Below are 144,179 nucleotides of genomic sequence, written 5' to 3' on the forward strand. Positions count from 1 at the left end.
AAATCTCGAGTCCATCGAGTAGACTCGATAAAATCGACATCAGGTCTGTTGTGTCCAAAGTTCTGTTAAGGCAAATCATGTAATCTTTGATATATCGAAGTGTAACACCCTAAAAATTGGGGGTCGTGCATATGCTCGACTCCCGAGTTCCCGGCGTTACTTATAATCGATTTTCATTAATATGCGATTAATCAAGGTTTAAAGGCGCAGCATAGAATTACTTGAAACATGAAGCACGATCACAACTAGTATGCTGAAATGAAAATAGATCATTATATATAAGTCCAAAAGGATATAAAAAGGGTCGCACCAGGCGTTGCTCAACAAAATCACAAAAGGAATATCATGTCCAAAAGAATAGGGTTGAGCCCTCTGCACAACGATCCAGCGTGCCATGTACAGGTCCGATGAGGGCCCATACATCTGCTGAAAGTAAGAGAACTCGTTCTCCTCCTCAAGGCTCGCGTCGCCAGGCTCTACAAAATCTATATCATCTGCATCTATGAACGGGTCTGGTTGGTGTTTTAAAACACCGTCCTAGAGTGGGAGTGAGTGATCAACTCAGTGGGTGTTATTAGTCATAAGTTGTAACAAGCATCAATTATAATAAGAATTTAATGAAAAACAATCAATCATAAATATCTATTTAGTCTTGTTAATGCGCATGCATGCAGGATGATATGATGTATGCCCTCGCCACAACGCTCCCTCGAGCGACTCCATCTAACGATCGCGTATAACAACACTCCCTCAGTGCGACCTCGACTGCCGAGTCGCCAACCTAGCTAATGCCATACAATGATGATGTTAACCGGGTTCTTAGTTAAGTCCATTCATCGAGCAGATTTGGGAATCTGATACACCCCACATATCAAATGCCCTGAACTAGTTGCGAGGCCAAGGCCCCCCAATGTGTGAGGCCAAGACCCCGCGATCCTTGACCCGTCGGGTTTCCCCCATCCCCGACTTCAAGCACATGGGGGTGCTGAATGTGGGGTCGCTCGCGATCACTACGGGGAGGTGCGTCACCCCAGCGTAGGCCGACAGCTTGGACACAGTGTCTCATTCCACCATGGCCGGCTCACGAGACAGTGGATCAATATTCAATTCGTTATTAATGGGCTACAACGATGGTAGGGTATTTTAGTTTTCATACATATGTGAGCAAACAAGGTTAACAAACCAGGTGGGTCAGCCAATGGACTAAACCGCATGAGCCCATGCAAGTACGTGGCGGAACAGCATCGGGTACAAGCGACCCATGTAGTCTAACTACCGCTACACATACGCACTCGCCCAAACCCATGGGTTTAACCTCAAGATGTTCCTACCAAAGGAACCACCTTCGCTCTCCTCATGTTCCTGACCAACCCAAGGGTAGGAATAGTGATTCATAGCATGTCAACTACCAATGTAACATCAAGCATATTCAACACTATGTTCTCATGTTGCTTAATATACAGTTCAAATTTCTCTAGCAAGCAAACTATTAATATCATGAATAAGGTGTATGTGTGTGGTGTGGGTTGGTGAGGAAGTTAAGCAGTTCCTACACCTCAAGGGACCAAATACATAAGAGCAAATGAATCATACACAATATAAAGCAACACATGAGAAAAAGAAATCAACCAAACATGAGCATGTAATCATCCATACACTAAATCATGAGAGAGGCAAGATTAACATTTAAGAGAAATAAACATGCAATTCATACAATTTCAACAACGTGTCATCCCTAGGTTCCTTTAGATTCTTCCATACAACATACCAAGCAAACAAAATCATTAAACTCCAACTATAGTTGGTGCTAGGCCACCTAAGGATAATAGTCCGCACCTTAAGAGGAGATTTCCATTCTTTGAGATCTTAGGGTTTGGGGATTTGGGTAAAACAACCTTTCTTAAATCAAAATCAAGAAAGACAATATTAATGCCTAGAAATCTATACTAAGTTACTCTATTGAAGGGAAATATACCATTCTTACCTCCGCTTCTTGGCATGGGTGGGTTTGGTGGAAGTTTCCTTGGAGAATGGGTAGAGAGTTGCAAGGTTGAGCTTCCTTGGGCCCCACCGCCTACCACATACTCCTTTCCTTTCTTCTTCCTCTCTCTTTCTCCTCCTTTCTCCTCTTTCTCTTCTCCCTTTTCTCTCTTCTCTCCTTCCTTCTCTAGGGCAAATTCGTATGAGGAGAGGGGTGCCCCAAATGAGGCCCTTTTATAATTTCAGATTTGGTGCAAATGGCCCCAAGTGCTAGGTTTTTACTATAATAAACCTATGAGAGGGTCTTTCTAAGCTCTAGGGCCCACTATGGGGTGTATGAATTGATATACACTGCAAAATAGTTAGCCTTAATGATGATCTACGTATGGATATGATCGGCTCACCATTTGGATGCGCCGATCGACAGATATGATTAGAAATATGTTCAACGGTCACCGATGGTCGATCGAGGCCGCGGCTATACGAATATGAGTAGGAAAATATCCATACTCTACGGGTAAAGTTTGGTCACAAACCGACGGTCCGAAATCCTTAACTTTGCATAAAAGTGGACGACTCAATTCACTTAAGTTCCAACTCCTTCCTTTAGGGTATTTGCACTTCTCATGCACTCATCCTTTGACTCAAGTTGACCGGTTCTGGGCAGTACCCAGGTCCAACTCTCGCGATGGACGTCAAGCCCAGTGAGACGGACATTATTCTATAGTTTTGGAACTAGTGGCCCACCAACGAGCGGTGTAGAGCTTATTTGGAGAATCAGGACAGTTCTGGTGGCCCTCTGGCCATGAAACTAATAGGATAGGTGCTTCATGGCCCGATGAAGGGCCATGCAAAATTTTGGGGCAAACGGATGCGGAATTTTACCGCAACGGTCCGATTTGCGATCAACGGTCACCGTTTCACAATCGGGTCCCAGATTTTTGTGGGCGGGTGTAGAAAAATACATTAGACCCTCATCGTAAATTATGAAGAAATTTGATGGCTGAAATGTCTTACATTTCAGTTTTATTTACACGTGCCAGATTCTAATTTTGGCATTGGTGGGGCGCATCTGGCAAGTGCCAGATTTTACTTCTGGGTGCCCAATGGGTTCGTGGTCCGTGATGGTCCTCAAGCCCAGTGAGATCTATGCTCTCCTAAATTTTTATAATTTTTTGACCTTCCCGTGTCACGGTATAGCCCGCACGGGCTGTTGCTAGGTGTTAACGGCCATCTGGCTTGAAGGCCCGCACCAGGATCTATCAGGACCCGTCTGACCTATTCAATTGGGCTAATTTTGGTCTAATTTATTTGTGATACCTCACTATAAGTGGCTTAAATGAATGGTCCTGTGGCAAATCCTACGTGGACGCCCTAGGACACTATTCTGGTTAGGTGGGACGTTACACTACACTTGATGTTCAAGTGATCAGGCGGATTCATTGGCTTCTTATGGCTGATTAATCAGACTGGTGTGGATCTTTACTGGTACCACCCCTGTATACACTAATATTGAGTGCTAATGGTTATTAAGTAATATTTAGGTTAATTAAATAAAAAAATTTTAAAAATAAAAATTAATGGATTTTTGGAAATCCAAAATAGTGAAAATCCAGGATGTTACACGAAGAGCTTTTCAATATCCTCGAAATTCATATCTCGATGATATCAGAAGCCCTTCAATGATATCGGATTTGGACTCATTTACATCCAGTAAGTTTTTCAGGAAATTTTTTCTCGGATCGAGGGTTACTCGATAAAATCGATATTCAAATATCGATCATATTGAGGCATGGTCGATGTCATCGAAGGTGGACAAAAACTGTCTAGCAAACTTATAGAAAAATTCCTTGGAATTATCAATAAATCGACACTGCCCTCGATATCATCGATATTCAAATTTCGATGATATCGAGTGAAGCTCAATCATATTTGTTTTCTGAAATACCTTTAAAGAAAAGTCTCTCACATTTTCAAATGTCGAGGAATCGAATCTTGTGTCAATGAAATTGGAGTTCGAAATCCAATGACATTTATGCATGTTCAATTTCCTCGATTAGCTGGCAAAATGTTTCAAAAGCGTTTGACATTTGAGTTCGTGTCATCGAGCAGCCAGTCGATGCTATCGAGAGTATACGCTCGATGATATCGACCCTGCTTGATGATATCAAACTCTGTAAAAAATGTGACCGTTTTATATTCGTTGGAACTTTTTGTCTATTTAATGAGATCTTGCCTTGGTTGTTTGATAGAAAAAAAGAGAGAGTGCTTTTGTGTATTTAACCCTAAATCATATACCCTAAGCCTTTTTCTCTCACTGGAGTTCATCCTTCAATCTACCCTCATCATTGACATTTAATAGAGTGGATTGGGGAATGAACTTTCGCGTTCAAGGATCCTTCAGCTACCACCTTAATGGCAAATCATTAAGCTGGGATGCCTTGAATGCATAGATGATTCGAATCTCTCCATCTCCCTTATAGTAAAACATTTAATAGAGTAGGATTTCATTATAACCTTGACCCAACACATCGCCATGTATTGGTACATCTTCTGAGTTGCGGATCAAAGAAGCTAAAGATTCTTCATCATCAAAGGAGGAGATCTTCAACAATGCGATGAAAGGGATTCATCTGCTTATTTGTAAGTCATTAGAGTCCAAAGGACCCTTGTGATCATTCCTATCTAGGATTGGGTCAAAGGTGTTTCTCACCCCTTGCGAGTCCTCGTAGGAGGCCTCTAGTGGGAGTGTACATGGGGATGCTTTGAGAGGACCCTTACTCTATGGAGAGCATAAACTGGTTAGAGGTGAACCGGTTTAAAACCTCCGGTTAGAGGTGAACCTATTGTGAAACCTCCGTTAGGTTCCTTATGTGGATCCTTGGCTAGTGAGGGCCTAAATGTCGGGTGTTATGTGTTGACCCTTGCTTATGAGAGCATAAACAGTGTCGTGTAGACAAATTGTGTCAGCTTAAGTGTAAGTTGTACTGGTTAGAGGTGAACTTGATTTAAAACCTCCGGTTTGAGGTGAACCTGTTGTGAAACCTCCTTAATGAGATCTGGTACACTCAAGGGTTGAGTGCGTTTGCCGGAAGTGGAGTAGACAAGTAGTCGAACCACTATAAAAATGACTGTGTTTGAGATTGCTATTGTCTTCCATAACTTATGTGATTTCCTTAAATACTTTCATACTTGACTATCTTAGATCATGCCTCACACACACAGTCATATCCATCATAAACTGATTTGCATATTGTTTATCTCTCAAATAGTTTTATGATTGGATCCTCTACAGGGCTTGGAAGCCAGTAGAGTTACTCTTCAGTAATCCTAATGTATACTTGCTTTTAAGATTAGAGTGATAGGATTTTAAATTATCATAAAATATTAAAAAGTCCTATTCACCCCCCCCCCCCCCCCCCTCTAGGACATATAGGCATATTCCTACTTCAACTAAAACGGTCATTACTGCAATTTTAATTGGTATCAGAGTGGGTCTCTCTTAAGGGCTTCACCGCCTAGAGAGTGATCTTGACTGAATTTAGAATCATGTCCAAAAATGTCTTAGAGGGTGTGACAGATCAGAACAATTGCCTAGTAATCTATACTACTCTTAAAGTTGGCAATAGTTCGAAATGGTACCTTGACAATAGATGCTCCAGACACATAACTGGTGATCAAACTCATTTCTATGAGCATTCAGACTTTGATGGAGGATCAGTCACATTTGGAGACGGTAGCTCCACCAGAATTATTGGATAAGGAATGATAAATGTACCAGGCCTTCCAAAACTCAAACATCTTCTTTGTGTAGGAGGGCTGAAACATAATCTCCTCAGTATCTCCCAAATCTGTGATAAGGAACACTTGGTCACCTTCTCAAAGGATTTGTGTAGATTCTTAGATCATACAGGGAAGTCTCTCATAAAAGGTTTATGCACTAGTGATAACTGTTATGTTATTGAAAGTACGAGTGAGAGTGTGTTGTCCACAAAGTGTAATATGGCTGTAAAGAGTGAATCCAAATTATGGCACCAAAGGTTGGGACATGTTCACTACCGAAATTTGGCTAAATTTAGTTCAAAACATTTAGTTAGAGGTCTTCCCAAGATTAGAAAAGAAGAAAAAGTTGTCTGTGGGAAATGTCTGAAAGGGAAATAGATAAAAGTTGATCACAAAAAGACAACCACCATAGCAACAACAAAACCTTTGGATTTACTGCATACGGACCTGGTTGGCCTAACCAAAGTAGAAAGTCATGGCAAGAAAAGATACTTCTTGGTGGTAGTAGATGACTACACCAGATTTACCTGGGTCGCATTTCTTCGAGAAAAATCAAATGCCTTTGAAGAGTTTGTAATTTTGGCAAAGCGACTTCAGAATGAAAAAGGATATTGCATAAATCATATCAGAAGTGATCATGGTGGAGAATTTGAAAATGAGTGATTTGAAAAATACTGTGATGAGAAACGTATTTGTCATGAATTCTCCCCCCCAAAAACCCCACAGCAAAATGGAGTTGTTGAAAGGAAAAATCGGGTTTTGCAGGAGATGGGGTCAGTTATGTTAAATGGAAAAGATATGGCAAAGAGTTTCTAGATAGAAGATGTCAACGCTGCCTGCTACATCATAAATAGAGTATATGTTAGAGCAGGTCTGAACAAAACTCCATACAAACTATGGTATGGAAAACAACCTAGTATAAAGTACTTTCGTGTCTTTGGCAGTAAATGTTATATCTTGAGAGACAGAGATCACCTAGGAAAGTTTGAGTCCAAAAGTGATGAGGGTATCTTTCTGAGGTATGCCTTGAATAGTCGTGCTTATAGAGTGTACAATTTAAGGACTCTCACTATTCAAGAATCAGTCAATGTTGTAATCGATGACCAACCTCACGAAGAAGATAGCCCTGTGAATGAATTAGAAGATGATGTAGATTCATGCATTCTAGATAAATCAGATAACAAATTTTCATCATCAAATGAACCATAACCATCATCTAACATACCCATCATTAAGGAACACCCTCGAGAGAAAATTATTGGAGATCCAAATGATAGTTTAAGAACTTGACGGTAGATAGAAAACATCTATAGTCATTTCTGCTTTACCTCAAAGATTGAACCTAAGAATATTATGGAAGCTCTCTTAGATGAACATTGGATAAATGCTATGCAAGAATAACTTCAACAATTTTAAAGAAATGAGGTATAGGAATTGGTTTCCAGACCACTCAATACAAATGTCATTGGAACCAAGTAGGTCTTCAAAAATAAATCTGATGAATCTGGGAATGTGATTAGGAACAAAGCAAGACTTGTGGCTCAAGGGTATTCACAAATAAAAGGCATTGATTTTGATGAAACATTTGCTCCTGTAGCTCGTCTTGAGTCTATTAGAATACTTATGTCTGTTGCATGTGCGTTGAAATTTAAACTATTCCAAATGGACGTAAAAAGTACATTCCTCAATGAGGATCTTGCAGAAGAAGTCTATGTAGAACAACCCAAGGGATTCTCAAATCCTAAATATCCTCATCATGTTTATCGTCTGAACAAAGCTCTCTATGGTCTCAAACAAGCATCACGTGCTTGGTATGAATGATTGACGAATTTTCTTTTGGATCATAAATTTTGCAGAGGAAGTGTAGATAAAACACTATTCACTAAAACGACAAAGGAGTCATTGCTCATTGCACAGATTTATGTGGATGATATAGTCTTTGGTTCGACATGTGAAGATACTGCATACAAATTTTCCGACCTCATGAAATCAGAATTTGAAATGAGTATGGTTGGTGAATTAAACTTCTTCTTAGGATTGCAAGTCAAACAGCTAAATGATGAAATCTTCATTTGTCAAACCAAGTATACAAACGACTTGGTGAAAAGATTTGGGCTTGATTCTGGTCGTACTTATCATACCCCTATGAGCACCACACTCAAACTCTCTAAAGATGTTAATGGCAAAAGAGTGGACCAACATCTCTATCGAAGTATGATAGGAAGCCTACTATATCTCACAGCCAGTCATCCAGATATATAGTTTAGTGCGGGAGTATGTGCTCGGTATCAGGCAGAACCTAAGGAATCCCACCTAACGGCCATTAAGAGAATCATCAAATACATCGCAAGTACTACCTCTTTCAGGCTATGGTACCCATTTGAAACATCCACCATCATTGCAGGATACTCTGATGCTGATTGGGCTGGAAATTTGGATGATAGGAAATCGACAAGCGGAGGATGTTTTTACATTGGCAATTATCTGATCTCTTGGCAGAGTAAGAAACAAAACTCAATATCATTATCCACTATCGAAGCTGAATATATTGCTGCAGGTAGTTACTGTGCACAACTCCTTTAGATGAAACAGATGTTGTTGGACTACGGGATTGAGGCCCCGTTTGTTAAATCTGAAGTCTAAAGCTTGAATCTGAAGTCTAAATCCTGAACCTGAAATCTGAAGCCTGAATCTGAAATCTGAAGTCAAAAAACTTGTTTGGTAACTATGACTAAAGTCTAAAAATTTAGTACTGAATTTGAAATAATTTGTTTGTTAACAAACATCTGAAATGTTTGAAATATGTTATTTTGACACATTTGCCCCTATCTCTTGTTTGGAAATATTTTACATTATAAAGAAATTATTTTTTATTAAATAAAAATAAAATTATTCTTTTTAATTTAAATAAAATATGAAATACTTAATAAAAAATTAAAATGTCATTATTCACAAAAGTCAAGGTGTGCCTATATAGGTTTCCCGCGCAGGAACAGTGGAGAGAGTATGCCCACCATTAAAAAATTCCTACTAGATTGAACTGAAAACACAAATATTAGCATGATTCAAATCTCCAGTGGCCCCATGAATATTTCAACCGTGGACATTTAGTTATCATGTTTTCAGCCCACTTGAGCATTGGATATGGTTCATCTTTGGCCTCATGTCATAAAATGAACTCACAAAACAGATGGACGGTAAGAATTTCTCACAAGCATTAGATACGGTTCATCTTTGGCCCCACCTGCGTTCCTAGCGCAGGAACTTCCCGCGAAAGGCTTTCGCAGGAGGACGTGGATTAGATACTCACAGGTTGAGTAGCTAGACTCGTTACTGAAGTGACGTCACCAAGTTATGTGGGCCCACCATGATGTATATTTTGGATCCACACCGTCCATCCATTTGGACAGATCATATTAGGGCATAATCCAAACAATGTGTCAGATCCAAAGCTCGAGCGGACCCCACCACAGAAAACAGTGGAGAGAGTACGCCCACCATTAAAAAATTCTAAGGGCCACAAAGTTTTTGATCGACCTAATATTTGTGTTTTCCCTTCTTTCATATCTGCTTTAACACATGAATAGGTTGGATCTAAAAAAACATCATGGTAGACATTTGGAAGGTTTCAACGGTGGGCACACGCTCAGCACTCTTTTATGTGGTGGGGTCCACTCCAGCCTTGGATCTGCCTCATTCTTTGGATCACGTCCTAAAGTGATCTCTCAAAATGTATGGACGGTTTGGATACAACATACACATCATGGTGGGGCCCACAGAACTTGGTGACATCACTTGCCACTCAACCCGTCCGCATCCAATCCCCGTCCAGTCCAAGACGGAGATGGATTGGCTACTCCACCAGCCACCGTGGTCGGTGCTCTGTTAGCCCCTCCATGATGTATGTGTTTCATCCGCTTCCTTCATCCATTTTTACAGATTATTCTAGTGCTTCAAACCAAAAATTAGAAGGATATAAATCTCAGGTGGACCACACCATAGGAAAACAATAATAATTGGATATGCATCATTAAAATCCTCCTAAGGCCTACTGTACTGTTTATTTGACATCCCATATTTTTATTAGGTCATACAGGCCCAGATGAAGGGAAAAAACAAAGATCAGCTTGATCCAAAACTTTTATGGTCCCCAAAAGGTTTACAATGGTCAACGCTATTCAACATTGCTTCCTATAATGTGGCCCACTTGAGATTTTGATATAACTAATCTTTTGTCCCATACCATGAAATGATCTGAAAAAATATATGGATGGCATGGATGAAACATATACATCATGGTAGGGCCCACAGAGCACCGACCATCAGCCACTGGCAGGGGGCAGTGGGAGTAGCCAGTCTGTTCCCACCATGTTTAACGAGGACGCGAATTGCGTACTACCCCCGCCCGTCCCTGGCTCCGAACTGGAAGTTCTGTGGGTGGGTCCACTGTGATGTATATGTACATCCAAACCGTCAATCCCTTTTCTCAGATTATTTTAAGTAATCAAAATAAAAATGAGGCAGATCCAGTGCTCAAGGGGACCACACCAAATAATAATCTTGGTTGCATTAAAATGCACCAGTTGCATTAAATGCAAGAGTCGTCTGTGATGTGGTCCATTTGATTGTTGGATTTGACTCATTTTTGTTTTGATGCCTTAAAATAATATGAGAAAAGGAATAGAGGGTTTGGATGTACAGGTACATCATGGTGGGCCCACCCACAGAACTGCCTGTTTGGAGCCAGGGATAGTACACAATCCGCGACCATTGTACGAACTGTTCAAAGAGATCAAAGTTACATGGGCCACTGTGATGTTTTTTTTACCATCCAACCTATTCATTAGGTCATGTAGACGTGGATGAAGTGAAAACACAAATATCAACTTGATCTGAAACTTCTTCAACTCTCAGGAAGTTTTTAATGGTGGAAGTTCAATCCCCACCTTATGGTCCAATTAATTATTGGACCTGCTTCTTTTATTGGATCACACCTTAAATTATCTGAAAAAGTTGATAGATGGTGTAGATCAAACACATAAATCACGGTGGGGCATAAAGAAGTTTCACAGGTTAAAAGTTGATTTTGTACTGTGCAAACAATTGAAAATAAAAAATTTCCATAGTAACTTGAAAAGGGGTATTTTTGGAAGCAAAAAATTATTGCTTAATGAAAAATCACGGAGCGCATTCCGCGTTCACCATTAAGCCAGACTCCTATCACGGAAAGAATTCAATGAAAAACCACTTAGCGCTTTCCGTCTTCCGCGTTAACAACGCATTGACAAACACCACTAAACACGAAAAAATTTTCCCATTCCGCGTTAAGTGCAAAAATTCAGTGTTAACAAACACGGCCTGAGTAACCTACAATGAGTCTATTGGGTGATAACACAAATGCTATCAACATTTCTAAAAATCCTATTCAACATTCCCGGACCAGGCATATTGACATCCGTCATCATTTTATCCGAGAACTTGTTGAAGACAAGATTATTGTGTTGGATTATGTATCTACAGAAAATAAACTCGTAGATATCCTAACTAGACCTCTTGATACAAATAGGTTTAGTGATCTTCAAAAATCAATTGGAGTATGCACTCATTGATGATATCCCAGTAACCACGATCCTCATAGGAAAATCTTCATGCTGGGATATTCATAGCTAAGTATCCGCCACAAATCTAAACCTCTTGAATTAGCCATGTTAGGTTAGGAATGAAAATGTCTATCGATATTTAAATTTTGATGATATCGATAGTCACCATCGATGCAATCGAAGGATCTCAGGAATGCAGGGTCATAACCAGTGGTCCTTCCCAATGGTTGGGCTGCCTCAGTTTCCACTAGATATTTGCCTCTTCCCAACGGTCATCGGCACAGTCGTTGATGTTACTATGAGCATAATGTTGATGCCAACGATGAGGACTCGATTTCATCGACAACTCTGGTATAATAGAGAAGCGAGCATTCGATTTCAATCCACCTAACTCTTCTCTTCTCTGGTTGTCTCCTCTCTCCTTTACATTTTTTTACCCACAAATCATGGTCAGAGGTAAAGGAAAGTCCCTTCCTCAATCTTCAAAATCTAAGAACAAGCAACCTGAATCTAGCCAGTATCATCTCGTTCTGGTGGTAAGAAACCCAATCCCTATAGTTGAACGTCTTGTTTTGAACAGCGTCATTGAGCCCTTTGGTGTAGATCTTCTCCTAAAAGTGATCGGATGGCAGAATATCTTGAATCTTAGAGGATCCAATCAATTAGGTTTGATCCATGCATTCTTCAATGGCTGTAATATCATTCGTGATGATCCTCTCTGTATCCAAATCGAACATGTGTATCACTCCAAACTCATCACTCTCATCACTCTTGCACGGCTTCTAAATCTTGAAGTCACTCGGATCCCAGTGACAAATCGAAATCTCAATGGTCTGGGTGTCTGGGGAGAAATAACCCGTGCATTATGTCATGGCACCACTATCCCCCGGAGTGATGACAATTCACTTCACATCAATCATCTTGCACCCACTTTTAAAATTCTCCATAACATTCTCAAGTCCAATGTATATCCCTGTGATGTCAAGGGTAATCATCTTTCTTCCTTTGTGCTAAACGTTCTTTATGATGTGTATCAAGAAATTCAAGTATGCCTTCCAATGTTGCTCCTCAAGCAGCTAATTCGTGTAATCCAAGGCGATCATTGAGATAAACTACCCTTTCCTGCACTTATATGTAAACTCGCTTATTATGTGGGCCTCCCTGCTTCATCTAACGTCATTCATCCAGAAGCATGGTTTGATAGTGACGTAGCCCAAGAGACTTAACAGTTGTGTCTCTCTTCATCTCTTCCCGAGATGAGTGCTCCCATGCAGTCGGCTACCCTATATGCTCAACCTTCATATCCTCCTACTCCTTGGGGATCCAATCGAATGCCACTGCTCGGTTCGGAATCTATCACAAATCGCCAAGCTCATCACCTAGAACATCACCTACTTAACGGGATGGCTGGTATGGAGGAACGTCTATATAACTGTGAAAGGCATCTCACCGCGATTAAAGAAAAATTCAATGTCCTCTAGCAAACAAGCCAGTAAGTAATGGACTTGCTCACGCATGGCGAGCCTCGTGGACGTTAAGTGTCAACTGCGAAGTCAAATGTTGTTGTGGTCTACATTATATATATTTTTTGTGTGCTCATCTTTGGGCCAAATTGGATGGTTTTTATTGTTTTAAACAAGAATGATACACTGCTGTCAATCCTGGGCCGTATATACACTTTGAATATTTTGGGATATGGCTGGTTATAATTCACACATAATTACTGCCATGTTTTATTTTGCGATCCCCTGTTTTATCTGGTTTCTATCTACTGTGATGCATGTGATGTTTCACCAATATATATTATCTGCTTATCTCACTGCTCTACTTGATCTGCTATGCATCCATGAGTTACACCTATCTATTATGTGTGTATGCTCCCTGAATTTTGGTTCTCCCATATTAACTGTTACGCTATCCTTTGCCAATGACTGACAAAAAGGGAGAGAATAAATCCAAACCCCGAAGGAAAATTGTGTGTATCTGTTTGTTAATGGTGGTGCAGGTGTTAGGGGGAGCAGCTGTAAGAAGACAGGGGGAGTTTATTGTTAGAGAGAGTAGCAACTGATGTGTGTCTGTACATAAATGTGTATCTATGTAAACTAGAGAATCTTATATAATTGTGTAGAAAGTATGCACACACAATTTAGGGAGTCTGTTTAGAAGTTGTTCTAGGGTGTTTTGGTATTTTATCACGTAATTGACAAAGGGGGAGATTGAAAGTGCCTTGGTTTGTCAATTAGCGTGTGCGTTAAGAGCCCCACAAGAAAATTGATCAAGCGTCTGCTTCAACTGGTTGTGTGCCCGAACTCGTCATAGGTAAATCTTGAGCCTCACATCCCATGTCCTAAAATACCAGGTAATTAAAACCCTTAAAATTGGTTAGAACACCCTAAGTGATTATGGTTAGAAAACTTTGTTCAAACTCAGAAAAATCTATAAGTTTTCTACCTCTGTCGATTTATCGACAAGTGGTTCGATGAAATCAAACATCGTTGTCGATGTCCTTGAAGCTCACTCAATATTATCGAAATGAGGACATAAGATGTCCAGCAACCACAAATATATTTGGACGGAATTATCGATGTATCGATAAAGGGTTCGATATCATCGAAATTTGAATCTCGAGTCCATCGAGTAGACTCGATAAAATCGACATCAGGTCTGTTGTGTCCAAAGTTCTACTAAGGCAAATCATGTAATCTTCGATATATCGAAGAGCTTCTCGATATCCTCGAAATTTAAATCTCGATGATATCGGAAGCCCTTCGGTGATATCGGATTTGGACACATTTACATCCAGCAAGTTTTTCAGGATATTTTTTCTCGGATCGAGGGTCACTCTATAAAATTGATATTCAAATATTGATCATATCGAGGCATGGTTAATGTCATCGAAAGTGGACAGAAACTGTCTAACAAGCTTATAGGAAAATTCCTTGGAATTATCGATGAATCGACACTGCCCTTGATATCATCGATATTCAAATTCCGATGATATCGAGTGAAGCTCGATCATATATGTTTCGTGAAAAACCTTTAAAGACAAGTCTCTCACATTTTCAAATGTCGAGGAATCGAACCTCGTGTCAATGAAATTGGAGTTCGAAATTCGATGACATCGACACATGTTTGATTTTCTCGACCAACTGGCAAAAGGTTTCAAAAGTGTTTGACATTTGAGTTCGTATCATCGAGCGGCTAGTCGATGCTATCGAGAATATACGCTCGATGATATTGACCCTGCTCGATGATATCGAACTTTGTAAAAAATGTGACCATTTGATATCCATTAGAACTTTCTGCCTATTTAATGAGAGCTTGCCCTTGGTTGTTGGATAGAGAAAAAGAGAGTGTTTTTGTGTGTTTAACCCTAGATCATATACCCTAAGCCTTTTTCTCTCATGCGAGTTCATCCTCCAATCCACCCTCATCATTAACATTCAATAGAGTGGATTGGGGAATGAACTTCCACATTCAAGGATCCTGCAACTACCGCCTTAATGGCAAATCATTAAGCTGGGATGCCTTGAATGCATAGATGATTGGAATTGCTTTATCTCCCTTATAAGAAAACATTTAATAAAGTAGGATTCCATTATACCTTGATGCAACCCGTCGCCATGTATTGGTACATCTTCTCAGTTGCGGGTCAAGAAAGCTAAAGATTCTTCATCATCAAAGGAGGAGATCTTCAACAACGCGCTGAAAGGAACTTATCTTCTTATCTGTAAGTCATTAGAGTCCAGAGGACCCTTATGATCATTCCTGTCCAGGATTGGGTTAAAGGTGTTTCTCACCCCTTGCAAGTCCTCGTAGGAGGCCTCCAGCAGGAGTGTACGTGGAGGTGCTTTGAGAGGACCCTTACTCCGTGGAGAGTATAAACTGGTTAGAGGTGAACCGGTTTAAAACCTCTGGTTAGAGGTGAACCTATTGTGAAACCTCTGTTAGGTTCCTTGTGTGGATCCTTGGCCAGTGAGGGCCTAAATATCGGGTGCTATGTGTTGACCCTTGCTCATGAGAGCATAAACAGTGTCGTGTAGACACATTATGTCAGCTTAAGTGTAGGTTGTACTGGTTAGAGGTGAACCTAATTTAAAACCTTCAGTTTGAGGTGAACCTGTTGTACCGGTCCATTGCCCAATCCATGTTTACATGTATTAGTGCATTTTCACAAGATAATTTAACATTCCAAATTTCTACTAGAGAAGGGCCATTTGACGTTGATCGTCATTTAATTTCAGCCCTTATGGAAATTCCTGTGAATGATGAGGGTATTCCAATTCATAACTTGACTGATAAACCCTCAATGGCTGAAAAACGTATGCTAACTAAAGACTTGTGCAATATGGATGTTCAATGGACTCAAAAAGGGAATGAGCTCCCCGCAAGGTATTTGTTACCCAAATACAGAATTCTCCACAGAATCTTTATGTCTAATCTGTATCCTCGTTCAGGTAATAAATCTGACCTGACTTCATTTATGGTTCGTGTTATCCATGCTATCTCAAATGGTACTCAGATTTGTTTGCCATCCTTAATCTGTCATTTCATTCTTCAGTTTCGACTCCATCCTGGTCATAGTGACATTCCATTTGCATACTTTATGACTGTATTGGCTACTCATATGTTAGTCGATATGCCTGTTGATGAAGCACCAATCCATCATCTGATCTTCAATAATACAAATATTAATAAGATGAAGTTGGATCTGCTTCCTGAACAAGGTGGTGGTGGTGGTGGTGGTCCTGAAGAAGCTGGTGTTGATATTAATATGGATGATATTTTTGAGGAACTGGATTCTGACTCAGCTAATGATCCAGATTTTGTACCATCTGATGTTGATGCACGTCTGAGTGCATTAGAGGGTAAAGTTGAGAATATTAATGTTAAGTTGGAAAACATGTCTGTTGCTCATGATTTACAATTCATGTACATGCGCAAATATCTTAGGCGCTTGAATAAAGGCATGCACCAACTTGATCCTTCTATTCCTACTCCATCTTCAAGTTCTAGTTCTGACTAGTTTCTATGAGACTTTTTGTATGTAATAACTTTCTTACTTAGCACTTGACTGATTTTGATTTGGATTCTATTTATGTTTTATGCTGAATATTTGTTCTTGATGTAATGCTGGATATATGTGATGCTATCTTGAGCTCCTCTTATTCTCTTACTTCCTCATGTTTCCTCTCATGACTTCCTTTCTTTAGTTCTCCTTTGTCATATTGTGACAAAAAGGGGGAGAATGGTTTGTTCTCACTGTGATTGTGAGGGGAGTAGGTAGCAGTGGTTATGTTACCCAGGGGGAGTTAGGGGGAATATATGTTTGATCTTGAATATATGTTTGATCTTGTTGAATGATAATGGTTGAATGTTGAAACTGGTTGAATGTTGAATATTGAATATTGATTTGCAGGTGTTAACCAGTTGTTTTACTTTTGTTTATTATGGTTATGTGTTTTGTCACTAATTTGACAAAGGGGGAGATTGTAAGTGCTATAGTTTCTATCCCTCTTTGTTGTCAAATTTGTAGTGCCAAAATCACTATTATACTCTGTTATATATAACTTGCATAAGTGAAGCTCTCTCAAGGATCAACATTCATTAACAAGCTAAGCTCACAACAAGCAAAGCTCTCAAGTACAAGACTCAAGATCTTGAATGAAAGAACTGCTCACAAGACAAGACTCTTGAATGCAAGAACTGCTCACAAAACAAGACTCAAGTTGATCTCAAGACTCAAGCTGAAACTCAAGCTGATCTCAAGACTCAAGTTGAAAGTCAAGCTGAACTCAAGACTCAAGCTGAAACTCAAGCCACTTTCAAGATTGAGCTACTTCAAGGTTTAATCTACATCAAGACTTCAAGGCTCATTCTTCATGGTCTCTTGTTTCAATGTCCATACTTCATGATTGAGGTTTGATTGACCATAGGTTGACCTTAGAAGTAAGTCATTTCGGATACATAAGCCGAATGTTATTTTACATGTGATTGGTCTATTCTTCGACTAGTCCTAGGCCTTCTTCGACTAGTCCTAGACTTGCTTCGACCAGTCTAAGATATTCCTCGACCAGTCGTAAGTTTGTTACAAATTTCGGATAAAATCTGTTAGCCTTCGACTAGTCACGGAATGCATTCGACCGATCGTTCGAATAGTGTCGGCCGATCTTCGACCAGTCATACAATCTACGACTCGAAGTCCAGAGGGTCTTTGCAGTTCTTCGACCGATCGAAGGAAACCTACGACCGGTCGTAGGAGGGCTACGACGAGTCGTAACGGTCCGAGCATATCCCGCCGAATTTTTCAAATATCATTAGAGCTTCGACTAGTCGAAGAGCACTCTGGACAATCGAAGACCCGATCTTCTCACCTATAAATAGTGCACGAATCTCAGAAGAAATTATCGATTTAATTAAAGTATTCAAGCCAATCTTCGTCGAACTTCTGAGAGATAATTCTGTGCTCCATCTAAGCTAAGTGTGCTTATTTAATATTCTCTTTCCTTAGCTTTATTTTAATTGATTTTGTTTCTTATATTCTAATCTGATTTGATAAAGAGGAATTATTATTCTATTTCTTTGGAATCAAAATCAATTAAGGCAAGCCCTATTTGGTTTAATTTAAAATCTATTACAACTAGAACCATTGTAATCGAGTACTGGACATTGAACTTGGACATTCAATCATCTACTTTGATTTGGTTCTACCGGGCTGCTACAACGAAGGAGATTTTTTAGGTATTTTACATATTGTAAATTTCTTTCTATTATTTTGGTTTCTTTTAAGATTTGCCAGAAAAATCTTGTTATTTTGGTTATCTGAGGAAAGCCAGGAAAACTCAGAAGTGGGGTTTTTTTAATTGTGTAAGCCCACAGACAAAGACACAATTGTAAGGGTTTTGGGTGAACCTAGGAAAACCTATTTTTAGTGAACGCTAACATCCCCTGTGTGAGGATATTAGGAGTGGAGTAGCTTTTTGTGTGGCTGTTGTATAACAGTTGGTGAACACACAGGCGAACCACTATAATCCCTTGAGTTGTGGTTGATTGATTTATTCTTTTAATCTTTTAATTAATTTTTATGGGATGTATGTATGGTGGTGAATGTTGTAATTATTTCAAGCTTTGTGAGAATGTTGTAATAGCTTAGAATTTACTTTCTGCTATTCCTTTATAAGCTTGATTTTCAATTTCATTTGAAAGTTGTTCCAGCAAGGTTGCCCTGCCATTTTTATGGTGTATGGCTGTCCCTAGAACAATACATTTTTAATTACAAGTTATTTCATTTCAGTTTATATTTAATTCTATATTCCTCTTCGATTTGAGACTTGATACAAAGAATTTTCTAGAAATAAGGTTGTCCTACCATAAACTCTGTTTTTGGTGTAAGGTTGTCCTTAGAATAACGTTTGTATCAACCTCTTAAGATCTGAATTTTGAGGTTGTTTTACTTTCCTGCATTGTTATTTAATTTGGCTATCATTGTCTTTATTATTCCGCTGTTATAAGTTTTTATTTGGCATTGTCCTATTCACCCCCCCTCTAGGACATATAGCTTGGCCTTTTCATTACCTTGCCCTGATTCGTCAAGCTTCTTGCTCCTATACATCTGATTCAGCAAATGCATGATTAGGGGAGTAAAACGAAAAGGAAATGAAATTAGCCCATTAATCAAAAGAAACCTTTTTCACCACAAAGAGAAGAGCCTCTTTTTCTTGTCTTTCATCCTCTTACCTGCAAATGGCTTTTCACATGCGCAATACTAAGGCCTCTGACATTCATCATCTGAAGTACTAACTTTGGAGTTGCTCCTACACCACTCATAAAACACAAAATCAAAAAAATTCAAAAAAAAAAAATCTCATCTTCTCCACTCAAGACTGAAAATCTTTCTATCTGCAAAAAGATTACTAGAAAAATACAAAAAACTGTGAAAGGAAAAAAAAAAAAAAAAAAAAACAAATTTAGCCATTGATGATGCCAAGGACTACTCACGATCTTGACTGCGGAGCTTCTCAACAGCATTCACAAATGAATGGTGGAGATCAAGGGAGAGGGTTTGGTGGGGTTAGGTTTGCTGGGGGTTGGGCGACTTCTCAAAAGGGGAAAGGGATTGGGGATTTAGGGTTTTTTTTAAAGATTATACACACACACACACACCCACACACCCACACACCATAAAGTCCGAGTCGGGTTTCGGACAGAGTTGGGCCGAACTGGGATCTGTTCGAACTCGGCCCGAACTCAGTTTCAAGCTGAAGAAAATGGCTCGTCCTGGACCGAACTCAGTTCCGGGTCGGGCCGAGTCGAGCTTTTTCGGGCCGAGTGGAGCAAGTTAACTGTGCTAGCCTGGTTCGTGTACAACCCTACCTGCGATCCTATAGCGGGTTCCTTCTAACAGGTGGCCACTCCACCTGCTCATGTACTCCGATCTATGTCTCTGCAACAGCCTGTGTCTCATTTTTGTATAACTAAACGTTCACAACCAACTTTTCGTCTTCCTTATACTCATCTTTATGGAACAAGAATTCTTCATCGAATTTGACGTTACGACTAAAGATAATTTTTCATATAGCCCAATCATACAACTTGTACCCCTTTACACCATTAACATAGCTGATAAAAATGTACTTTTTAGCCCTTTGGTCCAGTTTATATCTATCAACTAATGGTATGTGAGAGTAAGCGTCGCAACCAAATACACGCAGTCACGAGTAGTCTACCTGCTGACCACTTCACACTTCCTCTGAAATTTTACATTCAATAGCTATGGAAGCGGATCAATTTACCAAGTAACAAGTCGTGTTAATGGTCTCAGTCCATAATTTATTGCCCAACCCAGCATTATTGATCATGCATTGGGTTCTCTGCAAGTGAGTTTGATTCATCCACTCAATCACACCTGAGTTGAGTCGGGTTTCGAATCGATTTGAGTCTAAATGAGTTGGACAAGTCGAGTCAACCGAGTTGAGTCATCCTGGGCCCAACTCTACTTTGCATGGTGTGGTATACTTGAAATTCCAATTTACTTTCTTTTTTAGCTCAGCCCTTAAATGATATATCAAAATCAATGGACGGCGTGGATAAAACATATACATCATGGTGGGCCCCACGGAGCCCTTGATAGGATCCTCTACCCAATCTGTGCCCTTACATTTGGGGGTAAAGTGATATTAACCTATAATATTTCTCTTTTTTCAACGCACGCAAGCTCTCACCCACACACACCACAATGCGTGCTCAACCATGAGAGCTGTGTTGAATCTCTTGTGAGTCTGCCACTAGCCATGAGTGGGGACCATATTCACCTATAATATCATTTGGTTGAATTTTCACGACATTTCATGTGGATGATATTTATTTTAATTAACGTTATCTGTTGAAATTATCATGTTTTAATGTGGAAATTAGATGAGCATGTTGCACTTGCATCCGTTGCATCAATTAATGGGTCTACCAAGCCTGCAATGTTGTATGTTTATTTAACATCTCAGTTTAACACTTCTGTGGAACATCCGAACCGTGAAAATGGTGGACCCACCATGAAGATCACCTGGAGTGTAAATTCGAATGATCCACTGGAAGGTGGACCACGCATACATTGAGCCAAACCAGCTGTACATTGATTTCAATATTGTAGCCCGCCTGATGAATGGACCATTCTGGTTTTCACCCCAAGTCATCTTTATGATGCAACTCAACTCTTGCATGGCTTGGATGTTGTACAGAAGCGACATATCAACTTAAAACAAATATATCATTGTACACTATGTTAATTTCTCATTGTATCTCATCATTTTTCTTTTGAATATGGCCAACCCTAGCAGTTGGGATCTGTCCTAAATCATGCACCTTCTTGCCCTTTATTTGATAACCATGTTGAGGCAGTTCATCTACAATGTTTGTAGATTGAGTTTTTCTAGAACTATATGTGTGGGTTCCACATTCACTCCATCTATCATATACGCCCTCTAGTATTCTCCTTGGAGGTAAAAAATTGGCCATTGCAAAAGTCAGATAAAATCATGCCTGAAACTGTTAAAATCGCGGGGTGTGGCTAACCTGAGTCTTTGGATGGCCTTTTTTAAGGTGTCTATTGATCCTGGAGGGAAGAATCATATGAATGAAGTGGATGCCATATACAAAATGTAAGTCTTATGAATGAATTGGATGTCATATACAAAATGTATATAGGCATCCTCATCACAACTATTGTTCCTTACAGTGCAACCCACCTCAGTGATCATTTTTATTTTGTATTTTTTATTCTTTTCTTTTTTCTTTTTTCTTTTTTCATTTTCATTTTATTTTTTCTCCTCATGGCAAAGTAGATGTGCATCCTTAATTATATTAGGGTTCACACACTTGGGCCTATTTAGATTGAAGGTAAATATGAGGAATGCGAAGCAAAACTAAAGCATGAGGTAATTAAACATACACTAGTACTAATGGAATTAAACCCTTTGCACCTCCTTCCGTCTTTTTTTTTAAAAGAAAGAAAAAATAAAGTCATGGTAAATACTATTACTATACATTTGTGACCATTTTAATTGCAATTCCAAAATGGGAGCCCTATAATCTCAATCACATTGTCATTTAAACATCACATCAAAGGTAAACAGTTTTTTCCAATGACATTGTTGTTTAAACGTCACATCAAGGGTAAATATATCTTTTCAATAACATTGACATTAAATATCACATCAAAGGAAAACATATTTTTCAGAGTCACATTGTTATTAAAACATTACATTAGAGGAAAATACTTTTCTCTCATGATATAGTCATTTAAACATCATATATATTACAGTTAAATACCTTTTCTCAATGACATTATCATTTAAACATGACATCATGTGTAAACACCCACCCCCCCCCCCCCCCCCCCTCTCTCTCTCTCTCTCTCTCTATATATATATATATATATATATTCTTGACTATGAGAGAAAGTATATGCGAACACTTTATCACAACATCTGTTACATTTCCTATAGGAATGTGAATATCTTGTTGATATGGGCTAATTGCATTCTCTAATTTAAATTCTATCAAGGAGGCAACTTACTTGTAGAATAAGTGTATCTTTTACAATAGTTGTAAAGAAAGTGGCCTGATCAACTATATTCACAATCTTATCTGTATACTGTTTGGTCACTATCGTAGGGTCAGAAAATTTTCTATTTTTCAGAGTCTCAGCTAATGGACAGATGGGCATTATAGTGTGAGGATTTTTATAGATTAATGCAGGCCCCACATCACAGCTACCATGCACGCCGCCTCGTTCCCACCGATGGATCACATGCTCAACAGAGATCTAGACCATTCGTCCTATCGTAGAGACCATTGCGCCGTTGACGGGCAGATGACATGTGAAAACTGGTGGTTACAAATAAAAATCCAACGGTCCAAATTCAATGTGCTGGCATTGCTCACAGCTAGTTTCACGATTTTATCATACACAGCCAGTTGTGAGTGAGAGGCTATTATAAGATGCCATGATTGGATTACATACAATATGATATTGACATCCACCTATCATAGGTGTTAAGTGGCCATATTTTCAAAGGCGGGGAAGATTTTTTGTTGGTTTTTGGGACCACACATTTTGGGAGCTTCCCCCAACAAAATCAAATCAAAACTAAGCATATTCTACTCGTGAGCCTATATGCCAGATGTGTTTATATGATCCTTGATGGGAGGACATTCATCATGTCATTAGGCTCTTAACCCGTACAAATAGGGTTCATGGATAGATGATCTAGACCATTGATCTTTCAGGACCTCCTATAGCTGTTCCATCTTCAAAAGATCTCCCCGTTGCCATTCCATTGATGACTAATGGTTCATCTTCAATGGAGAAAGGTCATCTATCGTATTTTTTGGAACTTTAATTTCTGCAAGATTATACTGGCAGCCATCAAGTTAACGGTATAGATCGTCTAAAAATGGACACAATGGTCTCTTTCAATGGTTGGATGGTTAGGATCTTCTAAGTGGGACACATTAGGTCGACGGTCTAGATCACTAACAAATGGCCCATGTTCAAGCGAAAGCCTTTTAGTGATTGGATGATTAAAATATTCCAGTCTAGGAGATATATGCCTACGTGATCAACGAGCTAGATTACCAAATCGTGGGCCCCACTTATGCAGAATAGATGACTAAGAAGCTAAGGACCATTCAATTATCCTATTTGCCAACCCCCATGATCTATATAAGGAGTAGAAGTAAAGAGAAAGAATAAGAAGCTTGCATTTGTTCTAGGCGTAAGAGAAAGATGTCCACTCCTCTCTTAGTAGCTATGGCCCAGAGAAAGATGTCCACTTCTCTCATAGTATCTATGGCCTTGATCTGGGCCATGTTGTTTTGGGGATCCAATGGTCAGCTAACTGCCACGTTTTACGCTACCACGTGCCCGAATGTGTCCGCCATTGTACGTGGGGTCATCTCTAACGAACTACAATCAGATGCTCGGATCACAGCCAGCCTCCTTCGACTCCATTTCCATGATTGCTTCGTTGATGTAAAAATCCAAGCCCTTAATTCTCTCTTTTAATGATCATTTTCTCCCCCATAAAGTTCATCTGGCCGATGTGCGCATCGAGGTGGGCCACACCATATGACAACAATTTATGGACTGTGATCTGAATCTCGTAAATGTGTGGCCCACCCATTTGGTGGATCGGCTTGATTTTCACATCACTTGATCTTCACGTACGTAGGGACCCTTGTTTTGGATGCCCAGATTTTGCAACAGTTGATCATCCTTTCGACCATCCATTGATGGCTGGAGATCAGTGCCATTAATGGTCAATACTCCATCCTAAGTGAGGCCCGTGATTTCGACGGTTTGAATTTGAGAAAGATTATCTTATTTAGTAATTACATGTTTATCATATATATGTGTATTCTACGTGCATGTACCTTGTATATATTAAATTCTTTTTGAGTAATCCCTGTACAAATTAATCAGTACCGTCCATCTTGTGGGTCCTGCCCTACTCAAAAAAGGGCTGAAACTCCAAAATCAAACCGATGAGACTATATCATGTTTTCATTCTTGACATGGATTGTAAGCTTATCTCCTTTTTTTTAAAAAAAATTTAAATAACAGAATTCAATATTTCATTGCTCATCTGAAAGACTTTACATGAGGGAAGGAAATACGGGTGGGCCCCATGACAAAAAGGGGAAAGGACCACCTATCGTGAGACATTCACGAACAAGATTCGAAAAAACTAAACAGTCAAACAGCCCTTATGTTCCCCTTTGATAGGCTTATCTGATTTTGCGTCATTAGCCTACTTGTAACAATCCATCTGATAATCATCAATTGAATGGTTAGGATTGATTTATCCATGTTATTTTTGAGATATTCTCTATCCACAATCTTGCCCACAATTAGAATTTTGATTATCTTAACCTCAAAACCACGCTCTAGATGGCTTGGACATCGATCGCAAGGGGTTCACTAGCTTGTATCCAATAACGATACATCAGGGTTCACAGTAACTCTGCAAGGCCTACTGTGATGTTTTTTTTTTTTTTTTTCACGCCATCAATCTATTTTTCTAGCTCATTTTAAGGTATGTGTTCAAAATTGAAATATATCCAAAACTCAAGTGGACAAGATCCATGGAAATAGTGGGAATTGAACACTAATCATTGAAAACTTCTAAAGGGCTAGAGAAGCTTTGGATCAAGATAATATTTATGTTTTTCTTATTATTTATATTTGTGTGAGCTTTGGAATGAACTAATGTATATGTTTTTCTTATCATTCATATCTCCGCGGCTTTATAAATAGGTTAGATGAGAAATAAACATCACTATCAGATGTAAAAATGTTTCAATGTTCGAAGTCATTATTCTCATTGTCTCTGGTTGCAGGGTCCACTTGAGCTTTGAAAATGTTTCAATTTTAACCTCATGTACTAAAATGAGCTGAAAAAATGGATGGATAGTGTATATAAGACACATATATGAAGGTAGGGCTCACAGACTTTGCGTACACAATCCATGTTCATCCAGATGTGTTATGGTTAAATGACTCGGGAGACTTGGATCGATTTGTTAGGTCTGAAATCGAGTCATGACTCGCCTGAGTTGGAGTGACACGGGCGAGTCCGAGTTGACTCGGATGAGCCGCTACGAGTCTTAAAACCATGCTTGATATGATTTCTTGAATGACAGGAACTACAAAATGCTGTACTACTTACTAGATCTTCACTCCTAAGGAATGCCATTTGCACGTGCCCTACAGAACCGCACCACACGTGCAGATGTAGTACTTGTGTAAAGAATCTGAACGTTCGTGAGACGGGCCCCTCAATGGATATCCTAGACTACTTACCAGTGGGCCAGACATAGTCATTGTGCATCAATCGTTGGTCATTCTTTTCCTAACCGTCCATTTTCAGCACAGACCATCACGGTATCACAGCCGTTGAAAATGGACGGCTGTCTATCCTTTTGGGTTAGGAAAGATCCATTGTGAGCCTTCCTGATGAACATCTCAGATCTCACACACGTCAGTTGTGTCCATGTGGAATAGGGTTGCACAATGCACACATTAATTAATGACTGGGAATTTCTTTCATTTTTAAGGGCTGCGATGCATCGGTTCTGTTGGACAACAGCACTACAATAGTGAGCGAGAAGGGTGCCATCCCCAATGCAGGGTCGCTTAGGAGATTTGATGCGGTGGACAGTATCAAGACGGCTGTGGAGAGCGCTTGCCCTGGTGTGGTCTCATGCGCGGATATACTCGCCATTGCAGCTGAAGCATCTGTTAATCTTGTATGATTTTCTCCTCTGTATATACCTTGAATCCGAACCGATCAATTAGTGGGACCCACTACAGACATATTATAAGCCGAAAATTAAACTAAATGCAGGATCCTAACTGGATGATTGGTGGAAATCCAATGAACGGTGGAAATGATACTTAGTAAATGGTCCATGTTCAACAAACCACTGTCCATTAATCAGAGGTCAGGATAGTCTATCCAATCTGATTTTGGGATATGATGGATCGACGTCGTACGTGTTCCACTACTTGTGGGGTTCGGATTGTGGGCCATGCCACGTGTACGGTAGGGAGGCCCCTGGCCCCTCGGACACTCCTCCACTGTGGTTAACGTGCATAACCCAGCTCCCTGGCAAACCCATTCGATTAGACTGTATGAGAAGTGGGGCCCAGCACTTGCCTATACAAATCAAGCTAGGCTGCACCGTTCAGATGGACCCAACATCTTACTATTGGGGGAAGGTCTCGCATGCAACTAGATGTACTGTGGGTCCCACCATAGTGTATGTATTGCATCCAATCAGTCTAACATAGTTGGCCAATGATGAAAATGGGATATCTCAAAAATCTCGCCGATCCAACGATTCAGTGAGCCACCACGTGAATATATTGGCTTTCTATCATTTGCCCCCACATGATTAGTGGATCACCTTGATTTTCGGGCCATCATATTTTGATGATGAGGCAACCGTGTTGGATGGATTGGATGACATACCTACACCATAGTGAGCTCCACAAGCAGTTAGTTGCACGTTTTTTCATCTACAACCAGTTGCATGTGAGAAGCTCCCATGGCATGTTGATGTACACCTGATCAGTGGAGCAACCTGATTTTGTGATAGGGCATGCTGATTGTGGGCCAGCTTGATGGATAACATAGATACCTCACGCATGTGGTACATTGACACGTGTGATGCCATGATAATCTTTGCAATGTCTCATTAATCAAATGGCTCTTGATTGATAATCATGTTCCATCTGCAGTCAGGAGGTCCCTCATGGAACGTTCTATTAGGAAGAAGAGATAGTACGACGGCGAACTTCAACTTAGCAAACACCGCCCTTCCGGCACCCTTCGAAAACCTGACCATCCTCATAGCTAAGTTCGCTGCACAAGGACTTGACACCACAGATCTAGTGGCCCTATCAGGTAAGGTTATCAAGAAATTATGCCGCGTTTGGATGGCCCTATTGAATTGAATTGTGATTTAGGCCTCGTTTGGATAGTCTATTGAATTGGAATGTACCATGTTTGGATGGTCTATTGATTCAAATTGTGATAATAGTCCAATGAAGTGGGAAAAAAATAAAATAAAATATATATATATATATATATATATATATATATATATATATATATATATATATATATATATATACACACACACACACACGAAAACGCTCACCTGCGAACTAGTTCGTACGAACTACGTACGAACTTTTTTGAGAACCCATCATACATGATGTGGATCCAAAATCTGAACCGTTTATGTGAAGCAGCACCTCCTGAAGGCCCCCGGACCCAAGTTTAACTTTGATCTAAAACTTTGATGGGCCATGAAAAATGAAAACAGTTTCCTCCCTTGATTTGTATTTATCTTTGCTATGGCCCACCAGAATATTAGATCAGGGTGACAATTTATCACGTAAGGTTTTATGGGATTCCGCATCACATGGACCATTCAGATTAGACACCTATGGTACGTGTGCAAAGGTGCGCACGTGCATAGGTGCACAGGGGAGCATGACTCTATATATATATAACGTATAATGTCTGGATTGCAATTGTGTTACTTTTAAGTTGGAAATGAAGGGAATGGAGTTGCAATCTAACATAGACCAAAGACAGATGGTAAACAGTAGAGCTGGCATCAACTCGAGTTGGACCAAGCTAGGGCTAACCGGACTTGACCTGGTTTTGAAATAGACCTTACCAGAACTCTACCTGATTCGGTATGGAGTCTAGAATGCTAACCCGATCCAAGTCCAGGTTTAGCTTGGACTAACTTAGACCGATTTCGAGCCGGTCACAAATATCAAGTTGGGTCGAGTCTGCACCAAGTCGGGTCGAGTGCGGCAGGTATCCGCAGGCTGAAATCACAACTCAAAACTTAAGTGCACCTGTCAGAATTGCAACATCTCCATCAACTACATGGCATATCAGATCTAAAATGTCAAATCTGGAGTTTCTTTACATGTACGAGTCAAGTTTCGGATCGAGCCAAGCTAGTAGCAAGTTGGATGAGTTTTTTAATATGTATAAGTCAGGTTTTAGATTGAATCGAGTCAGTACCTAGTCAGATTTCGGGTTGAGTCGAGTTGAGTTATCGGGCAATTTGAATTCAACTCGGTTTGAGTTCAGATTGGATGAAGTCTACTAGGTTTAGATCGATTCACTCACTCGGTTCAGGTCGAGTCTGCCAAGTCGAGTCATCCCATGACCAGCTCTAGTAAGACGGTTAATGAAAGTTGAGATTAAACACATGTGAGCAGCATCTTAGCCGTCCATCGGGTGGACCCAACTGCTCATAAATGAAATGGACCAAAAAAATCATGTTGGTCCACCCATATGATCAACATGTCACCTATTTCTTTCCAATTGAACTAATTATCGAATTTTAACTCGATGGTGCATCCAAACGCGCTGCTAACAAAACTATTAGTCGATTGAAGAACTTGGGTGTGTGCCATTTTCAGGTGGCCACACCTTCGGCCGCGCTCAATGCTCATCGTTCATCGGTCGCCTCTACAATTTCAACAACAGTGGTAGCCCAGATCCCACCTTAAACACCACTTACTTGGCTACTCTCCGGCAAAGATGTCCACAGAACGGTGACCAGACTGTATTGGCCAATTTCGATCCAAGGACGCCGGACGGCTTCGACAATGCCTACTTCTCTAACCTTCAGACCCTCGAAGGGCTTCTCCAATCAGATCAAGAGCTGTTTTCGACGAGCGGCGCCGCCACTGTCGCCATTGTCAACAGCTTCAGCAGCAATCAGAACACTTTCTTTCAGAATTTTGCTACATCCATGATTAAGATGGGGAACATAAGCCCTTTAACAGGAACCAATGGTCAGATCAGGACAGATTGTAAGAGGGTTAATGGACGTTAGGACTATACGCATGTGTGGAGAATCTGAGCCCTCCATCTTGAAGCCAGCATGACATTTAGGCCAAGGCATCAAAGTGGGACCTATCTTATGTACGTCTTGGATATGCCGTACATCTGCAGAGTTGGCGTGTGGAATGCGTGAGGAGAGATTATCAATGAACGGTTAGATTTCGATGTTGGATGTCTAGTAGGATGGACATGAATTAAGTGTGGTAGCAGTGTATTGGATGGTAAGAATAAATGAAGAATAAAAGTGTTATGTCGGCAAGGGCAATTGAGTAAAATTGAGTCTTTTTATTGTCCATGTGTATACTAAATTCACTTCAACCATTGCATGACCTGCTAAAACTTAGGCCTGGGACCCAAAGGTTAGACCCATCCGTGAATCAAGTGGGCCATGATAATGGAAACAGTTTAGAGGGTAAGCTTTTTCCTATAGAGTGTTTCCAATGCATGGTTCACAGATGTAGTTGAGTTTTGGGCCCTGCATTGGGTCTAACATGGAGTGATGCACTTGATTGTCATGGTGGATTTAAGATTAATACCATGGTGGGGCCCACACAAGCCACCAACCCCTTTTTCTAAATTAACATTAAATAACTCTCTGTTCGGAACATTTATTAACATTCTTCATTAATCCCCAAATGAGGCAAATTAGTAGGATGTGCGCACGCCTTCCCATAGGTCCAAATCCACAAGTGATGCAAGGAGGGATGTGATGAGACCAATCACCATCTTCGTCAGGGATATCTACTCCAAATTCATAAAGCTCTCTAGACTCCTCATAGAGGTTCCTCAAATCGAGGGATAAAAGTAGAAATAATTTATAATAATTATATTTGAAATAAATTGTTTTATGATTAAGAAAAAAATTAAGATCATTTAAGTAATGAGCTCTAACTAGGACGGAGTTTTAGACTAAAACTCAACTCAAACATCCTAAAAATGTGACTTACTATAAACATTAAACTTACTATTTATAGACAGCCTCCATTCCTATTAAACTTCATGGTTTTCAGCCAAAAGTAGTAAGTGTCCAATTTAGCCCAACCACGTTATTCTCTTAATTTTCTAATCCCTTTTCATGTTGGGCACTACAACTCTAAGGATAAGAAGTTATACTCGAAGTTAAACTTATTATTTATAGTAAAAACAAAAATAAAAGACTTTTGATCCTTTTTTTTTTTTGATCTAGTGGAATCTTGCAAATCTAGTGTAGGCAACCCAACGGAGTAGGGTTAGTTGGCTAAAGTATTTTTTCCTACCTCAAAATCATATATAATATGTCGAAAAACTTATCCCAATTCGATGACCCACATCAAAGGGAACCGATTGTTAACCCACATCAAAAGTGGTGCCCGCATGATGGACGGTTCAAATCAAAGTTGGGCTCTACATGAGGGGTGATGGATATTGAATGTAGCCTTATATGATGGACAATAACATTGAAGGTGGACCCGTATACTGGATGACCCACATAAAGGTGGGGCCCACATAATGGACAGTCCACATTAGAGGTCAGCCCCTAATGATGAATGGCCCACATCCAAAGAGGGCTCCGCATGATGGACGACACACATCAAAGATGGGGCCCACACGATGGATGGTCCACATCAAAGGCGGGTTACACATGATGTGCAATGGACGTTGAAGGTGGGCCCCACATGATGGACAATTTATTTTGATGGTAAGCCCCACATAATGGATGGTACACAACAAAGGTGCCGATGATAAATGACCCACATCCAAGGGGCCCTACATGACGGATGGCCCACATTGACAATGGGGCCCACATGATGGATGGTCCATATTAAAGTTGGGCTCCACATGATGAGCAGTGGATATTAAAATTGGGCCCTAATGTGATGGACAATAACATTAATGGTGGGCTCGGCATGATAGATGACCCATATCAAAGTGGGCCCCACATGAGGGCAGTTCATAGTTAAGGTTGGCCCCTAATAATGAATGACCCACATTTAAGGGGGCCGCTTGATGGGAGGTCCACTTCAAAGTTGGGTCCTGCACGATAAACTGCCCACATCTAAGGTCAGCCCACATGACGGATAACATACATTGAAGGTAGGCCTCATAAGGTAGATGGTCCAAAAAAAGATAGGCCCCACACGTTGGACAGTTCACGTCGAAGACAAGGCCAAGGTAGGCCATGTTGGAATATTTAGTTGAATTAAATAGACTATTAAAAATCGAGAACCAAAAAAGGAAAATAAATTTTGAGAAAGAAGAACTTATTGAATTGAGTCGAGGCGTGACTGAGTCACTCGGCTTGAAATCGAATTTGCTCCCCTTGGACAGTGTCCCAAGTGCAACAGGTTTCTAGAGCAATCGACCTCCAGGATACAACGACTATGACCCGGTCCCAACGGTGCACTCACTGTACACGGGCTCGAACCACTTGCAGTTTAATCCGAAAGTTGTGAGTTGACTCAGCGATGAACTTAGTAAAATTCTTAAAATTATATCAGAGAGAGTTTTATAAGAGAGATAATAATTTCGTATATATAAAGCTGGAATTGGTAGTCTTTATATAGACTCTGAAGTGGTGCATAAGCACCCTTTACAAAAGGTTAGGTCCGTTGGGTTTAAACCCAACAAGGGCGACCAACTGGAAGGGATGCATCTCTCTGATTTAAAACGAAAAAGCGCAAGTGCGAGTACACTCTCGCACATACAGTCCTACGAGTACCCATACACACACCCACGCGAGTACACACACATCGCACCCGCACCCGCACCCGCGCCCAGCCCGTCACGTTGCGTCGCGTCGCTCACGCGCATGCGCACGCGCACACGCACCCAGACACGGACTCTGACTCGGCTCGACTTGGCACGGCACGGCTCGACTCGGCGGCGCGCGCATGTGTGATCAATGGCATAGATTAGAGCTATTGGCATAGCCCCCCCACAGGACCAAAATCACATGCACCCTGAAAGGGGCTCAAGCCATAGGCAAAAAGACTATCTTATATACAAGATAGTTTACCTTTTCAAATCCGATGTAGGATAAAACTCACAACACAAAAGTACCAAAGCTTTTCAAATGTGGAGGAAAATCACCGAAAATTTGAAAATTCAAATTTTTAATATTATTTTTTAAAACAAAATATAACAATCCCCCATATGTTTTAAAATAAAACCCTTTCGGATTAAAGCGTAATAGTTGTGCAATGGTGCCGGTGTCACCATAGACTTGAATCGACATTAGATTAAGCAAGACAGGTCTACAGGAATCAGGTGACACCATAGTCTTGAACCTGAATCCTTTTAATGTATATCGCAAGTACATGCCACTCACACAACTCTTCCTCTGCAAGTGATTCTGCGGTTCGGTGCATTTCGGCCATACACCATTACCTAGATTTCATGAGTGCTCTAGAGAATTCGCCTAGATTCTCATAGGAAGCGGCCTCCACCTCCATACCCATATAGGTGAATTTCATCAAGTGTATGCAGCAACTGTATACACCATCAAATATATGGCTATGGATTCATTAAGAGTTCTAAAAACTCATCCTTCTGCGTTGCTGCTCGCACTGTACACCATAGAAGCGGCTCATACAACTCAATGCAATCGTCTACCTCGTGTCTTGTTGTTTACCCATTGAACCTATCTCATTGGATCTTCACTTGTATAGGTTGGGTTGCTGACACTGGCAGCTCATATATTAGACTCAGCCCCATTCCCTTCGATGTATCATTGACTAATCTTTTAGATGGTCTTTTGGTCAGAGGATCTACTAGATTCTTTTCTGACCTCACAAAGTCAATGGATATGACTCCATCACGCAACATGTGTTTCAATATGTTGTGTCTGAGTTTAATATGCCTGCTTTTTTATTATATATTTTACTTTTTGCTTTTGCTATAGCTGTTTGACAGTCACAATAAATAGACACGGTCGATACAGGCTTTGGCCACAATGGTATATCAGCTAAGAGATTTCTAAGCCACTCGGCTTCTGTTCCAGCCTTTTCTAAGGCAATAAACTCGGATTCCATAATAGACTGAGCGATACATGTCTGCTTGGTAGGCTTCCAAGAGACTGCTCCTTCACCTAAAGTGAAGACATATCCACTCGTGGATTTTGTCTCATCTGAATTACTAATCCAGTTAGCATCACTATATCCTTCTAATATAGCAGGAAAACCACTATAATGTAAACCATAGGCCATACTGCCTTTTAGGTATCTCAAAATCCTAGACAAAGCATTCCAATGCTCTTTTCCAGGGTTATGTGTATATCTACTTAGCCTTCCTACTGTAAAAGCTATGTCTAGTCTAGTGCAGTTTGTTAGATACATAAGACTACTAATTATTCTGAAATACTCCAATTGAGACACATTATTTTTTGTATTCTTCATGAGAGTCACACTATAATCATAAGAAGTACTAACTGGTAAATAGTCAAAATGGTTAAACTTTCTCAATATCTTCTCAATATAATGAGATTAAGATAATATAATAACATCATTTTTCCTGGTTACTTCAATACCCAAAATTACACTAGCCTCTCCTACGTCTTTCATGTCAAACTTAGATGACAAGAATTTCTTAGTTGTATTAACTAATTTAATATTAGTTCCAAAAATAAGCATGTCATCAACATAAAGACATATAATGACATATTCATTTTCAGAAATTTTACTATATACACATTTATCTGCATCATTTATATGATAACCATTTGATTTTAAAACACCATCAAATTTTTCATGCCATTGTTTAGGAGCTTGTTTTAAACTATGTAATGATTTAATTAGTTTACATACTTTATTTTCTTTTCCTGATATCTTATAACCCTCTTTTTGTTTAAAGCCTTTCACTACCAACTAGCCTTAAACTTATCAATAGTCCCATCCGGTTTTAGTTTCTTTCTAAACACCCATTTACAACCTATTAGTTTATTTCCAGGTGGTAGGTCTACAATTTTTCAAGTGTTATTGGATATAATAGATTCTAACTCATCATTTATTGCTTCCTTCCAAAAGGTTGCATCTGGAGAGTTAATTGCTTCTATATAGGTTGTAGGATCATCTTCTACTAAGAAAGTAAAAAAATCATCTCCTAGATTAGTTTCTCTTCTAACCCTAGTACTTTTTCTTGGTTGTATCTCTTCTACTACTTTCTCGTATGCATTTTTACTAGTAGATGGAATATCTGATTCATTAACTTCCTCTATTCCTATAGATTTAGATTTCATAGGGAATACATTCTCAAAGAACTCTGCATCCCTAGCTTCTATAATTGTATTAGGATCTAAAATATTATCTTTAGTTTTTAAAACTAGAAACCTATATGCCACACTGTTTTGTGCATAACTTATAAATACACAGTCGATCGTTTTAGGACCTAACTTTCTTTTCTTAGTTTCAGGTAATCCTACTTTAGCAAGACACCCCCACACTTTAATATATTTGTAACTAGGAACATGATTCTTCCAAAGTTCATATGACGTTTGTTCAAAAGATTTAGAAGGAATCCTATTTAGAATATAACAAGCAGATAGAATTGCTTCTCCCCACATATTTGAGGGTAAGCCTGAACTATTTAACATAGCATTCATCATCTCTTTTAGAGTTCTATTCTTATGTTCTGCTATTCCATTCTGTTCTGGTATATAAGGAGCTGTAGTTTCGTGAACTATTCCATTTTTTCACATAATTCTCTAAATTGAGAAGATTCATATTCACCTCTTCTATCTATTCTAAGTCTTTTAATTTTTATATTTAACTGATTTTCAACTTCAATTTTGTATTTAGAAAAAGCATCTAAAGCTTCATCTTTGTTCCTTAACAAATAGACTCTAGTGAACCTAGAGTAATCATCTACAAAAGTTATGTAATATCTTTTTCCACCTCTAGACATGTGATTTCTAAAATCACCTAAGTCACTATGTATTAACTCTAATAGAACAGATGATCTTTCTAGTTGTTTAAAGGGTTTTTCAATGAATTTTGATTCGACACATGTTTCACATTTGTCAAATTCTTCATTAGATATATTAGGTAATAAACCTAATCTTTTCATTTTCTTCAAAGATGCTATATTCACATGACATAATCTACTATGCCATAGATAAAAAGGTTCAACGATATAAACAGAACTGAATGTCTTCTTATTATTATCATTGGATACATTTATAATAAATAAATCATCGCTACAGTACCCCTTATCAACAAAAGTTTCATTCTTAGTCATTACAAACTTATCTGAATCAAATACTAACTTAACACCAGCCTTATTCAGGAGTGAACCAGAGACTAAGTTTCTTCTAATGTCGGGCACATGTAGGACATCATTCAACATTAGAGTCTTTCCAGAAGTGAGTTTCAGAAGTACTTTCCCTTTCCCTACAACTGGAGACGTTCTAGCATTACCCATGAACACCTGTTCATCATCTCCTGATACTTGATAGGAGGTAAACATGTTACGATCCTTGCACACGTGCCTAGTTACACCAGTGTCTAGTACCCACTCCAAGTTGTTTACAAGGAAGACTTCTGACACCACAGCTACTATCATGTCAGACTCATTGCCTGTTTCTGTAAGATTAGCCTGCGGCTTATCTTTGTTTTTCTTAAGCCTGCAGGTTTTGACATGATGCCCAGGCTTTTCACAGTTGTAGCAGTTTCCCTTTTTCTTGAATTGATTGTTTGCATTCTTCTTTTTGAGCCTGCATTCATTTGCATAATGTCCAGGTTTGCCACAGTTATGACAGTTGCCTTTTTTCTTATTAGTTGCCCGACTTGGTTCCACAAGATTCGCCTTTGAATCTATCTCATTTTTATTTTCTTTTTGGTCCCTGATTCTATTGGCCTCCTCTATTCGTATGTGTACGATAGTGGTTTCCAAAGAAACACCGTTCTTTTTATGTTTCATTCTATTCTTATATTCTTTCCAGGAGGGCGGTAACTTTTCTATTAGTACTCCTGACAGAACACTTCATCCAACTTAATTCCTTCTGTCGATAGTTCGTGAACTAGACTTTGAAAATTATGAATCTGATTTGTAACAGGTATATCGTCTGTCATTTCATAATGAAGGAAATTAGCAATTACATGTTTCTTAGCGCCTGCATCTTCTAATATGTATTTCTTTTCCAAAGCAGTTTATATGTCTTTAGCAAACACGTAAGAAGCATACACGTCATATAGTTCGTTGGATAAAGAGTTTAAAATATAATTTTTACAATTATTTTCATCTGTTACTTCAGTTTGATTTGCTGGATCTATAGTAAATGATTCAGATAAAATGTATGAAACTTTCAGGGTAGTCAGAGCAAACATCAGTTTCTGTTTCCACCGTTTAAATGATTGTCCAGCGAACGGTTCGATTTTGGCTAACTCAGTAGAAGCATTTACTATTACTGTAGCCATAGTCTATGTAATTCAACAATTTCGATTTCAAGATTGTTGGAATATTTGGTTGAATTAAATAAACTATTAAAAATCGAGAACCAAAAAAGGAAAATAAATTTTGAGAAAGAAGAACTTATTGAATTGAGTCGAGGTGTGACTGAGTCACTCGGCTTGAAATCGAATTTGCTCCCCTTAGATAGCGTCCCAAGTGCAACAAATTTCCAGAGCAATCGACCTCCAGGATACAACGACTATGACCCGGTCCCAGCGGTGCACTCACTATACACGGGCTCGAACCACTTGCAGTTTAATCCGAAAGTGCTGAGTTAACTCAGCGATGAACTCAGTAAATTTCTTAAAATTGTATCAGAGAGTTTTATAAGAGAGATAATAATTTCATATATATATAACTGGAATCGGTAGTCTTTATATAGACTCTGAAGTGGTGCATAAGCACCCTTTACAAAAGGTTAGGTCCGTTGGGTTTAAACTCAACAAGGGCGACCAACCGGAAGGGATGCATCTCTCTGATTTAAAACGAAAAAGCGTAAGTGCGAGTACACTCTCGCACATACAGTCCTGCGAGTACCCATACACACACCCACGCAAGTACACACACACCGCACCCGCACCCGCGCCCGCGCCCGCGCCCAGCCCAGCCAGTCCCGTCACGTTGCGTTGCGTCGCGCACGTGCATGCACACGCGCACACGCACACGGCCTCGGACTCGGCTCGGCTCGGCTCGGCTCGGCACGGCACGGCTCGGCTCGGCACGCGCGCGCACATATGTGGTCAATGGCATATATTAGAACTATTGGCATACCCCCCCCCCCCAAAGGACCAAATTCACATGCCCCTTGAAAGGGGCTTAAGCCCTAGGCAAAAAGACTATCTTATATACAAGATAGTTTACCTTTTCAAATTCGATGTGGGACAAAACTCACAACACAAAAGTACCAAAGTTTTTCAAATGTGGAGGGAAATCACCGAAAATTTGAAAATTCAAATTTTTAATATTATTTTTTAAAACAAAATATAACAGGCCAAACATATAAATAGCCCACATCAAAGGTTGGGCCCACATGATGGACAGTGGATATAAAAGGTAGGCCAAACAAACTCAAGGGGTAAGTACTTATATCATGGGGATCCTTACTCTTACCCCAGTGGTAGACTCTCAGGAGTTTCAACGCCTGGTTGAGGGTTCGAGTGCCCATAGGTAGTGAAATCCCACCATGGTGGCGTGAGTGTACGGTGGTGTGTGTGCCTGTGTAAAACAATTTATTTATTTATTTATTTAAAGTACTTATATCATGTTCAAAACCAAACATACTTTTATATCTTTTGGCTGATAAGTGTGTTGTTCACCAACCGTATTTATCTATTAAATAAGTAGAAACCAAGATAAGCTATTAGAGGCATTAGTAGCTTATGTTAAGTAACTTACTATCCAACTCTAGGTAAAAACTCAGTTCATTTGAGTCAACTCAAATTGACTAGAATTTTCTAAGACTCAAAAAAGGCTCCATTTGATCTTGACATGGCCGATGCTTGGGAAAAACACGACCCGACTAGGAAAGATCTCAGGAGAACTCGATATACACTAAAAAAGCTGGACAAACTCAACATTGTTTATACACTATTTAATTTACTCAGGCATAGATTTTCCAAAAACTCTCTAAGTTTTTAATCAATTTGCATCACTTGACACAACTGATTTCCAAGTCAATTTTTTAAATTATCTGTTTTTAAGCAATGTTGTTTTCAATTTAATGTAAGAAAGGAACTGATCTGGCCCACCCTACTTGTCCGAATAAAATTTTTGTTGCATTTTATGGATCTTGAAATCAAAATTCTTTTCATGATGTGGATTTCAATGGAAACTGAAAATGACGGCCTTGATGAAATCAAGTAAGCGATGTGGATGTGATTGAGATATTAATTCAACCAACATTAATTAAATTTCAAGTCCCTTAAAATGAGCCATACCACCAATTAGGGCTAGCTATCAATGGACTGAGCTGGTCCATCGGGCATTTGGGCCGGGTTTAGACCATGTACACAGCCTGTCAAACCAGCTGAATCCAGCCCTGGCTGGGCAATCTTATAATATACCTAATGCACGGAAATTCTCATCACTCCGCATGCTACTGATACTGCCCATGCCTCTCATCTCTATAGTTCTACTACACCAACCCTCTTGAGTTGGAATATTTTAGCTTGTCATGTGTTAGGCCATACGACATACACGTGTACCATTATGGAACGCGTGTAAGATCACAGCCTTCCATTTGGTGTGGCAAATGATGTTCAGATAATCTGCCTCAAAAGTCGTACTGTTTCACTTTGGTGGCCCACCTGATTTCAGACAAGAATAATTAAGCATTATTTCCAATCACATGCAAAACTATTTTCTAAACACGTGTTCTATATTGGCACACGTGGACTGAAATCTATTTTCAGTCCATTTCACACCTCAGGTGGGCCACATCATATCAAAACAAATGAATGGTTAACAAACTTTAACCATCAATTTACTTTTTAGTTGTGAAAAGCTCAGATGTCACACACGTTTCACATTGGCACTTGTGGCAACATGTGTGGGTGTACGGGCCCCACACGCGCTTGTCCAATTAGCAAGCCTAGAACTAGAAATGTCAAACCTTTTGAATTTCAATGAATGTGGGCTTTATGTCTATTTCTGAAAATTTGGAAACAGTAAGTCATTGTCAACCCTTGAAAGGTCTTCCAGCTGGACCATGGTATGTGTTTTTGTGCTACATACATGTACGGTAACCCAGACTGTCCAAAATGTGGGTCCCATTGTCAATTAAGAATCACACAGAATATTGGATAACTTGACTAATGTTGCCTGATGAATTGGAACATAGGCTATTTAATTTTAACCATCAGTTTCATTGACCACCAATCGAGCGACTTGGATCCTTCGATAAGGGTAATTTGAGGACATGCTCAAACAGCAATGCCAATGACTTGGACGGTCTGAATTGCGATCGCAGGGATGAACATGATGAGGTCAATCATTGTCTTCCTCAAGGATAACTACTCGGAATCCACGTAGCTTGTCTGAAATCTTGAATCCAGGAGTAAATATAGAAAAAAAAATATAAATAAATTCTAATGAATTCGAAAATAGATTGGTTGATGATAAAAATGAATTTACAATCTTTTAAATGGTGATACCAAACTTAGGAAGAATTTTTATAACCAAGCTCAACTCAAACTTCCTAAACAACGTGACTGACTATAAATAGTAAACTCATTATTTAGAAATGATTATGATTCCTACTAGACTTCATGGTTTTCTGCCAAAAATAGTAAGTGTCCAATTTCGCCTTATCACATTATTCTCCTAATTTTTCTAAGCCTTTTTCATGTTGGGCGCAACTAATACAACTTAAAAGAAAAAAAATTATACTTTGAACTGAAACTTACTATTTATAGTAAAAATGAAAATAAAAAAAACTTTTAACTATTGATTTTATGGAATCTCACAAATCCGGTGTGGCCAACCTAACATAGCAGGGTTGGTCGGCTAAACTAGCTTCACTTACCCCAAAATCATATATGATATGTCGAACAACTCGTCCCGATTGAATGAAACACATCAAAGGGAATCCATATTTAACAATAATCTAAAGTAGGCTTCGTAGATGAATGACCCACATCAAAGGTAGGGCCCAGATGATGGACGGTCCAAATTAAAGTTGTGTTCCACATGAGGGCGGTAGATATTGAAGGTAGCCTTACATGATGGACAAAAACATTGAAGGTGGGCCTTGCATAATGGATGACACACATCAAGGTGGGCCCCACAAAATGGATGGTCGGCCCCTAATGATGAATGGCCCACATCCAAAGAGGGCTCCACATGATGGACATCATACATAAAAGATGGGGCCCACATGATGGATATTCCACATCAAAGGTGGGCTTCACATGATGGCCAATGGACATTGAAGGTGGGCCCCACATGATGGACAATTTATTTTGATGGTAACCCCCAAATAATGGATGGTACACATCAAAGGTGTTGATGATGAATGACCCACATTCAAGGTGGGGCCCACATGATGAGTGGTCTATATTAAAGTTGGGCTCCACATGATGGGTGGTGGATATTAAAACTAGGCCCTCGTGATGGATAATACCATTAATGGTGGGCCCCACATGATAGATGACCCATATCAAGGTGGGCTCCACATGAGTACAGTTCACATTGAAGGTTGGCCCCTAGTGATGAATGACCTACATTTAAGGGGGGCTGCTTGATAGATGGACCACTTCTAAGTTAGGCCGTGCATGATAGACTGCCCACATCCAAGGTCAGCCTGCATGACGGATAGCCTACATTGAAAGTGGGCCTCACAAGGTCGATAGTCCACATTAAAGGTAGGCCCCACATGTTGGACGGTTCACATTGAAGACAAGGCCAAGGCGGGCCCAACATAATGAATAGTCCACATGAAAACGTTGGGGCCACAAGATGGATGGTGGATATAAAAGGTGGTCCGAACTATTTATGTCATGTTGGAAACCACACATACTTTTCTACCTTTGGCTGATATGTGTGTTGTTCACCAAGCATACTCATCTATTAAATAAATTTAAGTAGAAACCATGATGAGCTACTTGAGGCATTAGTAGCTTATGTAAAATAATTTATTATCTAATGCGACGTACAAACTCAGCTCATCTGAGTCAAATCAAATTAACTAGATTCTTCTAAGACTCAGAAAAGGCTCCATTTGATCTACACATGGCCGATACTTGGGAAAAACTCGACTTAAACTTGAAAAGAACTCAGAAGAACTCGACAAAGACTAAAAAATCTGGATAAATCTGGATAAACTCAACATTGTTTATACACTATTTAATTTACTCATGCACAGATTTCCCAAAAACTTGTCTTAGTTTTTTAATCAACTCACATCACTTGACGCAACTGATTTATGAGTCAATTTTTTAAGTTGTCTGATTTTAAGCTATGTTCTTTTCAATTTAATGCAAGAAAGGAACTGATCTGGCCCACCCTAGCTACTTGCCTGAATCAATTTTTGGTTGCATCTTATGGGTCTTGAAATCAAATTTCTTTTCATGATGTGGATTTTAATGGAAACTGAAAATGACGGCCTTAATGAAATCAAGTAAGCGATGTGGAAGCGAATGTGAATGTGATTGAGATATTAAGTCAATCAACATTAATTAAATTTCAAGTCCCTTAAAATGAACTCATACCACTAATTAGGGCTGTCAATGGACTGAGCTGGCCCATCGGGCATTTGGGCCAGGTTTAGACCATGTACATAGCCTGTCGAACCGCTGAATCCAGCCCTGGCTGGGCAATTTTATAATATATATACTTATATACATAATACGTATAAATTCTCATTCAGTGAGTTATGTTACTGTTACAGCGCATGCCTCTCATCTCTCTATAGTTCTACCATACCAGCCCTCCCGAGCTGAAATATATTGTATTTTGTTGCCTTCCTCAGGTATGAAATGGCCTGATTTCAGATAAGAATAATTAAGCATTATTTCCAATCACATGGAAAACTATTTTCAGTCCATTTTTCACACCTCAGGTGGGCCACATCATATCAAAACAAATGAATGGTTAACAAACTTTAACATCAATTTACTATGTAAGTTGTGAAAAGCTCAGATGTCACACATGTTTCATATTGGCACTTGTGGCAACATGTGGGGGTGTACGGGCTCACACGTGTTGAATTAGCAAGCCTAGAACTAGAAATGTCAAAACTTTTGAATTTCAATGAATGTCGGCTTTGTGTCTACTTCTGAAAATTTCGAAACAGTAAGTCATTGTCAACCCAAGAAAGGTCTACGCTTCCAGCTGGACGATGGTATGTGTTTTTGTGTTACATACATGTACGGTAATCCGGACTGTCCAAAAATGTGGATCCCATTGTCAATTAAGAATCACATAGATTGGATAACTTGACTACTTGATATTACCTGATGAATTGGAACATGGGCTATTTAATTTTAACCATCAGTTTCATTGGCCACCAATCGAGCGACTTGGATCCTTAGATGAGGGTAATTTGAGGACATGCTCAGTCAGCAACGCCAATGACTTGGATGGTCTGAATTGTGAAGTAGGGACGAACGTGATGAGTTCGATCACCATCTTCTTAAAGGATAACTACTCCGAATCCATGTGGCTTCTCTAGAATCCATTAGTAAAAATAGAAAAAGAATATAAAAAAATTCTAATGAATTTGAAAATAGCTTGGTTGATGATAAAAATGTATTTACAATCCGTAATACCAAAATAAGGAAGAATTTTCATAATCAAACTCCCTAAACAACGTGACCTACAATTTACTATTTATAAACGGTCATGATATCTGCTAGACTTCATGGTTTTTGGCCAAAAATGATAAGTGTCCAATTTGGCATAACCATGATATTCTCTTAGTTTTTCTAAGCCCTTTTCATATTGAGCACTACTCCTAAAGTTTAAAAGGAATAAGAGTTTTGATGGAACTAAAACTTACTATAAATAGTAAAAATGAAATTAAGGACTTTCGACTGCCGATATGATGGAATCTCACAAATTCGACGTGGACAACCTAGCATAACGGGATTGGGTGGCTAAAGTAGCTGCTTCTACCCACAAAATCATATATGGTACATGAATAACTAATTCCAGCTTACGGGATATGCCTGTTTTAGGGTTCTGACGGTCCTAATCACTTCCGCCTCGGTTCGGGCCTTCTCTGGTCATCTTGGACATGAAAGTGTACGCGACCCACTCTACATCAGCATGTCTGCCACGTAAAAAGGATTTCTCCAAGGGTAGATATGCACAATATATTAGGTATTTCCAACTAGGCCAATGGAAGAGTGATCTAGACCGTTGGTATTACCCAACCAACTGTGGATAGGACCATTCATCTAAAAGTTTTCCAATTTAGAAGTTCTTGTCCACCAATCTCTGGCCATTTTCAGCAGAATGTTGAACTTTGCTGCACCTCTCTTCCTGTGGGTGACCACAAAATAGGATTATTCTAGGAAGAAGATTTTTGGGTTTTATCGCGTGGCCCAATAGACTAATGGCTTGGATGACCGAACCATTCAGTGTATTTTGTTGACTTCCTTGGGGTTTTGATCATGATTATGGACTGGACCCACGTCCTCCTTTCTTGAAGACTAACTTAGCCGTTCTCAATGTGGGCTCCACTCTTCCTTGATCACCAAGTTTGGAGTTGAAAGGTTGGGTTACGTGATGCAGGACTGTTTTGACTCCGTGGTGAATCAGGAGCGAGTGTTTGTGGCCGCCCACTGGAACTCACATGCTGAGTGGTCCGTTGATTTTAACTGTCCATCACAAGAAAACTATGCTGAATAGGTGTGCTTACATCAAGTGAGGCATGATCTAATCAATGAACAAAATGCCACCATGTGTCAGCATACTCGTACGGAAATTAAGCAAGAAAGCTAAAACGGCTAGAGAAAGGATAGAAAGAGATAGTAGATTTCCATCTACGGGGGACATGTATCTTGTCATGGAGACTCGTCGCTCAGAAATGTGTGCACGATTAAAACTTTGAATGTAGTCGTCTCATTACGACACGTGACCAGCGGATAAATGTTGTTAGAGAATTGTCGATGTTGAACTTTTGCTTCGAGAGAGTTGTGCCTGTAAAGCATATGTAACATCCCCAATGACTACGAAATTAGACTTTGTGAGTAGGATGGCATCTAAAGACAAAGACATCATCATTTATTGTAGCATGGAGCCTAAGTGATTCTAAATCCTAATAAAACACATTTAGGGCCTGCTTGGCCGGACAGATCCCATGGATTAGGAGGGATGGGGTGGATTTTAAGGTAATGATGGTGGTGTCAGTGGATTGGTTTAAGATCCATGGGATTGCTATATCTCGGGACATGTTCACCAAGTCTGTTTGGCACGCCCAGCATATCCTGGGATTTCACCTTCCAATCCGTCCAACCAAACACGCCCCAAGCACGATTGAACGGGATTAGGAGGGATGGGATCAATTTTATGATAATGATGGTGATGTTAGTGGATTGGTTTAAAATCCATGGGTTTGCTATATCCCAGGACAAGTTCATCAGGTCTGTTTAGCACATTTGGCATATCCCGGGATTTTACCATCCCATCCCTCCTAATCCCTCTTAATCCTCCTAGCCAAACAGGCCCTTAAGGTTGTTGTCTAATAAGAAGGTCACCGGAGGACACCTTGAAGTCCTATGCATAGCCACCAACTCATCTAAACCTATCAAAGCAGCACAAAAAAGAAGAGTTCCAAGGCTCACTTCAATACGATCAACATAACTCATTTTCAAATCAACGCTACCTATCTTTCATCTCTCATATAAATTTATCTCAATTAATTTAGTATCAAATCCCTCCACTTCTGTTCAACACCATGTTATAGTAGTCTAAAGCTTTTTAACTTAAGTTTAGTTCCGTTTCCAATTCTGTCTAGTACGTCGTTACAACAAGCTAGTTTAGTTTGGTAAAATACGGACGATCTCGTCATCGAATCCTCCAAATTATTGAGTTTTTACTTAGCGATTCTTTGATTACAACCTGTTAGTCAAATTCCACGGTTGTCTCACGACTATCCACGTTTGGAAGACTATCAAAATCACGGCCGTTTTGCCAGCTTAAACTATAGTTGGTAATTTATTTTATTTTATTTACTTTATTTAATTATCAATTATACTTCATGTCAATCTAGATTAATAAAATCAGTATGTATCTTTCTTTTATAGTTTTTTTTAATCTTTATATTACTTTTGTTGTGGAGCGTGACTAAGCCATCACTATTCTAAGGAAATTTCTTATTTTCTAAGTAAAAAATAAACAAATAAATAAATAATAAGTTGAATGACTTAGCCTTCCCCTTCACAAATCATCTCATCTCTGTTGTTAATTGAGGGTTAAATTGACAATTAAAATTTAAAAATCCAATCTCAATGGACGCATGAATCACAAGGTGTTTGATACGGTTCAAATCAAATACATCTCTAGCACACCGGCGCTTATATACTAGTACATGCACAACCAAAATTCAACATTTATTACATATGTTACCTTGTTCAATATATATATATATATATATATATATATATAGAAATGGTTCTACGCGGTTGAGCTCATGGGAACTTCCCATGAGGTCGAGCTGTGTGGGCCCCATTGTGATATCAACACCGTGAATTTGATGGGTCCCCTTTAAATTATGTGATATCCAAAAAATCACATGTATACAAAACTCGGGTGGGTCATACCATCTAAAATTATGTGAAGACATTCATAAAACATATAAAAGCACATGGTGGGGCCCACCTGAAATTTGGATGCATTTGAAACTTGGTCTGACCCCTCATCCAAGTGGGACACGCATAATGGATGGTCTGGATTTATGAACCACATCTCAGTGGGCCCAAAAAATGATTATGAATATTTTAATGGAGGTAACCCCTCTCAACTTTTGTATGTGGTGTGGCCCACGCAAGTCACAGATTGACTTGATTTTTAATCCCTAAGCCCACCATGGAATGATGCATCTGACTGATGGGGTAGATGTTCAACATACATCATGGTGGGGCCCACACAGCTCAACCTCATGGGAAGTTCCCATGAGCTCGACCGCATAGAACCTTTTCCTATATATATATATATATATATATATATATATATATATATATATATATATATATATATATATATATATATAGGTGTGTGTGTGTGTTTTTGAATTATATATCACACTGATTTTAGCCATCACCATTGTAGATGGAATTATAACATTGAGAATAGGGTTTTTTAAATGGTTTGCATTCAATTTGAGGAGGCAGATTGCGTCGTCTTATCTATGCCATCCATCTCTTTTTTTTAAAAGAGATTTGAGGGCTTTATAGCATGATCCAAAAATTAAAGCATATCTAAAGCTTAAGTGGACCACACCAAAGGAAATAATGGGAATTGAATGGCTACCATTGAAAACTTCCTGGGGCTACAAGTATTGGAGCAAGATGATATTCGTGTTTTCCCTTCGTCTATGTCTCCGTGACCTTGTTAACAGGTCTGATGACAAATAAATATCCTGTGGGCCTTAGGAAGGTTTCAGCGGTGGACTTCATTATCCCCACTGTTTCGTGTGGTGTGGTTCACTTGAGATTTGGATACGCTTCAATTTTCGGCTCATGTCCTAAAATGAGCTGATAAGATGGATGGACGGCGTGGATAAGAGACATAAATCACGGTGGTTCCCACAGAGTTTACTCGGTACGCTGCAGTGTATTGAGTTACTCAGTACGCAATCCGCGTCCTCAACTTGAAATATCAAAGGTTATGATCACCACGAATACTAAGTCAGAGTAGTATCGGGAATATGGACGGTTCAAATCACTGACCATCGCAGCATGTGGGCCCAGTGAATGGCGACATACGCTGCATCTCGATTCGCGACGGAAGCAAGCTAGCTCTCCATATGCATGCGATTCGGAAGTTCGCCTTAACTGAAGTGATGGTTTTAACTGCCAGACTACCCGTTCACAGGTACACATACACTGTACTAACTGCACATAGCCATATAGGTACCTCAATCTAAATCGTTGAAATGGTAGGAAATGTTAATCTAACCGTTGGTGGAAATCAAGCGGACGTTTAAAATGCAAAAATAGGTGGACGTTAATCGCACCTATGCACGTGCACACCTTTACCCACGTGTCATGGGCATCCAATCCATACTGTCCATGTGATGTGGAATCCCATAAAACCCTAAGGGACAAATTTTCACCATGATCTAAAATTCAAATGGGCTATACTAGAGAGAAATGCAAATCAAGGGAGAAAACTGTATTCATATTTCATGACCCACCAAAGTTTTGGATCAAAGTAAAAATTGGGACCAGGGGTTTCATGACCTGTTGCTTCACATGGACCATTCAGATTTTAGAATCACATCACGTATAATGAGTTCTCAAAAAAGTTCGCACGAGTTCCACGCAAACTGGCACGCGGCTGAGCATTCGGCTATATATGTATTTCCTATGAGGTGGAGACAATGGGTTGGTACATCGATCTTCCTTTCTTTGCTACTGTAACATCCTAAATTTTGGGGGTCCAATAGTACCCAACTCCGGAATTTCCAAGTGTCACTTATGCCTCACAAAAGCAAATGATTTGGGTTTTATTTTCTTGGTGTATAAGCATTCGAGAAATTAAATGAATCATGTGACATACACTAAAATAAATATAACTTAATATGCAACTAGCAAAATGATGCGTATAGGTTCAATGTAGGGACCACGTCCTAGCAAAATACATACAATCCAAAAATACAAAATGTCTTTACCCTGGGATCTCGTTGCTAGCCTTAGGACGGCCTATAACAACCCACCCAGCAGTTGGAAGTATGAGAGCTCCTCCTTTGAGTCTACAGATGCCTCGTCTATTGTGTCGGACTCTGTGATACCTGCATCTAAGATAGTGTCTGGTTTGTGTTTTAAAACACTGTCCCAGAGTGTGTGTGAGTGATCAACTCAGTGGTTCCATTAACATTAAGTTACATAAGTTATCAAATCCACTTGCATAATTAATGAAAAGTAACTTAAACATACAATCCCTATATACTTTTGTTAATGAACGTGCATGCTATTATGGTATGATGCATGCCCTCACAATCCAACACTCCCTCATAGCGACTCCAACTTCATATTCAAAAATGATCAGCACTCCCTCATCATGCAACCTCAACACCTGAGTCGTCACACCTAACTAATGTAATGCGACAAATGGTCATGTTAGCCATGTGTTTAGTTAAGTCCATTCGTCTAGTAAGATTGGGGAAACTAAGACACTCCAATGAAATTAAAGGCCCTAACCCGATCACGAGGGCGGCCGTGGCGGCCCCACACCTGTGACCGTTGAACTGTCTAGGTTCGTCAATCCTAACTGATCTCATACGAAAGGCGAGATTTTAAACTAAATTACTCGCGGCCACTACGGGGAGGCTCGTTACCCCAACGTAAGCCGATAGCTCGAACACAGTATCTCATACAACCATGCCCGGCCTCAAGACTTGTGGATCATATCACTAACGGTTGTAAGTGGGCGTTCTAAGGACGTGGGGTGTCCCAAGTTCAGACAGGTGTGATTGTACATGGTGAACACATATGGTTGGTTGACTAGTGGACTAATTTGGCTTACTCAAGCGAATTATGGCGCAACCGGCACTAGGTGTAAGCATTCCGTGTAGTCTGACTACTGTCACTTTTCTGTATTCAGCCTGGATCGGTCAGATTGGCCCGAGGCAGCCGATCCATTATAACTGCCCTTGCAAGTTTTTCCGATTTGTTGGCCAACCCAATTAACCAACAAGCTAAAGTTGAATAGCATGCCACAAATATTTCTATTTCAGGAACAGGCAAACATGCTTATCATAAATTCAAGATATTCCATTCAATATAGGAAATCAAGAGGACATGCAGGTGCATTACTCAATCATTGTAGAATTTATAACATTAAGATAAAAATGCATATGTCAGGGGATAATGTAGAATAAATGGGCAGGCATTTCAATAAGTCTAGTCTATTCAAGCATTGGTTCAAATGTTCGGCTACACTAGGCATGATTTAAATTTATGGAGGACAATCAATCAAAGGAGTGTTCATTGATTTCCATGCAATCACAAATTCACTACACAATCATTATTTGTGACATAGGTTCAATAATTGGCAACCTAAAGGTAATAGTCCACACCTAGGAGTAGTCCATCGATTTTCTAGTGCTGCTCCTAGGATTTCGGTCCGTGTATTGACATATTGATGCCCTTCATCGACTAGGTTAGCTTGCAAAGCCGCATGCAACAGCCCACAAGGCTCAAACTATGAAGAGGGCTAGATGATTACCTTACTCTTACCGCCAGGCTCTTCCCTATGGCAAGGCGTGGTTGTGGGCTCCGACATAGACAGTAGAAACCAGGAAAATTCTCCAAACCAACTCCCTAAAGAGCTCATTCTCTCACTTTTCCTCACTCCCTCTCTCCCTTGCAATTGGAATTTTGTATGGGAGTGAGGAGTGAGGGAGTGAATTTTTGGGCTTTATAGAGTCTAGATTGTATGCCCAAATGGTCCTGGGGGCTTCTTTCCTATCATACATGCCTCTGGTGGGATGGATTTTACCCCACGGGGCCCCTTCAGAGGCCCGTTGGCTCATCTGTGTCATGGGACAAGTGCCCCATCATAGGATCCACAATTGGTCAAAATCGGGTGGAGATTGGATGCTTTGATCAACCGCAGGGACCTCACTTGCGATTTATGGCCAACGATGCTCGATCGGTGCTGCAGCTATACGGATATGAGTAGGAAAATATCATTATCCTGTGGCTCGAATTTAGTCGCAATCTGACGGTCGGAAGGTCACAATTTCGCAAAGGAGCGGAGGCTACTTCACTTAAGTTTCAAACTCATGCTTAGAAGAATCGCATGTTTCAAGCACTTAACTCCCTGCCTAAGTTATGTAGTTCCAGGCACCATCTTGGTTTGCTATCTGCGGTGGGCCTTAAGCCCAGTGAGGCCAACAATTTTCTATAGTTTCAGACTTAGCGGAATTCTGACAAGTAGCCCATGCTCATTTTAGTTTGTCGGAGCGGATCCTAGGAGGGATAGCCCTCGCGGTCCACTCTGGGTCCCAATCGTACCTAAGACTAGTTGTGACTATGACATTACCTTGTTATAAAATTTTGAAAGTGGCTATTCAATCTTATTCACTCCCACTTCCTGGTGCTACGCATGTGTGCCCCATAAAGGGTGCTTGATATGATCCTGAGGCTGTTTGCTGGTAAATACTCTAGGGTCCAGTGTCATTTTGGCTCAAATGTTACAGCCACATTTTGCTCAAATGATTAAAGGGGATAGTGCATCAAGTTGTTCGCAAGGGCCAACTTGATCCTCTTCCCCAAGAATTCTAGACGAGGGAACCCAACGCCTATCTTTGTCTCACTAGAATCTCTCAGTGGCATGTTTTAATATATATATATATATATATATATTCCTTTATACAAGCTTATGTGACCTTACCAAAAGATTGGATGGCAAATAAACTGTGAAAAATAAAGATTAATTTGCCCTAAGAAGTTTTCAATGGTGGGGCGTTCAATCCCCCTATATATATATATATATATATATATATATATATATATATATATATATATATTCTTTATAAAAGCTTATGCATGTGACCTTACCAAAAGATTGGATGGCAAATAAACTGTGAAAAATAAAGATTTGCCCTAAGAAGTTTTTATTGGTGGGGCGTTCAATCCCCCTAGTTTCCAATGGTATGGTTCACCTAATAATTGGGATCTACTTCATTTTTTTGATAATGCTCTAAAATGAACTTAGAAAATGGATGGATGGCATGGATATAGAATACATTTATCAAGTTGGGCCCCATAGGGCCACATGGAGTGGGGCTAGTCAGGCTAATTGAACCCTAACTCAGGCAAGTCCGTACTCGGCTCAGGACCAAACGAGTTGAGTCATCCAATCTCTTTATCCATAATTATCTAGGTTAGGATGAAAAACTCGTAGGCTTGATTTAGTATGCACAATCAGGTGGGTTCCACTTGTATTCAATCTAAATTTACTAATCTTAACTTCCTTTTTTATGATAATCAATGAATTTCATTGGTTAGATTATTCGGCGAATGCAGGAGTTGTCACAAAGTCTTCAGCAATTTGATTGTGACAATTTGATAAAGGAAGACAGCAAGGAAGATGCAGACTAGAGATATTAAGATGCTGATTTGAAGTCAAAATCTCAATTTGATGACCATTTACAGCTACATTACTTGGTCTTTCCTTCTCTTCAAATTAAGTATGTTGCAATTAGCTTTGAGAAATTTATGGCCATCCACCACTTTACACGTGGCTATTAATGAATTTGAATTGTCCATCCAGTGGGCTCCACTCTTGATGAACCAGAGTGTAAGAACCATAGTGATTCGATTAGCAATTTAAAATGTTAATTGGTGCACATGGACTTGTTTACACTTGACCTGTCACACTTAGCTTTAATGAATGGGACATCGAGATCTCCACCTTTGCATAATGTCAGAAAAGGTATTTATGGGGCATAGAGAGAGATAGTGAGAATTTAAAGGACACTTTTATTAAATATGTGTTACATTAGGAATCTTATGTCACATAATATTGACATATGCATGACCAAAATCCTCAAGACAATCATTCTTCTCATGACGCATGGCTAAAGGATATGGACTATGTATGTACATGCGAAGCATCTAAAATGGATGTGTAATCCAACATAATGCTAAGGTGGTTATGTACAACAACACATGGTTAAGTATGATCGGACACATGCATCTGAAAACTTGTAAGTGGTGTGGTAAGAACAAAGTCGTCAAGACATAGAAATACAAACAGATAGGGCAACACACGCTTGCCTTAAATTAATTAGAATCATAATAGGCGGAGATTATTGATTAATCTGCCAATTAATCCCAAAAGCCAAGGGGGACTATATGCATGCTCGTCACCTGTCCTACTTTACAAAAGCAATAGAGAATAAAGAGCTTCGAGCATTCATTAATCCCAACACACAAATTTCTTATTCAATGTAACACTACTTATCTTGACTTTTTGTCATACATAGATGCTTATTTTAGTTTAGCTTAGTTTAATCTCTCAACTTCTGTCCTACATAATGTTACAGCAAGTTTGGATCGATTAATGTAACTATAGTTTAATCTCTCCACTTTGTCCAATGCATATCTCAGCTTTTCATCCATGGCTGCGTTACTGCATCTCAAATCTATTAATATTCTTACTCGCAGTTTCTTCAAGCCACGACTAATTAACTAACCTCGAATGTCTCTCGATTATCTAAGTTCAGACGACCATCAGCCGTGCATGGCTAATTCGCCTGCTCGAATTAACTACTATAGATAATTTCTTCTGCTTTATTTATTTATTTACAGATTGTATTATACTCATATTTAGTTTGATAAAATCAACCACTCTATGTGTGGCCATGTATCCAAATTGAAGCAAAGAAAGTCCATCGAATTTAGATACAACAATATCTACAATTTTGATCGAAATTGAAAATCCGACCACAGTTAAAACTCTCAAATCAGCATTGTATGATACATCTTTTATCCCCATCAACAAAATTATCTAGGTTGGAAAAAAATCTTTGTTTTTTTTTTTTTAATCCTTGTTGATCAGGTGGGGCCCAGTAAAAGAATTTATTCTTAGCAACCAATCAGTAGCTCGATTTGCTCCTATCTATGACTGAATTATTCAATGAGACTTTTGCTATCACAATCACTACATGGAAATTATCACTATATATGCTAAGTTTCTCTCTAAATTTACAACTACTTAAGCAACCTTTTGCTTGTTCAGGTTGATCAATTCGGTCCATTAGATTAGTGCCGCGAATGTTGGAATTTCCACTAATTTTCAGCAATTTGGTTGTGAAAGTCCATGCATGGTTATTGAGAATTTCATAGAGGAAGATAAGATCCTGATTTGAAGGCGATGTTGGCTTGTCTTGTCCTATCTTCTATTTCTTTAGACGAAATTTCCACATTGGAAGATAGGGTTTTGATGAAATTTTTATCACCTATCCACCACTGTATGATTAATGAATTGGATTATCAATCATGTGGGCCCCACTTTGGATGGTCCATGTGCAAAGAACCATAAAGATTAATGCAAAAAATGCACTTTGAATGTGGGCCATGAATTGGATTGTCGATCATGTGGGCCCCACTTTGGATGGTCCATGTGCAAGAACCATAAAGATTGCACAAATACACTTTGAATGTGAGCCAGTGGCTGTTCTCCGTTTTCGGCCATGAATGAAAGGCTTCAGATGAGAGAGAACTTCATAATCAGTGGGGGTTTCCACGGGGGAGTATCTATGTTGGGGCCCACCATATGGGCTATCTAGATTCAGCAATGTAGCCATCAATGGAACATAGAAGACAAAAGAGTAGTCTTAAGTATCTAACAATCTAACATCCTTTGAAAGGTAGGTGAAGCGAAAATCTTGACGCACGTGAGTTGAACAAGTGACTGGGACCAGTTGCGTAGTGTTGTAGGTGGTCAGTTCGCATATAGATGGTCCTGATCAATGAACCATGGGCCCCACAAACTATAATCAGACCACACAGTTAAAACTCTGTGCACAGCATCGGACAATACTTCTTTTACAAGATGGACAAAAATATAAGGTTAGGTAGGATGAAAAGAATATGACGCTGGAATGGACGTGATGATGTTGATCACCCTCTTCCTTGAGGGATAATCCGAATCCACGGAGCTTTTTGTGCTCCTCGTTTAAATTTCTTGAATTCACCAGGTAAAATAAGAAAATAAAAATAAATTTTAATAAATTTGAAAATAAATTGATTAACGATAAAAATGAATTTACAATCATTTAAATAGTGATATCAAACTTCAACTCAAACTCTCTAAAAACATGACTTACTATAAAGAGTAAACTTAATATTTATATACTGTCCTAATGTTGGGCTATACTCCTAAAGCTCAAAGTATCAAGAGTTATGACCGAACTAAAACTTACAAAAAACAAAATTAAAATGAACTTTCGATCATCGTTCTAATGGAATCTCGGAAATCCGGCGTGGGCAACCTAGCATAGGGGTTAGTTGGCTAAAGTAGTTTTTCCTGTCCCAAAATTATATATTGCACGTAGAATGTATGTCCAACAACTCATTTAAATTTGTAAGATACACCTACTTTAGGGTTCTGACGATTCTGATTAATTCTGCCGCTGGTCGGGCCTTTTCTGGTCCATCTTGGTCCATCTTGGCCATGAAAGTGTCCGCAACCCGTTCTACATCAGAATCGAACCAAAAAGATTAGGTGGGCCCAGTCAAACAATGTGCTCTCGGCGATCCAATCAGTGGCTCGATTTGCTTCTCTCCTTGGAGATAGTTATCAAGGTGATGTATGGATGGGTCCATCTACCCATGTAAAACCTATAAAAAGAAATCCCATCCGTTCCTTTTTCTACGGTTTATCCCACTGCATATTTGACCCATTAAATTTTTTCCGTTTTCCACCATTGCTTCAGTGACCACAGATCATATGGATAGGAATTTTCTAATAGGAGTGAGTTTTAAGATGGAGACCATCCATGCTAGGGCCCTCCACATGGTCGGACCCGATTTACACATTACACTGCCATGTGTCCTGTGAGAGATAGCTCTACCACATTACCGTTCTACTCTGCATGAGTTACTCAATGAGACTTCTACTATCATAATCACTGCATGGCCACCATCTCTAAGCTAATTTTTCCCACTAAATTTACTTAATTCGGAAATGCAATCTTTTCTTTTTTTTTTCTTTTTTTGTCTTTTTTTGGTTGCTTTTACATTCATCTGATCAATGAATTTTGGACGGTTGGATTATCGCCCGTGAATGTAGGAATTTCAACACATCTTCAGCAATTTGATCATTGTGAAAGTCCAGATATGGCTACTGAGACTTTTCAATAAGGCAGACAGAGCTTGGAAAGATGCAGCCCAAGAGATGATAATATCCTGATTTGAGTTCAATAATTTCAGACTGGTGGGCCATCTACAGTGACGTTCGTTTGTCCTGCTCCTGCATGCCTTTGAACGAAATTTCCCCATCTTAGGAAGATTGATTTTGATGAATTTTTATCGCCATGCGTGTAGCTGCCTGATTAATGAATCAGGATCAGTGATCGTGTGGGACCCACTATAGATATCCCATGTGCAAGGGACTCATATCCCCTCCACTTCTCGGAGCTCTGTGGACCCCACCATAATGCATGTGTTTTATCCATGTCGTCCATCCATTTTTCCAGCTCATTTTAACGCATGAGTCCAAAAATGAGGCAGATCCAAATCTCAGGTGGGCCACACCACAATAAATAGTTGTGATTGAACAACCACCATTGAAAAATTCACAGTGCACACTGTAATGTTTATTTGCCATCCAACCCGTTGATTAGGTCACACAGATCTGGATAAATGGAAAACACAAATATCAGCTTACCCAAAACTTTTGTGGACTCCGAGAAGTTTTTAATGGTGGGCATTCAATCACCACTATTTCCTGTGGTGTGACCCACCTGTGAATTGGATCTGCCTAATTTTTGTCCCCTGCCCTACAATTAGCCGGAAAATGGATGGATGACGTGGACAAAACACATGCATCATGGTGGGGCCCACAGAGCACAGACCAGTACCGACCTCGGTGCTGGAGGGATCACAACCGCATACGAGTTCATGTGCGAGAGCCATGAGATTGGACTAATGAACTTTGAATGAGTAGCTATAGATGAAAGAGAGCATAATTGGTGTGGGTTTTCTATGCCGGGCCGTCCGGCCTGGGTCCACCACATGGCCGATCTAGATTCAACGATGGAGCCATCAATGCACCATGACTAATTCACCTCGTGATGAACGAGAGGCGGCTCTGATTTTGACCCGCGATTGAGAGAGTAGAGAAATATATATGGTAAACGCACTTTGTAAGTGAGCAACTCACACGTGGGAAGAATGTACACGTTTGAGATGCTGTAGCGGCCCATCTGACGATCCCTACTGTAAAAGGGACAGTCTACATTGAATCATGAAAACTAGCAGCATCTAGATAGTCAAAGTTAAACAGTCACCCCCCATTTTTGGCTTCTAGCCCATCCAAGAGGTGGACCACCAGATGAACGGTTCTGATCAGTACATGTTCGCCACTCGCCTTCAGGAAGGAACTGCAATGAACTTCTACCGTTCAATGCAGTTGCATGTTAGGCTTTTAGCGCATGTTTGATTTTCTCATGCAAATGTAAATGCAGTGAAAATGTGCAATGGTTATCTCTCCGTGGGTAAATACCGTCGTCGTTATCCATCATGTTGATTTGACTCGTTTTTTTCAACGCCAAAGTCAAGGAGGCTGCCAAATATATGGGGCCCTTCATGATGTTTGTGGATTATCCACACCGTCCATCCATCATGCCAACTGAATTTAAGGCACAAACCAAAAAATGAGGCAGATTCAAGGTTCAAGTGGACCACAACATAGTAAAAATGTAATGGAACACTTACTGTTAAAAACTTCTTGGGGCCACTGTTTACTTTGGTGTGGGCCACTTGAATGTTGGAGTTTTATCATATTTCGGCTCATGCCTCAAAATGTTACGGTGAAATGGATGGACGATACGGATATGTCATATACATGACGTGGGGCTCACAAATTTATGCCAATCATTTTGGACCATTTTTAGAGAAGTAATACCCTTGTATTTTCAAACAGGTGAAATGGTAATAATCGGCTATTTATAGGATATTTACCCTGAATGAAAATCAAATAGGCGCTTAGGACGCGGATTTCTTGCGAAAGGGAAAGTTCTGCGCTGGAAACTTAAATGGGGCCCACCGTGATGTTTGTGAGAAATCCACACCGTCCATCCGTTTTGTGAACCGAGAACGTGAGGATTGAACGGTGTGGATTTCGTACAAACATCACGATGGACCCACTTAGGTTTCCAGCGCAGGAACTTCGAAATCGGCATCTAGCTTTCAGCATTTCTCTCTGTTAGCGTGTGCGTTTGCATCCATGCATGCGGTGCATCTAGTACGGTGAGAATGAGGAATTATAGGAATTCTCGTCTGCGGTCTTTCCACTCTCTAACAAATGGGCCCAAGTACAGAAATCTAGAGTCCCACACAATTAGCCTGTTGAATATGGACCGTTGCTGTACTTTTCTTCCAAACCGTACTTTCGTAGGCAGTAATTTCAAAGTGTTATGATTGTGCAGCCGTGGAGATTTTCAGATTATAGTCATTCCATGGCTGTACACAGCAAACCAATGGCCTTGATTACTAAACCACCGGCCTCACATGTCAGAATTGAAATTCGTGTACACTGCTCGTAATCACCCGTTGAAGATCCTGTAATTCCTAGGGTAAAACTGCGACATCACTATTCACTACCAGTCATAGTTTTAAGCTCTTCTCCGTAAGGAAGAATCCTAAACCATCAATATAATCTATCACCGTTAAGATGGCCATGTATGCATTGATCCAGACCGTCGATCTTGTTGGACCCACCAAAGATGGACCAAGATACGATCATTTGCGAGTAAAGGTGAGCCGTAATAGATACACAACAAGCAAAAGTATTACAAGGTAGGATTGTTACATTGGTGTGATTTTTGGGTTATTATCCATCCACAGCAAGTATCATAGTATAAACAGTACTTCTGTTTTCGATGAGTGTTTTTAAACCGTTCATTCTTCTAGTACAAGGGTGGGCCATTTGATGATTGAAGCGCACCGTGTCCTCCCTTACCGTGTACATGCATGTCATCCAATGGGGCCCACCACAACGTGAAAATACACATGTTTACTGTGTTTGCTGCCATAAGAGGGAGGGAGGAAGATGGAGATGTTATACTTAAGTATTGCAGAATAACGGATCGATCTTTCAGTAATCATAGAGATCCAATATTCATGTGGGGCTCACGTAATAGAGCTCTTATAAGAGGGGGAAGAGAAAGATGTTAAGCTTAATAATAGAATAACAAACCTATATATGCATCAATTATAGAAATCAAATCATGTGGGGCCATTTAATAAATGTATTGTAAGAGATAGAGAGGGAGTCCAAACAAAAATATTAGATCATGTGTTGCTCACATAATAAAAACCTTATAAGAGAGAGGAGAGTAGAGATGTACACGAGTTGAACCGAGTCAAGCTTGGCACAACTCAACCCAGCTCTGCCACTAGCTGACCCTAGCTCAAATTCAGCTCTACTCAGCTCGGTTTGGTCAGCAGCTTGGGACAGTGTGAGTCGAGTTCGCCTGTGCAGCATTTTCACAAACACATAGAGTGCACCTTCAATTTTTCACTGTATGTAAAATAGCAGCAATGATTTTACAAGTATTTCATCAAACACTCATAGGCAACATCAAAATCAAGACACAATAATATTTGTTTCATATTCATATCTTCCTTGACACCAGTTGGCACTTCGTTGAGTTATTTCATCAAACACTTGGTGAGCAACATCAATATCAAAATAACCAAGTTACCGAACTACTTTGATCCGAGTTCAATTCGAATTGGGGTTCGATCGGGCAAGCTTGAACTCGTTTTGAAATTTTTTCGAACTCAAAAAATCAGCTTGACTCAGCTCGAACTCTGCTTCGAATGAGTCGAATTGAGCTTTTTCGAGTTGAGTCAAGCAAGCTAACCGAGCTAAGTGTACAGCCCTAGAGGAGAGAGTTGTTATGCTCAATCGCATAATAAAAAAACGATCTATACATTAATTATAGAGATCAAATTACGTGAGGCCGTTTAATAGACGTCTTATAAGAGACTGGGAGAGAGAATCCAAACAAAAATATTTTGGACTTTATTAAGGTAAATAGCAATATTTTCAAGAGCATGTATGTTTATTCTTTTAGATGCAATGACCCACGCCACGTTTCGAAGACCGAACGAAAAGTAAAACTAGGAACGTCGGCCGAGTAGAAAATCCTCATACTCAAGTCTCACCTCCCTCTCTATATAAAGGGTCAAAGGTTGATGCATTTCAAGCACCCAACAAGCATTCTCTTGCAAGACATAGGAGAAAAATGTCTTCCCCTCTCTTAGTAGCTACAACCCTGCTCTTGGCCCTCCTGTCCGTTGGATCCAACGGCCAGCTGAGTGCCACGTTTTACTCTACTACATGCCCAAACGTGTCCACCATTGTTCGTGGTGTCATCACAAATGCGCTGCAGTCCGATCCCCGGATCGCCGCCAGCCTCGTTAGGCTTCATTTCCATGATTGTTTCGTGAATGTAAACCCAACGGCTTCTTGGTTTCTTAATCTTTCTTTTCTTTATATATATATATATATATATATATATATATATATATATATATATATACACACACACACGCACTGGGTTACACGTCATTATGTATATATATTACGCATCGGTTCGCACATCATTTTAGTGCAGATAATGTATGAGTTTTGCGCACCTCATGGATAGAGAATCTCCCACTATCACGGGTTTCCTACATATGTCTTTCGGAAAGATTTACTACACTAGGATGCTAGGTAGGGCTCACCATGATGTTTATGAGAAATCCATCCTATCTATCTATTTTGTAAGATCATTTTAGTACATTAGTCCACAAATAAAGTGGATCCAAAACTCTAGTACATTGCATGAGAGGAAACAATGGGGATTCATTTTGCATGGGTTGCAGTTCATACACATGGCCCACCAACATGGGCAGTTGGATGTTGCACACATGCAGTCATTCATGACCATCAGAACCGTATGACTTCCGGGCACCAACGGTGATGGCTGGTAGTCCAAAATATACACTGCGTGGGTGATTTTATCTGTTGGCATTTGGAAGATGATGTTTACGGTCCAAAATCACTTTTAAAAAAAAAAAAAAAAAAAAACAATGGTAAAGATCATCCATTCAGGGTGACTTTTGGACTGTAACCATCCATTGTCGTGTTTGTCAGATGGAAAATAACAATCATCCAACCGCGAACTCATGCGGGTCCCATAAACAAACTCAGATTATTAATCATACTGTCTTGCATGCAAGAACATGTGACAATGGGCCACACCTAGGTGAGATCTGATCTTTCCATCAGGTGGGCCACACTCTGTGGATCTTCTCATCTTACACTCAGATTGTTGCACCCCTCTGGTGGGCCACAGTACACATGAAATAAATAGATGGTGAGACAAGCTTAGTTCAGCCTATCGTTTGTTTTGTACATTTGGCCCACCCGAAGAATGAAATCTTGAGATTTTTTATCCAACTGAATTAGTCAATCCAGCATCTCACAAGTGTGCCATATTGACACGTGTGTTTTCACGTAGATGGGTCCCACCATGAGGTATGTGTTATATTCAAACCGTCTGTCCATTTGGCGAGCAAGTTGTAAGGCTTGAGCCAAAAAATAAGACAGATCAAAAGATCAAGTGGACCACACTGCACAAAGCAGTGGGAGATTGAATTTCTACCATTGAAAGCCTTTTGGGGACGATAGAAGTTTTGGATTTTGTTTTTCCACTTCATCCAGATCTTTGTGACCTTATGAACGGATTGGATGGAAAATAAACCTTATGGTAGGCCCTACAATGTTTTAACGGTGAATCATTCTCCCCACTTCCGTTTGTTGTGTGGTCTATTTGAGCTCTGGCTACAACTCATTTTTTGGATTATGGTCTAAAATGATCTCGCCAAATGGATGAACGGTGTGGATATAACAAATACATCCTAGTCTGGCCTATATAGCTTTGATCTCCTTTGAACCGTTGTACAGGTAAGCGCACGTCTTCGCACGCTTTCCAGGCCGTCATGTCTCAACTGGACCTGAGCTTCCATTTATAAGTGATAGCTTGTACTGAATAAGTGAAAATTCATATGTTTGGTAGGGGTGTGATGCATCGATTTTGCTAGACAACAGCGATACGATACAGAGCGAGAAGGATGCCTTTCCAAATAGGAACTCGGCCCGAGGATATGACGTTGTAGATAACATCAAAACGGCTGTGGAGAACGTCTGCCCTGGCACGGTTTCATGCGCTGACATTCTTACAATTGCGGCTACTCAATCCGTCAATCTGGTACGTATGTGGATTGATACATTTTCCTACTTTGACACACACCACTAACTTTTCATTTTAGGAATTGAAATTGTATTATTTCAACACCCAACACCCTCAATCAGGAAAATTGTTCATCATTGATAATGTTTGAGTCAAAGAATCGGCCATTGATTGTGAGCAGCCACATGCTTCTAAATTCCGTAAATACTCTTAGTTTAAATTATATATAAACTTCAATACTCATAATCATTATTTATGATTTGATAATCCCTACTAGAAGGGTATACGAACCTACTTAGCTACTCGACTCGAAAAAACTTGACTCAACTCGGCTCGGAACTTGACTCAAACTTGACTCAGTTCAAATCTATTCAACTCAGATCGAGTTCACTATATATATATATATATATATATATATATTAAAAATTATAAAACTTAAATTCGAACTCCGCTTATATGCTTGGACTCGAACTCGGCTCGAAAGATGGAGCTCAAACTGAGCTCGATCTGGCCTGAGCTGCTGATGAAGCCAAAGGGAGCTGGCCAATTAAGATCGAGGACCAAGCTGAGCTGAGTTCAAGCTAGGGTATCCTGCTGGCCGAGTCGAGCCGAGCTAGCCAAGTATAGCTCTAACCCGGACCATCGGCCATGATCATATGATCATATAATCATGTAGCATGTCTTTCGTTGTGTGGGTCGTCAACCAATGTACGTACAATGATCAAATGAACCTTTCTAACAGGCAGGAGGGCCCTCATGGAATGTACTGTTAGGAAGGAGGGATGGCACCACAGCTAACCAAGCAGGGGCCAACAACAACCTTCCAGCACCGTCCGAAGGCCGAACCAGCATTACAAGAAAGTTCTCCAACCTGGGCCTCGACACCACCGATCTCGTCGCATTATCTGGTAAGATTTCAATTTCCAATTATGTGTTTGGATATACCATTAAATTCAATCAAAATAGAGAGGGAAAAAAAAAAAGATTATGCATGTGATCACAGTGGAAACAGAAATTGAAAACGACGGCATGGATCGACGATTTCGTGCGAATGAGATCCGCCCTGTCCATCAGATGATCCACCCATGTTAGGGCCTTGATGTCGAGCATCACACTAATACAAAACTCAGGTGGGCCACACTGTAAGAAAGAGTGTTAAAAAATTGCCTAAAACATCCAAATTCAGATGGTGTGGTCCTAGAATAGGATGAATTTTTTAGAGTACTTTCGTGAATGGAACGGATGGCATATGGAAATTAACTGCAATGGGCCCATATACAATTAACGGTGTGCGTCCTATCCAAACTCTTCCTTATGGCAGCCTGCATGAGTTTTGAACGGACCCAATTTTTTGTTTTCAAAATGAACAGGAGACAGCACATCTGATGGACGGCCTGGATCTCATTCACGTTTTCCCCCATATGACTATGCACATATCTCTTGCAATCCAATAATGGTGGGAAGGGATCTTAAAATGCATTGTGGAATGCAAGTTTGAAAATTCGCATTTTGAATTAGCAACTCGACCCGACTCTTTCAGTCCTGAGCTGAGTCATGACTCAGGCTGTCAAACCATATCAGGTTTTGATGAGTCGAGTCAACTCAGATGAGGCGAATCAAACTCGTCTTGAGTCTTAAAACCACACTTATATTACAATTGGGTCATTCGATCTCTATGGTTCCTCTGATCAAATGGCCCCACCATGGATGGGCTATTCATGATGTATAGCGGGTTGCTGACGCTTTCATGGCAAAGATGGACCAAAGAAGGCCCACTCAGAGGCGGAAGTGATCAGGACCGTCAGAACCCTGAAACAGGCTTATCTGGCAAACCAGAATGGGTTATTCAACATATAATATATGATTTTGGAGCAGGAGAAGCTAATTTAGCCAACCAAACCTATTATGCCGGGTTGCCATGTAGGATTTGTGAGATTCCATCGGATCGACGGTCGAAAATTCATTTAAATTTCATTTTTACTATTCATTATAAGTTTTAATTTGGTCATAACTTTCCATCCTTTGAGTTTTAGGAGTCTTGCTTAACATGAAAATGGCTTTGAAAAATTAGATGAATAGCATGGTTAGGCTAAATTAGCCCTAACTATTTTTGGCTGAAAACCATAAAGTCTAGTAAAAATCATGACTTTCTATAAATAGTAAGTTTAATATCTATAGTAAGTCACATTTTTAGGGCGTGTGAGTTGGAGTTTGTTTCTGAAACTTCTTTCTAAGTTAGATATCATTATTCGGAGGATTGTAAATTCATTTTTATCATCAATTAATTTATTTTTGATTTTATTCGATTTTTTTTTTTCCCTCATGGATTAAAGGAATCTTCGTGAGGAATCTACGGAACTCCGTCGATTCAAAGTAATTATTCCCTGAGAAAGACGGTGATCGACCTCATCACGTCCTTCCCTGCATCAATGCACTAAAGATCTAACCAAGAAAGTGGTTTATTTGTGTAGGTGCCCACACTTTCGGACTAGCACGGTGCATCACTTACAAGGATCGTTTGCATGGATTCAATGGCACAACGAACCCAGACCCCACACTAGACTCTGCTTACTTGGCCACTCTTCGACGATCATGCCAACCAACTGGGACCGACAACGCCTTGACTGATCTCGACCCCACATCACCAACCAACGGCTTCGATAATGGCTACTTCGTCAACCTTCGAAACGGACGTGGCCTTCTACAATCTGATCAAGAGCTGTTTTCAGATGGGAACCCCACACTCGCGATCGTCAACCGTTTCATCAACAACCAAAATGATTTCTTCAATAGCTTCGCTGCATCGATGATAAAAATGGGGAATATCAGCCCATTAACGGGGACCAATGGACAGATCAGAACAGATTGTAAGAGGGTTAATGGGAATTAAAGAATAATTAAGATGGATGGATGATGTTTAGGGTGGCCCTCTTAAGAGTGTGTTTAAGAGTGCGATTGAAGGTGTTATTAGAAGTGTATTTTCGTCAAAAGAGACGAGTAAGTGCTTAGGTTATAAAACTAAGTGATAGTAAACAGTGGAATAAGAGTGTTTTCATAATATGTATTTGTAGCACTTCAAACTCATGAATGAAAAATAAATGCAAGGGCTATTCGATTGTAATGTCATGGTATATTTATCTTTGCGTTTTTTTACTAGCGGTGGGCCCCACTTGATGAACGGCTTGGATCTTTCTTCCGTGATGTGATTTTCCTCCAATGGGTTGTTGGAGCCGTGCAAACAAAATCTCTGAGAGGCCCACTGCAATGTTTTTGTGACGGAAGCTGGCAAAGGGCTTGTCCTGACCATTCAAAATCAATACTTAGAATAGGCCCAGCTATAGGCCAGGCCCAACCAAGTCAAAATCCAGGCCCATGACCCACTCATTGCCAGGCCTACTTGTGACATCCAGTCCATCCAACAGTTGGACCAGCTCATGTTAGGACATGATTTTAAAAAATTACGAAAATACAAAATTCAATTGGGCCATGTGATCTATGAAAACCCAAACTCCATCTTCACCGTTAAAGTAGACTCATACTTGGAAATATACACTCAATGGCCACCGTGTTTGGTAGAGAATCTCAATGAAATATTTAGTCACTGCTTCAGCAAACTCGCAATAAAATGCCTCTCTCTCTCTATGTATATGGGAAATGGTGCTATGAGGTTGACCTCATGGGAACTTCCCATGAGGTCGAGCTGCGTGGGCCCACCGTGATGTGTGTCGAAAATCTACCTCAACAGTTAGATGCATCATTCCATGGTGGGACACAAGATTAAAAATCAAGTAAATCTTTGACTCAGGTGGGCCACACATCATACAACAGTTGAGAGGGATTACTCTCCTATTAAAACCATCATAATCAATTAGTGGCCCACGGAGATGTTTTTCACAAATCCCTCCCATCCATTGTGTGTCCTACTTGGATGAGGTGTTAGACCAAGTTTAATCCGCATCCAAAACTCAAGTGGGACCCACCAAGTGATTTTACATGTATTAGGCATGTCTTCACATGTTTTTAAATTATATGGGCTACCTGAGTTGCTTACACGGCTGATTTTTGAAATATCCCATAACCTAAAGGGGGACCCATCAAATGCACGGTGTTGATATTAGACCTAAATCACGGGACCCATCAAATGCACGGTGTTGATATTAGACCTAAATCACGGTGGGCCCATGCGGCTCGAGCTCATGGGAAGTTCTGTGAGGTCGACCTCATAATAAATTTCCCATATATATATATGGAAAAGTTTTATACGGTTGACTCATGGGAGATCCCATGAGGTCGAGCTGTGTGGGCCCCACCATGATGTATGTCGAACATCAACACCGTGTATTTGATGGGTCCCCTTTAAATTAGGGGATATCCCAAAAATCAACCATATATGGAACTCCGGTGGGCCATACCATCTAAAATCATGTGAAGACATGCCTAAAACACATAAAAAACACTTGGTGGGGCCCACATGAAATTTTTATGAATCTGAAACTTGGTCTGATCCCTCATCCAAGTAGGACACACATAATGGATGGGCTGGATTTGTGAACCATATCTCAGTGGGCCCAAAAAATGATTATGAATGTTTTAATGGAGTATAACCTCTCTCAACTTTTGTACATGGTGTGGCCCAAAAAGTCACGGATTGACTTGATTTTTTAGCCCAGTCCCACTGTGGAATGGTGCATCTGACTGATGAGGTAGATGTTTAACATACATCATGGTGGAGCCCACACAGCTCAACCTCACAGGGAGTTCCCATGAGCTCGACCGAATAGAACCTTTTCCCACACACACACACACACACACACACACACACACACACATATATATATATATATATATATATATATATATATATATATATATACACGGAAATGGTCCAAACTGTGCATTCGATGATTTGGAGTCGTGTGGCCCCACTGTGATCTTTATCGGACATCCAAACTGTGCATTTGGAGGTCCCCTCTAATTTACGGGATATTCTAAAAGTCAGCCGCATGTGGAACTCAAGTGGGCCACACTATCTGACGTAGTGTGAAATCATGACTAAAACATATAAAAGTACTTGTAGGGGTTTACCTGAGTTTTGGATATGGCTGAAACTTAGTGTGACCCCTCATCCAAGTAGAACACACACAATGAATGAATGGGCTGGATTTCTAAAACATGTCTCAGTGGGCCCTATAAACAACTATGAAGATTATAATGGGTAAATATCTACTTTCAACTGATGTCTATGGTGTGACCCACCTAAGTCATGGATTGTCCTAAATAGACGCTGGTAGCCCACTATAGAAGGGCGCATTTGATTAATGTGGCTGATGTTCGTCGCACATCCCAAGGGCCCACAAAACACAAGCCTTGGTTATTCAAGGCATAATACTAATATAACATTCTCTGTATAGTATGGTCTATGACCCAAAAGTGTTGATGCTGAGATCCAGACATCCTCCTTAATTAGATCGCTGATAGACCTTGCAAAATAGAAGAACCACGAAGACCTTGGCTAATGCAAGGGACCCTCTGATGCGAAAGTCAGTGCAAGCAGACTGGGTCAAGTAGAATGTAGGGTTTCTAATGTTTATTTGTACATACCTTTCATCGTAAACTAGGTTCTTATTTATAGTGGCTGGGCAACAGTGACGTATATGGTTATCTTCCTATTTGATAGGTGCGTGTTATAGGGGGAATCTCCCTTCGAGTGTATTGCAATTATCTTTCAAGATCCTTGGCAGAGATATCGAAGGGATCTCAAATCTCTTTGATAAGATCTTTGAGTGATTAGGATTCAAAAAGATCGGGGTAGATGGCGGAGGCCAATCTCCGGGTTAGGGGACCGAGGCCGTCCTGTAGATCAGAGGGTCGAGGCTGATCTTCCAGAGTCGAACTGTCGATCGTGGTAGGTTGGGTCAATTATCACAGTAGTTCGTCGATTAGGATAGGCAAGGGACCGACCAGAGTCGAGCCCTTTGTCATGTGGTCGATTCCTTGAGCCGTTCGGAGAGGTCGTACATGGACATTGAAACTGAACTGTTCTCCTTAGAAATGCTTTTATGTTATTCATCATACTGGTCGCTCCTGGTCAGTTCATTTTAACCCATAACAGTATCCCCCCTTCTTCCTAACGCCCTTTGTTAGCTCGAGAAGCAAGTAGCTGTGAGCTAATTGACATGATGCCTTGGGATCGAGAGGTCAGTTGGTTGATTAGATTTATCATCATTGCAGGAGAGAGAAATGCGACTGGTGCAGGATACAGGGGGATTCGTAATGATCGTGGGGGGAGCTCAAGGAGGCGTGTGCTAAAACGGTGCCTTATCAACTCTCTGTCGATCTCATGCGGACGCGTGTCTTTGCCTTAGAGGTCGAGATTTTTTAGTAGCCGCGGCTACTTCCACACCACGGTCAAGTGAAGGGTTCTGTCTCTCCAGCATGTGCATAATGCGGTCGATATTGCTAGTCAGAATTCCGACCTGGTTTTCCATTGAGACAAGTCGTACCCCCAGTTGCGAGACCTATTTGCAGGTGTTGCGGGGCAAAATCGGCATGTTGCTAAGAGGGTGGACCACCTTGATTTGTAGACTATTCCGCCAATGCGAAGAGATTCGTGGCTAAAGTAGCCAAAGCCTTCTTCCTGCCCTTAGTCATCATAGAGCCTTGATGAGATGGAAACGGCTTTGATGGCGCTCCCACATACGGCGCCAATTGTTGATGCTGAAATCTGGACATCCCCTTAGACCGTTGATAGACCTGCAAAACAGAACAACCAAGGAGACCCTAGCTAATGCAGGGAACCCTCCGATGCCAAAGTCAGTGCAAGCAGACTGGGTCAAGTAGAATATAGAGTTTCTGATGTGTATTTGTGCATACCTTTCACCGTAGGCTAGGTTCTTATTTATAGTGGCTGGGTGACAGTGACGTAGAAGGTTATCTCCCTATTTAGTAGGTATATATTGTAGGGAAAATCTCTTATCGTCTGAGATCCTCAGCAGAGATCTTGGAGGGATCTCAAATCTCTTTGATAATATCTACAAGTGATCGAGATCTAAAAAGATCAGGGTACATGGCCGAGGCCAATCTCTGGATCAAGGGACCGAGGTCGTCCTGTAGATCGAATGGTTGAGACCGATCTTCCAGAGTCGAACTGTCAATCGTGGTCAAACCTTCCTTCGAGGTAGGTCGGGTCAATCCTCACGGTAGTTCGTCGGTTAGGATAGGCAAGGGACCAACCAGAGTTGAGCTAACACAGGGATGAACGTGATGAGGTCAATCACTGTCTTCCCTAAGGATAACTACTCCGAATCCACAGAGCTTCTCTAGACTCCTCACAGAGACTTCTCAAATCCACGAGGAAAAAATAAACAAGGAAAATAGAAAAAAATTCTACAAAATTTGTAATTTGATTGATGATTGAATAGATGAGTTTACACTCCTTTAAATAGGGATACTAAGCCATGAAAGAAGTTTCGAAATTAAACTACAACTAAAACTCTTAGGATTCACAACTTACTATTTATAGTCGGTCATGATTCCTACTAGTGCGCATGGTTTTCAGCCAATAATAATAAGTGTCCTATTTATTCAAACAATGATGTTCTCCTAATTATTCTAAGCACTTTTCATGTTAGGCGTAACTCCTAAAGCCCAACGGATGAAGAGTTATATACTCAAACTAAAACTTACTATAAATAGTAAAAATGAAATTAAAATAGGATTTCGACTGTCGATCTGATCGTATTTCGCAAATTCGATGTGGGCATGGTTTTTAGCCAAAAATAGTGTCCTATTTGGTTGAAAAAAATTATGTTCTCCTAATCATTCTAAGTACTTTTCATGTTGGGCACAACTCCTAAAGTAGCTCGTCCTACCCCAAAATCATTTATGATACGTCTAATAGCTCATTTTGCTTTTCAACCCACTGAAAGCTCCACCAACTCTAATGTGTTGTTTTGTACAATGAGTTCATCTCATCGTCCATGGCCGCCTTCCACTTTTCTACATCAGACTCATCAAGAGCCTCCTAAATAGTAGACAAGTCCCCCTTATCTATAACAAGGGCATATGTGATATTAGAGACGTCTCTGTATCTTGCCGGTGACCTGCAATCTCATGGTGGGTTTCTTTTCAAAGGTGACTGCTTCACTTACTCCTGTACCTCTATCTGCATATTGTCTATGCCTGAGTATTATCTATGTCAATCTGAATGTCTACGATCAACCTTTCTGATTACTCTTGCTCATCTTGATCATTCTTGCGGAATAGGGAGTTTTCATTGAATCTGACGTCACGGCTAGTAATGACCTTGCGTATGACCTTGTCGTATAACCTATAGTCTTTCACACTAATGCCATATCCAACAAAGATGTACTTTTTTACTATGATCTAGCTTATCTCTTTCAACTGATGGTACATGAGAGTAAGCCTTACAACCAAATATGTACAAATCTGATTAGTCCATCTTATGACCGCTCCATACTTCCTCTCGGATCTTACAATCAATTGTTGTAAAAGGGGACCGATTCATCAAATAGCATGTCGTGTTAACGGCCTCAGTCCATAGATTCTTATCCAACGCATCATTATTTAACATAAATTGGGCCCTCTCCAAGAGTGTCTAGTTCATCCGTTCAACCACACCATTTTGTTCGAGCGTGTGGCACACTGTGTTGTGCTAATGATCCCTTCATCTTTACAATATTCATTAAATTCAGTGGAAGTAAACTCACCACCATTGTCAGTCCTTAAAACTTTTATTTTCGCCCTTACTGTTTTTCCACAATTGCCTTCCATTATTTTAATATGGTGAAAACTTTGGATTTACGTTTCATGAAGTTAACCCGAACTTTTCAGGAGTAGTCGTCAATAAATGAGACAAACCATGACAATCCTCTAATAGAAACCTCTATTGATGGCCCCCATACGTCAGAGTGCACATAATCAAACACTTCCTTACATATATGTTTTCCATATTTAAAAGATAATCTAGATGGTTTATGTAACATCCTGAATTTTCACTATTTTGGATTTCCAAAATTCCTTTAATTTTTTTTAAATTTAATTAACTTATAATATTACTTATTAACCATTAGCACTCAATGTTAGTGTATACAGGGGTGGTACCAGTAAAAAATCGCACCAGTACGATTAATCAGCCGTAGGAAGCCAATGAATCCGTGTTCACACCCCAAGTGCAGGGTTGTGATGTAGTAATAAACTCGGTAAGACCGAGGTCGAATCCACAGGGACTGAAACCTGTACGTTATCTGAAAATAACCAGATCTAGAACTAGACTAAGATGAAATCTAAACCAATTGTGATTTGAGGAATAATGGTGAAATATTAATCTAAACTTAAAGCATTCAGAGAAAGGGAACTAGGGATTCAAAGGATCCACTTGTAGAGATCAGGGAGATCTTATGCCTGCTTCATGGATATTATACTGAACTTACTTGATATAGTTTTCAAGAGATGAAAGGTATAAGAATTAGGTATGATTCCATCACAAATCCATGCCTAAGAGACAAGGTAAACAACAGAACTTAGACCAATCCATACCCAACTAAAAGATGTATGAGTGTTAGGAAGGATTCCATCATCCAACAATGTCTATGAGACGATGGCGAACAACAGGGTTTCCGAACATCAAAATAAAAGGAAAGGAATTATTCAAGCCATCACAGATCTACTGTAATTTAAATCACAACAAACCATTAATGACTAAAAGAATTTCTTAAATCAAAACAGAGTCCATCAGTTCAGTTCAAATCAAACCTGTAGAAGCTCCCATCACGCCACAAGCTTCACCTCTTAGCCCTAGCTAAGAGATTTAGCCTAACATAATCATAGGAAAAAGAAGAAAAATAAAGAAAAAATAGATAAAAATTTCAAACACTTCTCTCTCCGCCTCTCTTTCTCTATCTGACGTCCCCTATTCAAGCATAGCTTCTTCTCCACTTTTGGAACTCTTTTTATAGCTTTTGGAGTGGTGGAAATCGGATTTGGGAAGCTATCGCACGCGGCGAAAGCCTTTTCGCAGCCAAGTTTGGGGCTTCATAACTCTCGCGTTCCTTGCATTATTTTTGTAAAATCAACGTCTCTTGGAAGTATTTTGGCTGGTCTACATGATGAACGGTTCAGATCTGCCATATGATCAAAGATGGTGGGCCACAACTGCCTGGAAAATCAGATTTCGCGGACGTGCGTAGCCTTTCGCACGTCCGGCGCTGACGTGATCGGTGGGCCCCACAGAGGTATTTTCGGGGAAATCCACCCCGTCCATTAGATTCAGGACGAAATTTCAGTCAAGAATGGGTGGTTTTGAACGTCCATTGACGCGGTCCAAAGAAGAAATCACCCCAAAAATCATTTTGAACATCTCAGGACTGCCTGTTTGTGGCCTCTGTATCGCGCACGTGTGCTTGCATGGGTCCAAAAGTTCAGCAAGATTTTGTAGTAGTCGAGGCCCTCTACACGATGGACGGTTTGGATTGTCCACTGGGACAATGTGTGGGGCCCATTAGCGTCCGTAAAAACAGACAGCGTCCGTCCGTTTCAACGCAAAAACGGAAGTTGCCATTTTTGGGAAGAAGATGCGGGTCAGCGCTGCTGACCCGCTTTAGCTGGTTTGGTGCGGCTCGGGTACGTGTGTACCTCATGTACACACGCTGTATATACGGGGCCCATTGTAATGTTCTATCAAAATCCAAACCATCCATTTGTTTCGTCATCTTATTTAAACCGCCGAGACCAAAGTTGAGACAGTTCCAGATATCAGGTAGGCCCAGAATCAATGGTTTATGAGCTGATCTTTCAGTTGGGGCACTTCCATAATGATCCGAGGGTTGAAATTTGATATGTACGGTTAATTTATGGCCCTCAGGCCATGTATAAAGTTTTGAGCCAATCAGATGACGGGAACTATGTGATCTTGCATTCTTCACCAATTTCAGGCCTCTTTAACATGAATGGCTTGATTTCCTTGGATCCCTGGTATGTAATTCCATCGATCTTGGTCCCCTGGAGTCCGTCCCTTGCCTTGGGTGTCATCAGAGCGTCAAATCCATGGTTCAAGCACCCTTTTTCAGTTCATGCTTGTAAATACACTCTGCATCATAAACACGATTAAATCAGGCTATTAAACGGCATCAATGATTGTAAATCCATGCAATAACTGGGTCTGATATGCAATATTTGACCCTCAACAATCCGTCCGATCACTTGAACATCAGGTGTAGTGTAACGTCCCACCCAACCAGAACGTATCTTGGGGCGTCCACGTAGGATTTGCCACAAGACCGTTCGTTTAAGCTACTCGTAGCGAGGTATCACAAATAAATTAGACCAAGATTTACCCAATTGATTAGGCCAGACGGGTCCTGATAGAACCTGGTACGGGCCTCCAAGCCAGATGGCCGTTTGCACCTAGCGACAGCCCGTGCGGGCTGTACCGCGACGTGGGAAGGTCAGAAAAATCTAAAAATTTAGGGAACCATAGAGCTCACTAGGCTTGTGGACCATCATGGACCACGGACCCAGTGGACACCCAGAAGTGGGATCTTGCACTGACTAAATGTACCCCACTTATGCTAGGACCAGAATCTGGCGCTCGCAAATGAAGCTGAGATACAAGACTATCCAGCCGTTAGATCTCTTCTACATTTTCAGGGGAGGTCTAATAAATTTTCCTACACCCGTCCACAAACTCTGGGACCCGATCGTGGAACGGTGATCGTTGATCACAAATCAGGGCCATGCGACCAAACTCCAAATCCGATCGTCCCCAAATTTTCTGTGGCCCTTCATCGGGCCATGAAGCAACTATCCTATGAATTTCATAACCATAAGGCCGCCAAAACCACTCCAATCACCAAAATGGACCCCATAGGGCCATTTGAAGATCAGAACCGTTTACTCAAACCCCATAACCGTTCATCTGTTTGTTTTCGAATTTTATATGGCCCCTCATTGGGCCATAAGGCATCTACACACCAAATTTGGTAGCCAATGGGGTGTTGGGTCCGCCCCAAAGCCAATGAGGAATCCTAAGGGGCCATTGTGGGAATTCATTGAAACTTAAGGCTAGAGGACCCGAATCTAACCAACCCTTCTCTAATTAATCAAGGCAAGCATGACTAAATTAAAGATCTAACCGGGGCAAAGTTAGATAAGGCCCGAATCTTGAATAATAGACCAAATCAACCCCATTACTCTTTTAGCCAAAAACCGACGGCTTAGAGTAATCATGACTAAATCTCCACTTTCACTAGTTATGAATAGGCCACACTATGAACATAGTTAATCCAAACCCTAATCATCGCCCACGAGAAATCTCAATACCTAATTCATTCTAAAAATGCCCCGATTTTCTGAACAAACTCTAAACTGTTCGTTGGTGGGCCACTAGTTACAAAATTATAGAGTAATGTCCGTCTTGCTGGGCTTGACGTCCATCACAAGAGTCGGACCTGGGTACTGCCCAAAACCGCTCAACTTGAGCTAAAGGACGAGTGCATGAGAAGTGCAAATACCTTAAAGAAATGAGCTGAAACTTAAGTGAATTGGGTCGTCCCCTCTTATGCAAAGTTGAGGATTTCGGACCGTTGGTTTGCGACCAAATTTTACATGTGGAATAAGAATATTTTCCTGCTCATATCTGTATAGCTGCGGCCCCGATCGATCATTGGTGACCATTGAACAGACTTCTAATCATATCTATTGATCGGCGCATCCAAATGGCGGACCGATCATGTCCATACGTCGATCATCATTAAGGCTAACTATCCTACGGTGTAAATCAATGTGTACACCTCATAGTGGGCCCTAGAGCTTAGAAAGACCCTCCTATAGGTCTAGTATAATGAAACCCTAGCCTTTAGGGCCATTTATGCCAAATCTGGTATTATAAAAGTGCCTCATTTGGGCACCCCCTCTCCCCATACGATTTTGCCCTAGAGGAAAGGGAGAGAGAAGAGAGAAAAGGGAGAAAGAGAGAGGAAGAAGAGAGTGAAGGAGGGTGTTGTTGATGGTGGGGCCCAAGGAAGCTCAACCTTGCAACTCTCTACCCCTTCTCCAAGGAAATCCCTACACCACAACCACAAGAATCGTCCATTGGTCGTCTAGGTAAAACCCCTCACCCATTTTTCTTGAAATCCATGTATTAAGAAGAGATTGTCATGGATTCTAACATACAAATGCTTGCTTTAGGGATTTCGGCCGTTCAACCCCAAAAATCCATCTTCCTAGGTCGTCTTCCAAGCCTTCAACAATCCGGAGGTGCAGACTATTGCTCTTAGGTGGCCTAGCACCAATTTTAATATGAGATTAATGATTTTGGTTGCTTGGATTTTATATTTGGAGAATCTAGAGAAAGCCTAGGAATTTTAGGTTTGTTGAAATAATATGGAATTGTTGGATTGACTCTTGTGATGATTGTTCTTGCCTCTCACATGATTTGGTGTATGGATGATTACATGTTCATGCCATGTTTAATTTTCTCATGTGATGTTGCTTCATTGGATGCATGATTTATCACTCTTGTACATATGATTTCTCAAGATGGAGGAAGTGCTTAGCTTCCTTACAAACCCACACTATCACATGCACTTTGTTCTTGATAATGTTTGCTTGCTTGTAGGAATATTCATTCTTGTATGGTTGAGATGTCTGTGAATATGATATTATTATGCTTGTTGATAAGTTGGTTAGTTGACATGTTATGGGTCCCCTCACCCTCCTTGGGTTGGTCAGGAATTTGAGAAATGACGGTAGTCCCATCAGTTGGACTATGTTATGGATAGACCCATGCGTTTGGGCGGGTGTGTGCGGGTGGCTGTAGTTCGACTACATGAGTCCTTTGTGCCCGATGTCACTCGCCACATGCTCGCCCGACTCGGGTGGTCTAGCCTACTGTCTGACCAACCTTGATTGTTAACCCTGCTTGTTCACACTTGTATGGAACCTGGAACACCCTACAACCGTTGTAGCTCATCAATAACCCACTTAAAATCTGGTCCATAGCCTCGTGAGTCGGGCATTGTGGAATGGGACACTGTGTCCGAGCTGTCGGCCTATGCTGGGGTACCGCGCCTCCCCGTAGTGACCACGAGCGATCCCTTTCTCATGGAACTCATGTGCTTGAAGTCGGGGATGAGGAACCCGACGGGATCATGGACCGCGGGGTCTCGGTCTCACGCATTAGGGGGTCTTAGCCTCGCAACCCGTTTAGGGTATTGATACGTGGGGTGTACCAAATTCTCAAATCTGCTGGATGAATGGACCTAACTAATCACACGGCTAACACGATCATTGCATTGCACTAGTTAGGCTGGCGACTCGGTAGTCGAGGTCGCATTGAGGGAGTGTTGGCATTGGCGATCGTTAGATGGTGTCGCACAAGGGAGTGTTGTGGTGAGGGCATGCATCATGTCATGCTGCATACATGCGCATTAATAAGATTAATTAGACGTGTGTGATTGTCTGCTTTTCATTAAGATCATATTATAATTGATGCCTGTGATAACTTGAGGTTAATAGCACCCACTGAGTTGATCACTCACTCCCACTCTGGGACGGTGTTTTAAAACACCAACCAGACCCGTTCATAGATGCAGGTGACTCAAGGCTTGAGGAGCCTGATGAGGTGAGCTTCGAGGAGGAGGACGAGCTGTCCTACTTCCAGTTGATGGACGGTTCTCCGCCAGCTTGAGAGGCGGGATTGGATCACTGAGTAGGAGCTCAGTTTTATTCCTTTTTGGAGTTACTATTCTTTTGCAATTTTTTTGAGTAGCATCTTATACGACCCATGTATTCTTTTGGACATGTATATATATATATATATATAAATTTTTGTATTCAGTCTCTTTCATTTCAGTGGACTTGTGTGGATGTACTTCATGTTCTAGGAGATTCCAGGCTGCGCATTTAGATTGGATCGCATATTAATGAAAATTGGCTATAAGTGACCTCGGGAACTCGGGAGTCGAGTATATGCACGACCCCCGATTTCTAGGGCGTTACAGTTTATCATATATACAATGTTCACATACATCTAAATCAAAATTCTTAAAAGTTGGAATCAAATAATGATCAGAAAGTACATTCGTGCTCACTTGCTCATATGGCCCAGACGAGTGTGCTACATACGTGGAATCCACAATAGCCACTGTCTCTCCAACTACTAAAGTGCTTCCAATTAACCTGTAAAGGTTTCCATGCCTCTACGCTCTCATAACCACGAGTGCCCATTTTGAAACCTTAAGGACACCATTAAGACCGGTGAACTTACACCTCATTGCCTCGAGTGCACCGAGAGAAACCAAAAACCAAGTTCTTATTCATGTCAGGAACGTGTCTGACCTCAGTCAAGGTACAGTCCATCCTATCAAATATCTTGATGTGCACCGTACCAACAACCACAATGTTACAAACATTATCACTACCCATAAATACATATCCACCATCGCACTCTTTGTAACTAGCGAACCAACTTCGATGAGGAGTCATGTGATATGATGTAACTCCTCGAATTTTCGCGGCACGAGTACATACTCATGCCCAAGAATTCTGAGTGTGAATAATGTAAAACTTGGATGCTTCAAAATTGCACCTTATTTTTCTTCTTTCTTTTTTCATTTTGATCACATCCGATTACATTCGCGAAGGTAACCATTCACGAGAATAAAATCAATTGTATGTATTATTTCATTAGAGTAAAAAGCGTACAAATAATTCTTAAATGCCCTCTTAATGGGAGCTTATTACATTATCAAAGTTGGCAGTGGAAAATAAATAAAACTAATAGTGCACTATTCATCTTCTCTATTTGAACTCATCTTCTACAGAATGATCGCCATCCTTTACATCAACAAGTGATTCACCTGCACATTTGTGCAGTTGGAGAGGTTCAACGCCCTACTCATAGTAGTGGTTGTCCTTTAAAGTTTTTAATAATTTAAATAATTCATAAGAATAATAGAAGGGTTCTGATACATCTCGTTCTCCACAAATACAAGTGGTATCGGAATGCGCAAACATTTTATATGATATGCATGCCTAGCAAAGTATATTCGGTCCATCACACTCAGCGATCTTGATACAATGTGAAAAGCAATTTAAAGATAAACGGCTCACCCCGCATCCCATACTACAGAGATTCGTCAGTGGTCCAACGTTAATGTTGATTTATGCGAACATCTCAAGGCAACACAACAACACGATTAAGAGATTTACGTGACACGATGTGTTCATGGAGTGATTATTTTTGACATCTAATCCTGAAAAAGTGATGTAACATGCTTTACGATTTACTTACATCGATTGTGCACCACTCACCAACCCACGGGATTATGTGCTGACCAAGAGGGCTGCTACCTGAAACACATTACGTCCACAATAATATATATAATTACTAAAAGTGCGATGTCTAGCGTAATACTTGCGTGCAAAGTAGCAATAAAGTGAGGGAAAGTATATAATATGAGTCCAACATAAATAACAATATCATGAAGCAGGTAATACAAGACAAACTTATCTCATCACAAAATTTAAAGGAAAACCCTCACCTTAAAGTCGGGTCACGCCCTCGTACCGTTAGATTTTCACGTACGTACTTTAAGGTTGAATTCTAAACATTATTACCTGGATTTTATAGTTAGATTACAATACTAAATATATTATATGATTAGGATAAAATTTTGGTTAGAGCTAGTTTAAGATTTACTATTACATCTATATAGGAAGATGTAAATTTAGATGGAATCTGGGTAGTAGCTTACCTTGTTTAGCATATGGTATTAGCCTAATCCAGACTCAAAATCCAGTGAAAACGCTTACTAACTCGACTCCGTTCTGCTGGATTTCTATGCAACCTCAGTTTAACCACGGACTTGGTCATGACATGTCTTGCTAGCCTCGATGCTGGGTTATGGCGATCCGACATGCTTCCCCCCCCCACCGTCTCTCTCTCTCTCTCTCTCTCTCTCTCTCTCTCTCTCTTTCCCATAATCTGGCTAAAATATCTCCATGATGGAGAATATATAGGTAAGTTTGGACATCTGTTGTGCAAGAGGGAGCTCCTAACATGTTACACAGCATGTGGGAGTTTGCGCATGACTCAGATGTGAGTTGTTCAATCCGATACGATGCACCAGATTGCTGGTTCATTTCTTATACTATATTAGGAGATTCCACATGTTTAGGTGGGCCACTCATTGAATGGATTTGATCATGAGATAGTGCAGCCTCAACAATCGACGGACATCACTCTAATGAAGAAGATGACTGCCATTTTAATGGTAGATTTTGTTCCAGCCCATCTTTCTTCGAGGTGATCATTGTGGATGGTCCAAATGGAAGCACGGAAGCTTATAGACTTTGAAAATTGAAGGTTACGATGTGTTTGCTTGGTGGGTTCCGCGATAGACATGGCTTTTATACCGCATGTGACGCAAACTATGGGGTTTCCGTTTTTAATTCCGATTATGCTTGAATAGTCGGATTGGAATTTGGGTTTGAAGACTTTCAGAGTCTTGGTTAGATGATCTAGATTTGTTTCTAAATTCGACTGCTAGTTTTAATTTATAATTATGTTTTGGGAAAAAGAAAAGAAAAGAAAAGAAAAGGATCTGTAGAAGAGATTGTTGCCATGTGTATTCTCAAGCTTGGATGGCCTATGAACGGTTGAGATCTAATGAGAGTGGCCCTCCTCGGGTCATGCTGCTTTGGGAGAAAGAGTAGGAGTTGGTTCCATCTTGAACGCAAATCGGACATCGAAGGAGTTCCATTTTTTTTTCCATCGTTGTTTGCACGGAATTGATGGAATGTGACTAATTCCTACTGCCAAGTGGGGTCCACTACGAGGTTTTCATGAGAATCCACTCCATTCATGAGTTTATTCAGGTCTTGTTAACCCATGAGCCCAAATATGAAGCAGATTCGAGCCTTATATTGTTTTATCTTCAAATCTCTCCTAGCGGGTGCCAAAATGGAGTTGATTTAAATTAATGGTCCACTCTTAATGATCAAGGCCCAAATTTGAAGAAAATATGTAATTAGGATAGGCAAATGGTTAGACAAAAGTTGATGGTTGATCAATGGTCGAAGAGGCCTAAATATGAAATTTCACCTGTTGTGTCAAAAGAAAGGAATTGGCTTCCGCATTCAATGGTGTAAGATAATAGATTGGGGTCTAAATTTTTTATAATATCGTAGTCATATGAGGCCAAAGTGTGGTTCAAGTTTGAATTGTGATGGACGACAGGAAGTGGTTAGATCTAAAGATCTAGATTTATACCGAGTTAGTAAGCCTCAAAAGGATAACTTTGCGCCTAAGTAAAAGCCTACCAAAGTAGGGTCTTCATATTTCAAACTTGGTCCATATGATGGGCAATCCAAATTGTTCATTTGAATGGAAATATCCTAATACGAATACCTACAAGCTTTCCTCAGTCAAAGGGCACCAAAATTAATGATTAATGGGTTGATTTGTCAATTGGGCCACTTTTACAATGATCTAATAACTGAAATTTGACATATGTGATTAATTTATAATACATAGTCATGGTATAAAATTTCATATTAAACGTATTATGAGAACTATGTGATTTGGAATTAAGGGTCTAGGTTAATGGCATTTTTGTAATTATTGTTGATATAAGAGTTTTGAAAAATCTAATGGTTCTACATGGTTATAGACACGTTTCTAAGCAATTCTTACCAAATAACTTATATCTAAATCATTATAAATAAATAGTTATTCACCAAATTGATTAAGGGAAGGTACATATATCAGACCACATAATGGATGGTCAGATGACCTATTAAAAATAGTAAAACCTGATAATTAGTACTCTGACCATATATGTAGGTGAATGTACGGTCAGTTTCATAAACGGATGAACATAATTGGTTTTTGGAGTAATAAAGAGGCGGAACATGTATACCATTAGATTCAAGTGACCTGTTCACATTGTAGTTCCTCAAATTGTAGTTGTAATGGTGGGTTAAGCATATTCATAAGTGGTGAATAAGATGAACGGATTAACATCTCGATTCGATACGTGTATGAGCAGATATAGAGATCGGGTAGTTGATCGGGTGGTCCAAATTTAAAGTGGACGTCAGATATCTTTACCTATCGATGAATAGTTGATTGAACGGTTAGTTATGCACTTGGGTATATGATGATCCTATCTTAAAATCAACGGTCGAATGGCTTAATCTATGAATGAAGATTATTTCAAACGGTTAAATTCATGTTGGAGAATAGATGGAAGGTTAAGATAGCTAGATTGGTATCATACACATATACATAATAAGTTAAATTTCATGGTAACGCTCGATAACTTTCAATACTTGGGTATTGAAAACTTCGGGGCGTTACATATAACGCCCCTATGTCAAGGATCCACTCATCTCTACGATTATCATACAAGTGTCCGATCATTGACACTGACAACACATCAAATGTGTTTGTCTCTTCATCAGACGTGGCAATGTTGGCCTCCCTAGAGGAGTTTTATTTCTGTGATTTAAGATTTGTGTAATACTTCTTCATGTGTCAAGTCATCCCATAGTTCCAGCACTTTAACTTGCCTTTGCCTTGCCCTTGGATTTAGATTTAGGCCTTGAAAACCATGTATATTTCTCAGTTTTTCTGCCTCTCATAAGCAGTGCATCAGAAGAGGTCTATTCACCACCCCAAGTATAGGGTCGCGATGTAGTAATAATCTCGGTAAGACCTAGGTTGAATCCATAGGGACTGAACCTTGTAAGTATTTTGAAAGTAACTAGAACTAGAAGAAGATAAAATCTAAACCAGGAAAATTAAAGGAATTATTGTGAATAACTTTAACTAAAACTTGTAAAATTCAAAGGTGGAAAACTATGGTACCAAGGATCCACTTGTAGAGATCAGGGTGATCTATGCTTGATTCATAAACACAACTAGATTTAGAGTCTCATCTTTGTCCAGTTGGAAGATATATCATTAAAAACCAATTCCGAACTTCCTTTGATCTAGTTTTCAAGAGATGAAAAGGATGTGAATTAGACTTGATTCCATCACAAAACCATGCCCATGAAACAAAGCAAACAATAGAATTTAACCAATTCACAACCAATCTGAGAGATGTATGAATGTTAAGAAGGATTTCATCATCCAACCATGTCCAAGGGGCGATAGTGAACAACAGATCTTTGTAACTACATAATCATAATAATGAAAAGAACATGCTCAAAGCTATCGCAGATTCATTGTAATTTAAGTCACAACAGACCATTAAAAATTGAAAGCATTCCTTATAATCAAACTAGAGTTAAAGATAGTTCAACTAACATGAATCAAAGCATAAAAATCAACCTATCACACTACAAGCTTCACCTCTTAGCCCTAGCTAAGAGGTTTAGCTTATCACAGACATGATTAAGCTAAAAATATAAAGGAAAGAAGAAACTAAAGAAGAGAAGGAAAGAACTCTTTGGCCAACCCACGCTCCACGTCCAAGCCTCCTCTTTGCTCCCACGTTTCCAACTCCTTGGATGCCTCTATGGCTACTTGATGGCCTGATGCTCTCTCTCCTCTCCTTTTATAGGCAGCAAGGAGTTGGTCGAGAGCCAGAGGCAGTGGCTGGAGTTTACACAACAACCGTGCGTGCGCAGTGAAAGCTCGGAAGCCACTTGCATGGGACTAAGTTTTTGGCAAAGCAAAGCTCTGTTGCGGGATCTGATCCGGTCAGGCTTATTGGTGATGGTCGGCTACTGTTAAGAATCAAATATCACATAATTTTGCCCATTTACATCTTGGTTTTATGAACGTGAATCAGCTTAATGTTCTAATTTACTCATGTATGTGTTGCAAGGTGAATTTAAAAGCTTGGATTGAAAAAGGGTGCTAAAAAGCATGGATTTGATGCTAAAAAATCACCAAGGTAAGGGATTCACATGTTAAAGATCCAAGAAAACCAAGTAAGAAATGAAGAGAATTGAAGATTTGAAGTGAAGAATCCTGAAATCGTCCTGAAAAAGTGTATTCTGAAGCTGTGAAGTTTATTTTGGGAAACTATGCAGCAGGAAGTCTGTTTTAAACAAACTATGCAGCGAGAAGTCTATTTTAAAAAAATACATATATTTTAGACAGTTTTTAGGGTTTTTCAACTTTATATGAAAATTGGAGTTCCCTACTTATAAATAGGGCTTCCTAGGGCATTCTTAAGCATTATTCAAGGCATCCCAAAGCAAAATTTAGGGTTTTTAAAGAGTTTTTATTTTTACTAAAGTTTTAAAAGTTGTTTTTTTAGATCTTTTCTATTTGCAATTTTTTCTTTATTTCTTGTTGCTTTTTATTTCTGAAATTTAATTATATTTTTCTAAGTTCCCTGTAACCCAAGCTAGAAGGGAAGCACATGGGTTTAATAGTTCTTTAAGATTATGATGATTGATTGTTTTTAGTGATGAGAAGAATGGTATATGCATATTATCTATTATTTAGGTTTTGTTTTTTTATCCTCTTGTGAGATCCATATGATGGAAACAATTGGATCGGCTACCCCATAAGGAAGTTTTTGGCAAAGCAAAGTGCTGTTGCGGGATCTGATCCGGTTAGGCTTATTGGTGATGATCGGCTACCCCATGAGGAAGTTTTGAACGGCCAAGATCGTTGGTCCAATCCAGGCCATGGATATAGAACAGCCCGGATCATCCGGGTTTCTCCTTATGCACGTCTGCATAATACACGAGAAAGCTCTGTTTTGCATTAATTGTGGGGCCCAGATTTGACATCATTAGTGAAATCCAACCTGTCCATTGAATTTCTCTCGAAATTTCAGTAGGGGAGGGACATTTTTGCTCGGGTTTGGTGCGGCCCAAAGGATCGAATCCTTTCGCCGTTCAACTTACGTTTAACGGTGGAAATCGTGTGATCGCGTGCATGGGTGCAGATGATGACCATGATTCTTGTAATACCCCAGGTTTTTAGGGGCCATGTAAGAACTCGACCTCCAAATTTTCAGGTATTGCTTATATCCTAATTATGGTGATTTGTACATAAATCAGTTTAAATGAGCAATAAAGGAATCGGGTGGAACATAAACCACAACCACAACTAATCTATTGAAATAAATGCGACTAAGAAATACAAGTCTATAGGAATATCAAACGGATCGCACAAGACATCGCCTAAAAAATTTATATAAGAAATGCCCAAAAGAAATGGTGCGCTAGATCCACAGCTCAACAACCCATAATCAACCCGCACAGTCTACGGTGATCCACCCATAAGCTGGAAGTAGGGAAGCTCCTCTTCCTCATCCATGCTCACCCCGCTCAGCTTATCGACCTTCGCCTCACCTGCATCTAATAAAGGGTCTGGTTGGTGTTTTAATACACCATCCCAGAGTGGGAGTGAATAGCTAACTCAGTGGGTGCCATCAGCCATAAGTTACATCAAATAACAATTCTATGATGAATTTAATGAAAATCACACATTCATAAATCACTAACTAGTCTTTGTTAATTCGTATGCGTGAGTTGTGTATGATACATGACCTCACCCACAATACTCCCTCGAGCGACTTTGTCTCAGGTCGTGCATGACCAACACTCCCTCATTGCGACCTCAACATCCTAGCTAATGCGATGCATGAATAATATTAGCTGAATATTTAGTTAATTTCGTTCATCCAATAGGTTGGGAAAACTGATACACCCCAACGATATCAATTCCCTTATCCATTTGTGAGGCCCAAACCCCCCAACACGCGAGGCCATGACCCCGCTATCCTTGATCCCATCGGGGTCCCCACCCCCAATTGTAAGCACGTGAGGAGCATTGGAAAGTGGGATCACTCTCGATCACTACGGGGAGGCTCGTCACCCCAGCGTAGGCCGACAGCTCGGACATAGTGTCTCATTCCACCATGCCCGGCTCACGAGACTGTGGATCAGTTTTCAGCTATTATCAGCGGGCGTCAGTGCGCGAGGGGTGTTCCAGGTTCCAAACAGGCGTGAGCAAACATAGTTAACAAACATAGTTGGTCAGTTGGTGGACTAGACTACCCAAGTTCAGGCGAGTACGTAACGCACGACATCGGGTGCAAGCAACCCATGTAATCCCATTACTATCACCAATTCGTGTCCAACCAAATCAGTCAATCTGGTCACAGGGCGGTCCAACCAACGGGTCCACCCTCACAATTCTCAGTTCCTGACCAACCTCGAGAATAGGTTGTGTTCAATAACACTTCAATAATTAAGAGTTCATCTTCTAGCACAATTGAAATCATGCACACAATACGTCGAGCATGAAGTTTCAGGTTGTTAATATAAATGTAACTACTCTTAATAGCATGAGTTAGACGTGTGTGCGTGTGATGCTGGATTATCAAAGAGACCAAGGACAACACACCACTCATAGTATAAGAATACAACAAGAAATAAAATAATCATACATGTTATAGGGAAAATTATGTAAGAATCAAATATGAGATGACCATGCAACACCAATTTCATGCTGAAACATGTTGAAAACTAAACAAATAGCAAATTATCATTGTATGGATGTTGGTGGACCTAATATGTAGGTTTCTAGCTAGGTTTTTTCCCAAATCACTCATGCACATCACTCTAGCATTCAAAATTATTAAATTTATCCTGAAATTGGTACTTGGCCACCTAGGGATAATGGTCCACACCTATAGGTCACCGAAGGCTTGCGGAATCGTCCTAGGGGTGTTGGACTCGCGGGAGGGTTTGCCAAGGTCCTGATTCAAATGCACCCGCATGTTAGGATACATGCAAGGGCCTAGCTTACAAAATGCATATATGGAAAAGAATGGTGATTACCTAGGAATCTTGCTCTTGTGGTGATGGATGCAACGTTCCTATGGTTAGGGATTTTGGAGAAAATTACAAATTCCTATACAAACACCAAGAACTATATGAGATTCATGTAATCCATTTTAGAAAGAACCTAGGTTAGGAAGTAGGTTTGTTTCTTACCTCCAAATCGCAAACAGGGTGAATTCGACGGAGGAAAGTGATTGATGCTAAGGCTTTGATTAAAGAAAATCGATAAAGGGAAACACTAAAGCTTCCCCACCCAACTCTCACTCTTCTTCTCTTCTTCTTTCTCCCTCTCTTTCTCTCCTTCTCTCCCTTAAAGGATGTAAATTCGTATGGAGAGATGAGGTTCCCAAATGAGGCCCTTATATAGTGTCAGATTTTGTGTAAATGACCCCAAGGGTTAGGTTAGTACTATACTAGCCCTATGGAAGGATTTTTCTAACCTCCAGGGCCCATTATGAGGTGTATATGCTGATATACACCGTAAGATATTTTAACCCTGATGATGATCTATGTATGGATATGATTGGCCCGCCATTTTGATGCGCCGATCGACAGATATGATTTGAAGTCTGTTCAACGATCATCGATGGTCGATCGGGGCCGCGGCTATACAGATATGAGTAGAAAAATATCCTTACTCTACCTATGAAGTTTGGTTATAAACCGACGGTCCAAAATTCTTAACTTTGCATAAGAGTGGACGACCCAATTCACTTAGGTTTTAGCTTCTTCCTTTAGGATATTTGAACTTCTCATGCACTTGTCCTTCGGTTCAAGTTGAGCGGTTCTGGATACTGCCCAGGTTTGACCCCCGCGATGGACATCGAGCCTAGTAAGATGAACATTATTCTATAGTTTTGGAACTAGTGGCCCACTAACGAGCGGTCTAGAGCTTGTTCAGAAAATCGGGACATTTTTGGAATAAATTAGGTATTGAGATTTCTCATGGATAATGATTAGGGTTTGGATTAACTATGTTCATAGTGTGGCCTATTTATAACTAGTGAAAGTGGAGATTTAGTAACGAATACTCTAAACCGTTGGTTTTAGGCTAAAAGAGTAACGATGTTGATTTGGTCTATTAGTGAAGATCCGGGCCCTATCTAACTCAGCTTCGAGTAAATCTTTTAATTTAGTTACGATTGTCTTGATTAATCAATGGTAGGTTGGTTAGATTTAGGCTCTGTGTGAGCAAATCATGTGGTTAAATTCGGTGTTTAAGTAATCGGGCGAATTCGTTGGCTTCCTACGGTTGATTAATCGGACTTGTGCGGTTCTTTACTGGTACCACCCATGTATAAACTAACATTGAGTGCTAATGGTTAGTAAGTGATAATATAAGTTAATTACATTTTAAAAAAATTCAATGATTTTTTTTTTAAAATCCAAAACAGTGAAAATCCAAGACGTTATAATTGTGGTTGTGGCCACCCCTTGGATTGAATGGACAGTCCCGGTCGTCCATCAAGACGATGGGAGTGGCCCACTACTTGACGAACGTTCGCTACTGTACGAAACCAAGAGATGGGTCGGGTCAACCGACCCTTGACCAAGAGTCCTGGTCCAGTGTGGCTCGGGAGTGCACCGCCTATGCACTCCCACATGTACATATGGGGTCCACTGTGATGTATATAAAAAATCTGCTCCGTCCATCTGACTTCCTATCTAATTTTATGGGTTAAGACCAAACTTGAAGCATATCCAAAGATCAGGTGGGCCTCAGATTGATGATTTATGGGCTGATCTATCCACTGATCCATTTTACAAGGATCCAAGAGCTGAAATTCGACGTTTATGGTTAATTTAGGGTCCTCAAGCTAAATACAAAGTTTCGAGCCAAACGGATGATGCGAACCCTGTGATCTTGCATTCAGAACGATTTTTAGACCCCTTTAACTTCAATCACGTGATTTTCTCGGATCTTTGGCATGTAAATTCTTCGATCTCGGTCCTCTAAGCTTCAACCCTTACCTTAGTGATTTTAGAGCGTTAAATCCATGCTTATATTACCATTTTCAGTCCAAGCACTTAAATTCACCTTGCAACACAAACATAATTAAAATAGGCCGTTTAAGCATTATCATGTACATAAAACCAAGTAAAAATTGGGGTCTAATATGCAATATTTGACCCTCAACAAGGTCCCTATGATAGCTACCTTTTATCTTTGTCATAGCCATCCCTTGAAAGAATGAGATAACAGTGTCCACAGGGATTATTTTTCGGAACATAATGAGTCCTTGAATGAGTCATACGATGCTGGAAGTGAATTTAACAAAATACATGCCTAATCTTCATCTTTAACGATCCATGTCTAGTGACTTGCAAATCAACTTATTAAAATTACTGATGCGGGCTTCCATATCTCCACCCTCTTTCATCGTGAAGTTGAACAACTGCAGCTTCAAGTGTAGGCAATTCTCGAAGGACTTTTTCGCATAAACATTGTCTAACTTTGCCCATAAACTCATTGCGGTTTTCTCCCTTAAAACCTTGTATATAACCTTATCCCTGATACACAATCGGATAAAGGATTTAGCCTTCTTATCAAGAGTATTCTAATCATCGTTACTCATAAACAGTCGATGCTCCTCAAGAGCCCCATCTTTGCCTTGCTTAGTTAATAGGCTAATCATCTTAATATTCCATAACTCAAAATTATTTTTGCCTGAGTACTTTTTAATATCATACTTCGTGTTTTCCATTGATATTAATCCTTCATATTTAAGCATACGCCCCAACGTTAGCTCTAATACCACTTGTTGGGGATACTACGGAAGCACACAGAGATGACTCTAGGATAACAATCCAATAACACCAAGCAAATACAAAGAGAACACATCAATTTAACATGAAAAAATCCTTTCGGGAAAAAAAACCACGGCACAAAGCGACAGATGATCATTATGAAAGTAGAAATTACAAAGAGAAAGAGCTTACCCGATTCGAACAAGCTCGAATCTCACCCTTGCTACACCCCTTTGAAACGCTAGGACAATTTAGAAACCCTTAAAATAGATCTCAATCCCGTTTACACCCATATATAGGAAGAATGCCAAACAAAATAGGAAACAAATTTCGCATATCCGGTGGATCTGTAAAATTTTGCACAAAACTGTTCGATGTCATCGAATACCCTTCAATGACATTGAACAACTGCCAAAACTGTCCAGATACAAAACATTGATTTTCTAAAAATCTACGATTGCTCAACCTAGCTTCGATGACATCGAACACATCTTCAATGTCATCGAACAGTCCTCGATGTCATTGAAAAATGGCACCAATATGTCCAGTAACCAACATAGGAAATTCAGAAAATACTTAATGGCATCGAGCTGACTTCGATGGCATCAAAGCCTGCTCAATGGCATTAAACCTGTCATCAACAGACTGTTGATTTTACAGATTTAAGACATCTATCAACAACAAAAAGTACTCTTGTATAGGGTATTCGTTATACAGGTTATCCTCTTGTGTTAGAAGAATATAGTAATGATAATTGAATAACTGATTCAGATGAAACAAAATCTACAAGTGGATATGTTTTCACCTTTAGAAGAGGTACAGTATCTTGGAAGTCTACTAAACAAACTTGTATTGCTCGGTCGACTATGGAATCTGAGTTTGTCGCCTTAGAAAATGCATTGTTAAAAGTTGAATGGCTTAGAAATTTGTTAACAGATATATTTCAATATCCAAAACATGTATCTACTATATCTATTCACTATGATTATCAAGCAGTTATTGTAATGTCTAAGAGTTAAATATATAATGGTAAAACTAGACACATTAGACTTCGACCCAATATTGTCAGATAGTTGTTATATAGGATAAAAAAATCGGTCAGATGCTCCAACCAAAAGACTACCTAAAAATTAATAATGGAAACATCGAAGAGAATGGGGTTGAGCCTTATCCAAATGAGATATCAGTATCGGCAACCCAACCTTTACAAGTGGGAGATCTGCGATAGGTTTGATAAGTAAAAAATAATACATCAGGAGACTAGAAAGCACTACAGAAAACTTACCCCTTCATATGGTATAAGTAATGCAAGCAACAACTTATGAGAGGATGAGTTTTTGAACTCTTAATGAATCCGTAACCAAATGTGGTGTTGTATCCAATTGTTATGTACATTTGATGGAATTTATTTATATGAGTGTGAAAGTGAAGCTACTTTATATGAGAATATATAGGCCATTTCTCCAAAGCACTCATGAAAATTCAGGTAAAGGTGCATAGCCAAAAGGTAACAAACCACAGAATCAGCTGTAGTGGAAAAGTTATATGAGTGACATACATAGCCATTTATGCTTAAAGGGTCAAGTTAAAAACTAATAATCATTTGATTTCGGTAAACCTGTCTTGCTTACTCTAAATATCGATTAAAGTTCGATAGGCATCGATACTATTACATAATTGTTTCCTCCATGTTTCTTTTTTGAAAGTGTTTTTGCTTTTAATATAGCTCTCTTATACCATATCAAAAAGAACTAAAGAAATCTCATGCATATAAGAGATGCGGTTTATATAAGGCTTAAGCCGCCAAGGAGGAATAGTCATTTAGGTAGGACTATCCCTTTACAACATGCACACGCTAAGTCGAGCCATGGCTATGTGATGTGTCATGTGTGCGTGCATACCCGCGTGCCACGCTGAGTCGAGTTTGGGTCTAGGTCTGGGTCTGGGTCTATGTGTGAACGAAGAGTACACTCATGCTAACGATTTTTGTTATGCACTCCATGAGTATACTCACACTTGTCAAGGTCACGCGAATTTTAAACCAGGGACACCTCTGTTTGGGTGGTCGCACCAGTTGGGTTCAAACCCAATAGACCTGACCCATTTGAAACGGTGTTTTAAGCACCTAATCGTGGTCTATATATATATAGACCTACTTAAAAATTAAAAATTAAAATAAAAATCATTAAAAAAACCAACAATTTCTCTCTTTTTCTTTAAAATAAGTCTATATTAATATTTTACGAACTGAGTTTGTCGTCGTGTCAACTCACTTCGAGTTTAAGCTCTACATGCTAATTCGAGCCCGTGAACAATGAGTACACCATTGGGACCGGGTTATAATTGTTATATCCTGAAGGCTAACTGTCCAAGATTACTATTGCAGTTAGGACGAGGTCTAAGAAGGGCGGATTTGATTTCAAGCTAAGTGATCGATTTACATTTCGACTCAAACAAAGAAATAATCTTTTTTACTTTATTTTTTATTTTTTTTCCAAATATTATCTATTATTTTCAACACATTATTTCTAACCATTAAATTATACGAGAGCAATTTAATGTCTTACCAGCGAGAGATAAGGAGAGAGAGTCTAACCAGAAATAGTCCAAACAAAAATATTAGATCATGTGTTGCTCGCTTAATAAGGACCTCTTAAAAAGGACGGAAAGAGATGTTAGGGTTAAATCTCGTGATAATGAATCTACCCATGCATCAATCATAGATATCAGATCACGTGTGGCCATTTAACAGACGTCTTACAGGAGACTGGGAGAGGGAGATAGAGAGTCCAAACACAAATATTTTGGACTTTATTAAGCTAAATAGCAATATTTTCAAAAGCATGTATGGTTCTTCTTTAAAAAGTAAAACTACGAGCGTTCAAATCGTCGGCCGAGTAGAAAATCCTCATACTCAAGTCTCTCCTCCGTCTCTATATAAAGGCCCAAAGGCTTGATGCTTTTCAACCACCCAACAAGCATTTTCTTGGGGACGTAGGAGAAAAATGTCTTCCTCTCTCTTAGTAGCTACAACCCTGCTCTTGACCCTCCTCTTCGTTAGATCCAACGGCCAGCTGAGTGCCACGTTTCACTCTACCACATGCCCAGACGTCTCCACCATTGTTCGTGGTGTCATCGAAAATGCGTTAGAGTCCGATCCCCGTATCGGCGCCAGTCTCGTTAGGCTTCATTTCCATGATTGTTTCGTTGATGTAAACTCAACTTCTTTTCAATTTCTTAATCTTTCTTTTCTTTGTTCATACACATGGCCCACCAACATGTACGGTTGGATGTTGCACACATGCAGTCATTCCTGACCATTAAAACCATATAACTTCCGGGAACCAACGGTGATGGCTGGTGGTCCAAAATATACACTGCGTGGTGATCTTATTTGTTGGTATTTGGAAGCTGATGTTTACGGTCCAAAATCACTGAAAAATAAAATAAAAAAATAAATCAATGGTATAGATCATCTATTGAGTGTGACTTTTGGACTGTAACCATCCATTGTAGTGTTTGTCAGATGGAAAATAACAATCTTCAACCGCGGACTCATGTGGGTCCCACCGCTTGAGATATGTTGACGCGGAGACGGATTGGCTACTCCCCCTCCACCAGCCAATGGCTGGTGATCGGTGGGACCCACCACGATGTATGTGTTTCATCCATACCGTCCATATATTTTTTCAGATCATTTTATGGTATGAGACCAAAAATGAGGTATATCCCAATCTCAAGTGAACCACATTACAGGAAACAGTGTTGAATGAACGTCCACCATCAAAAACATTTTGGACGCCATAAAAGTTTGGATAAAGATGATCTTTGTTTTTTCCCTTAATCTAGGTCTATATGACCTCATCAACATATTGGATGTGAAATAAACATTGCAGTGGACCTTAGGAGTATTTTAACGGTGGATATCTAGTCACTAATGTTTTCCTGTGGTGTGGTCCACCTGAAATTTATATACTTCTTATTTCTGGGACCAAGCCTAAAATGATCTTTCAAAATGGATAAACGGAACATATAGAGGAAACATATACATCATTTTGGGGCCACAAAGCACCGACCACCAGCCAACCCGGACGATGGCAGGGGGTGGCCAATCCGTTTCCTGTTGACTCAGCCCGGCAACGGACTGGAAATGACCCTGCCACTAGGCAATGGCTACTAAGTCGGTGCCCTGTGGGCCCCACCATGATGTATGTATTTCGTCCATGCCGTCCACCCATTCTGGCCAAAAAAAAAAAAGAGTTGACACGTGTGCCATATTTACACGTGTGTGCTGTACATGCAAGTTAGTCTTAGCAACCATCCCCAATCCGGAAGCCGATTGGCTGGTGTACCACACACCACCGATCTGGCTGGTGTGGGTACGTGTCGTGCCAAGACCCGTTCAAAGGAGATCAAAGTTAATTACATGCCCCAAAATGATGTATTTACTATATCCACACGGTTCATCCATTTGATGAAATAATTTTCAAGCATGATCCAAAAAATAAGTGATATCCAAAGCTTAAGTAGACCACGCTATAAATAACAGTGGGACGGTGGCTCTCACCATTAAAATATTCGTAGGCCCCGACATTTATTTTCCATCCAATGTGTTCACAAGGTCACAAAGACCTGAATGAAGGTGAAAAACAAATATCATATTGATCCAAAACTGCTGTGACCCCAAAAGGATTTCAATGGTAGATGTTCAATCTCACACTGCTTTTTTGCAGTGTGGTCCACTTGAGCTTTGGATCTGTCTTATTTTTCTTTCAAGCCTTATGACAGGCTCACCAAATGGATGGACGGTTTGGATATAACACATACCTCATGATGGGACCCACAGAACTTGGTGATGTCAACACACTAGCCATGTCAGTGGTGTGTGGTACACCAGCCAAGTAGCTTCCTCCCTACTCCATGCTATCTTGTAGTTGTACGGACATGTTGGTATGTGTGGGCCATAAATGGTTCGATTGGGCCCGCCATAATCAAAATTTACCGGTTGAGCGGGCTTGGGCTGACTGATAGGCCCAGCCCATCAACAGCCTTGGAGTGTCCCTTTTTCCAGCCGTCATGTCTCAACTGGACCGAGTAGGGGCGTACATGAACCAAACTAGCCCGGTTAGCTCGCTCGACTTGACTCGAAAAAGCTCGATTCAACTAGGTTCGTAGGTGAGTTCGAGCTGATTTTTTAAGCTCGAAAATGAGTTCGAGTTGGCCCCAACTCGACTTAACTCGGATCAAACCCAACTCAAATTGAACTTGGATCAAACCAGTTCGATGACTCAGTTACTTTGATATTGATGTTGCTCACCATGTGTTTGATGAAATGACTCAATGAAGTGTGGCTGGTGGCAAGGAAGGTATGTATATGAAACAGATATCCTTTTTTTCTTGATTTTTATGTTGCTTAGAAGGTGTTTGATAAAATACCTGTAAAACCACTGCTGCTATTTTACATATGGTGAGATTTTGAAGGTGCAGTCAATGTGTTTGTAAAAATGCTGCACAGGCAAACTCAGCTCGAACTCGGCTCGAATTGGCCCGAGCTGTTGACCGAACCAAGCCGAGCTAGCCAGTCATGCTCGAGGACCGAGACAAGCCAAGTTCGAGCTGGAGTCAGATAGTGGCCAAGCATAGGCGAGCTGAGGCTAGCTCGACTTGGTTGGACTTGATGTACATCCCTAGACCCGAGCTTTCATTTATAAGTGATAGTATGCACTGAATAAGTGAAAATTTCTATGTGGTAGGGGTGTGATGCATCCATTTTGTTAGACAACAGCACTACGATACAGAGTGAGAAGGATGCCCTTCCAAATATCAACTCAGCCCGAGGATATGACGTTGTAGACGACATCAAAACGGCAGTGGAGAACGCATGCCCTGGCACGGTTTCATGTGCGGACATTCTTGCAATTGCAGCCACTGAATCCGTCAATCTGGTATGCATTGTGTACCTACTTTGATACACACAATACTAATTTTGTATTTTAGGAAATGAAATTGTATTCTTTCAACACCCAACACCTTGCATCTGGAAAAATGTTCATCATTGATAATGTTTGAGTAAAAGACGCCAATTGATTGCTAAGCAGCAAATGTTTCTAGATTACATAAATACTCTTACTTTTAGTTTAAATTATATATAAACTTTCAATACTCACAAACAATGTTTATGGTTTGATAATCCTGACGGGTTTCAGCCTAATCGAGCTGAATTTTTTAACTTAAAAAAAAAAAAAAATCGAGTCGGCTCAAAACTTGACTTGGTTCGATTCAATTCGACTCCAAACATGTACACTTAATATAAATATTTTGTATGTATGTGTGTGTGTGTGTGTGTGTGTGTATATATATATATATATATATATATATATATATATATATATATATATATATATATATATATATATATATGTAAAAGGTACTATGCGCTCGACCTCACGAGTCCGTCCCATGAGGTTGAGCTGTGTGGGCCCCACCGTGATGCGTTTCTAACATCTACCCCATCAGTCAGATGCACCATTCCATCGTGGGCCTAGGTCTCAAAAATCAAGTCAATCCGTGACTTTTGTGGGCCACACCACATATAGAAGTGGGGAGGGGCTGTGCACCATTAAAACATTCATAATCATTTTTTGGGCCCACCGAGATGTGGTTTGCAAATCCAGCCCATCCATTATGTGCGTCCCACTTGTCTGAGGGTTCAAACCAAGTTTCAACAGCATTCAAAACTCAAGTGGGCCCCACCAAGTGCTTTTATATGTTTTAACGGTGTCTTCATATGATTTTAGATGGTATGGCCCACCTGAGTTCTGTATATGGCTGATTTTTGGCATATCCCATAATTTAGAGGGGACCCATCAAATGCACGGTGTTGATGGTCGACACGCATCACGGTGGGACCCACGCAACTTGACCTAACGGGAGCTTGTCGTGAGGTCGAGCGCATAGTACCTTTTCCCATATATATATATATATATATATATATATATATATATATATATATATATATATATATATATATATATATAAAACTCTTCTATGAAATGATTGTGTATAGTTTGCGTTGACTTTATACGGACCGGCAAATATAAACAAGCTGGCCCGAGCTGCTGAATGAGCTGAGTCGAGCCAGTCAGGGTCGAGGACCAAGCTGAATCAAGTTCAAACTTAGGTATTCTGCTAGCCGAGCTGGACCAAGCTCAACTCAATTCAGCTCGTATACAGCTCTAATCCCGACCAACGGATAGACTGCCCCAAAGATCCACACCCCACGATCATATGATCATTTAATCATGTAGCATGTCTTTCCTTGTATGCGCCGTCAACCAATAGACAATAATCAAATGAACCTTTCTCACAGGCAGGAGGACCCTCATGGAATGTGCTATTAGGAAGGAGGGATGGCACCACAGCTAACCAAGCAGGGGCCAACAACCTTCCAGGACCGTCCGAAGGCCTAACCCGCATTACAAGAAAGTTCTCCGCCCTGGGCCTCGACACCACCGATCTCGTCGCATTATCTGGTAAGATTTCAATTTCCAATTATGTGTTTGGATGTACCATTAAATTGAAAAAAAGAAAAAGAAAAAAAAAGATTATGTGATCACAGTGGAAATTAACAGGAATTGAAAACGATGGCATCGATTGACGACTTCGCGTGGATGAGATCTACCCTGACCATCAGATGGAACACACATGTTACGGCCTTGATATCAAGCATCACACTAACAGAAAACTCAGTGGACCACGCTGTAAGAAAGTGTGTAAAAAAATTCCCTAAAACTTCCAAATTCACATGGTGTGGTCCACCTTAATTAGAGAATAGCATGAATTTTTTATAGTACTTTCGTGAATGGAACGGATGGCTTATGGAAACTGCAATGGGCCCCATATACAATTAACGGCGCGTGTCCTATCCAAACTCTGCCTTATGGTAGCCTGCATGAGTTTTGAACGGACCCAATTTTTGGTTTTCAAAATGAACGGGAGGCAGCACATCTGATGGACGGCCTGGATCTCATTAACTTCTCTCCCATGTGACTATGCACATATCTCCTGCCATCCAATAATGGTGGGAAGGGATCTTAACATGCGTTGTGGAATGCAAGTTTGAAATTTTGAATTAGTAACTAGACCCGACTCATTCAGTCCTGAGTTGAGTCATGACTCAGATGAGTCAGGGGTGACTCAGGCTGTCAAACCATAGAGTCCGAGTCAACTCGGATGAGTCAAATCAAACTCGTCTTGAGTCTTAAAACCACACTTATATTACAATCGGGCCATTCGTTCTCTATGGTTCCTTTAATCAAATGGCCCCACCATGGATGGGCCATTCATGAGGTAGAGCAGGTCACGAACACTTTCATGGCAAAGATGGACCAGAGATGGCCCGATCAGAGGCAGAAATGATCAGGACCGTCAAAACTCTAAAAATGGTGTATATCGCAAACCGGAATGAGTTATTCAAATAATATATGATTTTGGGGTAGGAGAAGCTACTTTAGCCAACTAACCCCATTATGCCGGGTTTCCGCGCAGGATTTATGAGATTCCATCAGATCGATGGTTAAAGTCCATTTTAATTTCGATTTTACTATTCATATTAAGTTTTAGTTCGATCATAACTTTTGATCCTTTGAGTTTCAAAAGTTATGCCCAACATGAAAATGACTTAGAAAATTTAGGAGAATAATGTGGTTAGGCCAAATTGGACACTTATTATTTTTGGCCGAAAACTATGAAATCTAGTAGAAATCATAACCCTTTATAAATAATAAGTTTATTTTTTATTGTAAGTTACATTTAATAAGTTTACTATTTATAGTAAGCTAAGTTTTTAGGGAGTTTGAGTTGGAGTTTGATTATGAAACTTCTTCCTAAGTTTGATATCATTATTTGAAGGGCTGTAAATTCAATTTTATCATTAATTAATTTACTTTTGATTTTATTAAAATTTATTTCTTTTTATACTCAGTGGATTTGAGAAATCTCTTCAAGGAATCCAAAGAACTCCCTGGATTCCAAATAATTATTCTTTGAGGAAGATGGTGATTGACCTCATCACGTCCTTTCCTGCGTCAATTCACTAAAGATCTAACCAAAAAAGTGGTTTATTTGTGTAGGTGGCCACACTTTCGGACTAGCGCAGTGCATCACTTACAAGGACCGTTTGTATGGATTCAATCGCACAACGAACCCGGACCGCACACTAGACTCCACTTACTTGGCCACTCTTCAACAATCATGCCAACCAACTGGGACCGATGACGCCTTGACCGATCTCGACCCCACATCGCCGACCACCGGCTTCGATAATGGCTACTTCGTTAACCTTCAACACGGACGAGGCCTTCTACAATCTGATCAAGAGCTGTTTTCAGATGGGAACCCCACACTCGTGATTGTAAACCGCTTCATCAACGACCAAAATGATTTCTTCGATAGCTTCGCTGCATCGATGATAAAAATGGGGAATATCAGCCCATTAACTGGGACTAACGGACAGATCAGAACAGATTGTAAGAGGGTTAATGAGAGTTAAAGAATAATTAAGTTGGATGGATGATGTTTAAGGTGGCCCACTTAAGAGGGGGTTTAAGGGTGAGATTGAAGGTGTTATTAGAAGTGTATTTTCGTCAAAAGTGACGAGTAAGTGTTTAGGTTTTAAAATTAAGTGATAGTAAACAGTGGAATAAAAGTGTTTTCATAACATGTATTTGTAGCTCTTCAAACTCAAGAATGAAAAATGCATGCAAGGGCTATTCGAGTGTGTTGTCATGGTATATTTATCATTGCTTCTTTTTTTTCTACTAGCGGTGGGCCCCACTTAATGAACGGCCTGGATCTTGAAATAGTGAAATATGACGTGATTTTCCTCCAATGGATTGTTGGAGCTATGCAAACAAAATCTCTGCGAGGCCCACTGCAATGTTTTTGTGACGGAGGGTGGCAATGGGCTGGGCCTGACCATTCAAAATCAATATTTAGAATAGGCCCATCCGTTGGACAGGCCCAACCAATTCAAAATGGAGGCCCGTGGCCCACCCATTGCAAGGAATACTTGTGACATCCAGTCCATCCAACGGTTGGACCAGCTCATGTTAGGACATGATTTTAAATAATTACACAAACCCAAAATTCAATTGGGCCATCTGATCTATGAAAACCCAAACTCATTCACTGTACCACCATGAGTTTGCAAGGCACAAGTAAGAATATATATATATATATATATATATATATATATATATATATATATATATATAATGCTTTTTATGTTACTGCATGTGGTAATTAAGCAGCTAATGGCCCGGGCTCCTCTAAGCAAAATCAATATTTTGAATAGTCTGGCCTACTATTTCCAAAAAACCCAATTTAGCTCTACCTTGCCTTTTCCAAGCCTAGCGTGTGTCTGTATTTATAGCTTGTAGGTTTTAGTATGTCCTGACATATCTCAATTACTTAAATTTGCCTATCCACATATTTGAATGGGCTAAGTCCTTTTACTTTTATAGCCCCATCTTTAGCCCAGTATTTTATACAAGTCTAAAAAATAAATTAATAGATCTTAACCATTGGATGTCCATCAAATATAATTCAAAACAAATAAACAATTTAAACTGAAATTAACAGTTACGAAAACCTCAATGAAGTATTTAATAATATCAAGTATTTTGGTTAGCTTATAAAACACTTGATGTACTGTCCAAACCCTAAGATTATGTGAGCCTTAATTGGAACATGAAGCATCCTCCCAGCACCACCCAAATGTCAGCCACTAATCTAACCTCATAAAGTTAACTAGAGCACATAAAACCAAGATCTCAAATTCCTTATATATTCTCGGGTCTAAACATTAATCAAAATTAGCACACACATTCAATCTAGTTCATGCTTATGGGTACTCTTATTTAGAGATTTAAAGTGATCTACCAATGCATGAATCCAACAAGTTTAATAATAAGAGCCCATATCTATTAGGGCTGAAAGTCAGGCAGGTTCAACCCGACCAACCCGTGACTGACCCGACATTGGGTTGGGCTCAAGCAAGATGTATTGGGTTCAGTCTCGAGATTGGGCTATACAAACACCAACCTGATAAAACTTAGGTCGGGCTTGGGTTTCGGTCTTAGGTTGCCTAACCCAACCCGAACCCGATTGATATATAATTGTGTGTATATCGTCTGTGTTGAAGGCACAGGAATTTCTAGTGCTATCAGGTCTCATTAGTCCATGTTATTTCCAATTACTCAAGCTAACAAGATACACCAAATTTCTCTCCTAAATAAATTGAGTGCTACACAACATGACTTGTTTATTTAGAAAAAATGAAGTTCTTTACGGTAAATAATTACATATATAATTAAAAACTCATAGGTACAAAAAATAAGAAGTATATTGAAACATAATAGACTAATATAATAATGAAAATATTAGCATATGTCCACCCGACTAACCTGATCGAGCCCGCTTGGGTTGGGCTTCGGTTAAGAATTCCCAACCCGAGGTTGGGTTGAGTTGGGTTGGGTTAGGGTTGAGGTATAAGAACCTTGGGTTGGGCTAAGGTTAGGGTTGTACACGAACCGAGTTAGCTCAGTTAGCTGCTCAACTCGACTCAAAAAAGCTTGATTTGACTCAGTTTGAAACTGAGTTCAAGCCAAGTCGAGCTGATTTTTTGAGCTCGAAAAAATTTTGAACCAAGTTCGAGCTTGCCCGTGCTCGACTCGACTCGAATGAACCCAACTTGAATCGAACTCGAATTGAACCAGTTCGGTGACTCGATTACTTTGATATTGATGTTGCTCACCAAGTGTTTGATGAAATGACTCAACGAAGTGTCAGCTGGTGACAAGGAAGGTATGTATATGAAACAAATACCCATTTTTCTTGATTTTGATGTTGCCTACAAGGTATTTGATGAAATACCTGTAAAACCGCTGCATAGGGGAACTCGGCTTGACTTGGCTTGAACTCGGCTCGAACTAACTGGAGCTACTGACCGAACTGAGCTGAGCTGGCCAGTCAGGCCCAAGGTCCAAGCCGAGCCAAGTTCAAGCTAAGGTTAACTAGTGGCTAAACTGAGTCGAGTTGGGCCAAGCTTGACTCAATTCAACTCTTGTACACCTCTAGCTAGGGTTGAGCACCAACCCAACCCGTCCTACTTTCAGCCCTAATATCTATGAATACTCACACATCTTTGTAGGGGCAGTGCAATGGTACCAATTTGTAGTTAACCCTAATTGTGGAGACCTGCTATCTCAACTTGTTTGTATCCTCTGAAGAAGGATAACTGCATCAAGTATGACTACAAGTTCATCCTATAATCTTCCAAGTAGTCATGGCCAAACAAAGATATTGACTGTGAAGTGTGAACTGACAGTGGGTGTACTAACAAGCTAACAAAATAAACAAAAAACAAAGATATTAAAATCAACGGTACACAACTCTCCCTTGGCCAGTTGCCATTTATTCAATCTCAAGTTTTCAAAGATAGCTAGAGAAATTATTATCCATAAACCACAAATATATCACATTTAATAAAGCTCCAAATACACTAACAAAGCAAATGAATTAATCGTTTATTCAAGGCATAATACTAATATAACATTCTCCGGATAGTATGGTCCATGACCTAAAAGTATGGCCAATAAAGGACCTTCCTAATTTTGGGGCCACAGTTATATGCACGTGTTTGAATGGTGTAGATCTTTCACACGTGCTGGATTTGCATGCACGTGTTCGACTGGTATAGATCTTTCAGGTTCATTCCCAAACGGGTCCGCCTAGGGCTTCAATAGAGGGCCATGGATTGCTAATGTGCCCCATTGAAAAATCTTAGTAACAATGTCCAGGTATGTATCTGACCTTGATGTACGGTTAATATTGAAAGCTGATCAATCCCTATCTTGATCAGGCCTGTTTACGATGTTAATACCTAGGTGGGCCACGGGTCTTTATTCAAAAACCTAATCAGTAAATGGGCCCGGGCCAGGATCGTATTTCAGGCCCAATTACAATCAAATCAGGCCGTGACTTGACGATCTTCACCGTCCATTTCATGCGCACCAATCAGATGGTTAGGATCGTCGACTCGAGACTAGAAAAGTCAGCCAAAGTTGCCAGAGTCTTTTAACAATGGCCGAATGATGGCTTCAGTAATGCTCAGGCTTCTCTAAGAGACCATCAGCCTGGCCCAGCCTTAAAGCTTCAAGGATATTTTTTTTCATTTATCAGGAATGATGGCCCACCTAATCAACGGATCAGATCTTCCACAAAAATGGATGGCCAGACAGAGGGATTGAATTGGACTCAGGCAGGCCATGCATAATCATCACGGGCAGGGCTTGGGCTTGTTTGTTTTGGCCCGTCAGTTGCCCGGGCAGCCTTGGGCTATTTACTCCCTAAGCCAAAGCGGATTTGATGCGGCCCTTACCGTGGGGCCCACTTTGATGTACATAATCTATATCCACGCCGTCCATTCGTTTTTCTAGATCATTTTAGGGCGTGAGCCCAAAAAATGTACAGATCCAATTCTCAGGTGTACCATACCTTAGGAAACAGTGGTTATTGATGATTAATGGCCCACAATAGTTTTGGATCAAGCTGATATTTGTTTTATCCCTTCCTTCAGGTTTATGTATCAACAGATTGTATGGCAGATAAACGTTACGGAAAATTTACAGTGGGCCATGGGGAGTTTTTAATGGGGGACGTTCAATCTCCACTGTTTTCTAGCTATAGCATGGTTCATCGGTGATTTGGGTCTCTTCATTTTTGGGTTCATACCCTAAAATGATATGGCAAAACGGATGGATGGCGTGGATATAGATTACATACATCAAGGTGGGCCCATGGTAAAGGCCGAACCGTGTTGGGTGAGGTTGGGACCGCACCTAATTCGCTCCCTTCCCAAGGCGAGCTGGTACGGTGGCAGTCACGGAAACGGATTAGCTACGCCCCCCTGCCACCAGCCAATGGCTGATGGTCGGTGCTCTGTGGGCCTCACCATGATGTACGTGTTTCATCCATGCCGTCCATTTATTTTTCTAGATCATTTTAGATATAAGAACAAAAATGAGTTATATCCCAATATTAAGTGGACCACATTACAGGAAACAGTGTTGAATGAACATAGATGATTAAAAACTTTTTGGGGCCCATAAAAGTTTTGGATCAAGCTGATATTTATGTTTTCCCTTCATCTATGTCTGTATGACCTAATCAATAGAACAGTGGACCTTAGGATGATTTTAATGGTGGATATCCAATCACTATTATTTTCCTGTGGTGTGGTCCACCTGAGATTAATATCACTCTCATTTTTTGGATCAATCACTAAAATGATCTGTAAAAATTGATGAACGGCATGGATGAAACACATACATCATGGTGTGGCCCACAGAGTACCGACCAGCAGCCACCGGCTAGTGGCAGGGGGAGTAGCCAATCCGTTTCCGTAGGTGAGCTGTTAAGGTGGCAGTCACGTACGACAGGTTATCACGTGTAAGGCGAGTTGGCATTTCCGCGGACTGAGAAGCTAGAGAGCCACCGTGATACTCTGGAAAAGTGTATTGGATGATACGCCGACGCTTAGAAATTGCACACGTGCCACATGACTAATTCAAACATCCAACGTCCTATTTCAACGGATGAGAGGTTAGGATTGTTCCACCAATCTGACTCTGGGTTAAAAGGACAACTAATTTCACATTGGACATAAATGTACGCAACGTGTAAAATTTCGATATGCCTGCGTATCAATGTCATTCTCTGCCAGAGTATCAAATGGCTCCCTCTGAAAATGAGTCGGCCACAGCGATGGCGGACGAGCGCCGAACCCGAGAGCGGATTGGCTACTCCCACTGCCACCGGGGAACGGATTGGCTACTTCCCCTGACACAATGGCTGGTGGTCGGTGCTATGTGGGCCCAACCATGATGTATGTGTTTCATCCATGCCATCCATCTGTTTTCACAGATCATTTTACATTATGAGTCCAAAATTGAGGTATATTCAAATCTCAAGTGGATCACATTACAGGAAAAAGTGTTGAATGTGGGTCAACCATTAAAAACATTTTGGGGGCCATCAAAGTTTTGGGTCAAGCTGATATTTGTTTTTTCTCTTCATCTGGGCCTGTATGACCTAATCAACAGATTGGATGTCAAATAAACAGTATAGTGGGCCTTAGGAGGATTTTAATGGTTGATATCCAATCACTATTGTTTTCATGTGGTGTGGTCCACCTGAGATTTATATCCCTATAATTTTTGGTAAAAAGCAATAAAATGATCTGTACAAATGGATGAATGGATGAAACACGTACATCATGGTGGGCCCCACAGAGCACCGAACACCAGCCACGGAGCTGGAGCTGGAGCTGGTGTCTGGGGGGAGTAGCCAGTCCGTTTCCCTGCCACCAGCCCCGTGGACCGTGGCTGGTGGTCGGTGCTCCGTGGGCCCCACCATTATGTATGTCTTTCATCCATTGGTTTACATATCATTTTATGGCTTGATGCCAAAATTTAGAGAAATATAAATCTCAGTGGACCACACCACAGGAAAACAATAGTGATCGGATGTCCGCCATTAAAATCATTCTAAGGCTTACTGTACTGTTTATTTGACATCCAATCTGTTTATTAGGTCATATAGACCTACATTAATTGAAAAAAAAAATACCAGCTTGATCGAAAACTTGTATGGCCTCCAAAAAGTTTTTAATGGTTGACGTTCATTCAACAATGGTTCCAGTAATGTGGTCCATTTTAGTTTAGGACAAAACTAATTTTTGGTCTCATGCCATAAAATGATATAGGAAAATAGATAGACGGAATGGATGAAACATATACATCATGATAGGGCCCACGGAGCACCGACCATCAGCCCTTGGCTGGTGGCAGGGGGAGTAGCCAATCCGTTTTCGTCGAACGCGCCGTGACAGGACGCGGATTTTCTGCAAAAGCCTTTCGCAGTAGGTTCCTGCGCTGGGAACCCATGTGGGCCCACTGTGATGTTTGTAAGAAATCTATCCCGTCCATCAGTTTTTTTAGTTCATTTTATGATATGAGACCAAAAATGATCCGGATTCAATACTCAAATTTGCCAAAAAAGTGAGAATTGAACATCTATAGTTGAGATATTCGTGGCGCCACAGAAGTTTTGAATCATGCTAATATTTGTGTTTTGAGTTCGATTCTGTTCAATTTTGGTCTCATGACTTAAAATGAAGTCACCAAATGGATGAACGGTGTGGATTTCTCACAAACATCACGGTGGGAACCACTTAGGTTTCCAACGCAGGAACTTCGTGCGAAAGGCTTTGGCAGGAATTCCGCGTCTCAATCAGCCGTTAATTATTGTGTGTTGGTCCCACCGCCGATCACTTTGTCAACGTCTGCTTGAAGAGTCGGGATTCCGTACCCCTCGTATGAAGCACAACACGTGTGCAACATCATTTTCTACAGTATACTTTTTAAAGATCCGATCCATTCATTAGGTAGGGCAGACTATGAACATATAATATACCCAAAATTAGGTTATATAATATTCCAATGAACCACACGTGTATGTTAAATCTTGACTGATGAAATTTTTATTTCTAGCTGCCCATTTCTCTAACAATTTTGACCTATCTAAGCACTTAACCAACATTATTTTCTGTCCATGATAGGCATACGATTTATCCCACCTGATGAATGGTCCAGATCTGTGATACATGTGTAGCACGTACGAATCTCTCACACGCTTTCCATCGCCTCACATTTGGGGCAGCACATTGAATCACTTCCCTCGTACAGCATATCTCGGTACTGCAGCCGTTCACTTTTTCAACGACTCAAAACCTTTATCTAATGGCCGGACGCGAACGGGCGGGAGCTTTGAGTATATAGGTCTTATCCACACCGTCCATACATTTATTTTTTTTTTCATATCATTTTAGGATAAAATCCAAAAAAAATGAGGTAGATCCAAGGCTCAAGTGGATTACAGAATGCGGATTAAACTCTTACTGTTGAAAACTTACTGGGCCACAGAAGTTTTAGATGGAGCTGATATTTGTATTTCTCTCCATCCAGGTGCTCGTAACTTTATGAATAGTTGGGAAGGAAAATAAACATCACGGTGGGCCTTAGAAAATTTTCAATGGTGAGAATCATTATAGCTGCTGCTTCCAATTGGTGTGGTCCACTTTAGCCTTGGATCTACCTCATTTTTGAGAATGTAGCATAAAATGATAAGAAAAAATGAATGGACGGTGTGGATAAGAGCCATACATCATGGTGGCCACTCAAAGCTCCTGCCCATTCCCATTTGGAGACCGTCGGGGGTAGGACGCAATCCGCGTCCCTGATGGCCCTAGGCATGGGTTGGGTAATTCAAAGGTTTCGAAGACCGTCCACATTAAAATTCAAAGGTTCAAAAGATGATAGGGTTGAAATATTTCAATATAAGAATTTTTGTTTTTATGTATCCCCATCCAAGATGTGGTCCACCATATAAACGGTTTAGATCATTAAAATACGACCTAAATCCAAAGATTAAGAATCCTTACGTACATATTGCGATAACTAGGTATGTATTGTAGCAGAACTTTACTGTACACTACGAAATTACCAATCATCGTTGCTACGGACCTTGTTCGAAATTGTCCCTCGAGACGGACACAAACCCCGCATCAGCGCAGGTGACTTGAGTGCCGTACTCAAGCTGTCCATCTGTTATTGGGCCACGTCATCAAATCTCCGGCACATGCGCTGTGCGGGTCACGCTCTAACACCGACGTCACGTGACTGTCAGGTGGCCCACTCGCTGTCTTTACTCTAGCTGTGAGTCTGTGACTAGTCGGCAAAACGAACTCTTGAATTCAATGACGGGAAGTTATTTGATAATCTGCGTACTCGGGTGTAGTGCAGTAGTTGATACGCAACCTCTTCCTTGTCTGTATCTTTGTTAGACGTAGACATACAAATAAAATATGCATTTGAACGGTGCAGATCACACTTCTTCAACGAGGCACGAGCACATCTAAGACAGCTATTGGCAGTCTATATCCAAACACGCAGACCCACTTTTGTTTTTTGAATGACACGTGTCAAGACATGATATTAGGAAAATACGCGACCGGGTGATTAAGTTGTTACTTCAAATAATACGTCGGCACCGTCATTCACGTCCAAAAGATGATGACGGAATAGGTCGATATTGCCAATTACATATGAAAGATGAAGAAAGAATGGTTGCGAGATATGTAACTATTTTGGTGGTATGCTCTTGCAAATTATAAAGGATTTATTTTTTTGTATTTTTGAAATTTTATTTAGTGTATTTCAGTAGAGTTGCTAATCTCCTTATGATAGAATCTGACCGCCCCTTCCAACCCTGGAAATGACACATTAGCCTTTGATTTATAAGGTTAAAAACCAACTTTGGAGGATAAATATTAACAGTATTGGAAAATGATTTTGAACATTTTGATCAGTGATGTAGGCCGTTGATCAAGCACATTGATATCACACATGGACTACAAGAAGGTAAAAAAGAAATCAACAAAATTTAGTATAGTTCGACCAATCAGCTACATTGTGATGATATATCCAGCTATTTAGTTTTGCATGTGATGATATATCCATGATTATGACACGTTTGTTGATGATATGTATTTTTATATTGTATTTAGTGAGATAGTTTTTCATATCATCTTATATAGTTTTTCATATCGTCTTATACCATCTCAATAGCATAGAATTATTACTCCAATGAGGAATAATGTAATACATATTTAGTCACAGTAGGATTGATTTCATGAATCATGTCGTATTAATATGCAATATGGGGAAAGGCTGGAACTTCATAAGCAGGTGAGATGTCGATTATTATCGTGCTTATCCATCAATTTGATTGTTTTCAATGATGCTCATGAATCTTTGCTTTGTATTATAATTGTATATCTTAACAGGACCAATAGTGCTACTTTCACAAGGTAGTTCGTAACTTTAATGATGATCTAATTTCAGGAGCAATGGAAAAGTATGACGTGGTCTTTGTGGGGAGAGTTCTAGGGATATATGACAAATGGAAAAATTGTCGTGCACAGGTACATCGATTCGATGGCTGTAGACACCAATCGTTCAGGTCATATGTTGAGGCTGCGACGGAGTGGAAGAAATACAAGGTATACAAGATGCATATTTGCAAGATTTCTTGCAGGGATCGTTTTAAATCAGATATGATTAAACCAAATCCAACCAAGAATGATTTCTTCTCATTTTTGTAGGCCACCCTCGAGCAGACATCAGATTGGAGGACCTGTGAGGAGCAGAACAATGTGTCGAAAATACGAGCTGAAGGCCTATTTAGGCCGGCGAGTGAAGAAAGTGCTCGGATTCAGGAAGTGATGATTGTTGACGATAGCCATGGTGGGGTGCATGAACGTGAATCCTGTAGCGTGGACGTGGTTGATGAAAATGCGGATCGCAGGACAATGAATGCCATGGTCGGTGTTCTTCTTGGGGTGTTGGTTATATATGCAGCTATTACGTAGTTCATTTCATCTTTGATTAAGTAAGGAAAGAATATTTGGCTACGTGAATTGAAAACGTATATTTAGGGTTTTGTTTTCTAATATTGGACTTGGACTAGAGTTTTCACATCTTGCGATAATTTAATAGAGATGATATACTTAATGCATCGTACTTCTCTATTTAACTTCTTCGTCTTCTTCTTTGGCCCGACTTTGTATGCAGGACCTTGAGCTCGACCAGGCAACAGAAAATGGTTGTCACGGTGGGTCGATGGTATATCAAATATAATCTCTCCACCTCATCTTCATTTGTATAAAATAACTGATTTATTTTCTAATTCTTTCACAATAGCTATGGTCAACCTTTCATATCTGACTGGTATAAATACTTCAACTGGGACACTCGTGACGTTTATGTACACGTGAAATATGTGATGAAATTGTTTTTGAACTATATGCATCGTGCCAATATATTTCTTTTCCAAATATTGACTAATCCATCGCCTTTATATACTCCTCTGATCCAAATAGTCTGCTCTCCCTTTGGAAAATGGAAGAATACCAACTCTTTTATGTCCTATACTTTTACCGTGCAAAAATGCAATAGAGAAAAATACTATACCTAAATCCAAATAGGCCCTAAGTGACATATATAATCTATTAAACAAATGAGATCTAAGGAGGAAGCCAATTTAATACAACGGGACCACAATGTTTGTGTGACTTCCATACCACTATTAATTAGTTTCAAAAACTCATCTTAAAACATGTGCCAAAAAACAAGGAAGATCTAAAACTCAAATGGGCCACGCCATAGAAATAGTTTAGATGGAAATTCTCACCGTTGACCTTCCGAGAGCTCACCATGATGTTTATATGCCAAAAAACCCTTTCATAAGGTGATTCCAACATGGACATATGGAAACCACAAATATGGACTGATCCAAAACTTCTGTAAGCCCCAGGAAAGTTTCAACGGTGGCGTTCAATCCCATTATTTCTTGTGGTGTGGCCACTCCTGACATGAGCTGGTGCAGCCGAAGGACGGACTGAATATGACACAGACTTCACAATGGGCGCCACAGAGCTTACAGTTACATGCGAATACGTTGCAACATAGGTGGGCCCCACCATGAGGGACTCTGGATAGACAATTTTGATTTTAAAAAATAGGAGAAATATGATCTGTCCTAATAAATTCCGACCAATCCACTCATCGCCTGGACCACACAATATAAAATTATGAGAACCATCAATTTAATTGAAGACATGTGTGGCCCACTTGATGAGTGGATGGGCTGATTTCTGCACCATGCAATCTTTATTGTGGGGACCCTTTTAGACCAGTTCTCTGCCATACACACAAATGATATTGGCAATTATTCTCTAGCTGGACCGAAAGTTAGTAATACAATAGTTGCATGTGTTCAATACCCATACAACTTAGGTCACTGTCCGTTGATTCTGATCGTTGAACTGACCCAAGTATTTTTTAGATGAAAAGATCTTAAAAAATCCTCTCTTTTTTTAACCGTTAATTCGTTGGACATATATTAAACGGTTGAGGTTAATTAGATGAGAGAATTTGAGAGGCCCATTTGCACAGGCTTCGTTTTCTACCAGCCCTCACACGTGGCGAGACAAGCCACACGTGTGTGAGATGCCATTACAAATATCAACTTAATCTGATCATGAAGTGGGCACACGTGTATCTACGATGTGGGCCATTGGCTAATTCCAATCGACCATTCATTTTAGGTACACGTGCGCCCCACGTGGTGTCCCCGGGGACAAAGTCTAATCAACAGCTTGGATTTCTCACACGTGTGCTCCAATGGCAGATCTGAGGCTAGTAGTCCCGATTGCACGGAGCATTTCGTCGGTAAAGAGCCTTATCTAGGTCAAAAGATGGTGGGCCCCACTACACCTCCCCCGAATTCATGCTTCTCTCATGCCTGCCCTTCAACTCCATCATTTAAATCTGCGTGACTTCAGTAATGGCAATGATCTCAAAGGCATGATGTTTGTGACGAACCGGCAGTAGCAGGTAGCTCATGCAGACTTGACCGGTATCAACCGGTAAGAAGCAGGACCACCGCACAAGCCACACGCTCATGCAAGCGATCATGGGTCAAGCTCGTTGAGGAGCCTGACTGCCTTTTGACTCTTTAAAAGTGCCAAAATGAGGTCGAATCCGATGTGCTTTCGTCACAAAGTAGCCTACACGAGGCCTACATGCACCATCTCACACTTTCCACGCTGGACGACACGTGGATAGTCTGTCGGGTTCGGGTCAGGTACTGTGTCCCGTACCAGACCCGATTAGGATTAATAGACATGGGTCCGAGGATAACTGACAGTTCTGGACCCGGGAGCAGATTAGGGGTGGCCCTTACCATGGTCCCACCTTGATGTATATATTGTTTATGTGAGAATTATATATAGTGGGCCTTATTGATCAAGGGTTTGGATTATCCTATAGGTTGGATAATGTGATCGGGTGCACTAGTGGGCCCCACTAGGCACTAAGTTGTGATACATCCAGAATTCATGAAAGGGGTAGTGTGCTGCTACTGTGATACACACACAGTGTTGCAAGGGAGTTAGCATTTCCAATTTCATGTGTAGCATTTCAAGGAAAGGAGTTTTTATGAGTTTTAAACTCGTTGTTTCTTTATAACTATAAGAACAAGTTGGGTCCCCAATCCAACACCATCGAAGAGTGTGAGGAAGGGATTGCATTCCTATTCAATATGGTAGCGTCACAGATAGGTAAGCTATCTCCCTCTTATCTCCATACCCAATGCAAGGTGAGGTCCGCATGAAAGATTTCACGGTTTATCCATACCATCCATTGGTTTTGTCATATAATTTTAGTATTGACCCAAAAATGAAAAAGATCCAAATCAAAAGTGGACCTTATTATAAGAAACAGTGGTGATTGAACGCCCTACAATTAAAAACATCATAAGGCCCACTTAAACTTATATCGTTTATTTGCCATCCAACAGATTGATAAGGTCATGCAAACGAAAACAAATATTAACTTAATTTAAAACTTTTAATTGTGGCCCATTAATGGTCAATCACCGTTATTTCTTATGGTAGATCCACCTCAATTTTTGGCACATGCCCAAAAATGATATGGAAAACAGAAAAACTACGTCAACATAGAATACATACATTAAGGTGCGCTCCACGGTATAAGCCGCACTGTATTGTGTGAGGCTGCGCCGCATCTAATCTACTGCAATTGATACGCCCATTTTAACCTTGGGTCTAACTCAGGGCACCAATTTAACAGTCTGCATGAACAAACTGGCTTGAGCATATGATCTGATTTATTTTTTTATTTTTTCATTTACCATGGTCTTGGTTTTTGTTTAAATAATAAATGATAGGGTTTTTAAAACCATCTTATTTGGTATTGTTTTGAGTAGTATTGGTTTCATTATTAGGGTTTGGAGTCACACCAAGTTGAACTGACTAGTACTGAGTTAAAGTGAGTCATACTGACTTCTGTTTCAACGATCTCACTGCAAAGATGGTGCTCATATCTATGCTTTTTACGTAAAATAGCTTGCTTTTTAGCTATAAAGAACGTAATATGGGACGATTACATGCATTTGCCTAGAGTGTGTCGCCACGCCCACTTGGGCCCACATGCTGAGATAGTGTTAAGATATGAACCGTTTATATTATGGTTACTTCCATAATTAAATAGGCTGTTATGATCTAATCTAGTCCAGTGATTATCTTATCCTTTAATTTATATATATATATATATATATATACAGGATGCTGATTATCAAAATCATCCGCTTAGCATAAGATCATTGGATTGTCTTTTATATCATAGAGTCCACATCATGCATGGTCCCAATTGTAAGACCACTCGGTTTGTGGGCCATAGTGGGTGGTGATATACGCTGGACCCTAAGTCAAGACGATGGTAGTTGAAAAAAAAAAAAAAAAATGCTCCATGGAATTATGGGCAAGAATTTCCTACCTTCCTGGTTTGAGGAAGCCCATGTAAGCAAAAGCTTCTTGGGGTCATTACAATATCAATATGGCATTCACTACATTCATCAGTTTTATTATATGAGTTTAAAAAATAAAACAAATGTTTATTTTTCCAAACTTCTTATCAATTTGAAAGAATTGTGATTTATATGTAAGACTCCTATTAGGTGGACAACACATGATCATCGGTTCAAATCTAACCATTAGATTATTTAGATTGAGCGATTCAGTGGGCCCCATTTCAGATGTGATCATTATAGTTAGATTTGAAGCAAGATGCTTAAACTGTTGTCCCTATACTCGGTTATTAAGCCAGATATGGAAACCTACGGTATGAAGACCCTAAAGAGAGAAGTGTGATGGTTAAACTTCTAGCCATCTTTCCTATATATAAATGTTTTGGTTCCCTCACTAACACAAGAGAGAAAACCCTAGTCTCATTGAAGGTTCTCCTAAAGGATGTGAGGTGCGGAAGATCAAGATTCTTGTCGGTAAAATTTAGGTATCATGATGTCTTCCCAATCAAATACACTTTTTTATGGTAATGAATCTTCATTATTGATACATAGGCGATCCGTCGATTCTGCAATACAGTGCTAATATTGTAATCTTTGTATTGTTTTTAATTTAATTATCGTAAAAAAATTAAAATTCAAATTCAAACAACAACATAATTATATTGTGGTGATGATTTAACATTAATATAAAAATGTCTAAAAATTGGCTGTTAAATCCAGTTATTGTGCCTCCAAAATACAATCAAATTTCCACACAAGTCACCATGAGCACTACACTCATATTAACCAATATTACACCATAATTATCATTATCAAAAGCATACATGCTCTTATAAGTACTTAATCCCATAAGTATGGGTGAATCCCTAGGCCCTTCATGACATTATAATGGATCTTGTGCAAGCGGCCGGTTAGGCCAAGAACAAAGAAGAGATAAGATCTTATATGTACACCTAGTCAAGTACTGGGAGAGTATGTGCATGAGGTTGTTAACTGCTAAAGTAGTATTGACTTTAACTGGGATAATTTGAAGTGTGGACTCAAATTAGTAAAGGCCTGTTTGGATTAATCATTATAGCAGCCGCAATGTGCTGTGAATGGATGATGATTGTCATTACTACTATAGTTGGAAGTAAAATAAGGTATTTGTACATTACACCCCCTTGCATGGTTCACTTCCAACCATGGATATGTATGTAAACAATTATCATGGTTAAATATACGTAAATGTAAATTCTTTAATATATACTATATGCAAGTGGTCCATCCATTTTGTAATACCATTTTAGGGCATGACCCCTAAAGTGAAAAGATCTAAAGCGCAAGTGGACCACAATATAAATATCAGTGGGGACATTGACTCCCATAGTAGAAACTTTCCAAGGGCCCACCATGATCTTTATATGCCATTCAACTTGTTCATTTGGTCATAGAAAACTGGATGAAGGGTAAACATAAATAACAGCTTCATCCAACACTTTTGTGTACCCTAAGAAGTTTTCGATTATAGGCATTAAATCCTCATTGCTTTCTATGTTGAAATTTGTGGTTTTTGAAAAATCAAATATATTCTAAAATTTTGGAATTTTCATTTTGACGCCAAAATGTTTTTTAAAAATTTCAAATGAAAAGTGCAGTATATTCTTCTATCTCACATCATAAATGGAAAGAGAAAAATTGTGATTTATATGTGAAAGTGTATGTAATATTCTTACTTGGAGCTTTGAAGATTGAGACATGTGAACTGGAATGCACGCACAAGCGCATACGGGCGAGGGCATAGGCAGTGTAGCTGTAGTGGCGTTAGTTGGCACACTTTGCACTTCACACTCACAGAGTGGTCACTCCCTTGCAATGAGTCTAAAATGAACTGAGGTTTTATAGATAACTGAAAACGGTTAGATTATTAATCCGAAATGGTCAGCCGTTTTTTAAAACGGCTAACAGCCTTAAAAGCCATAACAGTTTGAAAATGGACGGGCCACAATGATCCAACGAGCAGATCTTTCGATCTAACGATTTTCAAATGTTCTGAACCATTGATGACTACCTAGCAATGGTCCACTCCTTGGTGCTTATATTAACTGGACCATTCCGGTCCAAATTTCAATCAAATCTAACAAATCTCTCATTATCCATTAGATCCTCTAGATAACATCTCCATTACAAAATACTGTAAACACGTTCATTGCTTAAGTTTGCCAGAAGATCTGCTGCCTTGAATTGTTCCTAAGTGAACCCCTCGTGATTACTGCATGCATAATTGTAACGTCTCGTCCGACTAGCACAGTGTCTTGGGGCGTCCACGAAGGAATTGCCGCAGGACCCTTCGTTTAAACCACTTGTGTAGGGTACCACACGTAAATTAATCTAGGATTAACCTCACTGAGTTGATCAGACGGGTCACGATGGAACCTGGTGCGGGCCGCCAAGCCAGAGGGCCTGTTTACACTTAACAACAACCTGTGTGGGCCACCCAGCGACCTAGGAGGGTCAGAAAAATTTAAAAACTGAGGGAACTGAAGATCTCACTACGCTCGTGGCCCACGGACCCAGTGGACACCCAAAAGTGGAATCTGGCACTTTCCAAATGCATCCCGCCAACGCCAGCATTAGAATCTGGCACTTGTAAATAAAACTGAGACTCTGGGCTTTTCAGCCATCGGATCTCTTCCACGTTTACAGTGAGGATCTAATGTATTTTCCTATGCTCATCCACAAAACCTGGGACCCGATCGTAGAACGGTGACCGTTGATCGCAAATCGAGCTCGTACGACCAAACCTCATATCCGATCGTCTCCAAATTTTGCATGGCCCTTCATCGGGCCATGGAGTATCTATCATATAAGTTTGATAGCCAGATGGCCATCAGAACCGCTCCAATCACTAGAATGGATCCCATAGATCCGTTTAAAGCTCGAAATCGCTTACTCAGACCCTATATCCGTTCCTCCATTTGTCCCCAAATTTTAAACGGGCCCTAATCGGGCGATAAGACACCTACACACCAAATTTGGTGGCCAAGAGGGCATTAGGGTCACCCCAACTTCAATAGGGAGCCCTAGAAGACTAGTTTGAGCAAGTGTGGGAACTTAAGGCCAAATGGCCCAAATCTAGGGAATAAACTCTAGCTCTCTCATAACTCTCCTATTTACCACAACCACCAAGGAGAAAAGGGAGAGCAAGAGAGTAAAGGAGAAGAAAGAGTGAGTGAAGAAAGAGCATGTGTGGATCCTAGATCGAGGTGGGGCCCAAGAGAATCAAACCCCACAACTCCCTACCTCTTTTTCAAGAAGAAAGTCTCCACCACAACCACACCATTCGTTCCATGATCGTCTAGGTAAAATCCTTCATCCCTTTTTCTTAAAACCCTTGAGTAGAGAAGAGATTTACATGGGGTTCTAACATACAAACGTATGCTTTGGGGATTCCGGCCATTTAACCCCAAAGATCCATGCTCTTAGGTCGTTCCTAAGCCTTCAACAAATCCGAAGGTGCGGACTATTGTTCTTAAGTGGCCTAGCACCAATTTTAATATGAGTTTAATGATTTTAATTACTTGGATGCTATATTTGAAAAGTCTAGAGAAACCTTTGAAATTTTATAGATTTGCATGCTTAGCTCTCAAATTAGTACGGATCTTGCCTCTCACATGATATTATGTATGGATGATATTTTGCTCATGGTTGTTAATTATTTTCCCTCATATGTGTGCTTTATTGGGTGAATGATTTACTGCCATTGTGCTCATGATTTTTTTTAGTTGAAGAAAGTGCTTAACTTCCTCACAAACCCACACACTCACACGCACCTTGTTTCTTGATAATGTTTACTTGCTTGGTAGGAGTATTTGTTTGTATGGTTGAGATGCATGAGAATATGATATCGTTATGTCAGTTGATAATTTGGATAGTTGGCACGTTATGGATCACTACTATTCTAATGGGTTGGTCGGGAACATGATGAGAGACAGTAGTCTCATCGGTAGGACTATGCTATGGCTAGACCTATTGTAACGCCCTGAAAATCGGGGGTCGCGCAACCGCTCAACTCCCGAGTTCCCGGGAGTCACTATTGTCAGATTTCCATTAATGCGCATTATGTCTATCAGAGTAGCGTAGCCAGAAAGCTCCCTGAACATGAAGCATGAACACGCATAGTAGCTAAAATGAAAGAGGGCTGCCATATGGATATACAAATGTTTATTTTTCCAAACTTCTTATCAATTTGAAAGAATTGTGATTTATATGTAAGACTCCTATTAGGTGGACAACACATGATCATCGGTTCAAATCTAACCATTAGATTATTTAGATTGAGCGATTCAGTGGGCCCCATTTCAGATGTGATCATTATAGTTAGATTTGAAGCAAGATGCTTAAACTGTTGTCCCTATACTCGGTTATTAAGCCAGATATGGAAACCTACGGTATGAAGACCCTAAAGAGAGAAGTGTGATGGTTAAACTTCTAGCCATCTTTCCTATATATAAATGTTTTGGTTCCCTCACTAACACAAGAGAGAAAACCCTAGTCTCATTGAAGGTTCTCCTAAAGGATGTGAGGTGCGGAAGATCAAGATTCTTGTCGGTAAAATTTAGGTATCATGATGTCTTCCCAATCAAATACACTTTTTTATGGTAATGAATCTTCATTATTGATACATAGGCGATCCGTCGATTCTGCAATACAGTGCTAATATTGTAATCTTTGTATTGTTTTTAATTTAATTATAGTAAAAAAATTAAAATTCAAATTCAAACAACAACATAATTATATTGTGGTGATGATTTAACATTAATATAAAAATGTCTAAAAATTGGCTGTTAAATCCAGTTATTGTGCCTCCAAAATACAATCAAATTTCCACACAAGTCACCATGAGCACTACACTCATATTAACCAATATTACACCATAATTATCATTATCAAAAGCATACATGCTCTTATAAGTACTTAATCCCATAAGTATGGGTGAATCCCTAGGCCCTTCATGACATTATAATGGATCTTGTGCAAGCGGCCGGTTAGGCCAAGAACAAAGAAGAGATAAGATCTTATATGTACACCTAGTCAAGTACTGGGAGAGTATGTGCATGAGGTTGTTAACTGCTAAAGTAGTATTGACTTTAACTGGGATAATTTGAAGTGTGGACTCAAATTAGTAAAGGCCTGTTTGGATTAATCATTATAGCAGCCGCAATGTGCTGTGAATGGATGATGATTGTCATTACTACTATAGTTGGAAGTAAAATAAGGTATTTGTACATTACACCCCCTTGCATGGTTCACTTCCAACCATGGATATGTATGTAAACAATTATCATGGTTAAATATACGTAAATGTAAATTCTTTAATATATACTATATGCAAGTGGTCCATCCATTTTGTAATACCATTTTAGGGCATGACCCCTAAAGTGAAAAGATCTAAAGCGCAAGTGGACCACAATATAAATATCAGTGGGGACATTGACTCCCATAGTAGAAACTTTCCAAGGGCCCACCATGATCTTTATATGCCATTCAACTTGTTCATTTGGTCATAGAAAACTGGATGAAGGGTAAACATAAATAACAGCTTCATCCAACACTTTTGTGTACCCTAAGAAGTTTTCGATTATAGGCATTAAATCCTCATTGCTTTCTATGTTGAAATTTGTGGTTTTTGAAAAATCAAATATATTCTAAAATTTTGGAATTTTCATTTTGACGCCAAAATGTTTTTTAAAAATTTCAAATGAAAAGTGCAGTATATTCTTCTATCTCACATCATAAATGGAAAGAGAAAAATTGTGATTTATATGTGAAAGTGTATGTAATATTCTTACTTGGAGCTTTGAAGATTGAGACATGTGAACTGGAATGCACGCACAAGCGCATACGGGCGAGGGCATAGGCAGTGTAGCTGTAGTGGCGTTAGTTGGCACACTTTGCACTTCACACTCACAGAGTGGTCACTCCCTTGCAATGAGTCTAAAATGAACTGAGGTTTTATAGATAACTGAAAACGGTTAGATTATTAATCCGAAATGGTCAGCCGTTTTTTAAAACGGCTAACAGCCTTAAAAGCCATAACAGTTTGAAAATGGACGGGCCACAATGATCCAACGAGCAGATCTTTCGATCTAACGATTTTCAAATGTTCTGAACCATTGATGACTACCTAGCAATGGTCCACTCCTTGGTGCTTATATTAACTGGACCATTCCGGTCCAAATTTCAATCAAATCTAACAAATCTCTCATTATCCATTAGATCCTCTAGATAACATCTCCATTACAAAATACTGTAAACACGTTCATTGCTTAAGTTTGCCAGAAGATCTGCTGCCTTGAATTGTTCCTAAGTGAACCCCTCGTGATTACTGCATGCATAATTGTAACGTCTCGTCCGACTAGCACAGTGTCTTGGGGCGTCCACGAAGGAATTGCCGCAGGACCCTTCGTTTAAACCACTTGTGTAGGGTACCACACGTAAATTAATCTAGGATTAACCTCACTGAGTTGACCAGACGGGTCACGATGGAACCTGGTGTGGGTTGCCAAGCCAGAGGGCCTGTTTACATTTAACAACAGCCCGTGTGGGCCACCCAGTGACCTAGGAGGGTAAAAAAAATCTAAAAACTGAGGGAACTGAAGATCTCACTGGGCTTATGGCCCACGGATCTAGTGGACACCCAGAAGTGGAATCTGACACTTGTCAAATGCGCCCCGCCAACGTCAGCATTGGAATCTGGCACTTGTAAATAAAACTGAGACTCTGGGCTTTCTAGCCGTCGGATCTCTTCCATGTTTGCGGTGAGGGTCTAATGTATTTTCCTATGCCCATCCACAAAACCTGGGACCCGATCATGGAACGGTGACCGTTGATCACAAATCGGGCTCGTACGACCAAACCCCATATCCGATTGTCTCCAAATTTTGCATGGCCCTTCATCAGGTCATACAACAATTATCCCATGAATTTCATAGCCAGAGGGCCACCAGAACCACCCCAATCATCAAAATGGACCCCACAGGGCCATTTAAAGGTTGAGATCGCTTACTCAGACCCTATATCCGTTCGCCCGTTTGTCCCCAAATTTTACACGGGCCCTAGTCGGGCCATAAGACCCCTACCCACCGAATGTGGTGGCCAAAGGAGTGTTAGGGCTACCCCAACACCAATAGTGAATCCTAGTAGGCTATTTTGGGGTTTTGAGGAAACTTAAGGCCAAAGGGCCCAAGTCTAGGGAATAAACCCTAGCTCTCTCATAACTCTCACATTTACCGCAACCACCAAGGAGAAAAGGGAGAGCAAGAGAGTAAAGGAGAAGAAAGAGTGAGTGAAGAAAGAGCTTGTGTGGACCCTAGATCGAGGTGGGGCCCAAGGGAATCAAACCCCACAACCACCTACGTCTTCTCCTTCAAGAACCCATCATCCTTGACCGCCCTTTTCACTCCGTTAATCCTCTAGGTAAGATCTATCACTCAATTTCTTGAAACCCTTGAGTGGAGAAGAGATTTACATGGGGTTCTAACATACAAACGTATGCTTTAGGGATTCCGGCCATTCAACCCTAAAGATTCACGCCCCTAGGTCGTTCCCAAGCCTTCAACAAATCCGAAGGTGCGGACTATTGTTCTTAGGTGGCCTAGCACCAATTTTAATACGAGTTTAATGATTTTGATTGCTTGGATGCTATATTTGAAAGTCTAGAGAAACCTTAGGAATTATATAGATTTGCATGCCTAGCTCTCAAATTGGTGTGGATCTTGCCTCTCACATGAAATTATGTATGGATGATATTTTGTTCATGGTTGTATAGATTTTAATGCTTAGCTCTCAAATTATGGATGATAGTTTGCTCATGGTTGTTGATTCCTTTCCCTCATATGTGTGCTTTATTGGGTGAATGATTTACTACCATTGTGCTCATGATTTCTTTAGTTGGAGGAAGTGCTTAACTTCCTCACAAACCCACACACTCACACGCACCTTGTTTCTTGATAATGTTTACTTGCTTGGTAGGAGTATTCGTTTGTATGGTTGAGATGCATGAGAATATGATATTGTTATGTCAGTTGATAATTTAGATAGTTGGCATGTTATGGATCACCTTTATTCTAATGGGTTGGACGCCCCAGGACACTGTACCGACGGGTCGGGTTGTTACACCTATGGGTTTGGGTGGGTGTATTCGGGTGGCTGTAGTTCGAATATATGGATCCTTTGAGCGATCCCTTTCTCTCGGCACTCCTCATGTGCTTGAAGTCAGGGATAAAGAACCCAACGGGATCACGGACCGGGGGGTCTCGGCCTCACGCATTGAGGGGTCCTGGCCTTGCAACCAGTTTAGGGCATTAATACGTGGAGTGTACTAGATTCCCCAACCTGCTGGATGAATGGACTTAACTAATAATTTGGCTAATACGATCGCATTGCATCGTACTAGTTAGGGTGGTGACTCGGCAGTCAAGGTCGCTCTGAGGGAGTGTTGTCATACGCGATCATTAGATGGAGTCGCTCGAGGGAGCGTTGTGGCGAGGGCATGCATTATATCATCCTGCATGCATGCGCATTAATAAGATTAGTTAGATGTTATGATTGACTGTTTTTCATTAAGATCATATTATAATTGATGTCTGTGATAACTTAAGATTTATATTACCCACTGAGTTAATCACTCACTCCCACTCTGGGACGGTGTTTTAAAACACTAACCAGACTCGTTCATAGTTGAAGGTGACTCAGGGCTTGAGGAGCCTGAGGAGGCGAGCTTCGAGGAGTAGGATGAGTTGTCCTACTTACAGCTGATGGATGGCTCTTCGTCAGCTTGAGAGGCAGGATTGGATCGCTGAGCGGGGGCTCGACCTTATTCTTTTGGACATATCATTCTTTTGTGATTTTGTTGGGTGACACCTTGGGCGACCCGTTTATATTATTTGGATCTGTATATATGTCATGGTTCACTTCCATTCCAGTAGAGTTGTATGGTTGTGCTTCATGTTCTAGAAAAATTCAAGCTGTGCATTTAGACCGGATTAATCGCATATAAATGAAAACCGGATATAAGTGATACTTGGGAACTCGGGAGTCGAGTGTATGCACAACCCCTGATTTCTAAGGCGTTACAATAATCCAAACAGACTTGTCTTATCCTAAAATCAATTCTCCTGTAACCCATCGGCAATTGATAAGGAGTGAATCATGCTTTAATAACAGCGTAATTTTTACGTGATTCAGCCTCATAAACGAAAATAATTAATTTTATTTTATTTTTTATTTTTCGGTATTTCCAACTCATTTTTCCAACATTCTATAATGTGGTCTACTTCGACCTTTGAATTTACCTCATTTTTAAGCTTATTCCCTAAAAGGATATCCCAAGATTGATGGACATTATGTATATAACACATATACGAGAGTCGGACTCATAAACATTTACCACGGGAACATACCTCCACAATCTACGTCTCTTTGTACTGATTCGAAAGGATTATCATGATTTGACAGCTTAGCTATATTAATTAATAATAAATTATTATAATATGAGTTTTTGACTAATGATTGTCAATGATCCAAATAGGCCCTCAATGAGTGTGCATAACGCAAAGTTGACACATTTAGCATCGATCATGTAAAAGAATGCGGTCGGTCGTGTTGTTGCAGCAGATACTTCCAAGCTTTGAAATTTGAAGATGAACGTCCATGCGCTCGTGTGAACTCTGATTACTAATACTTTCATGCACTCGTGTGTATTCTGATTACTACCTGGGTACGAGGGGACCCGAATCCCTTGTATTCGGGTCTGAGATGCGAATCAGATTTGCAGCCAAAATCTGGATCCGGACCCGATTAAATTAAGTTGACCCGGATCCAATTACAACCACGTGAACAGAAAGAATAAAAACGAAGGGCATATTTAGGACGTTATAAATCAACGGTCTGGATTACTGCAACGTGGGTCCCAGTTGAGAACTAGAAAACAAATTTGAAAAGTCTCAGGTGGAAGACTTCATAATGCAGCTATGATGTTACGGATAAGTCTCTGTCGTATTATTAGGTCCCTTCGATCTGACACGTGGCAAGGTCGACTGTGGAAGCGTCCTTCGCTGTCATTGATGACCAATGGTTCATATGTTCACACAGAGAATCTCAGCCGTCCACGTGCATATGTTTAGCATCATCTGATTTGTGAGATTTTCTGAGAGGTGGACCGTCCATCGTAAGATCGAATAGATGGACTTCTGATAGATTATAACACTTGCCACGTGTATGATAGGAGGCCGTTAAAGCCATTTTGGTATGAGGTTCATGCCATAGGGCACGCATGGAGAGATGATCTGATGATTGGAACCGTCTATCTGTGCCAATGGTCCGATAGTCGTTCTGAAAGGATGATCCTGATCATTGATTTTTGAAGTCGAATGTAAACCGTTAAAATTTAGGGTCCTGATTCATCCATAAAAATCAGCGGTCAAAGTTATTCATTCAAGTGAGTTATTGTGGTCCATCCACAACAACGCGTAGAAGCGTACGTCAGAGATTTTGAATTAATGGGTCAATCCTAACCTTTGATTAATGGACATTTGTGCGTTGGATTCAGATCGTTGAGAAGTTTTAGACCAGTCAACGTGGGTCCCACAGTTTGGACCGTTTACTTACTAACCACGTAACTTTGAAATGAACTAACTTCTCGCACGTGTGGTATATTTGAGGCGTGTCTGAGGTGGATTCCACCATGAGGATTGGAACCCGACGGGAATCCTCTGGAACCTGTGGGGGCCACCATTTTGTATATGTATATCCACTCGGTCCATCAGGCAAGAATCCTTATTTAAACCGTACATACGAAATATCATCCTGGTAAACATCTACTGTAGACCACACGAATTGGAACAATGTAAAACTGGTTCTAAAACCTCTAAATCCAGGCGGTGTGACCTACATAAGTTTTTGATCAGGTTGAATTTTGTACGTTCAAAAACCAATGGTTGGCATCCTATCCCACCTTGGTGTAGCCTACCTGAGTTGTGGATCAGGATGACATCCACCTCTAAGGCTAAGATTCAATATTAGAACATGATGGACGGAGTGGATTTTACATGTACAAATAGTGTGCGGGTGCGATTGGACCCGAGTTTTGAACGGTAGGTATCGGTTCTATCCAAAATTTAGGTTTGAGTCGCAGCTAGCCCACCTGATAAATGGACCAACTTGATTTTATCGCCACATCATCTTCGTGGTGTGGCCCACCTTATTCACAGCCTCGATGTTACATGCACTTTATTTACATGCACGGTTCTATTTAACGCTCATTTGTTACTTCAGTGGAATATCCAAACCGGTAAAATGGTGGGCCTTACCATGACCATTGTTTGTGCCGAAAATTGAAATAATCCACTCGCTAGATGGACCACATGGATCGATTCAAACGACGGCAGTAAATTGATTTGAATAGTGTAGCCCGCTTGATGATTTATCATCATAGTTTTTGTCCCAAATGATATTTATGTTGTGGCCCATCATTTTCATGGCTCAGATATCATACATAGGCCACACGTGAATGGAAAATAAAATACATTGTATGTTTTGCCTTTTTGATTGCAAAGGTGAAAAATAGGAGCATGCATTGAACTAGCGGGTGTAGACAGTGGTCTTTATTAATTGCCATTTCCTACAAATAAATCTAATCCGCATGACCGTATCTATTTTCCTGCCAACTTGTTACTAATATAGAAGATCCAATTCGTTGAAACGGTGGGACAAAACATGGTGATCACATAATGTGAAAATCAGACTGATCAGATGATTGGACAGTATATAACTTCAAACCTATGGATAGTCCTTTTTATGGCTCAGGGCATGAGTGTGCCACATTTATTTATTGGGTCTTTGTGATTTTTATATCCTGGGATGATAATGGTGTATCCCACCTTTCAAATGGATTGGATATTATACAAAAGGTACACGTTGGCCAGAATAAAATGGCAGCATGTGAAAGATCAAATACAGCCACGGTATGCGATTATTTCTGCCATAAATGCTAATCGCACTTGCTGGAAGTGCACCCATACATCAGAAACTTGCAACGTGGAACCGACCCATTAGGTGATCCACACTGTCGATTTTCCGTGCATCGAAAATCAGGCCAGTCCGATCATCAGGTCGGCCACACATTCACCCAGAATTTGAACCGTTTGTTACTTTGATTAGGTATGGCCCACATAGTAATCGTGTAGTTCTGTTTTTTCAGATATGGAAGCTACTCTGTTAGGGTCGCCTGGAGAGTGGCTCTGATCATTCACACGTATGACTAGTTTCCACGTGTGGAGAGAGTGTACTTTCAATGTGTACTCCAGCGAGTACAGTTAGAATTCCTTACGAGGTGTCCGATGTTGCTAAGAACGTAATAAATGTAAGATTGCTTATTATGGATTTGAGGTGGGTTTGAGTCAGGAAGGATTAATCCCATGATGCTTTTTTTTGGTACTCTGAGAGAGTTGCATGCTCATACTCGTGCACTCGACAGTTGTGCACTTTAAATAAGCTCAACTCAAACCAAACCGTTCAAGAGATGGGACCCACAGCAGATATTTCATGACCCAAGAACCCAATTTATTGGAGAGTTATATCACATGATTAATGGACATTTCTTGTTGAACTCGGATAGTTGACTATTTTCTTTTTAACCATACACTAGAATTCCACCTTGGGCCAGGGTATTTTTTGTTAGTTCTTGTCTTATAATACTCTTCCAAAGAAAAATGAATTTCTATCAATACACATTATCTAAAATGGGCCAGACTGCAGGAGGGTCCAACGATCCTGACCGTTTATTCATGATCATCAAATGAACAGTTGAAAAGCAACCACCAACGGTCAAAATTCAACAGGTAAAAGTGAGTGGATGGACCACTAAAATTAGTGAGATTTTCGGGCTATGCACCATCCGCATGCAACCATACGGCCCACATGTCAACCGTTCATGATTGAAGTACAGATGTGACATGATTTATGGGTGCTTGGCCATGATTTCCATTAATGGTGTGGTGAGACAGCGTCTATCATTTTGTTTTTCTTTGTCCTGTTTTCATTAGCATGGATTGCCTTTCAAAACAATATCAACCCTTGCTTTTGTTTGATTTTCTTCTTTCACGTGCGCCTGTCAACCTGTGATTGTCGGTCAAACTCCTTTCACACGGGAGAGAAAAGTAAAGATTGATAATCCAACGGAGCATGAAATCCCTACTCATGCAAATAGTTTTATAAACATTACTTCCCTTTTAATCAATCCAAAACGTCCAAATTGTGTGACAAATTCTTTTAAAGCACATCCAGATCCAAACCGTCCAAATTATTGATATAATCTTCTTTTTTTTTTCATATTTTCCCTTTCAATATGTTCCATCAATCTGACAGTTGAAATATTTTTCTGCGTTTTAGATAATTTTTTTGACGAATAAATCATAAGCTCACTATTTTTAACGGTTAGAAAAAAATATTTATTAAACGTTTACAGTCTTGCAGGCGTACGAGACTTCGTACTCTTGCAGCGTACCAAAAAAATCGTCGAGAGAAAAAAGGGTGCCGTGTGGAGACCGGATAGGGTATGCAAAGAGGATTTATCTTATCCGTGGTGCCAATCTTTCCACAGTACACACGCGTTCTCATAGAAACCGGCCCTCCTGGTTCGTCAATCCAGACCGTTGGTCTTCTATGATTTAAAATCTTCGGTGGACCACGCCCAGAAAAATCCAGATTGGAAAAACCAACCTATCTACGTCAAGACTTATTTCATTTGATTGTGGACCATTGACCTAGTTACAAAAATCAAAGATTATCCTCTCATTACAATCATTCTAGATAGCCATCCACTATACTACCCAACATGCAACGGTCTGGATTACCAAAAACATGGGTCCCACTGAAGAGTCGAAAACGCGTGTGTACTGTGTAAAGATGCGAGCAGTGTATCGAATAATCCATCTCTATAAAAACCCTACTCCTTTCTCCATTGCTTCTCTCATTTGTTCTGATTTGCAGGAGAGATGGAGCTGGGCCTGAGCTTAGGAGAGGCTCAAAAGCCCTTCTCTTTCATGCAAAAAACCATCAAAACAAACCAACGGCTAGGATTTTGCATGGGGTTAGGGTTTGAGTCGAATACAACAATACAACAAGAAGAAGAAGATGTTGAAAAAAGAGAAGAAACAGATGAAAGAGATTCTGCAGATCCACCAGTTCAACTAGCCCTCCTCCCTCTCCTTCCTGCCACTCGCCACCCTTCTTCGCATCATCACTTCCCATGGTCCGCGGGACACGGTAAGCCCATAAGCCCCAATCACCACCGTTCATCGATTTCTCGCCTTTCTGCTCGATTCCACGATCTGGGTCTTGATGGGTTTTCTTATTTTATCCTTCCAATCAAGAATCTGGGGCTTCCGGTCGAGGTTTCGACGTTAATCGCATCCCATCGGCGGATGAGTTCAACGACGGAGCGCCAGCTTCTTCTCCGAACAGCGTCTCTTCGATGCAGGTGGATTTCTCGATTTACAGAGGCGGAGGGAAGAGAGATAGAGATGCTGCTGGGATTGAAATCGAGACGGAGAGAGCGTCTTCGAGAGCAAGCGATGAAGAAGAGAATGGAATGGCGAGGAAGAAGCTGAGACTATCGAAAGAGCAGTCGGCTTTTCTTGAAGAAAGCTTCAAAGAACATAACACTCTCAATCCAGTAAGCAAAAATCAACAAAACCCAAATCGTCGAAAGATTTAAAATTTCTGACTTTTTTCTTTTTTATGATTCGAGATTGAAAAATATCCTATTTTGATTGCAGAAACAGAAGCTTGCGCTTGCCAAACAGCTGAATCTTCGGCCTCGGCAAGTAGAAGTTTGGTTTCAGAACAGAAGAGCCAGGTATGTTTTTTTTTTTTTTTTTCTTTTTTTTTTTTTTTTTAATTTTTTTACGTGTGTGTGTGTGTGTGTATATATATATATATATAAAGATTATTTTAGTAGTATGCTGGACCACAGAAAAGGGTAGAACGTGGACCCCACCACGTATTGTGAGTAGCTGGATGCCCCATTACACAAAAGATATCATTGAAAGCTCTGTCCATCTGGTTAAAGGTTGCTTGGAGAGAAGAGTGTGAACCGTTTATCTTCCTTTTTTCTTCCAGCATTAACCATTTCTTTCCAGGCGTTTGTGGGGTCCATCAGAAAATTCAATCAATGATACTTCCTAAGTTGGATCACTCACGATGATGACTATAAGATGAACGGTTCCGATCATGGGTCTTAGAATATAAGGCTGGGTCAATAGACCTATGGTCCTGCAAACCATCAATATTTTGCCCTTTTTTATTTTGTATTCACGGCGTTCTACATTTCTCTACACGAGAGATGTTCTCATACACTGTTGTATGTGAACTTTCTCGTACAACGCTTTCTTCCAGCCAACGTGTTAGTGCGGCGGAAAATCTGAACCGAAAAAAATGTGGGCAGCACCATGATTACCCAGGGAGAAAAACAGGGTGGTTAATCATCAAGAATCCTACGTAGTTGTAATCAATGGACAGCTGATGGTCTGACTTAAGTTATTGGATTTGCCGACCTAAATAGTGGATTGGTCTTGTCTGATTTTTGTTCCAACTGATCTTTAGTGCGGGAAACCTTTTTAACGGCTGGGATGTTCTACCAACCGACATATTTGGCAGGAAAGACAGCATTGTAGGTGAACATTTCTCTCTCTGGGTTTTGTTGAATAGTTGCCCCGGGGGATCACAACCGTTGAAACCCTGCTATTTTAACGCGGGCATATTTTAGACGGTTGGATATAGGTGCTCACCAAGTTTTGGTGCACAGTGAGAGTACCAAACTTCTGACGTTCCTTTTAAACAGGACGAAGCTAAAGCAGACGGAAGTGGACTGCGAGTATTTAAAGCGGTGCTGCGAGACATTAACAGAGGAGAACAGACGGCTACAAAAGGAGCTGCAGGAATTAAGAGCCTTGAAAACGTCTAATCCTTTCTACACGCGGCTTCCAGCTACTACTCTCACCATGTGCCCTTCATGTGAGCGGGTCATCACCACATCCAACGGTGCAGATGCATCTACTATTACTGCTGGTTTCGGTACTCCCGCGAAACACCGGTCCTTTCCCTTTTCACAGCCTCACCAGCCCGCGGCTTCTTGAGTGGTCGGTGGCTTTGGGTGGATGTGTAAATAGTCTCATTTTCAGGGGCTTTTATGTGGTTGTGTTTTGTCTTTTACTAATATGTTTTGGGAAAAGATTGTGTGCGCTCGGTGTACACAGAGAGTCCGTGCGCACAAATCTCCCACCGTCCCACAATGATGGGTGGGAATCGTATTCCGCGTTTATAAAGTGCAATTTTGAAAATTCAAATTTTAAAATGCGTATGGATTCCCGGTAGATGTCTTTAAACGGTGGGAGATATTGTGCGTAACAACTGTCCGTGCACGATGGGCGCATTGAAGTCGTGGTCAGGGAATTGGAGGAATACAGGAGAAAATACGAATACTATACGTGTACTTTGTATGAATTGAACTGAAATACAGAAATTATTTCTTTCTTTTGTTACACATGTCTAGGTACGAAGCCCCACCATATAAAACTTGGGATCCAGGACGTTGAAAGGGTGGGCCTTATGATGAAATTTTTCCTTGTCCGAAAATCTGGCATGTCCAATTATCAGGTGGGCCTCACACTCGGTATGGAATGGTTAAGATGCAACATGCATGCGTTGTTCGTCTGATGATTGGGATGGCCTATTTTTTAGATTGGGAGCATGATATACCATGTGGGCCAGCCTATGAACGTTTCGGATCGTGCAAAAAATGCCCCTTCGGCACGTGTGGTGCACTTGTCTTTGGTGCTTGTGAGAGGGGCGTACGGATGGAAAATTTATCGCAGGTACGTACAACAGACCATGACGTGAGTAATGGCATGAGCGGTCTCTCGGGAATTTGCTTCTTTGATTTATGAATGGTCATATACGTTCGTACGTACAGTAATTACTATACATTCGAGCTGTGTGGGTCACACGGGTACTTTGAACATAGATCCAAACCGTGAATCTGGTATAACACCACATGATCACTATACAGGTCCAGAATTATCCTGATCTAAAGCTCACATGCGACACACTGGAGGGAGTAATGTACAATCATTGCCTAGAATCTGTGTATTCACGTAGTGGGTGCACCTGAATTTAGATCCATCCACTCATCCTAGTGGGGCTCACCTGATGAATGGATTGGATGGCATATGCATAGTACACGAACCATAGACTCCCATCTGCACGTTTCTAGGGTAGGCATCCCGAAGTTTTCCCTTTTGTGTTGCCCACCTGAGTTTGGGATTCTGGGATCTAGGCTTTACATGGGGTTCGCATATAATTGACGGATTGGATGGAACTGACACATCGCGGTGGGCCCCACATAACTCGAACGTATGGTAATGATTTTGTTAATCACCATGCATTCCATTCGCATGGGATCATCTAGAAATGCAATATGGTTATGGGCCAGATCATGGTGATACCAACCTGAGATTTCTCATCCAGTGATCAGATAGCCCAAATCGTGGGGCCCATTATGATAGATCAACGGTTGAAAGTGATCACAGCTGAGGAACAATCTTAACCATCCATTTGGACCATTCACTTTCGATAGTCATCAATTGAATGAATGGGGTTGATAAATAGCTTTGGTCCCATGCTCCTTTCACAATGGACCCTACAATAACGGTCCTGATTATGCTTTCAAGTTATGATTTGATAATAGCCGCCAGCTAATCTGATTGGTTTCAATGGGGTTACATGCATGCCACGTGTGCAACTGTCGAATTGATGAAAATGAATACCATCCTCGGGCCGAGTATCAAGTAACACTTTTAGATTATTAGTATACTAAGTATAAGATCATATCAACGGATAAGATTATTATAGTATTACCGACCAACGAGCCTTATTATTGTTATGCACTGTAAGTAGCTTTGCTGAGTCCACCCGCGTGTATAAAACACCTCAGCTACAAGCTCTCACACGTGCTTCTGTGACAGATGGTCATGAGATCCAGGCCATTAATGTGGCCAGTCCCACCATTTTGATAATCTGATACAAAATCCGGGCTGTTCAGCTCATCAATTGATCACGATTTACAGAAGAAATGGACGGGTAAGATTACTTCGTACAAAGTTCTCTAAGTTGCCCTCTGTCTGCCTCTTTATAACCTCGTGGCCCATTTGAAGAGAGGACCAGCTTAATTTCTGGTCCAGGAGATCTACATGTTGGGACCCACGTGATGTGCGGCTTGGATCTCTTGTCCTGATGCCACATTGGCATGCATGGTGGTGTGTGCATGAACTACGTTGATCGATGAACTTACCTCCCACGTTGTGGACGTTAGGAAAGCCCTGGCTAATGATAATTAGTGAATGATTGCTAATTCCACGCGTGTGTGGAATCCTGCCCATCCACATGCAACCACACGTGCCAATATGAAACATGCATGCAAGATCTGAGCTTTCTATCTGGTGGGAAACCATGCTTAGATCTTATGCCTCGAAATCGGGCCATGTCACTTAGGTAGGCTATACAATCTACAAAGTAATCCGATGGTTAAAACAACCTTTTTCAGCCGTCCGTTTATTATGCCGTGATCAACCTGATTTGAGAATTGGATTCATTTTGTGCGAGAAGATATAAATGGTGTGGGCCACCTGATGTGAAGCTCAGATCTTTCACAAGTCTTCCATATTGGCACGTGTGCTTACATGTGGGTGGAATTATCAAACTTTCGTTTAGGTAAAGAGGTATACTCGAATACATCACGATGTATTACAATACAATACGTAGTCTCACTTTAATCAATGAATATGGATCATCATACAATGATCCAAACCGTTTGTATGACAAGTCTCACTGCATATGTTAGAAAAAAGATAATAAAAGATCCGAATTTGATTATTTCAACCGTTCAATAATTTGGCTCTTCCGTTTTGAACATGAACGGTAATCATAACCTTTGAATAATCATTGGGTTAAAATATTCAATGTGAGAGTTTCGTTTGGTAGTGCCCCATCTTGTTACAGTCTACACCCACACTATATGATATTGTTCACTCTGGGCACAACCCGTACGGTTTTGTTGTCACTCCACATATAACTACCATTACTTCAAACGACACTTTCCATGTAAGACAAAGTTTCACATTTACTGTGTGTACAATAGCCTGCCAGCACAGTAACTTGCCAGCCACTTTGGGGCTCGCCCACATGTGGCCACAGTGACGGGGCGTCACAATATCCCCCACCTAGGGGAGAGCCGTCCTCGGCTCTGATATTATTTGTAACAGCCTATGCCCACACTGTATGATATTGTCCGCTCTGAGGTATAGCCCGCACGGTTTTATTTTTGGGGAACTCCCCTAAAAGGCCTCATACAGTGTAAGGTGACAACTCCACATATAACTACGATTATTTCAGACGACACTTTCGATGTGGAACAAAGTTTCACCTTTACTGTGTGCACAGTAACTTACCGGCCACCTTGGAGCCCGCCCATGTGTGCTGCCCATATGTGGCCATAGTGACGGGGCGTCATAGATCCAATGGGAGTCTTGATCAAATAAATGGTGTCTGACATTGAAAAGGGCTCGCATCCAACAGCTGGAGTCCCGATGTATCTTATTCCAGTCCAACAGGATGCATTCGAGCATTACTTCATTATGTACCGGATAAATACTTCGGTACTCTGGTGGAGCGTGAAGGATGATACGCAGGAAGTTAGAAATTACTGAGAGATTGCATACGTCTCACAAAATTAAGTAAAAATAAACCGTCCAAAATATGGATACAGGTTAGATTTATCGTTAAAATTACTTTATTTTATCATGTTCAACTATTAGATTGATAGATATTTATTGGATGGTTAAAAAGCAAGTGTCTAAGAATCAGAGGTGATGATTGTTCAACCAATCTAATTTTTAAAATATAACTTACTTATAATGGATTCCAGAATTTAGTCAGTTTAATTTGAGTTAATTATGGAATGCGTACTATTTTATAAGTGCATGTGTATCAAGTGTCATAAGCAGCCGAATAACTTTCCTATGCTTATCCCCTATGTCAACATTGGGGGCGGAAACGGGCCGGGCCTGTGGTAGTTCTTGGCCCGAATTTTGACCTGTTTCGGTCCGGTACGGGCCGTCAGTCCGGGCCTGTTCAAAATTCTGAGTTTTGGACCCGAGCTCACCCTGGATTGTATCTTAGATGAAAATCTGAACCGTTCATCTTCTTACTATTGCTTTATAGAAGCCATGACCTTATAATTATGCCTAATTGAAGATCCTAGCCTTCGGTTCTTGCAAACTCTACAGTTAATGTGCCAAAATCACATTCCTACAAAATCAACTCTTCCAAAAAATAAAAAATTTACATGGCCCCTCTACCATAGAATTCAAAAAATATGAATGGTTAAGATCATCACATAGATGAAATCCCAGGGATAAAAACCACCCCTATTCGGTAGCTGTGATACAGTAGTCACCCTACGCTATCAAAACTTTTTAAGTTTTGAAACATTCTATCGTCGCACATCGTACACATGGCATGCATCCAATAATATATGGACTGTTTTTCGGTTTCCGTACAAGCATAAAATGATCATTAGGGCGTGTTTGGGCGTTGGGATTGGAAGGGATTTGATGGGATGGGATTCAAAAAACATAATTACCTGTTGCCATGGGATAAGAATAATTCCATGCTTTGTTGCTAATTCGGTGGTACATTGAATGGATATACTAACCATCATTCAAAGTTATTGAGAATAACATACATGTGTTATATCTAGACCGTTCATTTGTTTTGTAACCTCATTTTATGGCATGGGCCTAAAAATGAGGTAGATCCAAAACTTATATAGCCCCATTGAAGTTTTCAACGGTAAGCATTCAATCCCCGTTGCTTTCAATGGTGGGGTCCACTTGAGCTTTAGATTAACCTGATTTTTTGGTTCATGCTCTAAAATAATCTCAAAAATTGGGTGGACGGTGTAGATCTAACCTACACATCATAGTGGGACCTACACAACTTGCTAACATCGAGTGAAATTGGCATGGGACCCAATGCAATTCCATCGACAGCTTTTCCATCCTCCCCAAACATGGAGCGGAATTGGCACGGGACCAGATGCAATTCCATCCCACCTAATCCCTTCTAATCCCAGGCCCCATCCTAGCCGTCCATGATGGTTGAAATCTCCTTCTTACTATTTATCTGAATTCATCAATAGTTCCCCAATATCTGTGGTTAGGATTACCTGATCAGTATTATTTTTGAAGTACACACCTATTTTTTATAGTGACCGATAGATAAACGGTCCTGATCTCGTGCACGTCAGCAGGTATTAAATGCTTGCTGACTAAGAAAATCTTGGTAGCACTGCATCCTCTCCCCAACATAAATTCATAATCATCCAAATTTCGTGGTACCCTACCTATCCACGTACGCGGATTTTCTGGGAAAACCTTTCACGTGAAGTTTCTGCGCTGGGAACTTAGGTGGGTCCACCACGATGTTTGTGAGAAATTCACCTCGTTTATCCGTTTTGTGAGATCATTTTAGGATATAAAACCTAAAATAAGCTAAATCTATACTCAAGTAGACTGGAAATACGAGGGTTGAATGTCTACGGTCAAAATATCCGTAGAAAAGTTTTAAATTAAGATAATATTTATGTTTTCAGTTTATGAATGAAACAGATAGCATGCAAACATCACTGTCGACCTATGGACGTTTCAACGGTAGGAATTTCCTTACCCACCTTTTCCTTTTCCTTTAGTGCGGCCCATTTGAGTCTTGGGTCCTGTTCACTTTTGGCTAAACTCCTAAGATGAGCTCACAAAACCGATCGACGGGGTGGATGTCTCACAAACATCACGGTGGGCCCCAACTACGTTTCCAGTGCAGGAACTTGAGCAGGAAATCCGCGTCCCCTATCTACTTCAACATGCAGTGGTCCACACACGTGGCAGCCACTTGAGCTAGCTCGAACGGTTCATATTAATTACTATTTCAATGGAATTTATTGCTCTTTCTAGGAAAATAGTGTGGTTTTAAAAGTGCCATGTCAGCGGCGAGTCCAATTTGTGCTGCCTTTTTCTACACGCAACGTTTAACAATTCCAAGACTCGAAAGTAGAAATTAGGGTTGAAATGGTAAAAGCTATTTTGACTTAATGTAAAGAAATCTTAGTTGAAAGCTTCAAAAGTTCAATTCTTTTCAGTGATAGAGTAGTCTCTTATATGTTAGTTTTTCATCTTTTAGAAAATGGTGGTGACTCTTGAAGAATATACAATTTTTAGTTGAATGGAAATCTCAGCCATCCAAATTGCTGACTTAACTATGGATGGAGCATAATGGATAATTTGAACTGAGAAGATTAATATTAACCATCTGATTTTTTTTCCTTCAATTTTGGACCGCTCAATATTTTACTTTTAACCATTCATTTAGGGTTGGATGATTTCGTTATCAGTGTGAATTTTTTGTTACATTCGTTATAAAAAAATGGGGTCCAATTTTTGGATGGTCTGGATAGTTATACATGAGTGCCACGTGTGAAGAGCATTCGTCACTGCCTGTTATAAAATGGTGTAAAACTAACAAAGGAGTCTTACGTATCTTTTCAATGATCTTATCCTTTCATTAAAAAACCATGAGTCTAAGCATTTTGGCAATCTAACAAAAAAGCAACTTCATCTAGGGAAGGGATCCAATGCATAGGTACCCATATCATATACCGAACATGTAACACGTGTATTATCATCTGAACCATGCATCAGGCAGGATCCTCTATTGATTGGCTACCGAATTCTGCCTAGATCCGACCGTTGGATCCTTCTAATTGATGGAACTCTTTTTCATCTTCTGGTGTCCATTCATTTGCCGACTGTTAAAAGGTTAGCATCATCCAAAGGGTGTAACTTTTTTGGTTTATGGCCACTCACTGCCTGACCTAACATGCTATGTGATTGTGACATCCATGTATTAAGTGGGCCATTGGATAAGGTCCAAATAATCTATTGATAACATGTGGATGTGAAGATTTAGTATGAAATATTAGCTGTTATATAATGACATCACTACTTTATCCATTAGATTATAATAGGCCCACATCCCCACTAATAATGATTATTTATATGCTTCGAAGCTGATCCTTGCAGCTCATATATACATGGGTTATTCAAATGAGTCCAAAATTGCATGCATGTGTGAATATAGACCCAGGAGTGTTAGTGAATGATTTCATTTTTTAAAAAACAAGTGTGGAGATTAAATAATAATAATAATCCAATCTAGTATTAGTCTATATATGTGTGATTTGTTTTTTAGACTGAGTTATAAACATGGCAATAGAAGACTTTAAAAATACTTAATGTTTGATTTGAATTACATAATATAAGACCAAGAAGTGCGAGAAAAATCATTAATAATGGTTAAAAAATAACAAACCCTAGAATGAGAGGGGGTAGAATATGGCCCTCAAATATTACAATAAATTAAATTGAAATATAACAATAGTAGAAATAGAACTTAACAAAAAAAACAAAAAAAAAAGGGGAAACAAGATTGTTTGGATAACGGACAAACATGACAATGAAATGTATTAGAAAATGTAGAGAAAGGTATGGAAATGAATAAGCAATAAAGGCAAGCCCTATGGTGTGGGAGAAGAGGGATATAAAAGAGATAAAACATTGGAAAAAGAATGTTGATGGATGTGATAAAGGCCACCTTGCTTTTTACCCAGTCTAATTGTCATATTCTAAATTAGAAGGTGAAATAGAAAAAAGATAAAAAGGTGAACTAATAAAAAGAAGGTTAAAACAAGTGAGTTATCTAATAAAAAGAAGGTTAAAATCAAATATGATCATCCATCCCATCAACATTCTACTTGTGGAGGACATGACTACTTAGAAAATGGTGGGCCACAATGAAATGTAGCACAGGTCCAATATTAAAGGGGGGGCCACTCATGCATGTTGCATTAGTATATAGGCCATTGGTGATTTCTTTTCTAAACGTCCATTTTCTTCATTCGAGCCAGGCCTACCAAATACATGGATTCGCATGATTTTTAGGCTTACGCATATTCATAGTCACCACATGTAATGACACGTGTGATTGGACATATTATCTGGGCCTTAGATTCATGGGCCGATCATCTTGGTAAAGGCTTGGGCTCAAGTCATTTTAGCCCAATCCGGCCCACACCCACTTAATATATACACGTGTAGATCATATATAACTTACGCTTTTTTTTTTCTTTTCTTTTCTTTTTTTTTTTTTTTAATGCAGATTGTTGGTTTCGTTCTTCTAAAATGCGTAGTTTATAAATATTCAAGCAGTCGTGCCGGACACGAGCGTGACTAATTTTTTTGGAATCTAATCTTATGCTCGCCACAAGTAGGAAATTCATGTTTGTTGCAATCTAATTAGGCCAACTCATTACACGCTGCATTTAATTTAGTAGTAATCCTAGTAATGTTAGTGATAATGTAGACCAATCACAATACAAGAATATATATATATATATATATATATATATATATATATATATATATATATATATATATATATATATATATATATATTCATCGCAAGCAAAGGATCCCTATTCATTTTTTTCAGCTCGAGCTTGCATGCTGCGTTAGGCCAATGTCAGGATTAGTCTTAGGCTTGGACCTTGAGTCAAAAGCAACCCGCCAGGTCAGGCCGAGCTTAGCTTGGTCGGGCCCATTGCCACATTTAAGCATTTGGCTACAATGAGTGTCTCATTTTCATTTAATTTTACATTTTTTTAATAATAAAAATGTCATTCAAGCACTTATATTAACGTGTTTCATGAGTGACATAGAGAAGAGCATATAATCAAGAAGAAGATTACCTTCTTTAATAATTAATCAAAACCTTGAATCCATAAGATTAGTTTTTGAGTCAACAAGAAATAAAAGGGAAATTTTAATAATTTTATTGAATATTAAATATAAGAGTTCTAATTACATTGCTAAAAAAGAAAACTAAAACCCTAATTTCTATAGAAATTACCCAAAATAACAAAATCTCTCCTACAGGCCAAATTTGTCAATAATATTAGAAACGTCTCCATGAGCTTTATACGACCATTCCTAGCATTATTACGAGCAACTTCTAAACAAGACGCCAACAAGAAAATGGAAATACAATGATTTTTTTTTTTTAAATAGTAAATATTTTTTAAAATTATAATTTTGAACCGAAGGTATGCATTTTCTTGCAAAATAGATGAATTCGCCCAACATAGCTAGCCATAGATGGTTAGTTGATTCCAAAAGCATCATTACATAAAGATTGGTAGGTCGTGTGTTTTGTGACGATGTTCAAATCAAAAGTTACATTTAATTTACGTTCAACACTTCAAACGGCAATTTCTTCTTATGTGAAATGATTTTTTCCTAACCAAACATGCGAGGCCTAATTACACAATGCCTAATGTAAAATTGGGCCTGGTTGTGATAAGCTACTTCTGCTTTCATTTGGTCTTCTGTTGGTCCAATTGTGCTAAGAATATATTTATAGCCCACTCTACGTCAATGGATGAACAAAACATACTATTCTTTAAAATAATTATTTGACTCGAGAAGTCCACTTTTGCTAAGGAGGTGTGGCCTCGCCTCACACAACATGGTATGGCCCTGACTGTGGGCCCCACCTTGATGTATGTATTGTATATCACATAATCCATTTGTTTTTTTAATCATTTTATTTCAAGATTTCAAAAATTAGTAGATACAAATCTCAGGTGGACCACACCACATGACAAAATAGTTATTGACCATTTAAAATGTTTTGTGGGCCACAATAGTTTTGGATCAAGTTGTTATTTGTTTTTTCCCTTCATTAGCGTCCTTGTGACCTTACTAACAAGTTGGATGGAAAATAAACATTACCATGAGCCCTAAGAAGTTTTTAATGATAATCATTTTGGGATCAATTTGAGATTTGGTGTAATACCCTGAAAATCAGCACCCGAATACAGAGCCCCGATCCCGAGTTCCTGGGTGTTAACTCAATGTGAATGCACATGTGACCTCATTCATATTTACATTCATTCTATACACAGATAATCAGAGTAATGCAATTCACTTAGCGGATCCAAAGCACGGTAAAGATAACGAAAGATTCAGAATAGTAGAGTAAATAATCAAAAATACGATTTCAATGATGGTGATTGCCCAAAATGGGATTTATACAAGCCACAATACACATACCCAAGATGGTTAAAGTGTAAAGCTTTCAGTTTACACCCAATCCTCCAAAACATAATGGCGTTAGCATAACCCGATATAAGTCTCCTGTCTGAGGTCTCACTAATACCTGCATTAATGATATACCTAGTTGGTATTTTAAAACACCGTTTCAGGTGGGAGCGAGTAACTAACTCAGTGGTTCTATTAGTTTTAAGTTACACATGTTACCGACACAATCAGCGTAGCTAATGATAAATAAGAAATCAAACAATTCTTAAATACTCTTGTTAAATATGCATATGAAGATATGACATGATACATGCCCTTTCCAAACAACACTCCCTCACACGTGACTCCGAGCACCTGGTTCGCAAATGAAAATACTTCCTCAACATGACTTCAACACCTGTTTAGCCATATTCTAATCTAATACGATGCGATGAATGATCATGTTAGTCGAGTAATTATTAAGTTCAATTCATCCATCATATTGGCGAAGATAGGATATTGAAGTTATATCACGAATTCTTATCCGGATCACGTGGCTCATTGCCGTACGTAGCGACTCCTTACCAGTCTCCCTTTATCTAAATTTAAGTTCACTTATTTATTTCACAAATCAACAATTTCAAAGGTACGTTATGATACTTAAATATATGAGGATTAACCCGGTATGGGTCGTCACCCAAACCCAATATGATCACTCAATTCCGAGGTGCAAGCTTGTCACATATAACCAAAAACATATAAAGGAAATGGCTTATCACCCAATTCCATTCACGCCCGAGTCATTCGAACGGTACTCTGACATGGAATCATCGGCCGATTAATTTGATGGGGGCCTTTTGAACAATGATTTATTACCTCCATTAACGCTCACTGGTCACTATAGGGAGACTCGTCACCCCCGCATACACCGACAACTCAGACACGCTGTCCAATATCACATGCCCGGCTCATAAGTCTTAGTTGCTCACTGGTCACTATGGGGAGGCTCGTCACCCCAGCATAGGCCGATAATTTAGATATGGTGTCCCATACCACTATGCCTGGCTCATGAGTCTTAGTTGGATCGTATCGCACTAACGGTTATGAATGGACACATCCATTGAGAACGGAATATCCTAGATTTCATTTAGTTATGTCATACATTGTGAACATACATGATGAGTCGACTAATGGACTAATTTGATTGACTTGAGAGAATCACGACACAACCGATGTTGGGTGCAAGCAGCCCGTGTAGTCTAACTACTATTAGTCATCTGTGTTCAACCCGAGTCGATCGAACAAGCCTAGGTTGGCTGGCCTAACTCAGGCCACCCCTTAGTTTGAGCGATTTACTGACTGACCCAACATTGTAAGCAACCTAAGCATCACTTCAAATTTAGCAATTCGTCATGTCATCAACATAGATTCAACGATATAACCACATAGGCATTTCATCGAACATGTAAGCATACATAAGATACTATGTTCACTAATGCATTAAATAAAAAATGTGAGCATGCATAAAGTAACACAATCACTTAAGTATTAAATCAAGCACATGAGCATCGAAAAAGTAATACATTCCAACATTCAAGCATTTTATCAAATACATGAGCATCCATATCCAATAAATAGCATATATTATAGATAAATCAAAATATTTACATATTAGCATGTACAATTTCATCTACAAGCATCTATGTAACGCCCTGAAATGTGGGGGTCGAGCAACACTCGACTTCCAAGTTTTCGGGTGTTAATTGTAGTAATTTTGTATATAATTCAATTAAAATGAGTAATAAAGGAATTGACTGGAACATAAACCACAACCACAACTAATCTACTGAAATAAAAGCAGCTAGAGAATACGAGTCTATAGGAAATATTAAACGGGTCGCACAAGGCATCGCTCGGTAAAATACACATGTTAAATGTGCAAAAGAAATGGTACGCCAGATCTCCTCGCTCAACAACCCATAATCAACCTGCACAGTCTACAGGGACCCGCCCATAAGCTGGAAGTAGGAAAACTCCTCTTCCTCGTCTATGCTCACCCCGCTCAGCTCGTCGAGCTCCGCCTCACCTATATCTAATAAAGTGTCTGGTTGGTATTTTAAAACATCGTCCTAGAGTAGGAGTAAGTAGCTAACTCAGTGGGTGTCATTAGCCATAAGTTATGTCAAATAATAATTTCATAATGAATTTAATGAAAAACACATATTCACAAATCTCTAACTAATTTTTGTTAATGCACATGCATGAATTATGGTATGATGCATGACCTCACCAACAACACTCCCTCAAGCGGCTTCGTTTAACGTTCGCACATGACCAATACTCTTTCATTGCGACCTCAACTGCCGAGTCGCCAACCTAACTAGTGCGATGCGATCATGGACGTGTTAGCTGAGTGTTTAGTTAATTTCGTTCATCCAGCAGATTTGGAAAAACTGGTACACTCCGACGATATCATTGCCCTTATCCATTTGCGAGGCCAGGGTCCATGACTTGCGAGACCAAGGCCCTACGATTCTTGATCCAATTGGGTTCCTCACCCTCGATGAAAGCACGTGAGGAGTGCTGGGAATAGAGATCACTCGCAGTTACTACGGGGAGGCTCCTCACCCCAGCGTAGGCTGACAGTTCGGACATAATGTCTCATTCCAACATGTCCGGCTCACGAGTCTGTGGATTGATTCTAGCTGTTGTCAGTGGGCGTCTATGGGCATGGGGTATTTTACGTTCCAAATATGCGTGAGCAAATATGGCTGGTCAGTCAGTGGACTAAACTACCCAAATTTAAGCGAGCACGTAACGCACGACATCGGGTGCAAGCAACCCACGTAGTCCTACTACTGTTGTACATTCGCATCTGCCCAAATCAGTCAGTCTAGTCATGGGGACGACCCAACCAATGGGACCACCCTCACAAACCGCAGATTCCTGACCAACCTAAGGAGTGGGCTATATTCAATAATATTTCTAAGCAGATAAGATTCATCCTCAAGTATAAATGGAAATAAACATATAATAAATCAAGGCATAAATTTCAAGATTTTAAAATAAATGCAAACTACTCTTAGCAGCAGAAATTAGACGTGTGTGCATGCAGTGTCGGATTGCCTGAGAGACAAGAAGATCATAAGTCATCCACATTGCAAGAAATTACAGTCATACATGCAATAGGGAAGAATATGCAGGAATTCAGATGCAAGAATGAACATGCAGCATAGTTTCTAGGTCCAAACAATTTGAAGACTAATCTAGCATCAATTTATCAGCGCATGCATGTTAGGTGGACTTATCAGAGAATATCCTAATTAGATTTTCCTCTAAATTGCGCATATACATCACTCTAGCATTCACAATCATTAAATTTATCCTAGAATTGGTACTTGGCCACCTAAGGATAATGGTCCGCACCTATGGATCGTTGAGAGCTTGTGAAATAATCCTAGGAGTGCCAAACTTGCGGGTCGATTTACTGAGGTCATGAGTCAAATGCATCCGCATGTTAAGATACATGTAAGGACATAGCTTAAACAATGAATTTCTGGAGAAGAATGGTGATTACCTGTCAATCAGCAGGAATTTTACTCTCGTGGCTGTGAATGTGAGATTTTTGGGGGAAGGTGTCACGCCCCGAACTCGGAAACCGGGCTCACAAAATTCCCGACCGCCGAATCCGGCGCCAACAGCCTCCGTAGAACCCCATTCTCGGCTCCCGGCACCCATTCACCAAGTTCCGATCCTGGGATACTACAAGGAGGATTTATAATCATCAGTCTGATTCATAATGAGCATAACCAAAAGCATAACCCACAAACAATAACCACAAGAACACCACCACAAAATTCACTATAATAAAAAAAACTTTTGAGTACAATGCGTCTGAAAGAGAAAAAATACAAGATAGTGCAAAAGATAGAAACTCCAAAGCTCGTCTGCACGGTCCAACTACGGCGAGACTATGGCTGTGACTGCGTCCTGGCGTCACCTGCACGCATCAATCGTGCATAAGCTTATAGAAAGCTTAGAGGGTGGTGAAAGTATGTGCGCAATATAAGCGTGCTCAAAATGCAAGGTCAGAGTAATGCAGAATCATGGTGATGAGCACATGAATGCAATCAGCCATACCAAGGCTATGCAGTGCAAGATATGAATGCTATCGGCCATAACACAGCCACGCGATATGAGATGCAACTCAAGCATGCCAAACCTCATCATATATCAGTTCAGTTCTTATTCTGGATAATCACTGGGGTTCAATACACTCCAAATGGCACTGTCGCTCTCCTAGCCGCACAGTCCAAGTGAGCGTAAGAAACCTCACTATCCGCCTGGCCAATAGTCTGCTAATACCTATCCGGCACGTCGATAGCGGACCCATTCACGAGCTGGTCAAACTCAGCCTAGTATTGCCCCCTACCCTCGGGCGAGTAAGGCCACACTCCTTTCCAACCGACCATGACACAGTGGGAGATGCGGCCTCCTGGTATTCGATCATCATGCGCTCATATATCCACTCGGTCTCGACGTTGGAGTCATCCTCTGGTACCATCGGGTTTAAGAATTTTCACCTAGGGACATCTATAGTGCCCGTATGCTAGAACCAAATATTTTCGGTATCCAATCCTGCCATCCACGATGTTTCTGTGGAGGCTATGACCCTGATGTGGTTAGGGCATACAGTAACTACAATCACACAAATGCAAGTGCATGATTCACACTATCAGTCATGCAAGCAGTCCTGCGTGTACCATGCACTTATATGAGGCAACTCCGCCTATCAGGGAGCCCATAAACAGTCCGCCCGAAGGCATATGCTATGATCGGTCACTCCTCACGTCAGGCATACATATGATGCGAATGATCATGAATCATGGATCTATACTAAACATATATAAAGAGATGGGCTCTGTGCATAACAGAGATGGGCCTAGACGGCCTACTTACCATAAGTATGGGTCTATCAGTGGGCCTTAGGGAGAGTTATAATGCAGACATTTAACCAACATTACCCATTCAATGTGGACGTCAAACCAGCATTGCTCCTTAGGCGTGGCCCGTTACAAAATCAACATATATACCATGGTGGAATTACACTGCAAGCATGGGCCTATCAGTGGGCCTTATGTATGACGTATTGGGCCTTGACCTATGGGCCTCCAGTACATCAAATGGGCCCCATACATGGGTCCCGTATATACATATCAAGGTGGGCCTCAATGATGGGCCACAATTGCATCAACATGGGCCTAGTCACATGGGCCTTGTATACATCACAGTGGGCCTCATCATATGGGCCCCAATACAAATCAAGGTGGGCCTCAACAAGGACCACCAATACATGAAGATGGGCCTCCACAATGGGCCTTAATTTATCTCCAAAACGGTTGGACAGTTGGATGAAACACATGCATCATGATGGAGCCCACACTAATGGAGGGTGTGGTTTACAATACATACATAAGTGGGTCCCATGTGGGGCCTACCATAATGTTTATTTCCCATCCAACCCATTGATAAGGTCAGTCAGACTGGGGCCCACAGTAATGTTTATTTTCCAAGCAACCTGGGGCCCAACATAATGTTTATTTTTCAACCAACTGTTCATAAGGTCATGTGGACCAGGGTAAGGCCCACTGTAATATTTATTTATCATCAAATCTATTCATAAAGTCACGTGGGCCTGGATAGGGCCCACTGTAATATTTATTTTCTGTCCAAAATGGGCCCACTGTAATGTTATTTTCCATACAACCTGTTGATAGGTCGTGTGGACCAGGGGCCCACTGAAATGTTTATTTGCGCCCAACCCGTTCACAGGGCCACGCAGTCAGGGAGGGGCCCACCGGAATGTTTATTTTTCATCTAACATGTTGATCAGGTCACGTGGGCAGGGAGCCCACCGTGGCGTTTATTTGACGTCCAACCTGTTTATAAGGCCACCTGGATGGGGGTGGACGTGGGGCCCACCGGAATGTGGTTCACAAATCCAGCCCACCCATTATATGTGTCCCACCTGACTGACGGTCCAGACCGAATTTCAGCAACATCCAAAACTCAGGTAGGCCCCACCAAGTAATTTTATATGTTTTGGCATGTCTTCACATGATTTTAAATGGTATGGCCCACATGAGTTCCGTATAAGGCAGATTTTTGGGATGGACGGTTGGTCCATGGGGACCCATCAAATGCACGGTTCTGATGGTCCAAACGCATCAAAGTGGGGCCCAAAGCTGGGGCCGTGAGCCCCAGCCCGTCCGTCCGTCCTGCTGTCAGTGGCGGCAGCAGTTGCTGCTATTGTTTTTTTTTTGAAAATATCATTTTTCTGTGGTTTTCCACAGGCGGGGCCCACATC

At 40.2% G+C, this 144,179-nt stretch overlaps 4 protein-coding genes across 6 annotated transcripts; all 4 read left to right on the forward strand.

The window, feature by feature from the left end:
* The first annotated feature begins 23,600 nt into the window (after positions 1-23,600).
* Positions 23,601-29,558, forward strand: LOC131227345 (peroxidase A2-like). Its single transcript, XM_058223128.1, has 4 exons — positions 23,601-23,889; positions 25,974-26,165; positions 27,160-27,325; positions 28,873-29,558. The coding sequence occupies exons 1-4, from the start codon at positions 23,644-23,646 to the stop codon at positions 29,289-29,291; spliced, it is 1,023 nt and encodes a 340-aa protein (XP_058079111.1). The 5' UTR covers positions 23,601-23,643; the 3' UTR covers positions 29,292-29,558.
* A 29,759-nt stretch (positions 29,559-59,317) lies between these two features.
* Positions 59,318-97,726, forward strand: LOC131227750 (peroxidase A2-like). 2 transcript variants are annotated; one of them, XR_009162480.1, is made up of 5 exons: positions 59,318-59,579; positions 61,194-61,385; positions 62,110-62,275; positions 63,839-64,316; positions 97,578-97,726. XR_009162480.1 is itself a non-coding variant. In XM_058223554.1 (4 exons), exons 1-4 carry the CDS (start codon positions 59,373-59,375, stop codon positions 64,255-64,257), a joined length of 984 nt encoding a protein of 327 aa, XP_058079537.1. In that variant the 5' UTR covers positions 59,318-59,372; the 3' UTR covers positions 64,258-64,493. The 2 variants fall into 2 exon arrangements, 1 of the variants encoding a protein (XP_058079537.1); XM_058223554.1 differs by lacking the exon at positions 97,578-97,726 and having other exon boundaries at positions 63,839-64,493.
* On the forward strand, positions 90,916-97,726 carry LOC131227751 (peroxidase 15-like). Its single transcript, XM_058223555.1, has 4 exons — positions 90,916-91,168; positions 93,710-93,901; positions 95,326-95,488; positions 97,088-97,726. The coding sequence occupies exons 1-4, from the start codon at positions 90,962-90,964 to the stop codon at positions 97,504-97,506; spliced, it is 981 nt and encodes a 326-aa protein (XP_058079538.1). The 5' UTR covers positions 90,916-90,961; the 3' UTR covers positions 97,507-97,726.
* A 27,741-nt stretch (positions 97,727-125,467) lies between these two features.
* Positions 125,468-128,110, forward strand: LOC131227407 (homeobox-leucine zipper protein HOX11-like). Of its 2 annotated transcripts, none has more exons than XM_058223208.1 (4): positions 125,468-125,834; positions 125,942-126,243; positions 126,347-126,426; positions 127,173-127,404. In XM_058223208.1, exons 1-4 carry the CDS (start codon positions 125,564-125,566, stop codon positions 127,333-127,335), a joined length of 816 nt encoding a protein of 271 aa, XP_058079191.1. In that variant the 5' UTR covers positions 125,468-125,563; the 3' UTR covers positions 127,336-127,404. The 2 variants fall into 2 exon arrangements, with proteins under 2 accessions (XP_058079191.1, XP_058079190.1); XM_058223207.1 differs by lacking the exon at positions 127,173-127,404 and adding an exon at positions 127,411-128,110 and having other exon boundaries at positions 125,524-125,834.
* The last annotated feature ends 16,069 nt before the right edge of the window (positions 128,111-144,179 follow it).

This window comes from Magnolia sinica, chromosome 15 (genome assembly GCF_029962835.1).
Source record: "Magnolia sinica isolate HGM2019 chromosome 15, MsV1, whole genome shotgun sequence".
NCBI classification, from domain to species: Eukaryota; Viridiplantae; Streptophyta; class Magnoliopsida; order Magnoliales; family Magnoliaceae; genus Magnolia; species Magnolia sinica.

Excerpts from the sequence above, each read along its gene's own strand:
- LOC131227345 (XM_058223128.1), top strand. The coding sequence starts at position 23,644 with ATGTCCACTCCTCTCTTAGTAGCTATGGCCCAGAGAAAGATGTCCACT. Across the intron at positions 26,166-27,159 it reads CTGAAGCATCTGTTAATCTT|TCAGGAGGTCCCTCATGGAA; the intron begins GTATGATTTTCT and ends TTCCATCTGCAG. Across the intron at positions 27,326-28,872 it reads AGATCTAGTGGCCCTATCAG|GTGGCCACACCTTCGGCCGC; the intron begins GTAAGGTTATCA and ends TGCCATTTTCAG.
- LOC131227750 (XM_058223554.1), top strand. The coding sequence starts at position 59,373 with ATGTCTTCCCCTCTCTTAGTAGCTACAACCCTGCTCTTGGCCCTCCTG. Across the intron at positions 59,580-61,193 it reads TCCATGATTGTTTCGTGAAT|GGGTGTGATGCATCGATTTT; the intron begins GTAAACCCAACG and ends TATGTTTGGTAG. Across the intron at positions 61,386-62,109 it reads CTACTCAATCCGTCAATCTG|GCAGGAGGGCCCTCATGGAA; the intron begins GTACGTATGTGG and ends CCTTTCTAACAG.
- LOC131227751 (XM_058223555.1), top strand. The coding sequence starts at position 90,962 with ATGTCTTCCTCTCTCTTAGTAGCTACAACCCTGCTCTTGACCCTCCTC. Across the intron at positions 93,902-95,325 it reads CCACTGAATCCGTCAATCTG|GCAGGAGGACCCTCATGGAA; the intron begins GTATGCATTGTG and ends CCTTTCTCACAG. Across the intron at positions 95,489-97,087 it reads CGATCTCGTCGCATTATCTG|GTGGCCACACTTTCGGACTA; the intron begins GTAAGATTTCAA and ends TTATTTGTGTAG.
- LOC131227407 (XM_058223207.1), top strand. The coding sequence starts at position 125,564 with ATGGAGCTGGGCCTGAGCTTAGGAGAGGCTCAAAAGCCCTTCTCTTTC. Across the intron at positions 126,244-126,346 it reads AACATAACACTCTCAATCCA|AAACAGAAGCTTGCGCTTGC; the intron begins GTAAGCAAAAAT and ends TTTTGATTGCAG. Across the intron at positions 126,427-127,410 it reads TTTCAGAACAGAAGAGCCAG|GACGAAGCTAAAGCAGACGG; the intron begins GTATGTTTTTTT and ends CCTTTTAAACAG.